This window comes from Bos mutus, chromosome 25 (assembly GCF_027580195.1).
Source record: "Bos mutus isolate GX-2022 chromosome 25, NWIPB_WYAK_1.1, whole genome shotgun sequence".
Taxonomy (NCBI): domain Eukaryota; kingdom Metazoa; phylum Chordata; class Mammalia; order Artiodactyla; family Bovidae; genus Bos; species Bos mutus.
The window spans coordinates 14,426,848-14,539,227 of NC_091641.1; the positions used below are offsets into that span (position 1 = coordinate 14,426,848).

The following is a 112,380-nucleotide window of genomic DNA, read 5'->3' on the forward strand; positions in this document are numbered from 1 at the left end:
ACATGCCCCAACTAAGAGTTCACAAGATCCAACTAAGGATCCCTCATGCTACAAGGAAGATGGAAGATCCCGAAAGCTGCAACTAAGACCTGGCAGTCAAATAAATAGATTTTTTTTTAAAGTTACATAACCTGGACTTCCCTGGTAGTCCAGTAGTTGACTCTCCACTTCCACTTCAGGGGGTGTGGGTTTGATTCCTGGTCAAGGAACCAAGACCCCACACGTCTGCATGCTGTGGGGGGGTATGCACCACCCCCAAATGCTAAATAACCCACTACCACTTATACTATAAAAGTGAAAATGTGAGTTGCTCAGTCATGTCTGACTCTTTGCAACCCCATGGACTGTAGCCCACCAGGCTCCTCTGTCCATGGATTTCTTCAGGCAAGAATACTAGCGTGGGTTGCTATTCCCTTCTTCAGAGGATCTTCCCAACGTAAGGATCGAACTCGGGTCACCTGCAATCTGGGCAGATTCTTCACTGTCTGAGCCATGTCTAACTCCTGCCTACTTCTCTACCCGAAGTGCTCACCACTTCCAGAACCCCATGGTTACACTCTTCTCTCATCCTTTGAGGACTTTATACTCCCTTCCCCTGCCTGGAATGTTCTTTCCGCATGCCTCACACACATTGACTCTTCAAGACTCAATTCTAGCATTCTCTCACTTTTTCTGGAAAGTTACCTAACTTCTCCCACACCCATGTGCTTCTGTGTTTGCCATGAAGGCACCTGTGCATACCTGTCCAGGAGATTATAAGCCTGGGGCAGGGTGGGAGAGGGAGGGGGTTGGGGGAGGGCAGGGCCTGTGGTTATTACTGGAAGCCAGTGCTTGCACAATACACTTATTAGCTGAAGTTGAAATATGCTCCAAGTCCCTTGTGGGAGCCAGAACACTGAAATGTGTAGCTCAGTGTTTCATCAGGTCAAAATCTAAGTTATCATGGTTTATCAATGAATGGCAGTAAAACTCTGAAACTCTCCAACTTCAATGCTTGTGTGAAGGACTTCCCTGGCAGTCCAGTGGTTAAGACTCCATGCTCCGGGAATTTGGGGAGAATGGATATGTGCATATGTATGGCTGAGTTCCTTCACTGTTCACCTGAAACTGTCACAACATGGTTAATCAGCTATACATCAATACAAAAGGAAAAGTTAAAAAAAAAAGACTCCAGGCTCCCGGGAATTAGGGGGAGAATGGATACGTGTATATGTACAGCTGAGTCCTTTCACGGTTCACCTGAAACTGTCACAACGTGGTTAACTGTTCATTTGTATAGCTGTATACACCAATACAAAAGGAAAGGTTTTAAAAAAAAGACTCTGAGCTCCCAGTGCAGCAGGCACGGGTTCAATCACTGGTCGGGGAAATAAGATCCCAGTGCTGCAAGATGCAGCTGAGGGAAAAAGAAAAAGATGCATGGATGAGAAATTCCTCTACTTCACCAATGTATGGATTTTAAGAACTCAGTCCTATTTAATCTACCCTAGGATACAGGATAAAAGAAAAATGATAGAATTTTAGTTTTACTTTCTACATGCCAACATTCTAATTAATACAGACTTTAATCAGATAAAGTCTGACCCAAGCATATTGTTTCTGTGGTTAAATCAGAGAAAAACTTGAATTTTGAATATATATGATCAAAACTAAATATTCAGGAAATCAGTCCTGAATGTTCATTGGAAGGACTGATGCTGAAGCTGAAACTCCAATGCTTTGGCCACCTGATGCGAAGAACTGACTCACTGGAAAAGACCCTGAAGCTGGGAGGGATTGAAGGTGGGGGGAGAAGGGGACGACAGAGGATGAGACGGTTGGATGGCATCACTGACTCTATGGACATGAGTTGAGTGAGCTCTGGGAGTTGGTGATGGACAGGGAAGCCTGGTGTGCTGCAGTTCATGGGGTCGCAAAGAGTAGGAAACGACTGAGCAACTGAACTGAACTGAAATATTCACTTAATGTGGTCTTATCTGTTTATGATCTCAAAAGGTTTTCTTCTCCCAAAATAAAAGTTTTAAGATACATTCAAGATTCCTTTGAATGAGAAAAATATATATACCTTCTAAAACAGTGAGCCTACAGAACAGTGTAGTAGATTGCTAGGTATACTCTGTGCAACAGAAAAGTACGTCCACCAAGAAGAAAATCTGAAACATGACCATAAACTTTTATGAAAAATTATAACAAAGACTTTACTTCATTTACTTTTAGCGATTTCATAAATACCAGACGAGAAACTGGACGGTTTGTGAGGAAACTGAGAAAAATTTTTCCATAGAGTAAACTTAGAAATTCCCTTTTGGCTCTGTTTTCCGATCCTCCTTCACTGTGTTGTGGAGAGACTGAGTTCTTCCAGGTTTTTGGCTAGCGGGGTGGTCTCTAGATCAACTGGGCTCTCCAGGTAAGTGGTTCCTGCACAGCGCTTTCCAGTCACTGGATCTACGACTTGTCCAACTTTGAAAACGATCTCAGCCAGTTCGTGCTTCACATGCTTTGTTCTTGGGACAGGGAGCGCCTTGAGAAGCACAATATCCCCAACGGTGCACTGCTGGAGAGCATCGTGGGCAAAGTAGGTTTTTCGCTTATTAAAATACTGTTGAGAGAAGGAGGAAACACATCAGTACTTCCCACTGATGACCTGGCAAGGTAGTAGACAGTCTGAAAAAAGAATGTCCAGAAAACAAGCTGGGACTTGGGGAAAAGAAACAGGTAATATACTTATGGAATCCACCTTCCAAATCCACCCTGATGGCTGGGAAAGATTGAAGGCAAAAGGAGAAGAGGGCGGCAGATGAAGAGACGGTTAGACGGAAATAGCATCACTGACTCAATAGACTGAATTTGAGCAAACTTCGAGAGATAGTGGAGGACAGGGAAGACTGGTGGGCCGCAGTCCATGGGATCACAAAAAGTTGGACATGACTTAGCAAATGAACAACAATATATTTATGAAGGCTTCCAACGCAAAAATTAGCCACTTAGTTTCTGGAAAACAACAATGACTTTTCCAGAGCTGATCTTGTCCCAGGGTTCTCCAAGTCCACTGCCTGCAGTATCCTTGCTCTAAATTATCATCCTTTTCTACACTATTTAAACCTCCTGGGACTTCCCTGGTGATCCAGTGATTAAGAATCCACCTTCCAATGTAGGGGATGGGGGTTCATTCCCTGGTCAGGGAACTAGGATTCCACATAGTGCCTCAGGGCAACTATGCCTGAGCGCCACAACCACTGAGCTCCAGCGGTGCAACAAGAGAAGCTGGAGAGCCTCAACAAAGACCCAACATAAAAATAAATAAACTCTTCCTTCCTGGTAGAGTCTTCTCTCCAGCCAAAAAACATCCGAAGTTATCAACAGAACAAAACGTTATAATGTATGTAAAGCACTTAGCTCCATGCCTCCCTCAAAGTATTGCAAACAAGCCACAGATGAGAACCAGAACCATCTCTTCTCCAGACAACCCCGCCACAGCAGGTAGTTCCATTTAACAGATATGAAAAACAAGCTCAGGGAGGTTAAGTAAGGTGCACAGCTAGCAAACAATAGCCAGGGGACTTCCCTGGTGGTCCAGTAGTGAAGAATCCGCCTTCCAACACAGAGGGCATGGGTTTGATTCCTGGTCGAGGAAACTAAGATCCCATATGCCATGGGGCAACTAAGCCCGCATGCCCCAACTCCAGAGCCGACCTGGTCTGGAGCCTGAGTGCCGCAACTAGAGAGAAGCCCAGGTAATGCAACTATTAGTAAGACTCGATGTAGCCAAAAATAAATAAATAAACATTAAAAAATAACAACAAAAGACAGCCAGTACACACCAATGATTCTAAGACCAATGACCATGCTGTCACTCTTCAGCTTGCTTCTGTGGTTTTATTTTTGTTTTTGCTTTGGGATCAAGCCATTTTACGGAGCAGCTTCAAAGCAGTCAAAGGGCTGGGAGGATGATGAGACTGGCTGTTCTTCTGGCTGGGATCTATCCAGCTTCACAAGACCCTGAAAAGGCCCCTGTATGTTTGATCCTAGATAACAAACAGCACTTGTGCCTACCAGGGTGCCTAACCTCGCATGCAGAAACACCCCTGGCCCTTGCCCCTCCCTCCCTAGCACATCTACGTAATTAAGGACTCTGTACCTTCCTGCCCGAAACCCACCTTTTCCACGCCATCCTCATTGTTCCATGGACTGTTTGGTCCTTTACCATTTCCATCCTAGACATTTGCAATAGCCTTCTCACCCATTTCCTTACCTCCTATCTCCTTTTCTCATAGGCTGAAATCAAAACTATGACACAGGAGACTCTTCGCACTCTGATTCCAATCATTCTCGCGTTCATTCAAAGCCAAGGCCTACTTAGTGCCAAGCTCTGAGCTCAACCTCGCCAAAGCACTGGCTGCTCCAATACAGTGTCATGCCTTTTCATGTGTAAGAAATTAATAAACAGAAACTTCAATTAAACAGAGTCAAGGGACTTCCCCGGTGATCTTGAGGTTAAGAATCCACCTGCCAGGGCAGGGGAGATAGGCTCAATCCCTGGTTGTGGAACTAAGATTTCACATGCCTCAGGGCAGCTAAGCCGGTGCATCACAACTAATGAGCCCACGTACAGCAATGAAGACCCAGCACGGTCAAAAATAAATAAGTTACTAAAACACAAAAACAAAAAACTCAGAATTGGGAGACCAGAAGGGGAAGCTCTCATACCCTGTCATGAGAGCTCAACAGGAAGAAAGATCTCCTCCTCTTCTTTCCCAGCAACAATTCAGCCAACAAAACGCCACAGACTCTTTGTTTACTGTCCCCTCTGTAAAAGCACGCTCCTCTCTGGTCACCTCTGCTTTTGTGGGAGACCGACACGTGGCTTATCATGGTTGCAGACCCCGATCTGCAATTCTCTGCTGATCCCAAGTAAATCTGTTTTTGCTGTATAAGTAACTGGCCGTGTATTTGTTTTAGGTGAATACATGGCTAAAGGAACTTCCACAAACTATTCACCATGGCTGGAATGACTTCCCTCACTCCTCCTGCCCCCAACCTGGTCTTCTGGATAAAATCTTTTTTTTGGCTGCACTGCATGGCATGTAGGGTCCTAATTCCTGATCGAACCCCTATCGGGAAGGCAGAGACTTGACACTGGACCTCCGAAGAAGTTCCTGGATAAAGTCCTTTTGGAGATTCAGCTTGATCTTATATAATCAAGAATGCTCTTGGGACTTCCCTGGTGGTCTAGTGGTGAGGACTCTGTGCTTCCAATGCAGGGGGCATGTGTTCAGTCCCTAGTTGGGGAATGAAGTCCCCACATGTGGCCTGGAATGGCCGGAAAAAAAAATGCTCCCCTTTAACAACCAGGGAAGGAAGAATGAGTCTTACCTTCTGCAGTACTCTACACATAGAATGTCTATAACAGTGTCATCAGATTGAATTGAAATGAACTCTGTGCAGTCTCTAAAATGCGAGGTGAACCAGGAATCATGCGTTATGTTACATCCACCAACCAGCGCAACGCCTGATGTGCAGCACTGGCTCAGCCCATCTTCCCTGACGGTGTGTTTCTGCTCAGAACCCTGAACATGTTGGTGATTCATCAATGCCATCTGCAAACAGCGATGTTCCTTACCTTTAATAAATAGGGATCCAGAACAAGTCTGGTCACTCTCACTTTAGCAGTTTTTTGCATTGCTGTCCCAATCACCTTACCCACGATCCATTTGGCATGGACGGATGAACGAACTACGGACATGATGTGGCTTTGGTCACCTGAAAATAAATTCCAAAGTTTAGCCTGACGATTGTGACTCACCAAAAGAATTTTGTCACTAGAACCGCCCAAGTGCAGAAACAGCTTTGTTGGCCTTCTGGAATCACCACTTTATAGAGGTGTTTACACGTTTCACTATTGTAATTTTAACCTCAAGCCTCAGTGTTCCCTTCTACCAAATGGGAATAACAACTGGGCTTACTCACAGAAGTGCTTCGAGGATTTAACCCGTAAGGCGCTCAACAGCGTGAATAAACGCTGGCCTTCCCTTGCGTCCCTATTTCTTTCCATCCCGCTGGGCTGCCTCTCCCTAAAGGCTCAGAGCCCGGCTACTTGGGGCGTGCGAGGCTGAGGCGAGGCGGCCCGGGAGTCCACCCCACCGGAGACCTTGACTTGGCATTCCTTTCGAGATCAATTAATACTGAGTTCATGTCGCCCAGCCTGGGGAAGGTTTGGGGGGTGATTGCTCCCTTCGTCCCTGAAACCCGAGGTCATGTAACTCGACTCGCCTCGCCTTGAGGGCTCCCACGCTGCGGCGCTCCGGGACTGGCAAACAACCCACCTCAGAACTCCACAGTTTTCGGCGTACGCCCGGCAAAGGGCCGACCGGAGCGTGATGGCGTCACGTCGTACGCAGGTCGCTCCGCCCCAGGCCGCCCACTCATTGGCTCCGAGTCCTCTCAGTCGTGGGCGGGGTTAAAGACAGGGCTCCACCCACTCCCCCTTAATCGCAGCCGCGGGCTGTAGCTCCGCTGAAGACTTTGATCTCTGCTTTCTGCACCCGTACCTAGTTCGATGCGTTGGGGAGTTGGCCTTTACCTATTCCACTTAGTTTCTCTCTGCTTTTGTTGAGCTCCCAGACATTGGACAAGGCCTTCCAAATAAAAGGAGCTTCATTCATCAAACACTGAAACATTGGAGGCTGCCAAACGCTGAGACTGAAATGCTTAAGCATTTCCACCCCCAGTAGTTGCATTTAAGATAAACTGTAGATCTTTATGTCTGGTATGATTTTAGGTGTTAATTCTCAATATTGTGAGATGGAGAGAAGACTGATGTGGGTACATATATATGTGTGCCAGTTAGGAAGATCTTAGATGGGCCATGAGCAGGCTGCTGCTGATGCCTTCTCAGATAGAAGAAAGTCTGGGAATATACGAGGCTCTTGTTAGGAAATTGCTAGACTAGGGGAGACCTAATGGATGTAAAAACAACAACAGCAACAGCGATCGTATCCTTAGATTGAAGTGTGTTTTCAGATAAAGAATTAAGGGCAAGGGCACACTTAGTGATGAGGATAGTGTAAGATGTTTGAAATTTCAGAAATGGAAGCTGATTTTCTATAGAAGTGGTAATTATTTTATATGCAGCATTGCAGGAGGATTCTTTACCCACTGAACCATCAGGGAAACCCTATAACTTTATGTACATTATTTCATATAAACAAAAACTTTCCCAAGATAATATATTTCCCTCTAGCTATGAACTTAAATCCCTTTCTTTTACAAGCAAGCTTAAAACCTCTCTTGCTAACAACACCAATAACATACCCAAAGTGATTTTTTAAAATGTAAATCAAATCATTTCACATCAAAGGTAGTAAACATGTGTTGATTTTTTTCCAACCATCGTTGGGAGGAAAACTTTCCCTCTAATAATTTAAGTTTGTGTTGGTGGGGGACTGTGAATGAACTGCCAATAGCTCACCAGGCAAAAAGACAAGGTTTATTCACAAATGCACTCAAGAGCAGATGAAGAGACTCTTGAAAAACTAGATGTAGGGGATATATACCAAAACTAGAAGCAGGAGATTGACATCAGGAGGAGAAGGGGGCGACAGAGGAAGAGATGGTTGGATGGCATCACCAATTCAATGGACATGAGTTTGAGCAAGCAAACTCTGGGAGGCAGTGAAAGACACAAAGTTTGGCATGCTGCAGTCCATGGGGTCGCAAAGAGTTGGACACAGCTTAGCCACTGAACAACATATACTAACTTAACAGGGGAAAGGAAGGAGGGAGAAAGGGCCTCTGGGAAAACAAATGGACTTTTACACAAGGCAAATGGGCTTTTATGAGAACCACAGAAAGTTCAACACTTTGTGATAGTATTTGTTTATGCAATTTCTCATTCTGGTGTCAGTGGTTGGTTGATCTCCTTTCTAGCTGGAATCTCCCCTGAGAGGGAATTAACAACAGCTTGAAATCTTCCCTGGTGGCTCAGACGGTAAAGCGGCTGCCTACAATATGGGAGACCCGGGTTCAATCCCTGGGTCAGGAAGATCTCCTGGAGAAGGAAATGGCAACCCACTCCAGTATTCTTGCCTGGAAAATCCCATGGACAGAGGAGCCTGGTGGACTATACAGTCCATGGGGTTGCAAAGAGTCAGACACGACTGAGTGATTTCACTTTCACTTTCACTCTGAGAAAGCTCTGCCTGTAGTCAGATAAGGAACACTCTGAAAAGGTTTTTTGTTTTTTATTTCCCTGCATCTGCAGTATCTTCAATGTCCTCAGTTTAAGAGAATCTTTGTGCCATTTTGGTGGATTTGGTACGGTGCCATCACCCCTTAGTGTCCTGTCTTCTGGGGTGAGAGCACGTCGTGAATTCCTGTATCTATCTGCACCTGTTAGGATTCACAAGTGGCTCGTAGCGTATAGTTAAAATATGGCCCATTGTGGTGACCTGACAAACAAGGGATGAAGTCACAGTGGCCACATTGCCCTGCTGGGCATCCTGTTTTTTCCTTAAGGAGATACCCTGTTTTTCCCTGCTGGTGCCAGTTTTTTAAGACTACGTAACCACCCAACCATGAGACCCTGTTCACTACATGAGCACAAGACCCCAGCTGTGGGCTAAAGATAAACTGAGGCCCCCTTCCTGCAGGGCACAATTTCCCATCATAGGGTATAAGAAGGGTTGGCTGTAAAGGGAGGGTACTGGTTTCTCTCTAAAGCCAGTTTCTTTCTTCCTGTAATAAATCTTCCTCTGCCTGAATGCCCAGCTTGCTATCTTTTTCTCCATGCTCGCCTTACATTTCTGGTGCCAAAACCTGGGAGGGAAGACCCACCACGGCTAGGTTGGTTCCCCTCCTGAGCCCACCTTTGTGGTTCCCTCCCTTGGACCTCCCAGAGAAACTGGGATGAGCCCCCAAGATGGGACTCTCCACTTACCTTGCTGGACTGACATCCACACACCGGCTCTCATTTCATCGCCTGCAGGGGTGAGTGAATTCCTGCTCTCTTAGATCCTCTGTCTCTCGTCTGGTTTTTGAAGCCCTAGTGCTAGGCAGGGGAGAAGACAATGGCACCCCACTCCAGTACTCTTGCCTGGAAAACCCCATGGACGAAGGAGCCTGGTAGGCTGCAGTCCATGGGTTCGCTGAGCGTCAGAAACAACTGAGCGACGAAAACAACTGAGTGACTTCACATTCACTTTTCACTTTCATGCATTGGAGAAGGAAATGGCAACCCACTCCAGTGTTCTTGCCTGGAGAATCCCAGGGACACGGGGGAGCCTGGTGGGCTGCTGTCTATGGGGTTGCACAGAGTCAGACACAACTGAAGTGAAGTCAGACACAACTTAGCAGCAGCAGCGCTAGGCAGAGGATCCCACGGCCCTTGGGCCCTGGTCTCACTTTGAAATAGGGGACACCCATTTCATGAGAGACCCTGTCGTTGTCTGAGAAGGCCGTGAGAACGGGGACGCCTTTTCTTTCGGACCTTTCTCCTCCTTTTTTTCACTTGCCCTTGTTTGCCCTACCTCCCTATTCGACTATAATGGGAAATTCTCAGTCCAAACCTACCCCTTTTAGCCTGCCTTCTCCAAAACCTAAAAAACCTTGGGTTTTCAAGGAGAAAGAAGGCCAAAGCGATTCACTTATTACTCTCACACTGTGTGGCGACTGGATAATAGGGCCCAGTGGCCAGAAAACAGAACTCTCGATTACATTACTTTAGGGGACCTCGATAACGTCTGCGGCGGCAATGGCAAGTGGTCAGAGATCCCTTATGTTCAGGCTTTCTTTGTTCTCCACTCTTGGCCCTCTCTCTGTACTTCCTCTTCTACTTCTCAAATACTTTTAGCCCATTCTGGGCCACATCCCCCCAATACTACATCTCCTGATCCCTGTTTGGATTTTTCCTCTTCTTTTGACCCTTCTGACCATAGTGCACCTCCAATCGCCTCTAATCCTATCATAGCAGACCCGGTCCCCCAACCTCCACCTTACATTCCCCTGGCTCCTCTCCCCTCTCAGGTGCAGGCCGCCACTGCTTCCGACCCTCCCCCCAGGCCTATTTCGGAAAGGGGCTCTTGGGCTTCGGCTCCACCCGCTACTACCAGTGACTCAAGTCCCTATCCCGACCTCCCTAAATCCCCTCCTTTTACCCAGCTGCGAACGGCCTTAAAGAGACAGGACCCTGAATCCCTTCCCACTCCCTTCCTTCCCTTATTAGAGGTGGGTGGTACAGAAGGCGTTGTTTGGGTGCACATCCCATTCTCCCTCTCTGATTTATCTCAAATCGAAAAACGTCTTGGCTCTTTTTCCTCTGACCCTGACACTTATTTCAGTTCAGTCGCTCAGTCGTGTCCGACTCTTTGCGACCCCATGAATTGCAGCACGCCAGGCCTCCCTGTCTATCACCAACTCCCAGAGTTCACCCAAACTCATGTCCATCTACCTCACCCAGTCTTATGACTTGACCTGGCATGATATTTACATTATACTCTCCTCTACCACGGAGAAGGCAATGGCACCCCACTCCAGTACTCTTGCCTGGAAAATTCCATGGATGGAGGAGCCTGGTAGGCTGCAGTCCATGGGGTCGCTAAGAGACTGAGCGACTTCACTTTCACTTTTCACTTTCATGCACTGGAGAAGGAAATGGCAACCCACTCCAGTGTTCTTGCCTGGAGAATCCCAGGATGGGGGAGCCTGGTGGGCTGCCGTCTATGGGGTCCCACAGAGTTGAACACAACTGAAGTGACTTAGCAGTAGCAGCTCCTCTACCAAAAGCAGAGACGTTACTTTGCCAACAAAGGTCCGTCTAGTCAAGGCTATGGTTTTTCCAGTGGTCATGTATGGATGTGAGAGTTGGACTGTGAAGAAAGCTGAGCGCCGAAGAATTGATGCTTTTAAGCTGTGGTGTTGGAGAAGACTCTTGAGAGTCCCTTGGACTGCAAGGAGATCCAACCAGTCCATTCTAAAGATCAGTCCTGGGTGTTCTTTGGAAGGACTGATGCTAAACCTGAAATTCCAATACTTTGGCCACCTGATGCGAAGAGTTGACTCACTGGAAAAGACTCTGATGCTGGGAGGGATTGGGGGCAGGAGGAAAGGGGACAACAGAGGATGGGATGGCTGGATGGCTTCACCGACTCCATGGACATGAGTTTGAGTAAACTCCGGGAGTTGGTGATGGGCAGGGAGGCCTGGCATGCTGCGATTCATGGGGTCTCAGAGTTAGACATGACTGAGTGACTGAACTGAACTGAACCCTCCTCCCAGAAGAAAAAGAACAAGTCTGGCAAGCCAGTCAGGCTCCTGCCAATGAAATACGTCAAATTGATGACACTAAGCTTGTAGGCTCAGCTGCCAATCCCAGGGACGACCCTAATTGTGACTACCAGGCAGGGAGTCCTGAGCGAACAGCTCGTAATCACATGGTGACTTGCCTTATTGCAGGCCTCCAAGAAACAGGACATAAAGCTGTTAACTTTGATAAACTCAAAGAAATAACTCAAAGACCAGATGAAAATCCAGCACAATTTCTGGCTAGATTAACAGAAGCCCTACAAAAATATACAAAATTAGATCCAACTTCAATAGAAGGTATTATTGTCCTCAATACCCATTTTATTTCCCAATAGTCCTCAGACATTCAAAAGAAGCTAAAAAAGGCAGAGGAAGGCCCTCAAACCTCTCAACGAGATCTTTTAAACTTGGCTTTAAAATTTTTCAATAACCAGGAAGAACAGGCAAAACCAGAAAAGGCCCAGAGAGATCATGCTAAATATCATTTCTTAGCCACTGCCCTACATGACTCCAAACCTCAATCCTCTGACAGAGAAAATAAATCATCTAGGCCCTGTTACAAGTTCAGTAAAGAAGGGCACTGGGCTGGCTCATGCCTAAAACCCAAGCCCCCTCCCGGTCCATGTAGTAATTGTGGCATAAAGGAACATTGGAAGGTAGACTGCCCTAACCTCCCTCTAGGGATCCGGACATTTCCTCCCAGTCCTGAGCAGGAGTCTCGGACCCATCTGTGCCCAGACTCCTTGGACTCACCTCTGGAGACTGAAGGTGCCCAGGGCCCCAGGCCCCAAGCTCTATCCTCCAATACATAGATGCTCTTCTTCTCCTTTGTAGCCCCTCACTCATACACTCTCAGCGACATACCATACAACGCCTCGACTTCCTAGCTGATTGGGGGCTATCGAGTATCTCCTATTAAGGCTCAACTTTCCCTTCCTGAGGTCACCTATTTTGGAGCTCTCCTGACATCAGCAAAGAGACATATAACTACTGATAGAAAGTCGCTTATATCTGTCCTACCACTTCCTACATCAAAAACAGAAATTCTGTCCTTTTTGGGCGTGGCTGGGTATCTACGCCTCTGGATCCCCAATTTTGCCCTCCTAGCATAACCTCTATACCCAGCTACTGGGGGTGGGGGGGAGGGGCGGCGCGATCTTTTGGAGCCTCTTGAGCCGAATACTTTTAAGTCAAATGTCTGTTCGGGCTTTAATGCTCTAAAACAAGCTATTCTCTTGGCCTCAGCTTTAACACTGCCTGATCTTTCTCGCCCTTTTATACTCTACACACTGAAAGACATAAAACTGTCCTAAGAGTCTTAGGACAGATGCAGGGCCCTTACTTTGTCCTCATTGCTTCTCTGTCAAAACAACTGGATACCACTATATAGGGATGGCCAGCCTGCCTGCGTGTTCTGCCTGCAGCTACACTTCTCGCTCAAGAAAGCAAAAACTTACTTTTGGGACACCCATGGTCATTTGCTCAACACATGACCTTAAGGACTTACTCTCACACAAGGCCATGGCTCTTCTATCACCTTCTCGTATCCAACTAATTCACGTCACCCTCCTAGAATCTCCCGAGTTCTCTTTTGAACGCTGCCCTACTCTTAACCCCGCCACCCTCATCCCTAATTCTTCTGAGCCTCCAATTCACACTTGCAATGAGATGTCAGTCGTGTCCGACTCTGTGCGACCCCATAGACTGCAGCCTACTAGGCTCCCCTGTCCCTGGGATTCACCAGGCAAGAATACTGGAGTGGGTTGCCATTTCCTTCTCCAATCCATCAAAGTGAAAAGTGAAAGTGAAGTCGCTAAGTCCTGTCCGACTCTTAGCGACCCCATGGACTGCAGCCCACCAGGCTCCTCTGTCCATGGGATTTTCCAGGCAAGAGTACTGGAGTGGGGTGCCATTGCCTTCTTCGAATGAGACATTAGAAGACTTGATACCTTACTTCTCCCATATCTCCTCAGCCCCTTTAAATAACCCTGATCTTACTTGCTATATCTCTATTGCTCCTAAACAACCAAACCCTCCTATCCCACTAATCCACAACCGACCCAAAGAAGCAATTCAATTCATTCCCTTGTTGATAAGCTTAGGAATAGCAGCAGGGATTGGAACAGGAACTGCAAGGCTCATGACCTCTTTAAACTACTATCAGTCTCTCTAAGGATCTCACTGAAAGCCTAGAAGAAGTAGCGGCCAGCCTTATCAGTCTCCAGGGCCATCTAGATTCCCTGGCAGCTGTGGTCCTTCAAAACAGAAGAGGGTTAGATCTTCTCACAGCAGAAAAAGGAGGCCTATGTTTTTTTCTAGACTAAGCCTGCTGTTTCTACGCCAATAAATCGGGTATTGTAAAGGAGGCAGCAAGGAATCTGAAAAATAGGGCCTTAAGAATATGTCAACATCTCAGTAATTCATGGGAAAACTGGTTAAGCAGTTGGGATTGGATGCCATGGGTTCTACTTTTACTGGGCCCCCTTCTCATATTAACTCTCATTCTGACTTTCGGCCCCTGTTTAATGAGGTTTTTGTGTTTTTTTTTTTTTCAAAGCTTCTCCAGGATTGCCTACGAGCCCTCACCAACCAGACTGTTCATGAACTATTTCTGCTGCTGCTGCTGCTGCTAAGTCACTTCTGTCGTGTCCGACTCTGTGTGACCCCATAGACAGCAGCCCATCAGGCTCCACTATCCCTGGGATTCTCCAGGCAAGAATACTGGAGTGGGTTGCCATTTCCTTCTCCAATGCATGAAAGTGGAAAGTGAAAGTGAAGTTGCTCAGTCGGGTCCGACTCTTAGCGACCCCATGGACTGCAGCCTACCAGTCTCCTCCATCCATGGGAGTTTCCAGGCAAGAGTACTGGAGTGGGTTGCCAATGCCTTCTCCGATGAACTATTTCTAACTCTCTCCAATTATCAAAACCTTCAAGCCCACTCACACTTCCCTTAACCCACATTCCAGCCTTTTCTAATCTTACCCCATGATGTTGCCCCAAACCAGCGCAAAGCAGATACAGAAGACTGACTTTGGCCCATTAGTTCAGTTCAGTTCAGTCACTAGTCGTGTCCGACTCCTTGCGACCCCAGGAATTGCAGCACGCCAGGCCTCCCTGTCCATCACCAACTCCAAGAGTTCACTCAAACTCATGTCCATCGAGTCAGTGATGCATCCAGCCATCTCATCCTCTGTTGTCCCCTTTCCTCCTGCCCCCAATCCCTCCCAGCATCAGAGTCTTTTCCAATGAGTCAACTCTTCGCATCAGGTGGCCAAAGTATTGGAGTTTCAGCTTTAGCATCAGTCCATCCAAAGAACACCCAGGACTGATCTCCTTTAGAATGGACTGGTTGGATCTCCTTGCAGTCCAAGGGACTCTCAAGAGTCTTCTCCAAAACCACAGTTCAAAAGCATCAATTCTTCGGCACTCAGCTTTCTCCACAGTCCAACTCTTGCATCCATACATGACCACTGGAAAAACCATAGCCTTGACTAGATGGACCTTTGTTGGCAAAGTAATGTCTCTGCTTTTCAATATGCCATCTAGGTTGGTCATAACTTTCCTTCCAAGGAGTAAGCATCTTTTAATTTCATGGCTGCAGTCACCATCTACAGTGATTTTGGAGCCCAAAAAGATAAAGTTTGCCACTGTTTCCACTGTTTCCCCATCTATTTGCCATGAAGTGATGGGACCAGATGCCATGATCTTAGCTTTCTGAATGTTGAGCTTTAAGTCAACGTTTTCACTCTCCTCTTTCACTTTCACTAGAGGCTTTTTAGTTCCTCTTCACTTTCTGCCATAAGGGTGGTGTCATGTGCATATCTGAGGTTATTGATATTTCTCCCAACAATCTTGATTCCAGCTTGTGTTCCTTCAAGCCCAGCATTTCTCATGATGTACTCTGCATATAAGTTAAATAAACAGGATGACAATATACAGCCTTGACGTACTCCTTTTCCTATTTGGAACCAGTCTGTTGTTCCATATCCAGTTCTAACTGTTGCTTCCTGACCTGCATATAGGTTTCTCAAGAGGCAGGTCAGGTGGTCTGGTATTCCCATCTCTTTCAGAATTTTCCACAGTTGATTGTGATCCACACAGTCAAAGGCTTTGGCATAGTCAGTAAAGCAGAAATAGATGTTTTTCTGGAACTCTCTTGCTTTTTCCATGATCCAGCGGATGTTGGCAATTTGATCTCTGGTTCCTCTGCCTTTTCTAAAACCAGCTTGAACATCTGGAAGTTCACGGTTCATGTATTGCTGAAGCCTGGCTTGGAGAATTTTGAACATTACTTTACTAGCATGTGAAATGAATCAATTGTGCGGTAGTTTGGGCATTCTTTGGCATTGTCTTTCTTTGGGATTGGAATGAAAACTGACCTTTTCCAGTCCTGTGGCCACTGCTGAGTTTTCCAAATTTGCTGGCATATTGAGTGCAGCACTTTCACAGCACCATCTTTCAGGATTTGAAAGAGCTCAACTGGAATTTCATCACCTGCACTTTGTTCATAGTGATGCTTTCTAATGCCCACTTGACTTCACATTCCAGGATGTCTGGCTCTAGGTGAGTGATCACACTATCGTTATTATCTTGGTCGTGAAGATCTTCTTTCGTACAGAAAGAATACATCTTCTGTGTATTCTTGCCACCTCTTCTTAATATCTTCTGCTACTGTTAGGTCCATACCATTTCTGTCCTTTATTGAGCCGGTCTTTGCATGAAATGTTCCCTTGATATCTCTAATTTTCTTGAAGGGACTTCGGCCCATATCCTATATCAAAAAGGCTGGAATGTTAGGGTTCACAAGGGGCTCATAGCGTATAGTTAAAATATGGCCCATCGTGGTGACCTGACAAACAAGCGATGAAGTCACAGTGGCCACATTGCCCTGGTGGGCATCCCGTTTTTTCCTTAAGGTGATACCCTGTTTTTCCCTGCTGGTGCCAGTTTCTCAAGACTACGTGACCACCTGACCATGAGACCCCTTCGACTACATGACCATCTGACCATGAGATCCCTTCACTACATGACCACAAGACCCCAGCTGCGGGCTAAAGATAAACTGAGGCCCCTTCCCTGCAGGGCACAATTTCCCATTGATAGGGTATAAGAAGGGTTGGCTGTAAAGGGAGGGCACTGGTTTCTCTCTAAAGCCAGTCACTTTCCTTCTTTCTTCCTATAATAAATCTTTCTCTGCCTGAATGCCTGGCTCACTCTCTTTTTCTCTGCTCGCCTTACAGCACTCTCGGTGGGTCTGCCAATCAATATGCTCTGTCTTCATTTAGCACAAGGCCCAAGCTGGACTAATCAGATTACCTTCCAGGAATATGAATCTTGAGTGCTCTGATGGGAGAATGGGAGGTGACTGGGGATAATGGATCCTGGTGGAGGTGTTCTGAAGAGTCAATTCTGCTGCTTGCACCAACAGAAAATTAACCTATAAAGAAGTTGGCACTAGGAAAATTAAAAACAACATGCAATCATTCATGGGGTAACACACAAATTAGATGCTTTTTCGAAAAGACTAAAAAGTACCCATATTTGATAAACATCTTTCTCAGCCATCAGCCCCCAACCCAACATTCATTCTCATATTCAATCTTCCTCTCTCTTCCTTCTGCTATTCCCCAACCCATTCTTCTCGTCTATTTCTCTTCATGGTCACTGTTATGTTTGTATCCTTCCAGGATTCTTATTTTGGATCCTGACCCCCATGGTGAAGATATTAGGAGATGGGGCTTTGAGGAAGTGATTGGGTTTTGCCCTCATGAATGGGATTCAATCTCTTTTATAAAAGGACTCCAAGAAAACTTCTTTCTACTGTGTGAGGGCACCAGGAAATGGGTCCCTACTAACACAGATCTTTTGGCACCTTGATCTTGGATTTCCCAGCCTCCAGAATTGTATGCAATTAATTTCTGCTTTTATAAATCACTCAGTCTATGGTCCCAGGCAGCACTGCTGCTGCTGCTGCTAAGTCGCTTCAGTTGTGTCCAACTCTGTGTGACCCCATAGACGGCAGCCCACCAGGCTTCCCCATCCCTGGGATTCTCCAGGCAAGAACACTGGAGTGGGTTGCCATTTCCTTCTCCAATGCATGAAAGTGAAAAGTGAAAGTGAAGTCGCTCAGTGGTAAATAACCCACCTGCCAATGCAGGTGACAAAAGAGACACGGTTTGATCCCTGGGTCAGGAAGATCCCTTGGAAAAGGGCATGGCAACCCACTCCAGTAGTCTCGCCTGAAGAATCCCATGGACAGAGGAGGCTGGTAGGCTACAGTCCATGGGGCCACAAGGAGTCGGACACTTAGCAGTCTATGGTATTTTGTATATGTTGTTGATGTTGTTTAGTTGCTAAGTTGTATCCCGCTCTTTGCGACCCCATGGACTGTAGACCACCAGGCTCCTCTGTACATGGGATTTCCCAGGCAAGAATACTGGAGTGGCTTGCCATTTCCTTCTCCAGGTTATCTTCCCAGATCAGGGATCAAACCCGTGTCTCCTGTGTTGGCAGGCAGATTCTTTACCACTGAACCACCAGGGAAGCCTCATTTTGTATATATAAAGCGATGGAATTTGTATTTACACATACATACATCTGTAATGTAATATATATATATATATATATAGTATTTTGTGTATATATATATGACATTTCTTTTTCCATTCATCAGATACTACTAAGGTTGTTTCCCTTTTTAAAAATTTTTATGATTTTTAAAAATATTATTTAGCATTGCTGGGTCTTAGCTGTGGCATGTGAACTCTTTAGTTGTAGCATATGGGATCTAGTTCCCTGACCAGGGATGGAACCCAGGTCCCCTGGATTAGGAGCTCAGAGTCTTAACCACTGAACTGTCAGGGAAGTCTGCCGAGGTCCAGCCCCGGCTGCTCCAGGGTATTCGAAGGAGAGACGGCTTCAGCGACTATTTATTTATTTATTCATCAAAGATATAAAGAGTAATAGAATGAGGATAGCTCAGTAGGAAAATTCAGTGGAGAAAAGAAGCTGAGTAGCTTGGTTTATGCGGAAAATCAATATAACCCGTGACACCAGGTTAGCTCTGACCACGGAGGCCGCAGGCGCCCTCTCGAATAGCGGAAGGTGCCCCACCTTAGACACCTTCTCAAGTGGGTCTTAGAAGCCCAGGCAAATAAATGGTCACAGAGGATATCCGCGCTCCAGATGGAGACTCAGCTGGAAATTAAAGGGAAGAATGACATGGGCAGACCAAGCTTTGGTGAGCAAGGCCCGTAGCTTTATTTTCAACCGGGGCTTATATACCCTAAGTTACACATAGAGGATAATAGGGGATGCAAAGTCAGCAGTCTTTGATCCTTATCAAAAACAGGGTTTCTTTCCTGCAAATTTATCGTATACAAATGGTTTAGGTGATTTACATCATCTTCTGCCCAGAAGGCCTATTAACATTTTATGACTCTTGACAAAGACTTATCAACAAAGACTTATTTCCTCTAAGAGTAATTATTTTAAGGTTTGGCACCATCTTCCGAAGATAAAATTGCATTCCTATAGGGCGGATGTGTAATGGGTTTACAACAAAGGAAAGAATTTATTACCTTAAGGGTCTAAAGTTACTAACACCAAGGCCACTACTTATTTTTTCTACATACCAACTATATTAATTAATACACATTCAAGGATACAATTCAGGGGATGTGAAAACTTGGCAACAAGCATTGGCTCATCAATGAAATCTTTTACTAGTTTTATTCTGACAATTTCTAACTCTCTGAGAGGCTCTAAGCTATTTGAATATCTTAAGCTTCCCGTGCCTCTCGAGGCTGGGAGACTGTAAACAATCGTATGCATAGCTCTGGGAGTCCGGGTAAACTTGTTAGGCGAGTTAGAGAGCCATCTGAGGGGTCTGGATTTAAACACTCCTAATTGCCCAGGAACTTTACTAATTGGAGCTGTAAGTTAACTCTTTGACAGAGAGAGCGAGATGGTGGTGGGGGACAGCCCCCAGTAAAGTCAGAGGTGAGAGCACAAAGCAATAAAGTAGGCAGACTCTGGTTGTTGTGGGGTAGATACTCGAGAATATCCGGGGGGACTCCTGAGGCTCGATCCCGCCTTTGAGTATGCCGAGCCTCCTTCCTCATGACCTTTGTCATGAGTGGAATGTCTCTCGCCGGCTCCCGGCAGAAGTCCGACATTTTTATAACTAGTTTTGGTATAATCATTTTTTATATTCTGGGTACCTCTTACCTGTTTCTTAATGTGTTTAAGGCACTTAATAACATTTGAAATTTTAGGTCTGAGACTTTAATGAAATGTTTAGATGTATTTAAATCTGATCAGTGTTTACAAGAGTAAGGATATCTCATTTTAGAAATTCTTAAGTATTTATTATTTGCACATCTATGAATAATTAGAGGAATGTCGGCTACTTAAGGAATGTTGTTTGGTTTCTTAAATTAATAAACTGAAAATTAATCAAAATCCAAATGAGTATTTTTCTCCCAGCCCTTAAGCCCTTTGGACATAAGAGAATCTATCAACACAATAATCCTTTTTACTCTGAGATTCTGAGAAAGAGAGTCATACAAATTTTGGTGTTGAGCAGCAATTCATTTTATTAAATTTAATACATTTATCAAATGTTTTCAGAGTGCTATAAAACACTGTTCCAGGCACTGTTTTTATCCACTGGATTAGGAGTAAGATGATCCATGTTCTAGTGACATTCCAGTCTGAGAAACTCTGAATAATTATCGCTTATTATCATGTCTAAGCTTCAGTATCTTTTTTCATAAAAGAAAGGCAACATCACTTGGTTGGAGGGACCAAATGAATTAACATATGTAAAAGGGTAATATCTTGCCCTCCTAGACAGAAATAAGTCATAACGTTAGGTTTCTGAGTGAGTAAACCACTCCTATGACTCCCTAGAATTTCCATGTAATACTTTTAGGATTCACTTAAATTAGAACATGTTGAAGATAACAAAGGACATGAGAATGAATTCACACCAGAATGACATCGTTTACTGTATGGTTAATATAAGCATAATCATTTATGACCCTAAGGATAGGCAATAGATTCTAATTTTATGAAGAATTGGTGGAAATCCATGGCTGACTGGTCTCCTTCAGTTCTGACTCCTCTTTTCTGAAATTGTCCAAATTCTGCTTATCTTCTTCTGAAAATCCTGTACTGCTCTCCTTTCCCTGTGTAAGGTACACTGCCTTCTGTTGAAGCCTTTAGCACTCTTTGTGGATTATTCGGGTTTTTTTTTTTCTTGATTGCATACTTTGATCACAGGCTTCACCAACTATAATTAATCATTACTTCTTTTAACCTATACCTCTGCTGTCTGAGACTTCATCTTGCCTCACTCTCTCTTCCTGAAACCTGAGAGCTCTATACTCTGCCTCTTTAGGGCAGATAAATCTTATATGTTACTCCCTTTGGTGAAGAGACATTTTCAGAACTTATCTGTCTTGAAAATTGATCTCCATTACAAAGGTATTTAAACATGATATTACTGGAAATCCTCCCTCACTCCAGTATCTCAGGGTTTTATTAACTATTTCATCCACTGGTATGTGGGACAAAAATGTACTTGAAAAGTTTAACTTCCACAATGAAATGAAATAATTTCATTACTTTCTTGTTTTTTAGAGTTTTAATTTTTTTTTTTAATTTACATCATTCCAGCTTTGACTTAAGGCCTATGATATCTAGTCCTTCATAGGAATAAAGAAATGGGGAAGTCTTTAGCTAGGAGATATGTTAGAAGAAAGGTGAGAAAGCAAGGGGACAGGGGAAGGAAAAAAAAAGAAAGCAAGGGGACTGGGTTCCAACTTGGTCTCATGGCTTCTTCAGCCAAGACTGAGAAGACCAAAAGAAAAACAGAAAGCCCAGAAAAAAGCAGCTCACTAGATGTAGCTATTCATGGTTTATGACGGTTTATATTTACAATGCTTTGTAACATCAAACTGCGATTTCTGTCAAACAAGGCAGTGATCATAAAATTTAACCCACCTTAAATTCCTTTTGGAAAAAGGTGGTACATAAATATACTTCAATAAATAAAGTGAATTATTAAACAAACTAGTAACACTTACTTGCATGTGTGCTCAATCATCTCTGACTCTTTGCAACCCTATGAAATGTAGCCCACCAGGCTCCTCTCTCCATGGAATTCTCCAGGCAAGAATACTGGAGTGGGTTTCCTTCTCCAGAGGATCTTCCCAACCCAGGGATCAAACCCACAGCTCTTGTATTGGCAGGTGGATTCTTTTCCACTGAGCCACCTGGGAAGGCCCTACGTTTCCTTAGTTGTTTATATAAACCAATAAGGCTCTTTCCTGGTTCTTTGCCTCAGCGTGGCACCACTGCTTACCCTCTGGTACAGCCCCTACTTCTGACTTCCACAGTGATGCAGACAGGTGAAGGGATTCTTATAAAGTCCCTATCAGTATAAAATGAAACCTCCTCTCTATTTGAACCTGCAAATGTAACAGAAATAACAATTTTGATTCAAAAATATACATTTGCCATAGGGAAATTTAAAACTACAGTAACAGGATAAAAAAGTAGATTTCTCTGTATCACTTTTCAAAGGTCACCAATATGACCCTTAGTCTCCTCCAAGACTCATCTTAGAGATCCCAGGACCTGTTTGATGAAAATAATGCAAGGATTCCTAAAAAACAATATTATTGCCATATCCTACCACATGGCTTCTCAAATGATGGTACAGAAGACTTAGATGGTATACCAATGAATATTTTCAACTTCAAAATTATATATTTATTTTGATGGAAATTAGAATATAATTAGCATACAAAACTCACAATCTCCATAAATAATATTTCCTAGGACAAGGCTAAAAACCCTGAGTCCTATTAAAGAAAAATATTAAGTAAACATTAAGTATGATAAAATTGGTAAAGGATATACACAAATGACTTAAGTTTGAGAAATATTGCTCTTTTCTGTTTATTTCAAGTTAATGTGACTGGTTATACTACACAATAGCCTCAATTAATTAATGTTTATATAATTTAAAAACTATATGCTATAAAAATCAAAGGGAATAACGATAGGTCATTGCCTACAGGATTTCTGGTCATTAAAAAAAGTTTAGAATATGACTCCTAATATAATCTTGTTTATAAAATAAATTATTTTCACTACGTATAACTTCTCCTGGGAATATGCTAAATTTAAGGTCTAAATTTATTTGGTTTCTATGCATTAAAAGTTTTTTATAAGCTTTCTCCCCATTATGAATAATCTGATATTGAACAGGATGAAAAGGTCTAGCCCAAATTTTCCTGTATTTATATATTCATATGATTTCCTTACCACCCCCATTACCCCCATCAGGACAAAGCTAAAAATTCTGAGTTATGTGCTGTGGAGTAAGGGAAGGACTGTGGCTTAAGGTTTTCTCACATTTATTATACTCACACAATTTCTCCCGAGTGTGGATTTTCCTATGTTGATTAAGGTGTGCACTCTGGCTGAAGGCTTTTTCACATTCATTACATTTATAAGGTTTCTCTCCTGTGTGAGTTCTCTCATGCTGATTAAGATGTGTCCTCTGGCTGAAGGCTTTCCCACAAAAACTACATTCATAAGGTTTTTCTCCAGTGTGAAGTCTATGATGTTCAGTAAGGGATGTGATCCGGCTAAAGGCTTTACCACACTGATTACATTTATAGGGCTTCTCTCAGTATGAATTCTCAGATGCTGAGTAAAGGATGAATGTTGACGGAAGGCTTTCCCACATTCATTGCATATAAAAGGTTTTTCTCCCGTGTGAATTCTCTGATGTTGAATAAGGTGTATTCTCTGGCTGAATCTTTTCCCACATTCATCACACTTATAGGGTTTCTCTCCTGTGAGGACCATCTGAGGTTGAGTAAGAGATGAGTTCTGGCTGAAGGCCTTCCTGCATTCACCGTGTTTCCCTTCAGTATGAATATGACTGGTAAGAAGAAGATGTTGATTGAAGATTTTTCCACACTCATTATATTCATAAGGATTCTCTCTTACATAGTTTCCCTGATAGTAAATCAGATCTGAATTACGTTTGATGCTATTTCCTTGTGTGTCAGAATTAAGGGGTATTTTCATTGAAGGAATTCTCTGTTGCATAAGAAGGTTTGAGTTCAGATTATAGTTTTCCCCAAATCTACTACATTCAAGGCCTCTCTCCTGTGTGATCTTTTTGTGGGTAAAAGATACTTGTCGTAAGTATCTCTGCTGGTTTTCTTGGTTGAATTCTAACTGGTAATCAAAATCCCAGAGTCCACCTAAGATGGAGTACCAGAAACTGTCTCCTGTTAGTCTCTCCATTATCATGTCATGGGTTTGATTTTCATCAGACATATTATGGTTTGATTTTTTAATTTCTGGTCTATTCTCCCCATCTAAAAGAAATTCAGAACATATAAACACTTCAGTATTCTCTGAAAAAGAAATTGTTGCACAGTATATCACCAAATGAAACTGACAGCCGTGCAGACAATGAAAATGTGGCATTGAAAATTTTGAAATAAAGCCATGTAACAAGGGGAAAGACTATAAGAGGATGACAAGAAGCAGTGAGCAGGGAGAAATTTTAAAATATGAGTGGTAATCATAAAAAGAAGAGATCCATCAGGAATATACATAATTGGGAGAAAATGGAAAGGAGAATAAGAAATATCAGAACAAAGTCTGTGCTCAGAGGTGGGAGACAGAAAAGACTGCTTAGAGAACACAGGGCCAAGTCCAGAACCTTCTCAATCTTACCTGTGGATTATTCTATTGCAGTGCCCACTATCTGTTTATTTCAAAAGTATTTCTTCCTATTTTAAACTTTTGTTTAAAATGATAGAACTAATACTAAATTGTTGGCTGTGCTGGGTCTTCATTGCTGCATGTGGGCTTTTTTAGCTGTGGCAAGTATTGTATTAGTTGCTGAGTTGTGTCCAACTCCTTTCAACCCCACAAACTGTAGCCCAAGCAGCAAGTGGAGGTTACTTTAATTTCCTTGTCTTTAATCCTACTCCCATTTTTTTAGAACCTTGCCCCATCTTTTCTATTTTCTACTTACACTCTCCCTGACCCCTTCCATTCAGCACTTTAAACAAGCTGGAATCACTCCTGCTTAGAATGATCCTGTTTTGACACTGCCTTCTAGTCTAGCTACTTGGTTCATCTGGTAAATAATCTGCCTGCAATGTGGGAGACCTGGGTTCAATCCCTGGGGTGGGAAGATCGCCTGGAGAAGGGAATGGCTACCCACTCCAGTATTCAGGCTTGGCGAATTTCATGGACTGTATAGTCCATGGGGTCGCAAAGAGTTGGATACAACTGAGCCACTTTCACTTTCACTTTCTTTCTAGTCTAGCAGTCACCTTCTTTTTTTGCTTCACCTTCTCATTTGAGCTTCTTGTAAGAAGTACCGTATATGTACTGGCTATACTGTTTTTTAGTTTTTGGCTGTACCAGCAGCATGTGGGACCTTAGTTCCCTGACCAGGGATCAAACCCACACCCTCTGGAGTGGAAGTGTGGAATCTTAACCACTGGACTGTTAGGCAAGTCCAACTACTAGCTCTACTTTTTTTTTTTTTTAATCTCCTGTTTACTCAGCAATGTATAAACTGACTGTTTTGCTAATTACTCCCCTGTCACTTCTCTCATTAATATCATTCCTAACCTTTTCATTGCTAGATCCATCAGACATTTTACATGTCTCACCTTAGCTAGGAAGAGAATTTCTAGATATTAAATAGACATCAGCTAATGTAGAAGACAATGAGACAAGCAATACCCGAGAGGGCAAATCAGAATGAGGCTGCACAAGCCAGATCATTCTATCTCAGTTCCTCTATCAACAGAAACATTTTACCACATCCTTATAAGAGAAACAATTGATTGTGTCTCACAGGAAAATGCAAAAATGTAAGCAGTCTCCTTGGAGGGCACTGCTAGGCTGCCTGCCCTGACAAGGAGGATACAAAGAAACCACTTATTCAACCTCATCTGTGGACCAAAAGCCTTGACCACACAGGTACAGTTGATAATGAAGTCTAGAAATTTCTTTTCTATTCTGGCCATGCTGCACACCTTGCAGGATCTTAAATTCCAAACCAGGGACTGAACCTGGGCCCTGTCAGTGAAAGCACTGAGTCCTAACCACTGAACTGCCAGGGAATTACCTGGAAATTTTCTTGAGTGTAGTAATTATTTTCTCAAGTTGGGAGTCTTTGGGCAGGGACATAATGGGAGACAGTATGGCTCCTTCACATGGCAGCATATGTACCTGCGGGAAAGAACAGCTCAGGTTTCTGTGTGGGCACCTACACTGGCAATTTGCCTGAAAAGGGAGTTTTTCATTTTCCTTCTTTAGTTTCCTATTCTCCAGGTTCCAGGATAGGAAGGTTTGTGAAAATAATGTTACTCATCATTGTCAGGAAAAGTGCTCAGGGGTTCTTGACAAAGTGTTTTAATTATCAGCCTCTAAACAGGGTTTAGAGCACTGGGGTGCACCACCTGTCAGGCTAAAATTTTAGGTCCAATGAGGCTGAAAAAGGAGTAAGTTTTCCTACCTAAGATAACCAAGAGCACTATAAGCAAGAAAGACAACTGAGTCAGAGTCAGCTTCACAAAGCTCAAGTTTGAATGACAGAAAACCAAGCCCAAATGATGAAACAAGGTGTCTGAGCAAAGAATCAAGATGGGGTACATTAACCTGGCTTAATGACTCAGTATCTGGCACGTAGCCATCAGTCCACTGTTTCCTAATATAACCAGGCAGTATGCCCACAAAAAGGAGCTAAGATTTTGGGGTTTTGGTTTTTTTTTTTTTTTGGTCAAGAAGTCTCATTTAGTAGGATGGTTTAAAGGAGTAGAGAATCAATAGGTCCAGGATTTGAAATACTTGATTAAAATGACAGTATGACATTCATAAACAAAAATATAATCTAAACTCTGGGAAAAGAATGTACATGAAATACTGAGGCTAGAAATGTAGAAATGGAAAAATGACATAGAGAAGCTACTTAAAAGCACAGTACTGAAGAATGAACACCAAGTCCATAAGAAAGACATGCCTTTAGAAGAATAAAGAGCAAGAGAAGGTATTTAAAAGAGCAGGTAGGATAGCTATGATAGATTCATGTTGATGAATGGCAGAAACACAATGTTGTATTAAATTACCCTTGCTTTATTAAAGCAATTACCCTTGCTTTACCCTTGCTAATTTATTAAAAATAAATTAATTAAAAAAAGAACAGGTTGGGAGACAGGAGAGAGGCTACAAGAGGCAAGAATGGTGTGAAAGCCAAGGTGCGAGACAATTTCAAGAGTGAAGTCAACACAGTCAAATGCAACATGATCATAGAACATGATAATGGTGGTTTATTTTAGCCACTGGACTTGACTGGAAGGAAGTTAGTGGTAATCTCCAAGAAAACAATTTTAGTAACATAAGTATGACAGGGATCCTATCACAAAGGTGAACAAGAGACTGAGAACCAAGGCTACGGATTTTAGACAACTTTAACATGTTTGATAATAAAAATAAAAAAAATAATGAAAAATAGGTAAAAATGTTAGAGGGTTTTGGTATGGAAAAGAAAAAGATTTAAAGAATCCTGAAATGATGTATAAACAAAAAAATAGAAAGTGCTTTGTGGAGATTTGCAATATCAAGGTATTTATGAACAAACTAAAACTTTCAAAATAGTTTTTGTGTTGTGCAAATTTTTTAAATAGTAAGTATATATATATATATATATATATAAAATCTGTTTAATCAGGAAAAAAATAGTCATTTCTACTTTGGAAAAATGTCAAATATGAACTGAAGTTTTTAAAAGGCCTCTGCTGCGGCTGCTGTTTAGTTGCTAAGTCATGTCCAACTCTTTCGGACCCCATGGACTGTAGCCCGCCAGGCTCCTCTGTCCATGAGACTTCCCAGGCAAGAATACTGGAGTGGGTTTCCATTTCCTTCTCCAGGGGATCATCCCAACCCAAGGACCAAACCCATTAAAAATGCCTTGATATCCTTTAAATCCCAGAGGGAGATGTTCAGAGCACACTCCATTAAGTATTTCAAAAGTGACTATTTTCCTTCACTGAGTCACAAATACTCAGATGCTCTCTTCTCACCTGGATGAGTGTCTAGTGGGCTGACTCTTCCCATCATCCACTGCTCCTCCTGCTCCAACTGAGTGATCACCTCTGGCTTATACAGTTGATGCCCTGTTCAAGAGGAAAATGTGTATCTTAGAATTTTACACAGGGAACGAACATCTCAGAACTCATTTCCAAACTTTTTTTATCTTTAGGGTCTTTGGACTTGGAAAGGGGAGGCTTCTGAGGCAGCAAAATAAAGCTACCCATCTCAAAGTCAACACACTTCACCAGAGGACAAAGCAGGAAACAGAGGTCTCTTGTCTCCACAAATGACTGCCTTTCTTCCATCCTGGCCTCATGCTTTCTAACTGTGGTGCTGAAGAAGACTCTTGAGAATCTCTTGGACTGCAAGGAGATCAAACCAGTCAATCCTAAAGGAAATCAACCCAGAATATTCACTGGAAGGACTGCTACTGCTGAAGCTGAAGCTCCAATACTATAGGAACCTGATGAGAAGAGCTGATTCACTGGAAAAGACCCTGATGTTGGGAAAGACTGAAAAGAAAGGGAGAAGGGGGCGACAGAGGATGAGATAGTTAGACAGCATCAACGACTCAATGGACATGAATTTGAGAAAACTCTGGGAGATAGTAAAGGACAGGGGAGCCTGGCATGCCAAAGTCCACGGGGTCCCAAAGAATCAGACATGACTTACAGAGATGCCCTCCTTACCCAGTGCAACCAGATTCCTATAGTTTTCCAGCATCACATCTCGGTAGAGGTTCTTCTGAGCAGGGTACAGCTGGTCCCACTCTTCTCTGGTGAAGTCCACAGCCACGTCCTGGAATGTCAGTGATTCCTGAAACATCAAGTATATCCCTGCTCAGCCAGAAACCTTTTTGTTTTTCCTTTACAGGGGCCCTTAAGGGAAGAGTCAAAGGTGGTGCAGTAGACAAAGGATCCCTGATTCCTTCTAGTGGTAAAATACTGAGCTGCTCTGCTTCCCCAGCTGATACAGGGAGGCAGTCTGTCGTGTTCTGCTCTGTTGGTCAAATCCTTAAGTGCTATGCCTTGTTCCCTTTAATGAAAAATGGCACTTAGACCCCAAGATCTGGGCACTAGCTGCATCCAGTGCTACTGGAGTACCATGTCATCTAGGCCCTCTCAGGGGTCGTATCTAGGAGAGAGGGGAATATATACAATGATGTACGTATACACACACAACTCTACTCCATATCCAACCCTGTATTTACTGATATTTATTAAAACCCATAGGTCAAGAGAGTGACTGGTTAAGAAAAAACAAAACACCATGGGTCTATACTGATATCTCTAAATCTAATCCAACATAGCAGGGTTCATTCTATCCTCTCTTCTCATATCTGTAATTCCCTTCTCTGACCATGAGACTCCTGGCTTGTCTTACCCAGGTAGCTCAGCAGTAAAGAATCTGCCTGTAATGCAGGAGATGTGGGTTCAATCCCTGGGTAGGGAAGATCCCCTGGAGGAGGGCAAAGCATTTCACTCCATTATTCTTGCCTGGGAAATCCTATGGACAGTGAAGCCTGGTGGGCTGAAGTCCATGGGGTCATAAAAGAGTTGGATACAACTGAGTGACTAAACATCAAATTGCCAACATCCATTGGATCGTAGAAAAAGCAAGAGAATTCCAGAAAAACATCTGGAATTCATCAACACACAACTCCATATCCAACCCTGTAAACACACACAACTCTATATACAACCCTGTGTTTAGTGATATGTATTAAAACCCATGGGTCAAGAGATCAACTGGTTAGAAAAAAAACAAACATGGGTCCATACTGATACCTCTAAATCTAATCCAACATAGCAAGGTTCATTCTACCCTCTCTTCTCATATCTGTAATTCCCTTCTCTGACCCATATCTCTCTTATCTTATAATTCCCTTCAAGAGAATTCCAGAAAAAACATCTACTTTTGCTTCATTGACTATGCAAATGCCTTTGACTCTGTGGATCACAATAAACTGTGGAAAATTCTTCAAGAGATGGGAATACCAGACCACCTTACTTGCCCCCTGAGAAATCTGTATGCAAGTCAAGAAGCAACAGTGAGAACTGGACATGGAACAATGGACTGCTTCCAAATTGGGAAAGGAGTATGTCAAGGCTGTGTATGGTCACCCTGTTTATTCAACTTATATGCAGAGCACATCATGTGAAATGCCAGGCTGGATGAACCACAAGCTAGAATCAAGACTGCTGGGAAAATATCAATAATCTCAGATATGCAGATGACACCACCATAATGGCAGAAAGCGAACAGGAACTAAAGAGCCTCTTGAAAGTGAAAGAGGAGAGTGAAAAAGCTGGCTTAAAACTTAACATTTAAAAAACTAAGATCATGGCATCCAGTCTCATCATTTGATGGCAAATAGATGGGGAAATAATGGAGACAGTGAGAGACTTTATTTTCTTGGGCTCCAAAATCATTGCAGATGGTGAATGCAGCCATGAAATTAAAAGATGCTTGCTCCTTGGAAGAAAAGCTATGACAAGACACATTACTTTGCTGACAAAGGTCCATCTAGTCAAAGTGAAAAGCGAAAGTCACTCAGTCGTGTCTGACTCTTTGCAACCCCATGAACTATACAGTCCATGGAATTCTCCAGACAAGAATACTGGAGTGAGTGGCCATTCCCTTCAGCAGATCTTCCCAACGCAGGAGTTGAACTGGGGGTTCCTGCATTGCAGGCAGATTCTTTACCAACTGAGCTATCAGGGAAGGCCCCATCTAGTCAAAGCTATGGTTTTTCCAATAGTCATGTATGGATGTGAGAGCTGGACCATAAAGAAAGCTGAGCACTGAAGAACTGATGCTTTTGAACTGTGGTGTTGGAGAAGACTCTTGAGAGTCCCTTGGACTGCAAGGAGATCCAACCAGTCAATCCTAAAGAAAATCAGTCCTGAATATTCATTGGAAGGACTGATGTTGAAGCTGAAACTCCAATACTTTGGCCACCTGATGCGAAGAACTGACTCATTGGAAAAGACCCTGATGCTGGGAGGGATCGAAGGTGGGAGGAGAAGGGGATGACAGAGGATGAGACAGTTGGATGGCATCACTGACTTGATGGACATGAATTTGAGCAAGCTCTGACAGTTGGTGATGGACAGGGAAGTCTGGCGTGCTGCAGTCCATGGGGTCGCAAAGAGTCAGATACAATTGAACTGAACTGAGTGAGTAAACAATAACAACAAAATTATGGACAATGTGTTTACTTATTTGCTCAATCCTAGATTTTAAAGAAAGTGGTTTTGGTATTGCTAACACATGTGCTGTGCTTAGTTGCTCAGTCGTGTCAACTTTTTGCAACCCCAAGGACTGTAGCCCAGCAGGCTACTCTGTTCATGGGGATTCTCCAGGCAAGAATACTGGAGTGGTTTGCCTTGCCCTCCTCCAGGGGATCTTCCCAACCCAGAGACTGAATCCAGGTCTCCAGCATTGCAGGCAGATTCTTCACAGTCTGAGCCACCAGGGAAGCCCAAGAATATTGGAGTGGAAGCCTATCCTTTCTCCAGGGGATTTTCCTGACCCAAGAACTGAACTGGCATCTCCTGCATTGCTGGCGGATTCTTCACCAGTGGAGCTACCAGGGAACATGTCTCTGCACAGAACAAGCCTACAAATGAGAGTTCAGTATTGAGAATTATTTTGCTTTTAGTCTGAGGACACAGAGTACAAGAAATGATTTCGTTTCAAAAGTTAACTCCTTTTCAGTGTGGTTATATCAGTAATTTGAAATACAGTTTGGCTCACTTATTTCTGTTTATTTTCAATTTTAAGCCCTCCTTGCATACTGTACACCTCCATTCCCTCTTTGTCACCCATTTTCCATCTAAGTCCTACAAGTAACCAACCTCATTAGATGCAAGTTTATCCTTTCAATTTCTCTTTTCCCTCAAACAAGCATTTGATACATTTATATATTTTTGTTTCCTCTTCTTTCTTGTACAAAGTAGCATATTATAGGTAATCTTTTGCTTCTGATTTTTTTCACTGAACACTTTATATTGGAAATCCCTCCACATCAGTTCATAATTTCTTCCTCCTTTTTTTTTTTTTAGCTGTGTGGTATTGTGTGACTATCCCACAACTTATGTAACTAGTCTACTAACAGACATTTTAGCTATTTTCTACTCTCTTGTTACTATAAATCATGCTGCAATGAATTATCTTGAAAGTATACTATTTTGCTATGTATATTAGTCTAACTCTAGAATATGTATGTATGGCATATGTATGTATGCCTGGCAAAAGAGTATATGAATCTGCAATTTTGATACATATTGTCAAGCTGACTTCTGTAGGGGTGGTATCAATTGTGTCATTATCTATTGCTGTATAACAAATCACCTCCATATTTAGTAGCTCAAAACCAGTAACAATCATTTATTTTATTCACAGAATCTGTAACATGGGCAGGATTAAGCAGGAGTAGCTCATCTTTGTTCCATTTTGTTTCAGCTAGGAGGCCCAACTTAGGGCTGTAAGATTCACTTTTTAAGAGGCTCATTCGTGTGGCTGGCAAGTTGGTGCTGGCTGAAAGTTGGGAGCTCAGTCAGGTGCCTTTGGTCCTCTCCATACAAGCCTGTCCACAGGCTACCTGGGCTTCCTCATGGCATGGTAGCTGGATGCCAAATGCAAAATTCCCAAGAGAACCACCTTTCTTCATCCAGCCTCAAGAGTCACGGGGCTTCAGTTCCACCACAGTCACAAGCCAGATCCAAGGGGAAGGAACACAATCACACCTCTCCTGATAAGAGTAGTTAAATCAGTATAAGAGGAACCTATGGAATGGGAGAAATTGTGCCATTTTCAGAAAATACAACCTGCTACTGTTTACCCTCTGAAGGTTAATATTCACATTCCTTCCTTATGCAAATTTTACTCATCTTCCTCAAGACCCCTACGTGTGATGTATCAATTTGAAGTCTGGGATCTTATCATCTACACCAGGTCCACAGGCAGATGAGGCTCTTGGAACATAGTTCCTCAGGTATGGTTCCCTGAAAGCTTTCTATTTTTCTTTCTGTGAGCTGAAGAAATAGGTATTTGGCCCCACCCTTTATCCTTCACAAACTCAAAGTGGTGGGAAACTCATAGAAATAACTGCCACACACACTCCCATTCAAGTAAACAGCAATTCACAGCAATTCTATAATGTAGCTGAGCTGGGCACGTGTTGAGAGGTATGAATGAGAAACAGTTTTATTTTCAAACTCAGTAATTTCTGGCTCCTTTATATACATATTTTTGATGTTTTAAAAAAATTGAAATACTGTTGATGTACAATATTATTTAAGTTACAGGTATTCAATATAGTGATTCATGAATTTTAAAGGTTATACTCCATTTATAGTTATTATAAAATATTGGCTATATTCCCTGTGTTGTAGATTCTTGTAGCTTATTTTATACATAATAGTTTGTACCTCTTAATCTCCTACTTCTTGCATTGCCCCTTCCCCATTCTCTCTCCCCAGTGGTTCTCACTAGTTTGGTCTCTATATATGCAAGTCAGCTTCTTTTCTGTTTTATTCACTAATTTGTTGTATTTTTCAGATTTCACATAAAAGTGATATCATACAGTATTTGTCTTTCTCTGACTTATGTCACTTAGCATAATGCTCTCCAAGTTCATCCATGTTGCTGCAAATAGCAAAACTTCATTCTTTTTTATGACTTAGGAGTAATTTCATTGTATACATACACCACATCCTTATCCATTCATCTCTTCACGGACACTGAGGTTGCTTCCATGTCTTGGCAATTGTAAATAATGCCTCTTTGAACACTGGGGTTCATGTATCTTTCTGAATTTGTGTTTTAGTTTTTTGGGGGGTATATACCCAAGAGTAGAACTGCTGGGTCATGTGACAGTTCTATTCTTAGTTTTTTGAGAAACCTCCATACTGTTTACCATAGTGGCTGCACCAATTTACATCGCCACCAACAGTGTATGAAGGTTCTCTTTCCTCTACATCCTCGCCAAAATTTGTTATTTCTGTTCTTTCTGATGACAGCCATTCTGACAGGTGTGAGGAGACAGCACACTGTGGTTTTGATTTGCATTTCCCTGATGATTAGCTAGGTTGAGCATATTTTCTTGTCTGCTTCCTTTATACGTAACAGTTCTTTATCTAGTTTATCTTTTCCTCTCACATTTTACTTTAACCACCCAGAAGCTGACACCTGGCACTTTCAGTCTTCTACCTGAAAATCTCCTTAAATATATCATTGAGTCCATTAAGTATAGTTCCTATTTTTCTTGTTACTGAAGGTGACAATGTTGACCAAAATTCCTTCTTCAAGTGTCCCTTTTCTTCAGCTCATGACAAGATTTTCCTTATTATCCTTTAAGTCCTGTGAAAGGTCCTTTAGGGCCCCACTAACTCTCCTGGAGGTCCTTTATGATTCCAAAAATAATCTTCTCCTTTCTGTCTTCTGCCCTTTGCTCAGCTCTCTCTCTCTCTCTCTCTCCTGTCCCTCTCTCTTTCTCATTAGTCTTTTCTTTTACGGATTCTGGATTCTCAGTTGTAAGTTATAAAGGAATTCCCAAATTATTTTCTTGTGTAACTTTTGTGGCTTAGTTTTTCATATTTAAATATTTGATCAGTTTGAAGACTGTTCTGATATAAAGTATGAGGTATGGATTCAACTTTACCTTTTTCCACATGGCTCCACAGAAATATCATTGATTATTGAATAAACCATCTTTCCACCACTGGGTTGAGATATGGTTTATCATATGCAAAATTCCTATTTGTTCAACAAATATTTATTCAGTGCTTCCTATGGGTCACCTATAGGGCTTGAGATATACTAGTGAACGAGAGACTAAAATTCTCTTCCTTTATGAAACTTCAGCAGGGGAAAGTAGACAATAAATGATGACTGGGTAAATTATAGAGTATGCTATTAAACAACACTTGTTCTTTGGAAGAAAAGCTATGACAAACCTAGACACTGTATTAAAAAGCAAAGACATCACTTCACTGACTAAGCTGCACAGAGTCAAAGCTATGGTTTTTCCAATAGTCATGTACAGATGTGAGAGTTGGACCATAAAGGATGTCAAATGCTGAAGAATTGATGTCTTCTAACTGTGGTGCTTGAGAAGACTTTCCTGAGAGTCCCTTGGACAGCAAGGGGATCAAATCAGTCAATCCTAAAAGAAATCAGTCCTGAATATTCACTGGAAGGACTGATGCTGTAGCTGGCTTAATTTATGGCATTAATTTGCCACATTAATTTGTGGCAGCAGAGGTCCTCAGGTATATTAATAATTCTATTACCTCCAAGTGGTCAGTGACATGGGCATCATTCATTGTTTGAAGACTGAATGGCAAGTGTTTAAATTCTAGTGAGCTGTTTAAGGGAAGGGTGATTTAAAGAATCCGCCTGCCAATACAAAAAATGCAGGAGATGTGGGTTTGCTCTCTGGGTTGGGAAGATCCCCTGGAGTAGGCAATGGCAACCCACTCCAGTATTCTTGCCTGGAAAATTCCATGGACAGAGGAGTGTGGTGGGCTACAGTCCATGGGGTCACAAAGAGTCAGACACAACTGAGCACGCACACATGCACTATTAAAAGATAGTCTATGGCTTCTCGTGTTGCCTTTACAACATTCAGGACAGACATGAATCTACAAGCTGATAAAAATGCTGAAGGAGAGAAGAGCTATAAAGAGGTATGGAAGGTGAGTGGGAAACACCACATACAGATATGTCACATCTGTCACAAGAATCTCAAGGGCTCTGGACTTGGGGAGCTTAGTTCTTCTGAGAATTGAAAAATAAAAGTACCTACATTCTGCGAACCACCATGTCATTTCAGAGGAGAGGAAAACAACTTACCTGGGGCTTCTCTGGTGGCTCCGTGGTAAAGAACCAGCCTGCCAATGCTGGAGACATGGGTTTGATTCCTGATCTGGGAAGATCCCACATGCCTTGGAGCAACTAAGTCTGTGCACCGCAACTATTGAGCCTGTGCTCTAGAGCCTGGGAGCTGCAACTACGGAGCCCATGTTCCCTAGAGCCCATGCTCTGTGACAAGAGAAGCCATCGCAATGAGCTGCCTGCACACCGCAACTAGAGAGTAGGTCCCACTTGCCACAACTGGAGGAGAGCCACCACAGGAACAAAGACCTAACACACCCCCAAAAAAAACCAAAAAACAAAAAATAAAGTTATTAAAAAAACAAACAAAACTGAACTTACCTGAGACATGACTGTCTGTGATCCAACATTCATTTCCTTCTCTGTGTTTCCTTCTTGGGAAAGTACAGCATCCTGAGAGGGCATTCCTGAGAAAAGAAGAGAAGAATCTTGTCAAGGAATGATATTAAAGCTTCACCTAAATCTTGCACCTTTTATCTTGTATCAGGATGGCAGATGGTTTAGACAGAAGCCCTCTAAGACATAAGTCTAAAGGCTGGGTGACGTAACTCTGACACTCTTGTTCCTCTATTACACTGAGGAATTTAAAGTATGGCTGTCTCTCCTCTGTGGTACAACTCCACTTGTTGCGACATATGGGAAGCTCAGGGGTGCTCATTGGTTTTTAGCACTAGCTACTCACTTGGGGGGGATTTTAAAAAGATGCCAGTGCTCAGCCCCTCTTCCCTGAGATTTGGATTTAACAATCTCAGGTGAACCTGGGCAACAGCATTTTTAAATTCTGAAGTCTCCAAATGATTCCAAGTGGCAGATGAGAACCACTGAGATGATGTGATCCAGAGAATTTATGTTGAGGAGTTATTCTTACTCTTTAAGAGCATAAACTCACCCCTAAACTCAAAGTCCAGGCATCTCCTCTACTCTCTTTAAGATGATCCTTCTATTCCACTCCTAGGCATATTCCATGAGGAAACAAATATTGAAAAAGACATGTACATGTACAATGAACATGTACCCCAATGTTCACTGCAGCACTGTTTACAATAGCTAGAACATGTCCATTGACAGATGAATGGATAAAGAAGTATATGTGGTGCATATACAAATGGCATATTACTCAGCCATAAAAAGAAATGCATTTGAGTCAGTTCTAATGAGGTGGATGAACCTAGAGCCTATTATACAGAGGTAAGTAAGTCAGAAACAGAAAGATAAATATCATATACTAACACATATATATGGAATCTAGAAAGATGGTACTGATGAATTTATTTGCAAGGCAGCAGTGGAGAAACAGACATAGAGAATAGACTTATGGACATGGGGAGAGGGAAGGAGAGGGTGAGATGTATGGAGAGAGTACCATGGAAACTTACATTACCATATGTAAAATAGATAGGCAGTGGGAACTTGCTGTAAGTCTCAGGGAACTCAAACATTGGCTCTGTATCACCTAGAGGGGTGGGATGGGGAGGGAGATGGGAGGGAGGTCCAAGAGGGAAGGGACATATGTACATCTATGGCTGATTCATGTTGATGTCTGACAGAAAACAACAAAATTCTGTAAAGCAATTATTCTTCAATTAAAAAATAAATTAATTTTAAAAAATGATTAAAAAAAAAAAAAAAGATGATCCTTCTACGCCTTCCCTACTGGCTTATTTGTAAAGAATGCCCTGTTAATGCAAGAGACACAGGTTCAATCCTCGATCCAGGAAGATCCCACATGCTGTGGGGCAGCTAAGCCTATGCACCACAATTACTGAGCCTGTGCTCTAGAGCCCATGAACTGCAACTACTGAGCCCACATGCTGCAACTACTGAAGCCTGTGCACTGTAGAGCCTCTGCTCTGCAACAACAGAAGCCACCACAATGAGAAGCCCACACACCACAACTAGAGAGTAGCCCCTGCTCGCTGCAACTAGAGAAAGCCTGCGCACAGCAAAGGAAGACCCAGCACAGCCAAAAATAAATAAATAAATAAAAATAAACATTAAAAGTTATTAAAAAGATGACCCTTCCAATACAGAAATGAGATTTCACGCTTTTCATTTCTCAGAATGTTCACCTTCCTTTTTGAGTACCTGGATTCAGTCCTCCACGAGGATGACTACACCTCTTGGCAGTCCTTCAGTTGTAATGTCACCAAAGCCTTATTCTCTTCGGGCACGACAGTCAGGAGACATACCAGTTCTAACAGCTTCAGTAGCCCTGTCAGTCCCCGAAGGCTGATTTTCCAGTGCCTTAAAGGCAGCAGCCAGTCGCAGGTATTAAAGGTGCCTGATCTCATGAGAGGGTCAGGAGCCAGTGGATATCCATGACAGTGATTTATGCTTCCCAGGGCAGCCACTCTCAGGATCTTGCCTTGTTCATGTAGAGTTGAGATGTGGAGGTTCCTGAAGTTGGCTATTACACTGCTCTTGTTTTTTTTCACTAAAGGCATCAATCCTACATGTACATACGTCACTGTGATATTTGAATCTGCCTCCCGGCAGAGATCTTGAAAGATACAATTTCAGGCTGAGCACCTGTAATGAGATGCATCAGAGTCAGCAGAAGGACTCCAGCAGTGTTGGTCCCCTAGAGACCTATGGAGTCTAAAAAGAGACACACACACTGTTCATTAATAAAGACAGAGCACCACAGGAGGTGGAATTCATTAAAACAATCAAAAAAGCAGTTTTAGAATTTCTCAACGAGCAGAGAGATACAGAGGCAGCAACTACAACAAATTTAGCCTTAGTCCTCTCCCACCCTCTTCTTGGAACAGAAAACATGTGGTCCTTTCCCACAGAAAGACTTTCAAATAGAGTGGCTTTCTTCCCAGAAAGAAAAAAACAGGCATTTCACCAGTACCAATAACAGAATGAAATGTATTGATTTGTTAATAATCATGAGAATACATTTGTTCTCTGTTCACAAAAGTTGACCTGAAAAACTCCTCTCAAAAACTACTGATAGAAACAAAGAATAAAACCATTTCTGAGAAGTAATAGGAAGAAAGAAAGGAAACCATGGTTCCAATGGAATGGCCCTGTTAGACAAAGAAGCCATTCAAGCCAAGACATGCCAAGAATCTAACATTTTACAACCAGTTTTCACTAATAGGAAGATCTTTCAAAAATAATTTAAAAGCACTTTAAGATCAGGTCCTTATTTTATCAAGCAAAAACTCTAAAAAGGTCCCATGGTCTGAAGAGCCAGGTTGAATTTACAAGAATGTCTTGGGGTTTCAAACCCAATCACCTGAAAACCATATATTCACAACAAAAACTGCACTAACCATGTTAGGAAGACAGGTTTCTCCTCCTATGAACCCAAGGGAATGAGGAATATTTCAAGTATATTATACATTATATACAAACATAGCTAGTTTGAGAGTACTTTTTATGGCATCTGATGGGAATGCTGCTGCTGATGCTGCTCAGTCGCTTCAGTCCGACTCTGTGCGACCCCATAGATGGCAGCCCACCAGGCTCCCCCGTCCCTGGGATTCTCCAGGCAAGAATACTGGAGTGGGTTGCCATTTCCTTCTCCAATCCATGAAAGTGAAAAGTGAAAGTGAAGTCACTCAGTCGTGTCCGACTCTTAGTGACCTCATGGACTGCAGCCTACCAGGCTCCTCCGTCCATGGGATTTTCCAGGCAAGAGTACTGGAGTGGAGTACTGGATTTTCCAAGAGTACTGCATTTTCCAGGCAAGAGTACATTGCCTTCTCTTCTGATGGGATTAGGGTTCCATAAAACACACTTTTGGAAATGCTGATCTTAGAGATCTTTCCTTTTATTAACTTCATAACAAACTACCTTACTCTACTTTTATAATAGCACAATATTACACTGTACAGATCTACCACAATATGTTTAACCACACTCATAGTTAGCATTTAAGTGGTATCCCTTTCTCAAACCACAAACAATATTGTAATGAACATCTTTGTACACACATCCCTGTGCACCGGTGCAAGTATTTCAGCAGGACAGATCTTAGAATAGAATTTCTGAGCCACAGAGTGAACTCACTTCACATTTTACTAGGTGTAGTCATACTGCCACTCAAAACACTTCCTAAATTGTACAACCAGGGCCCTGCCCCTCTGCATTTGCCTTGACACTTTGTTAGCACCAATATTGATATATTTTCCCACTCTAAATGGTGAAAAGTATCTTTGTCTTCATTTGCATTCTATAATTACTTATGAGGTTAAGCACTTTTTTTGTTTATTGGTTTCCTGTAATTTGCTGTAATTCGTCTATAAATTGCCTGTGCATATCCTTTGTCCACTTTTTTTTTAAGTTAAGATTTTCACCTTTATTATTATTATTTATTTGGCTGTGCTGGGTCTTAGTTGTGGCATGTGGGATCTAATTCCCTGATCAGGGGTTGAACTAGGGCCCCCTGCATTGGGAGAGCAGACTCAGCCACTGGATCACCAGAGAAGTCCCACACTTTTTTTTTTTCAACAAGTCTCTTTACATATTACGGTACTTTCTCTAACACATGTTGCAAGTATTTTATGTCTCTAATTTTAAGCCCTTTGCTCTTTTCAAATATAGCAAATATTTTTCAAAATACTTGGCACATGGGCTTTTCTGATATAATTTTGATATAATTTAATTAACACATTTTCCCCAAAGGGTTTTGGGTCCTGTCCTGGCACTTTGGTATGCCTACAACATAAAGTGCAAGGACGGAAGGCAAAGCAGTATGCAATATTAAGGTCATAAAGGGCTTTGTTGTTGTTCAGTCGCTCAGTCATGGCCAACTCTGCAACCCCATGGACTGTAGCATGCCAGGTTTCCCTGTCCTTCACCAATTCTCAGAGTTTGCTCAAACTCAAGTCCATCAAATTGGGGATGCCATCTAACCATTCTGTCCTCTATAGTCTTCTTCTCCTCCTGCCTTCAATCTTTCCCAGTATCAGGGTATTTTCCAATGAGTTGGCTCTTTGCATCAGTTCAGTTCAGTTCAGTCACTCAGTCGTGTCCGACTCTTCGAGACCCCATGAATCGCAGCACACCAGGCCTCCCTGTCCATCACCAACTCCCGGAGTTCACTCAGACTCCTGTCCATCGAGTCAGTGATGCCATCCAGCCATCTCATCCTCTGTCGTCCCCTTCTCCTCCTGCCCCCAATCCCTCCCAGCATCAGTCTTTTCCAATGAGTCAACTCTTCGCATGAGGTGGCCAAAGTACTGGAGCTTCAGCTTCAGCATCATTCCCTCCAAAGAAATCCCAGGGCTGATCTCCTTCCGAGTGGCCAAAATATTGGAGCTTCAGCTTCAGCATCAGTCCTTCCAATGAATATTCAGGGTTGATTTCCTTTAGCACTGACTAATTTGATCTCCTTGCAATCCAAGGGACTCTCAAGAGTCTTCAACATCACAGTTCAAAAGCATCAAATCTTCAGTGCTCAGCTTTCTTTATAGTCCACCTCTCACGTTCATACATGACTACTGGAAAACTACAGCTTTGACTACACCGACCTTTGTTGGCAAAGTAATGTCTCTGCTCTTTAATATGCTGTATAGGTTTGTCATAGTTTTTCTTCCAAGGAGCAAGCAAAATCACTGCAGATGGTGACTGCGGCCATGAATTTAAAATATGCTTGCCCCTTGGAAGAAAAGGGCTTTGAGGTCACTGCTAAGAAACTAAAACATTATCCTGATGGCATCAGGGAAGTATACAAAAGTTTTCAGCAACAGAGTGACTTTCAATATTCTCCATTTAATAAGAGCACCTACTAAGTGCCATGATCAATTCTGTCTCTTGGAAAATGGTAATTTTTGTACCTTTAATATTTCCCACAATTCAAAGTAAGTAAAAGAAACAAAGTTCATTAAATCAAAAGACACAATTACGGGGATCTGCTCTGCCACATATTAAAACATTTTATATTAAAAGAAAATGGTATCAGTGCAGAAACTGTGAGAGCAGTGTAACAGGCTAGAAACAGATGTGAGTATACAAACGTCTGTAGAATAGATAAGTGTCATTTCAATTCAGTGGGAAAGAGATGATGGCAAGATGACCGGGGAAAAGGCATTTTTCTATCTTACAGGTTATCACAAATTTAATATCCAATAGGTTAAAATGTAAAAAAAAAATTTTTTTTAATCCTTTAAAAGTATTAGACGAAAATAAAGGTGAATCTTTTAATACTCTTGAAATGGGAAAAACTTTCCAAAAATGATACCCACCCACGCCTATACAAAAATAAATTGCAGAAAATATTAGAGGAAAATAGGTTTGTAATCTTGGGAATGGGAAGGCCTTCCCATGAAAGGGGAACAGGGGGTCCGAGAAGCCGGAGGGCGCCGTCTGGGGGGCTCGGAGTCGAGGGCTCCCCGCCCCGTGACCCCCGCCCGCCCTGCCCCCTCGCCAGCCACCCGCCCGCTGGCGCCGCACTCACCCGCCTGCACAGACAAAGGGCGCCCCGGGCGGCTCCGCCCCCTGACGCCGCAGCCGCCGCCGCCCGTCCCGACCGAGGCGGGAGAAGGTGATGAGGGCCCTGATGCCTGAGCCAATGACGCCCAGTGACGGGGCCCCTGGGGCTGGACCAGCCGCCGGGGCCAGCCAGGCTCTGACGAAAGCCTCCCCGCAATGGCGGCCGCGCCGCGCTGGCTCCGGCTCGGCGATACGCATGCGCCGGCGGTGCCGGGACCCGACCTCTTCCCACAGACCCGGCTGGGAACTCCCACCCGCTCCCCCCGGTAGGCTTCTCACCAGGGCCGCGCTGACTACCCGGTCCCCGGCCCCCGCTCCCGGCCTCGCAGAACTGCGCCTTCAGAGAGGACCCAGGACCCTCCCAGAGAGCCCTTGACGATCAGACGCTCCAGCGAGGGGCGCCGCGCGGTCCCCTAGGTGACCACACAAGTCGTCGCTCTCCTCAGTCCTGAAATACCGCCCCTTCCCCAATTTTATATTGACGAAACTAAAGATAGTAATAACGATTGAATATATAATACAAGTATACTGATGAGAAGAATGGAATTCTTTTAACGGAGATAAAATTGGAATTCGCCAAAATCGATTGTAAATGCTTATCTGTTAATGCAGGCATTCAACGGGGAAGGGAGAGACTTTTCAACAGTGCTGGGAAAACTGGATGGGCACATGCAAAAGAATAAAACTGGACCTTAGACTTAACAGCACGTACATAAATTAATTCAAAACGGATCAAAAAACCTAAATGTGAGAGGTAAAATTATAAAACTCTTAGAAGAAAACATAGGAGTGAAGCTTCATGATGTTCTTTTGGCAGTTATTAATATTTCCTTTAGATGGCATCGAAAGCACAGGCAACAAAAGAGAAAAAAATGGATAAATTGGACTTCAGTATTTAACACTTCCGTCCATCAAAGAACAGTAATAATAGAGTGAAAAAACAATCCACAAAATATTTGCAAATCATTTATCTGATAAGGGATTAAGGTCCAGAAGGAATAAAAAATTCCTGTAAGTCAACAACAAACTGCCATTCAGATTTTAAAATGAGCAAAGGGGTACTTCCCTGGTGGTCCAGTGGTTAAGATTCCATGCTCCCGTTGCAGGCAGCCTGGGTTCCACCGGTGGTCTGGGGAACTAGATCCCACATGCGACAGCTAAAGATTCACCATGCCCCAACTGAGATCTGACACAGCCAAATTAATAAATAAAAATGAACATTTAAAAAAAAATAGGCAAAGGAATTCAACTGGCATTTCTTCAAGCGAGGTATACAAATAACCAATCTGCACACTAAAAGATGTGTCACTCATCATTAGGGAAATGCAAGTTAAACTGCAATGAGGTACCAAGTCACGGACACTAGCATGACTACTATTCAAAAAACAGTACAGGTGTTGGCAATGATGTGGAGTAATCGGAACTCCTATGTGTTACTGATGGAAATATAAAATGATACAGTTGCTGTGGAAAACAGTTTGGCGATTTTTTTAAACATCCAAAATCACTGTAGATGGTGATTGCAGCCATGACATTAAAAGACACTTGCTCCTTGGAAGGAAAGTTATGACCAACCTAGACAGCATATTAAAAAGCAGAGACGTTACTTTGTCAACAAAGGTCCATCTAGTCAAGGCTATGGTTTTTCCAGTGGTCGTGTATGGATGTGAGAGTTGGACTATAAAGAAAGCTGAATGCTGAAGAATTGATGCTTTTGAACTATGGTGTTGGAGAAGACTCTTGAGAGTCCCTTGGACTGCAAGGAGATCCAACAGTCCATCCTAAAGGAAATCAGTCCTGAATATTCATTGGAAGGACTGATGCTGAAGCTGAAACTCCAATACTTTGGCCACCTCATGCGAAGAGCTGACTTATTTGAAAAGACCCTGATGCTGGGAAAGAGTGAGGGCAGGAGGAGAAGGGGACAACAGAGAATAAGATAGTTGGATGGCATCACCGACTCAATGGACATGGGTTTGGGTGAACTCTGGGAGTTGGTGATGGACAGGGAGGCCTGGCGTGCTGCAGTTCACGGGGTCACAAAAAGTCGGACACGACTGAGCGACTGAACTGAACTGAAATGTAGCCTTAAAATATGATCCAGCAATTCCATTTTGGGATACATAACCAAAAGAATTGACAGCAGGATCTCAAAAGAGATATTTGCATCTCCATGTTTGTTGCAGTATTTTCACAATAGCCAAGAAGTGAAAGAAATCCAGTATTCATTCACAGATGAATGAAGAAGCAAAACGTGGTGTTTATATGTGTACTGTGGAATATCATTCAACCTTAAAAAGGGAGAAAATTCTGAAACATACTACAACATGGATTAACCTTGAAGACATTATTCAAAGTGAGATAATTCAGTCACAAAAGGACAAATACTGTTTGATTCCACTTATAAGCGATACCTAGAGGACGGAAGAGCCTGGTGGGCTGCAGTCCATGGGGTCCCTAAGAGTCGGATATGACTGAGCGACTTCACTTTCACTTTTCACTTTCATGCATTGGAGAAGGAAATGGCAACCCACTCCAGTGTTCTTGCCTGGAGAATCCCAGGGACGGGGGAGCCTCGTGGGCTGCTGTCTATGGGGTCGCACAGAGTCGGACACGACTGAAGTGACTTAGCAGCAGCAGCAGCAGAGTAGTTAAACACAGACACTGACAGAAATTACAGTTGTAGCCAGGGGCAGGAAGTGGGATGAAGATGGCTGGTTACTGTTTAATGAGTACAGACTATCAATTTGAGAATATGAAAAGAGTTCTGGAGATGGAGGAAGCTGATGGTTGCACAGAAATGTGAATTACTGAATGCCTCTGCACTTAAAATGGTAAATTTTATATTATGTATTTTTAATACCATAAGATGAGAAAAAAGACAGCTGGATCCTTATATCTGTTTCTACATTGAATCTTCTGAAATATGTTGTTTTGGTTGATGTTTCTGAAGAAAATCTGGCTTCATATAGATACTTAGTTGGAAAAAAGAATCCTTTAATAAGTCTTCTCACATAATTGTGACTATTTTTCTTTGATACTCTACCAAAGGCCATTCCCTTCTCCAGGGGATCATTTCAACCCAGGGATCAAACCCAGGTCTGATTAATCGCAGGCAGATTCTTTACGGTCTGAGCCACCAAAATCTATTTGTCTGTCTTATTCCCCCAATGGATCTTGAACTCATGTATGACTTTGTAATGTCACACATTGGCCATTTGGAAAATAACTATTTACTGAGTTACCTAACTCAGTAGATCCTAGCTGGGTATGATTTTATCCTCCAGGAAATATTTGGCAATGTTTAGAGATTCGATTGTCAAACTTTGGGGCTGCTACTGACATCTACTGGATAGAAGCTAGAGATACCGTGAAACATTTTACAGTGCACAGCAAAGGATTATAGAGCTCCAAAAGTCTACAGTGCTGAGATTGGAAAACCTTAGTTTATTTAGGGCTGACATATTTCACTATAAAATATAAAAATGTATATTTGTTAATGTCATCACTAATCTTTTTGAGAAAATTTGTTAAGTATTTGGAAGCTGTCAAGATGGTAGATACAAGTTCTCCGAAAACTTAAAGCTCAAATTTTACCATTTACAACATGTATTTTCAGTTCATTTCCTTCGTGTTACAAAGAACACTTCATTCACTTTCAAGAACCTGTCTTAGAAATAACCAAGCCTAAAAAACTAGTGTTTGTCAGTTGTTTTTACAGTTGAAATTGACATTCCATAAAATAAGGAGTTACTATTTCTCATAGCCACATAACTTGTTTTACTCAAGAGTGCTATCACACATGGTATAAATATTTTATGGATACTCACTCCCTTGATTGAGCTTCCCTGGTGGCTCAGTCATTAAAGAATCTCCCTGCAATGCATGAGACCAGAGCTCGGTCCCTGGGTCAGGAAGATCCCCTGGAGAAGGAAATGGCAACCCACTCGAGTATTATTGCCTGGAAAATCCCATGGACAAAGGAGCCAGGTGGATTACAGTCCAAGGGGTAGCAAGAATTGGACATAACTGAGTGACTAAACCATCACCACTACTACCTTGATTAAAGTAAAGTAAAAAAATCTAAAGCAGATTTATCTACCACTGCTTTAGAACCGTCAATGCAAATGCTAACCCAGTGGAAAAAGCAAATTAACCTTAGTATTATTAGAAAAAAGTTGACCTTATGGGCTCCCTGAAAAAGAGTCAGGGATCCTCAGGGGCCCAGGGACTATACCTTGTAAACTTCTGCTCTAGATTTATGTGAGAGAAGTAAACCCCTGCTTGTTTAAGGTACCGTTAATTAGGTTTTAAAAAACAAGTTAATGTGTACTTCTAGTTTTCAAATTTTCTACTTCAGACTTGCCAAAGAGTCGGCAGTAACACAGAGATACTCTTATTTTTAAAAAATCCTCTCTTTTTTTCCAGAGTTATTGAGATATAATTGAAAATTATAAAACTTTAAATATAGATAAAATTGAAAATATAGATAGAAATTGTATATATTTAAGGTGTATAATGTGGTGTTTTGATATATACACACACAATGTGAAATGATAACCACAATGAAGCTAAAATACCCATCACCTCACGTAGTTACCATTTTGTGTGTGTGTGTGTGTGTGTCTTGGGGGGAGAAGAACACTTAAGATCTATTCTTTGAGCAAATTTCAAGTATACAATACAGTATTATTAATTACACTCACCATGCTTTACATTAGATCTCTAGAATTTTTTCCTTCCTTTTTTTGCCATTTCCTTCTCCCGGGGATCTTCCTGACCCAGGGATTGAACCCGGGTCTCATGCATTCCAGATGGTATCCCACATTGCAGGTGGATTCTTTACTGACTGAAACATGAGAATCTTAAATTTATACTGCTGCTGCTGCTGCTAAGTTGCTTCAGTCGTGTCCGACTCTGTGCGACCCCATAGACAGCAGCCCACCAGGCTTCCCCGTCCCTGGGATTCTCCAGGCAAGAACACTGGAGTGGGTTGCCATTTCCTTCTCCAATGCATGAAAGTGAAAAGTGAAAGTGAAGTCGCTCGGTCATGTCCGACTCTTAGCGACCCCATGGACTGCAGCCTACCAGGCTCCTCCATCCATAGGATTTTCCAGGCAAGAGTACTGGAGTAGGGTGCCATTATATATACTAGACTAGAGTAAACCATGGGCTTCCCCAGTGGCTCAGTGGTAAAGAATCAGCCTGCAATGCAGAAGCTACAGGAGATGCAGGTTTGATCCCTGGGTCAGGAAGATCCCCTGGAGAAGGGCATGGCAACCCATGCCAATATTCTTGCCTGGAGAATCCCATGGACAGAGGAGCCTGGCGGGCTACAGTCCATAGGTTTGCAGAGTTTTACACGACTGAGAATACATGCACAGAGTAAATCAAATCACAGAACACAATACTATCTGTAATAGAAACCACTATTTACCATTAGGAGGAAAAAGGAGGTAAATTTATGTATTAAAGTGGAATAATCCTCAGGATATGTCAAGTGAAAAGACCATGGTACAGAATCATTCTTTAATTCTGTTTGCTTTTCTCTTTGCTATACCCATATATAATATTTCCTTTTAAAACATGCCTCATAGTCTCAGTATCTTCATGCTGTGCTCAAAAGTAGGGTAGCATGTCCTTCTCAGGCAATGGTGCTTAGAAATCAGCACAGTGTGCTCTCCTGTACCTCTCCTCCCTCATTCCAAATTGTTGCAAAGACAGAGAATATTAAGTCCACAAGTGGGGACAGTGGAAAGAACACCAGCTTCGGAATCAGTTCAGACCTGTGTCTGTGACAGAGCTGAAATCTTGAGCAAGTAAGTCCCTTAATTTTTCTGATTCTGAATTTTCTCTTTTGGCATATGGCGATGAAAATATGTATATCTCATATTTACTCTGGGGATTAAAATAAAAGCGCATAAGCACGCAGCACAATGCTAGGTGCATAATAAGTGCTTCATAAATGAGAGCTATCATTAATTTAGTTCCCTGTCTATGGGAGTCATTTAGATTTTTAGAAGCTCTGCTTTCCCAGTTTTCCTTCAATAAGTACACTCTTAACACCTCAGCCTCTGCTGATAAGATACTATGGAAAGTTAAGTAATTATGAGCATCTTTCTGATTCTTTTAGCACTTTTTAAGAGCAATGGGAGGGTGGGTGAGATAGGGATATAGGCTTCAGAGACACAACGTAGTATGTATAAGTTGCTCAGTCATGTCCGAGTCTTTGTGACCCCATGAACTATACAGTCCATGGAATTCTCTAGGCCAGAATATTGGAGTGGGTAGCCTTTCCCTTCTCCAGGGGATCTTCCCAACACAGTATGTATAAAATAAATGAGCAACAAGGATACATTGTACAGCACAGGGAAATATAGCCATTATTTTGCAATAAGTTTAAATGTAGTAGAGTCTATAAAAATATCGAATCACTATTGTACACTTGAAATTATATAATATTGTAAATTAACTATGGGCTTCCCTGATAGTTCAGATGGTAAAGAATCTGAACTAGGAGACCTAGGTTCAATCTCTGAGTTGGGAAGATCCCCTGGAGAAGAGAATGGCTACCCACTCCTGTATTCTTGCCTGGAGAATCCCATGGGCCAAGGAGGCTGGCGGGTTTACAGTCCATGGTAACTACACTGAAAAAAAAAAAAGGGGGAGAAAGAAAAGCAAAATTTCCTATTTCTGGTTCTCATGACCAGAGAGTCATTTAAAGAAGAGTGAACTGTGTCCTTTTGATTTCAAAATGGAGTTTACCTTTCTTTAGATGCTTTTTGTGTGTTTATGATTAAATATATTACTGTATGTTATGTTGAATGTTATATATAATATTCTTTATTATATAGAAGCCTAACTAGAAAAATACCCATAATTTAAAACAGGTCAATAGTATGGACTGAAAGCCAAAATCTGGGATGATGTCTATATTGGATTCTCTTATTGATGTAAATTATATTGTAGGAATGTAGTCTTTTCATCTTTTTAAGGTTTTTGCTCCTTTGTTTTCAGCTCCTTCAGTCTGACATGGCAGAAAAACCAATGTGTCCCTCCACACAAATACCCGATGATGAAGATACAGTTGAGTATATCTTTCAAAGAGAACTGTTCGTTGTGTACTTCAACAAGATTGTGTTTTTTCAAAATATTGATTCAGTAAACTGATATAGACCTAGCTGATAAAGGCTTATCTTTATTATTTTGGGGCATGAATTAGCTTTTATGCTGATTGGACTTAATCATTCCTCTGTCAATGGACATTCAGGTTGCTTCCATGTCCTGGCTGCTATAAATAGAGCAATGAACACTGGGGTGCATATATCCTTTCAGATCATATTTTTCTCTGGATATAGGCCCAGGAGTGGGATTGCCAGGTCATATGGTGTTCTATTTTTAGTTTTTAAGGAGTTTCCATATGGTTCTCCATAGTAGCCATACTGATGTACATTCCCACCAGCAGTGTTGGAAGGTTCCCTTCTTTCCACACCCTCTCCAGCATTTATCGTTTGTGGATTTTTTGATGATAGTCATTCTGGCTGGCATGAGGTGATATCTCATTGTATTTTTGATTTGCATTTCTCTAATAGCGCTGTTGAACATCTTTTCGTGTACCTCTTGGCCATCTGTATGTCTTCCTTGGAGAAATGTCTTTTTAGATCTGCCTGTTTTTGGATTGGGTTGTTTGTTTTGATTCTGTTAAACATCACAAACTCTTTGTAAATTTTGGAGACTAATCCATTGTCAGTCACATCATTTGCAAATATTTTCTCCCAATCTGCGAGTTGTCTTTTTGTTTTGTTGTTTCCTTTGCTTTGCAAAAGTCCTTGAGTTTAGGTAGGTCCCATTTATTCTTGCTTTTATTTCCATTATTCTGGGAGAGCAATCAAAAAAGATATTGCTGTGATTTATGTCAGAGAATGTTCTGCCTATGTTTTCCTCTAGGAGTTTTACAGTGTCCAGTCTCACATTTAAAGTCTTTAACCCATTTTGAGCTTACTTTTGTGTATGGTGTTACAGAATGATAAAAATTCATTTTTTTACATGTAGCTGTCCAGTTTTCCCAGCACATTTATTGAAGAGACTGTCTTTCCTACATTGTGTAGTCTTGCCTCTTTTGTCATAGATTGTGAAGCTGTGAAAGTCGCTGAACTGTGTCCGACTCTTTGCAACCCAGGAATTCTCCAGGCCAGAATACTGAAGTGGGTAGTCTTTCCCTTCTCCAGGGGATCTCCCCTACCCAAGGATTTAATCCAGGTCTCCCACGTTGCAGGAGGATTCCTTATCAGCTGAGCCACAAGGAAAGCCCAAGAATATTGGAGTGGGTAGCCTATCCCTTCTCCAGAGGATCTTCCCAACCCAGGAACCAAACCACAGTCTCCTGCATTGCAGGTGGATTCTTAACCAGCTGAGCTGTCAGGGAAGCCTTGTCACAGATTAATTGACCATTAATCTATGACCCGGTGCATGGGTTTATTTCTGGGTTCTGATTGGAGTTAAATATCAATGATGGTTTAAATAATTGTTGTATATCTCTTGCATCTGCAGACATTTTAATGTATTTATTTTATTTATTTATTTGGCTGCACTGGGTCTTAGCTGCAGCATGCAGGATCTTTAGTTGCAGCATGTGGGATCTAGTTCCCCAACCAGGGATTAAATCCAGACCCCCTGCATTGGGAGCATGTATTCTTAGCCACCAGACACTCAGGAAAGTCTTGCAGACATTTTTAGTAGTGCAAAAGACTATTCCAGTTTTTTTGAGGGGGAGGGATCTTTTTTTAAATTTATTTTTAATTGGAGGTTAATTGCTTTACAATGTGTTGGTTTCTGCTGTACGACAGCATGAATCAGCCATAAGTATACACATATCCCCTTCATCAAGACTATTCTAATTTAACTCCAACAAATAAAAAATGAAAACTCCAGAGCCTCCTAGTAGGTGCGAACAACAGTACTACTTTGATGCATATGCTTGTGAAACTTTCAGTTCAGTTCAGTCGCTCAGTCGTGTCCAACTCTTTGCGACCCCATGAATCGCAGCATGCCAGGCCTCGCTGTCCATCACCAACTCCCGGAGTTCACTCAAACTCACGTCCATCGAGTCAGTGATGCCATCCAGCCATCTCATCCTCTGTCATCCCCTTCTCCTCCTGCCCCCAATCCCTCCCAGCATCAGGGTCTTTTCAAATGAGTCAACTCTTCACATGAGGTGGCCAAAGTATTGGAGTTTCAGCTTTAGTATCAGTCCTTCCAATGAACATCCAGGACTGATCTCCTTTAGAATGGACTGGTTGGGTCTCCTTGCAGTCCAAGGGACTCTCAAGTCTTCTCCAACACCACAGTTCAAAAGCATCAATTCTTTGGTGCTCAGCTTTCTTCACAGTCCAACTCTCACATCCATACATGACCACTGGAAAAACCATAGCTTGACTAGACAGACCTTTGTTGGCAAAGTAATGTCTCTGCTTTTGAATATGCTATCTAGGTTGGACATAACTTTCCTTCCAAGGAGTAAGTGTCTTTTAATTTCATGGCTGCAGTCACCATCTGCAGTGATTTTGGAGCCCCCAAAAATAAAGTCTGACACTGTTTGCACTGTTTCCCCATCTATTTCCCATGAAGTGATGGGACTGGATGCCATGATCTTAGTTTCCTGAATGTTGAGCTTTAAGCCAACTTTTTCACTCTCCACTTTCACTTTCATCAAGAGGCTTTTGAGTTCCTCTTCACTTTCTGCCATAAGGGTGGTGTCATCTGCATATCTGAGGTTATTGATATTTCTCCCAGCAATCTTGATTCCAGCTTGTGCTTCTTCCAGCCCAGCATTTCTCATGATGTACTCTGCATAGAAGTTAAATAAGCAGGGTGACAAAATACAGCCTTGACGTACTCCTTTTCCTATTTGGAACCAGTTAGGTACTGATAATAAATAATTTTTAAATGAAGTTATTTTAGAAAATGGCAGGGTGGCTGCTTTTTAATTACTGAGTGGGAAATTGAACCAAGTTCAATTTTAAGATGAGCCTCTCTACTAGGGAAAACACAGTACCTCACATAAAATTTTGCACTAAAAGAGAGTAGCATGTCTGAATGAGTGAAAACTGGCTTTTAGAACTGTCTTTGGCAGGAGGAGAAGGGGATGAGAGAGGATGAGATGGTTGGATGGCATCACCGACTCAATGGACATGGGTTTGGGTGGATTCTGGGAATTGGTGATGGACAGGGAGGCCTGGCATGCTGGGGTTCATGGGGTCGCAAAGAGTCAGACACAACTGAGTGACTGAACTGAACTTGGTCAAAACATCTAATAGATCCATGAGTACTGAGCTATGTTAAGTAGCGGTTGCTTATGTCTTAATTATGGTTCTCTTGATGTTTTCCTCCAAACATGCATGTTTTTCCTAGATCTTAGTTTAAATCAAACTATCATATTTTTTTACACTGTCGTCATCTTGGATTGAGATATGGTGCACAGTGCTTCTCCATATGGTGTACCAGACTGGGGTGTTGGGTGCAGTGGTCTGAACCAGGAACTCTAATCCTCTGCATCTGGCCCCCTTAGGCAAGCAAAACTAGACTAAGCACAAAAGAAGAGGTTATATCTTGTTTGATTACCTAGATTCCATCTCACTTTTCCTGGGGACCCTAGTGGGCTCTGCTGGTGTCAAAACTACTGTCAGAGTCCTACCTCAGTGACTAAACCACTGGCTTATGCCCATTCCATTTTATCTTTGGCCTCTCTGATGCATTAAATCATGGTGAGTGCTCCTTTGTTTACATGTCATTAAAACGATAACATTTTAGAATAGGCAGATCCCCAAAGTCCATTAGTCAAACTTTAATCTGATTTATAAATGTCTGCTACAAACACTTCAACAAGTAACCTTTCAACCTTTTTTTGAATCCCTTACAATTGGCAACTTAGTTTATTCTCCCTTTTGAAATTAAAAATACCATTCTCACATTATTAAAAGAAAAATTCAAACAGTAGGAAAGAGAAAATTCTCTTCTCAATCTAGTTTTTTACAGGCAATAACTAGTCTAATCTTCGGACAACTTTTTATGTCAGCACGTACAGATCAATCTTATTCTTTTTAATAGCTCTATTCTTGTACTGTTGTAAATACTTTTATTCAATAACCAGTCCCCTGTTGGTAGCTATAAGCTAATTTCTGGTTTTATTTTTGTTTTCTGTTATTCTATACAATATTGCTTTGAATATGCTTCTACATACCTTTTTATGTACATGATGAAATATTTTCCTAGAAATGAAATTGTTGGGTCAGATAGTATATGCCACTTAAATTGATAGTAATTATCAAAACGCTCTATAAAGTTGATGCTTTTGAACTGTGGTGTTGGAGAAGACTCTTGAGAGTCCCTTGGACTGCAAGGAGACCCAACCAGTCCATTCTGAAGGAGATCAGCCCTGGGATTTCTTTGGAAGGGATGATGCTAAAGCTGAAACTCCAGTACTTTGGCCACCTCATGTGAAGAGTTGGCTCATTGGAAAAGACTGATGCTGGGAGGAATTGGAGGCAGGAGGAGAAGGGGACGACAGAGGATGAGATGGCTGGATGGCATCACTGACTCGATGGACGTGAGTCTGAGTGAACTCCTAGAGTTGGTGATGGACAGGAAGGCCTGGCGTGCTGCGATTTATGGGGTTGCAAAGAGTTGGACACGACTGAGCGACTGAACTGAACTGAACTGAATGCCACAAAATAATGTAATCCTTTTTCCATAGGACAGTCTTCATGTGTTTTCAGATCTGTCCCTCTAAAATGCTTCTTTTGCTCACCTTCAAATATTCAGTTTATTACATAGTTTTTTAGAAATTGAGGTATCATTGACATATAATATTGGATTAGTTTTGAGTGTGCAACATAATGATTTGATGCTGTATATGTTATATATGTTAGTCGCTCAGTCGTGTCTGTCTCTTTGTCACCTCATGGACTGTAGCCCACTAGGCTCCGGGATTCTCCAGGCAAGAATACTAGAGTGGATTGCCATTCCCTTCTCCAGAGGATCTTTCTGACCCAGGGATCGAACCCAGATCTCCTTCATTGCAGGCAGATTCTTAACCCTTTGAACTACAGGGAAATCCTTATTGCAAGACAACCACCATAATAGGTTAGTTAGCATCCATTACCACATGCTGTTCCATCTATTCTCTTCTCACGTAATGTTTTAAATTCCGTTATTTGCCTAGTCAGTCTCCTTTGGATTCCTATCTTCATCTCTCCCTCTCTCCTCTCTTTTCCCTTTTCTTCCTCTCATTCTCCGTTCCTCTTTTCCTTCTCTCTTCTCTCCCGTGTCCTTCCAGGCTATTTACAATGAGCACCAACAATGTACCAGAAACTGCAAAATATGAGATGATGTACAGTGTTCTAGTGTCCTTCTTGGAGTAGAAGATGAATTTCCAAGGAAAGTTCCCACAGAGATAAGTTCACGGCCCATCCTTTATCTGGATACACTGACCACCCTAGGGTTTTTTTCTCTACAGTTATATTACAATGTTAAATTTTTACATTTATAATCATCTGAGTTTCTTGCTTCTTTTTCCTCCTTATGCTTTTATCAAGCTTCACTTGCCATTAAACCATGAATTGTAAATGCAACATGATGTGTTTAATTCTTTCAGATTTTTCCATAGTTTTCTCATCTGTCACAATATTTTTTGAGAAGGCAATGGCACCCCACTCCAGTACTCTTGCCTGGAAAATCCCATGGACGGAGGAGCCTGGTAGGCTGCAGTCCATGGGGTCGCTGAGGGTCCGACACGACTGAGCAACTTCACTTTCACTTTTCGCTTTCATGGATTGGAGAAGGAAATGGCAACCCACTCCAGTGTTCTTGCCTGGAGAATCCCAGGGACGGGGGAGCCTGATGGGCTGCCATCTATGGGGTCGCACAGAGTCGGACACGATTGAAGCGACTTAGCAGCAGCAGCAGCAGCACAATATTTTTATAGTTAACACTATATTGATTCTTTTTTCTGTCTTCCTCTCCGGTCATTCTTCATCTTCTTTTTAGGCTTCTCTTTTTACCTTCTGAGAGTGGGCATTTTCCCATGTCTCATTCTTGTTCTTTTTTATCTTTCTTCAAGCCTCCACTGTGCTCAAATATATATAATCGCCTTCAGGATATTTCTATACTTTCTTTAGAATTAAAATTTCAAAATTCAAACTTATCTTGTTCTCACACAAAAATGTACTAACTTCGTTTTCTGATTTTCCTATTACTGGTCATAGTATCTATACCTGATTAGTGGTCAAGTTCTTTTGATTTTTTTTTCCCCCAGAAAGCCTCCTCATTCTCTATATTTTTCATTCACACTAGTAATTTTATTACCATTCATTTTAGAAAATTGTATTTACTTCTGGATGCATTGCTGTCTTCACTGCTACACGTGGGCTGTCTCTAGCTGCGGGGAGCTGGGGCTGCGCTCTAATTGTGGTGCATGGGCTTCTCATTGTGGTGGTTTCTCTTGTTGTGGAGCACGGCTCTAGGCACAAGGGCTTCGGTAGTTGCAGCACACAGGCTCAGTAGTTTAAAAGCATAAAGAGGAAGAAATAGTTTAAAAGCGTAAAGAGAAAGAAGCAAGTGGCATACGGGCTTAGTTGCCCCGAGGCATGTGGGGTATTCCTTGACCAGGGATCGATCCTGTGTCCCCTGCATTGGTAGGTGGATTCTTAATCTCTAGACCACAAGGGAAGCCCTACCACTCACTTTTATAAGGGAAGGTCTTCCCAACTCATGGCTCTAGTTTCCTCTCCAGTTTACTTTGCATGCTAGTGCCTCATTCATCTTTTTGAAATGTTTCTTCCTTTTATTATTCTTTGACTCAAATCTCCAGCCACTGCCCATTACTAATTCGATAAAATCCATATTCCTTAGCCTCATATCCAAAAACTCCCTATTGTTAGGGCCCTTTTTATCTTTTAAGTCTTCCCAATTTAAGTCTTTTTCTTCAGTTTTCCCAATTGAAGTCTTTTCCTTAAGGTAGGCAAGTTCTTTACAACACAAGGACAAATAGTACATTGTTCATTTGCCATATTTCTCTCTTGCTCATAACATCTACTTCCTCCATACAAATCTTATCCTATTTTCAAGAGCCAGTCCGTCATCTTTTAAAATCATTTTTACCTACTCCACATTAACAGTCATCTATCCTTCTTCCAAATTCCTATATTTTTAAATTGACTTTTCTAAAATTTTGGTACTTATTATGATATTAATAAATATTTTAATTTTTTCTGCATGGCTTTTATTCTCCTTGAAATTATCTGCTCTTCATAAATAAAACTCTCTGACTTATAGAACATTAAAGTGTGAAAGAATTTTAAGCTCAACTGGTCAAATGTTCTCATTTTATAGAAGAGAAAACAGGCATCAGTGACTGTCCCAAAGGCTCACAATGACTAATGACTTTTCTTATTCAGCTACCTTTCCCCATATGACTGGGGCAAAAGCTCATTCATTACAGGGTAAACATCAGGGCTTCTCAGCGCTTGTAGAGTCCTTTGTAATTTACAGACTTTGCATGCAGTATCCCATTTTCTAGATGTAGTCTGTATGTCCTTGCTATCATGAGAAATTAAAATAATGCATGGTTAGCATTTCAGCTTCACTTGAATGCATATGAAATAATCCTTTTCATGGTAGGTTAAACCTTATATTTTTATATACTTACCTTATGTATACTTTATATACCTTCTTAATTTGCTTTACTGTAGATGATGCAAAGGTGAAATCAAGAAAGAGATTTGCATGATCATAAATGCCAAATTAATAGAAACTGAAATATTGAAAATTTCTATATAAATTATATCAGAATTTTATAAAAATATATATTATAAAAAAAAGAACTTTCAGCCTAACAGAAGACATTTGTTAAGTAATTGTGATGATTCAGAACTTTGCTTGTTCTGTGGGTAAAAACTCAGTGCTAATGAGGCCACGGTCTCTGGTCTTTTTCTGATAAGAAAATGGGCTATATTTTGTTCTATGGACACTTTGATCTGGTACCTCCCTGAGTTGCAGTTTTTAAAATGAGTGAAGCCTATCACAAGGGAGTCTAGGACAGAGAGGACAATAGAGCATCCAAATCTGTTATTGTTTCATATCACCTTCAGATTCTATGGGTCAGAATGTTCTCTTTGAATAGAGAACTCAGAATTTGCCACATATATTAAACCCCACAAATAGTAACAAATTAAAATTTTTTCTCATTTGATTGTATTTTCAGTTTAGTATTGCTCAATATGCTCTCTTTAAATATAAAAATCCCCATGGAATTTTTATTAATTAATCCTTGGTTGATGCCTGGATCCCTGATTGGGACCAAATAGGACCCTGGTAGGGTCCTATCCCTACCCTTCATTGTTCATTTGCTGCTGCTGCTGCTGCTGCTAAGTCGCTTCAGTTGTGTCCGACTCTGTGCGACCCCATAGACAGCAGCCCACCAGGCTTCCCTGTCCCTGGGATTCTCCAGGCAAGAACACTAGAGTGGGTTGCCATTTCCTTCTCCAATGCATGAAAGTGAAAAGTGAAAGCTAAGTAGCTCAGTCGTGTCCGACTCCTAGTGACCCCATGAACTGCAGCCCAACAGGCTCCTCCGTCCATGGGATTTTCCAGGCAAGAGTATTAGAGCAGGGTGCCAATTGTTCGTTTAGCATGTACTAATTCAACTAAAGCTGAGCGCTGAAGTATTGTTGCTTTTGAACTGTGGTGTTGGAGAAGACTCTTGAGAGTCCCTTGGACTGAAAGGAGACCCAACCAGTCCATTGTAAATGAAATCAGTCCTAAATATTCATTGGAAGGACTGATGCTGAAGCTGAAACTCCAATATTTTGGCTACCTGATGTGAAGAACTAACTCATTGGAAAAGACCCTGGTGCTGGGAAAGATTGAAAGCAGGAGGAGAAGGGGATGACAGAGGATGAGATGGTTGGATGGCATCACTGATGCGATGAACATGAGTTTGAGTAGGCTCCGGGAGTTGGGTTTGGATAGGGAAGCCTGGTGTGCTGCAGTCCATGGGGTCACAAAGAGGCGGACATGATTGAGCGACTGAACTGAACTGAATTCAACTAACAACTTTCGTGTATCATCATCTTTTGTGTATCTAAAATTACCTATTGGGAATTCCCTGGTGGTCCAGTAGTTAAGACTCCACACTTCCAATGCAAGGGGTATGGGTTCAATCCCTGGTCAGGAAACGAGATCCCACATGCCAAGTGATGTGGCCAAAAATAAAATAAAATAAAATAACCTATCACTTAATCCATTGTACCCATCTTTTTCTGTAGATTCTTAAACATGTTCATAATAGTTACAGTGTTTATCTGCCAATTCCTCATTGTGTGGGTGTTTCTATTGATTGTGTTTGTCCTTGGCTGTGAGAGAGATTCTTTTCTGTTTCTTCATATCTAGTAATTTTGATTATACATTGTAGAAAGTCTAAATTCTATTATTATATTTCTCTAAAGAGTAGTGAATTTGTTTTAGCGTTAGATTACTGGCAAGTCATTTGGACCCTGTTGAGTCACGATATTCTTTGTAAAGGTGGATTTACCTTCATTGTACCCTTCGACTTGGGAGTAACTCTTTGACTTAGAACATAATCCTTGATCCTATAGCAAGTCCTTTTATAAATTTAAATTAAAAGTTCAAAGTATTTATCTAAAGTGTTGATCAAACTTGTCTAACTGGGAAGAAGCTTAAACTTCAGACTCTGTCCCCTTGGGTCTTCCCAATACCACTGCTAAGATATGAGCTCAGCGTTTTTAGAATGCCAATTCTTCTCTCAGTTTCCACTGGGCTCTTTACAGTCACGCCTGCACGTACGGAGTGAGACTCAGCCAAGTGTTCTAAAGTCTGCAAATTTGGGTCTCCCCATGCTGTGGCTTGCTCTTCCAAGATTTCTTTCTCTGTATCCTGGTATTTTGGCAGCCCCAAATTCTAACCTTAGCTTTCCCAGCTCAAGATTGTTGCTGTCTGCTTGAGCTCTACGTTTCAAGTTTCTTATTTACTGGGGAGTCACTTCACAGGAGTATGTGGATAAATCTAATTTCACCTATTATGCTAACTTGTTTCCACAATTTGATTTATTCTTGTTTCTGCCTCCTTTTCTTTCTGTTCCAATGCCTTCAAACAGTTGTTCTCGTTGTTAATGCAAGGAAAGGTAAAATGCTGTTAAGTTACTCTGCTAACACCAAAAGTTAGGCATGTACACACAATTTTATATCTTACTCTTTAAAGAGTTTCATGTATTTTTCAATTTATTAAAGCATTTTTATAAATACCTCTAATGACTGAAGAATGCCCCAGTGTGTATGTGAATAAATATATTATCATTTACTTGGATATTCTATTACAAGGAGTCATATATTTGGATGTTAGAGAGCTACAGCAAACACTTTTCTGCATAAAGCATTTGTGAAAATTTCTAGCTGTTTGGGAGAGATATCCAGGGCTGAGACTAGTTAGATTAATAAGCCTTCTTTGAATTATTTTCACTTTTAAAAATAATCAACTTTTGGTAAATTGGTAAATTTATGTAAAATAAATTATAATAAATAAATAAAATATAAATAATAAAATATAATAAATACATTATTAATGGATTTCTGGGTTTCTAGGTTTGTGTTATTAGCAGTGGATTCCTTTAACAACTTGATACAACATAAGTTCTCAGGCATATCACAAATATGAAGTCAAGGTTTTTAGTTATTTTTTAAAAATTCAAATAAAGTTTGATTTCCTTGCATATATTAACATATACTGGATCTCCTGAATATATTACCAAACTGGAATGGAATGAAACAATGTTGTTTTCTTTTTTCCACAAAAATAATTTATTATTATGGAGTAATATACTGGGCTTTCTTGTGGTATGTCTTTAATTTCCTACTTTTAAACTTAGAAATATAGTCTATTTGAGTGTAAACAGAGATAATGTTACTATTTATAAAAATGACAAAAATCTATATTTCTGTTTGTGGTCTCTCTTCTTACAAATTTACTTCATTTGCATCTTGTCTGAAGTATGATAATCAAATGATATTTGATCATTTGAATGATCATATGAAATGATATCATTTCTCAAATAATAATCATTCCATTTCTTTGACATATTAATATAGTCATTGTCAAGTGATATCTTCTATCTAATCAAAATATTGTTTTTTTCTTTAAGCAAAAAGAAGATAATATACGTTGCTTAAATATGCTTGGCCATTTTGGTTTTGATTGTTTGGCTCATCAGTTGGTGGACAAATCTGTTCAACAAGGATTCTTTTTTAATATTCTTTGTGTGGGTAAGTGCCAAACCCCTCCCGTGAATTATTTCTTAATTGTTCATTTCAACTTATTTTAAGCAGCATAACACTGGTGCTGTTTCTTTAGGACTATGTCTTTGTGTTTGTATTGGTTTGCATCTTCTTAGCCATGTTCAGTTCAGTTCAGTTCAGTCACTCAGTCATGTCCGACTCTTTGTGACCCCATGAATCCCAGCACGCCAGGCCCCCCTGTCCATCACCAACTCCCAGAGTTCACTCAGACTCACGTCCATCGAGTCAGTGATGCCATCCAGCCATCTCATCCTCTGTCGTCCCCTTCTCCTCCTGCCCCCAATCCCTCCCAGCATCACAGTCTTTTCCAATGAGTCAACTCTTTGCATGAGGTGGCCAAAGTACTGGAGTTTCAGCTTTAGCATCATTCTTTCCAAAGAAATCCCAGGGCTGATCTCCTTCAGAATGGACTGGTTGGATCTCCTTGCAGTCCAAGGGACTCTCAAGAGTCTTCTCTAACACCTTAGACATTTTTTCTCCAAGTGTTTCAGTGCTCTTCAAAATCTGATACACCTTTATGTATTTTATCTTTCCATATTATGTTAATGATGGATGGAGTCAGAAGTATCATATATATTTCAAGGACATTCTAGTCTTTGAAGTATTTGGGACCATTCTAGGGAGGGGACAGGGTGTCACTTTGCAGATATCTTATGCCCCTATGACGTATCTGTTTCCGTACAGGGGAAACTGGAATTGGAAAATCAACCTTGATTGACACACTGTTCAATACTAATTTGAAAGACAAAAAATCTTCACATTTTTACGCAAGTGTTGGACTTAAAATTCAGACATATGAACTCCAGGAAAACAATGTTCAGTTGAAATTAACTGTTGTGAAAACAGTGGGCTATGGTGATCAAATAAACAAGGAAGCCAGGTGAGTGTTTTCTTATTTTAATTTTAAAAGTTGTTGTTATTTCAAGGAATTTGCTTTTTTTCTCCATATATTAAAAAGTAATGTTCTAGAATATATATATAAAATATTTAATCATATAATTTAATCACTGTACAGAAGAAATTAGCACATTATAAATCAACTATACTTCAATTAAAAAATAATAAAGTGGGTCTATTGTAGATGGCATGTAGTTGGATTTTTTTTTTAAATCCATTCAGCCACTCTTTGTCTTTTGATTGGGAAATTTACTCCTTTCAAATGGGCTTCCCTGGTAGCTCAGCTGTTAAAGAATCTGCCTACAATACAGGATACCTCGGTTTGATTCCTGGGTTGGGAAGATCCCCTGGAGAAGGGAAAGGCAACCCACTTCAGTATTCTGGCCTGGAGAATTCAGGGTCTCAAAGAGTCAGATGTGACTTTCATTTTTCACTCTTTTCAAATAATTATATATAGTATATACTCTAGTATATGAGTAATTATTCACAAGGAATGACTTACTATTATTATTTTGCTATGTTTTCTGTCTTGTAGTCCCCTTGTTCCTCACTTCCTCTTTTTAGTTTCTTTGTATTTTGTTGATTTTTGTAGTGATGTGTTTTCTTTTTTTCTCTTTTTCTTTTATGTATCTTCTATAGGTATTTTATTTGTGATTATCATGAGGCTTATATAAAGCATTTTATAACAGTTTATTTTAAGCTTACAACAACTTCAATCACATGCACAATTTTACAGTTTTACCTGTTCTTTACTTTTGATATCAAGCTTCATATTTTTATGTTGTTCATCCATTCAAAGATTTTTGTATTTATAGTTATTTATACTTTTTTCTTTTTATTTCTATGTTACAGGTAAAAGTGATTAACATGCCTTTTTCATTATAGTGTTACAATATTTTCTGTTTGTCTATATTTACCTTTATTGACTTTTACCATTGAGTTTTATACTCCTGTGTGCTTTTGTGTTACTGTAATGAGTCCACTTGTTTATTTGAATAACTCCCTTTAGCATTTCTTTTCAAGTAGATCTAGTGGCATTTCTTTTAAGGCAAATTTAGTGGTGATGAACTTCCTCAGTATTTATTTGTCTGGGAAGTATTTTTTTTCTTTCATTTCTAAAAGGCAGTTGGTAGGTTTTTTCTTTTTATCACTTTGTCTGTATTATCCCATTCTTTTCTAGCCTGCAAATTTTATGCTGAGAAATTGGCTCATGGTCTTATGGGGGCTCCCTTATATGTGATGAGTTGCTTTTCTGTTGCTGCTTGCAAAATTTACTTTTTGTCCTTAACTTTTTAAAAAGAAATGTTATTGGCGTATAGTTGTTTTACAATGATGCACTTGTGTCTATTGTGCAGCAAAGTGAATCAGCCATACACATACATGTGCTGTGTGCTCATTTGCTCAGTCATGTCTGACTCTTTCCGACCCATGGACTGCAGCCCACCAGGTTCCTCTGTTCATGGAATTTTCCAGGCAAGAATACTGGAGTGGGTTGCCATTTCCTACTCCAACACATATATACAACCCCTCTTTTTTTGATTTCCTTCCTATTTAGGTCACCACAGAGCACTGAGTAGGGTTCCCTGTGCTATACAGTAGATTCTCATTAGTTATCCATTTTATACATCAGATCAGATCAGTCGCTCAGTCGTGTCCAACTCTTTGCGACCCCATGAATCCCAGCACGCCAGGCCTCCCTGTCCATCACCAACTCCCAGAGTTCACTCAGACTCACATCCATCGAGTCAGTGATGCCATCCAGCCATCTCATCCTCTGTCGTCCCCTTTTCCTCTTGCCCCCAATCCCTCCCAGCATCAGAGTCTTTTCCAATGAGTCAACTCTTCGCATGAGATGGCCAAAGTACTGGAGTTTCAGCTTTAGCATCATTCCTTCCAAAGTGTATATATGTCTATCTCAATCTTCCAGTTCACCCCACCCCTCCATTTCTCCCATTGGTGTCCATATATTTGTTCTCTATATCTGTGTCTCTATTTCTGATTTGCAAATAAATTCATCTGTATCATTTTTCTAGATTCCACATATATGTATTAATATACAATATTTGTTTTTCTCTTTCTGACTTACTTCACTGTATGACAGTCTCTAGGTCCATCCACACCTCTGCAAATGGCACAGTTTCTTTTTATGGCTGAGTAATATTCCATTATATATATATGCCACATCTTTATCCATTCCTCTGTTGATGAACATTTAGGTTGCTTCCATGTCTTGGCTATTGTATATAGTGCTGCAGTGAACACTGGGGTGCATGTATCTTTTGGAATTATGGTTTTCTCTGGGTATATGCCCAGGAGCGGGATTATTGGGTCATATGGTAGTTCTATTTTTAGATTTTTAAAGGAACCTCCATACTTCTCCATACTGGCTGTATCAATTTACATTCCCTCCAATGATGTAAGAAGATTCCCTTTATTCCACACCCTATCCAGAATTCATTGCTTGTAGATTTTTTAATGATGGCCATTCTGAACCAGTGTAAGGTGATACCTCATTGATTAGCGTTTCTCTAATAATTAATGATGTTGAGCATCTTTTCATGTGTTTTTGGTCATCTGTATGTTTTTGGTCATCTGTATGTATTCTTTCAGAGAAGGCAATGGACCCCACTCCAGTACTCTTGCCTGGAAAATCCCATGGACAGAGGAGCCTGGTGGGCTACAGTCCATGGGGTTGCGAAGAGTCAGACACGACTGAGCAACTTCACTTTCACTTTTCACTTTTCACTTTCAAGCATTGGAGAAGGAAATGGCAACCCACTCCAGTGTTCTTGCCTGGAGAATCCCAGGGACAGCGGAGCCTGGTGGGCTGCTGTCTATGGGGTCGCACAAAGTCGGACACGACTGACGCGACTTAGCAGCAGCAGCAGCAGCACGTATTCTTTGGAGAAATGTTTACTTAGTTCTTCTACCCATTTTTTGATTGGGTTGTTTGTTGTTTTGATATTGAGCTACATGAGCTGTTTGCATATTTTGGAGATTGATCCCTTGTCAGTTGCTTCATTTGCAAATATTTTCTCCCATTCTGAGTTGTCTTTTTTTGTCTTGTTTATGGTTTCCTTGGCTGTGCAAAAGTTTTTAAGTTTAATTGGGTCCTCTTTGTTTATTTTTGTGTTTATTTTCATTACTTTAGTTGGTGGGTCTAAAAAGATCTTGCTGCAATTTCTGTCAGAGTGTTCTGCCTGTTTTCCTCTGAGAGTTTTATAGTGTCTGACTTACATTTAAGAATGCATTGAGCTGTATACCCACCACCTCATCTGGAACCTAGAACAGTTGTATCACATCGAAAAATTATCTTGTGCTTTAGTCAGTTTATCCTTATGCTGATACCATGCTGTATTAATGATTTTAGCTTCACAGTAAGTTCTAATATAGGAAGAATATATCTTCTTCATTTTTTTTTCAGTATGTCTTGAGCATTCTTGGTTCTTTGCACTTATATATATGTATACATGCAAAAACTTGGATTCTAATTGGGACTGCATTGAACTGAGAGAGCATTTTGCCTTTTCTCTAAACAATGGGTCCTTAAAAAAAATTATTCATTGTGACTGTGGAGTATCTTCCTTGCTGCCCGTGGGCTTTCACTAGTTGTGGCAGGTGGGGGTACTCTTCCTGTGGTCACAGGCTGCTGGTGGTGGTGGCTTCTCTCGTTGTGGAGCATGGGCTCTAGGCGTGTGGGCTCAGTAGTCACAGCACTCAGACTCAGTCGTTGCAGAACACTGGCCCTAGAGCGTGGGCTCAGCAGTTACGCTGCACAAGGTTAGCTGACCCTCAGCGTGTGGAATCTTCCTTGACCAGGGTTCTAACCCATGTCTCCTGCATTGGTAAGCAGATTCTTAACCACTGTACCACCAGTCAAGTCCAATAATGGGCCTTTTTATTGGTTTATAATTGTTATCTTTGTAAGGACATGTTATGAACATTTTAATTGCTGGGGCAATTAGTGAGTGCACATATTCACTATATAGTAAATGATAAAATCACAGGCATCAGATGATATTAATCTGTTATGTTAAATGTTTGAATAATCTTTTTTTTTCCAGCTACCAGCCAATTGTTGACTACCTAGATGCTCAATTTGAGTCCTATCTTCAAGAAGAATTGAAAATTAAACGTTCCTTAGGTGACTACCGTGATTCCCGCGTCCATGTGTGCCTTTATTTCATTTCACCGACAGGACATTCTCTGAAGTCTCTTGATATATTAACCATGAAGAACATTGACAGCAAGGTGCGTTTGGTAAATCCATCAGCAAGATTTGATACTTATTTTTAAACAATACAAATCTTGAACTTCCCTAGTGGTCCAGTAATTCAGAATCCATCTGTGGGTGCAGAGGACATGGGTTCGATTTCTAGTCTGGGAAGATCCCATGTGCCGTGGGGCAACTAAGCCCATGCGCCACAACTACTGAACCTAAGAAACAGTGCAAATCTTGAAAGCATTTGCACACAAGAACTTGACTTCCCCAGTGGCTCAGATGGTAAAGAGTCTGCCTTCAGTGCGGAAGACCGGGTTCGATTCCTGGGTTGGGAAGATCCCCTGGAGAAGGAAATGACAACCCACTCCAGTAACCTTGCCTGGAAAATTCCATGGACGGAGGAGCCTAGCAGGCTACAGTCCATGGGGTCACAAAGAGTCGGACACAACTGAGTGACTTCAAATATATATCATTTTTTCTGTTAACCTTTAAAGCATTTTCTAGAGATACCATTACAAAATGTCACTTAGTGATTTAACAATAGAAAGTGATTTAAAAATAGACATTTATTTTCTTACAGTTCCAGAAAGTGTCACCAAGTTTTGTTTTTTCTGAAACCTCTCAGTTCAGGAAGTAGATGGCCACTTTCTCACTGTCACCTCACACGATCTTTTGTTTGTACACACATGTGATGTCTCCGCGTGTCCAAGTTTCTCATTTTTATGAGGACACTGGTGGAACTGGGTTAACGCTATTTTAATGGCCTTAGATGGTGCAAATAAATGATTAGAAGGAAAAAGTTGATCTGTTCTACAGTGTTGATGAAAAGTCTCTTCTGACATTTTAATACTCAATCAAATAAGAAATCAAATTGATCATACTTCATTTTGCTATTTACATTTTACCAAACCCAGATGCATTGGAAGTGTAAGAAAATTTGAGAAGAGAAAAAACTGAGCCTTCTAAACCTGATTTCTGATTAAAGTTTGATCTTCAAAAATACTGATGATTTTGGAAAGCAATTTTATGAAGTCATGAAAGCTAGGGATTATTTGGTTACAAAAATGTGTTGTCAGATATTGTGAGGTTTTCACTGTAACAATAGCATTTAATAATTAATTCTCAATGGTGAGTTTTTCTTTGCTTCTTTCTTAATAGGTGAACATTATACCAGTGATTGCCAAAGCAGATGCAATTTCTAAAAGTGATTTACAGACATTTAAGTGTGCGATAATGAATGAATTGATTAGTAATGGCATCCAGATGTATCAGTTCCCAACAGATAATGAAACTAGCACTCACATGAACTCCTCGATGAATGTAAGCTTCTAACTATTGAATCTCAATTCTATTTGACAGGGGGAATGAAAATATAATTTATAAGTAACCTTATTAGCAATACAGAAAAAACTGGAAAACACCCTGATGGTGGGAAAGATTGAGGGCAAGAGGAGAAGGGGGCGACAGAGGATGAGACGATTAGATGGCATCACTGACTCAATGGACATGAGTTTGAGCAAACTCCAGGAGATGGTGAAGGGAAGCCTAGCGTGCCGCAGTCCATGGGGTCCCAAAGAGTCGGACATGACTTAGCAGCTGAACAGCAATGTTGGTAATATAGTGTCACTTGTATCTAACAAAGAGACTATAAATAAGGTATTTTCCCCCAAAATCCAGTGTGGGAAAATGTTTCTTTTTCTTGATTTTGAAAAATATTTGCTGAGAATTAATTATTTTAAGAAGCATTTTATTCTTTTAAAAATCCTTTTAGAAAGATATAGTTCACATACCATATGACTCACCCATGAAAGTATACAATTTAATGATTTTTAGTCTGTTCACAATGTGTGCAACCACCTCCACAACCAAACTGAGAACATTTTTATTATATAATTGAAATGGAAATATTATCTCAAAAAGAAACCCCATACTCTTTAGCTTTTCTCCCCTACCGCCTGTCAACCTTCCTCTCCACCAGCCCTAGGAAACCGCTAATCAACATCTTTCTCCTCAGATTCCATTGTTCTGGATATCATATGAATGGAATTATATAGTATTTGGTCTTTTCATGCTTTAATTGGCTATTAGTATGTCTTCCCAGGGGAAAAATTTACTCAGATCCTTTGTGCATTTTCAAATGAGCTCTTTTTTTTTTTTTTTTTTAAATTGAGTTGTTAGAGTTCTTTATGTATTCTTTTCGTACTGTTCATGGGGTTCTCAAGGCAAGAATACTGAAGTGGTTTGCCATTCCCTTCTCCAGTGGACCACCTTCTGTCAGATCTCTCCACCATGACCCGCCCATCTTGGGTTGCCCCACGGGCATGGCTTAGTTTCATTGAGTTAGACAAGGCTGTGGTCCTAGTGTGATTAGATTGACTAGTTTTCTGTGAGTATGGTTTCAGTGTGTCTGCCCTCTGATGCCCTCTTGCAACACCTACTGTCTTACTTGATTTGCAATTATTTTCCCCTAATCTATTAGTCATTTTTTCATTTTATTTCTGGTGTCCTTTGAAACATAAGCTTTTTAAAAATATTGATGAAGTCCAATTTATATATTTTAGTTGTTACTTGTGCTTTTGATGTCATATCTAAGACTGTTTTGTCAAATCCAAGGTACTAAAGATTTTCTTATGTTTCCTTCTAAGAGGTTTTAAAATTGTGGTAAAATATACATCGAATGAAGTTTACCATCTTAAACTTTTAATTTTTTTAATTTAAAAAAATTTTTAAATATTTTTGATGTGGACCATTTAAAAGTCTTTACTGAATTTGTTATGGTTTTATGAAAGTCATTACTGAATTTGTTACATTCTTTTTATGTTTTGTTTTTTTTTGGCTGGGCATGTAAGATCTTAGTATACCTGGGATCAATAACCCCTGCATTCAAAGGCAAAGTCTGCACCACTGGAATGCAAGGAAGTCCCCAACCTAAATCTTTCAAAGTTCACAGTTGAGTGGCATTATCTGTTCTTTTGCTACTATGTCACCACCAACTATATCCAGAGAACACTTTCATCTTGAAAAACTGAGGTCTGCAACAAATAATAACAGTGATTCCTTCCATCAACCCAATGAGATTTGTTCAAAGTTTTCTAATAGATGAAAATATAATGATTTCCTAACTGTACAAATAATTCTTGAGTCTCTGCTTTACCATTCTCAAGTAAAAGTGGAAAGCAGGCTTGTCCATAACAATTTAATTTCTTGAGGAACCAAATACATTTTTCCATAGTTTCTAATGTATTTTGCATTCGAACTAAAATAAAGGGTTTCTAGTTTATCCACATTCACACAAACCACAGTTATTTTCAATTTTTTTTTTTTTTTTTTTAAATGATAGCATCTAATGATAAGTTGCTATTGCAAAAAAAACAGAAAATAACACATTAGAAACTGTTGGTTTCTTTATGTGGATAAACTGTTAACCTGCTTTCACTTTTTTTGAGATTGGTAATGCAAAAATTAGTGTCATTACATCCACTGATGGAAAAACAGGTCTCTTGGGTTTTCTAGGTCACTGTTAAGTCCCCAATTAAACCTGTCTCTGGAATTATCATACAAAAGGCACTTGGGCAAGAACACTATTACTCTGCAGACAAGAACTGGCCCAAAGTTAAATATTGTGCATATAATCTCTTAATTGCAGAGATCTTCAAAATAAATTATTTTTACAGTTCTCCCTGAAACAAAGGACCCCAAAGCGTTGTGTTAATCTCAAAGAAGTCAGGTGAGGCTCTTCTCTCCTCAAATCAACTTATTTGAAATCCCATATGAAATGCTAGTGTCAAAGCGCAAAGCAATAGCCTTTGCTGAAAAGCTGCATTGTGATTTTGTAAAAATTTATTTATCTACTTATCTGTTGGCCGTGCTGGATCTTCATGTTGCAGCACATGAGCTCTAGGTGCTTCAGTAGTTTGTGGCACAAGGGGCTTTGTTGCTCCGTGGCATGTGGGAACTTCCTTGACCAGGAATCAACCCTATCCTTTGCATTGGCAGGAAGATTCTTTACCACTGAACCACCAGGGAAGACCTGCCCTTTTTAAAAAATGGGTTGTTTGCTTTGATATTGAATTGTATGAGCTGTTCATATATTTTAGGTATTAACTCCATATTAGATATGTCATTTCCAAATATTTTCTCCCATTCCGTAGGCTGTCTTTTCATTTTTTGACAGTTTCTTTTGCTGTGCAAAAGGTTTTGAGTTAAATTAGGTCCCATTTTTTTAGTTTTGCTTTTGTATCGTTTGCCTGAGAAGAAAGATCTAAAAAATATTGTGAGCGTTTATGTCAGTGTTCTGCCTAGAGTTTTCTTTTAGGAGTTTCATGGTTTCTGGTCTTACATTTAGGTCTTTAATTCATTTTGTGTTTATCTTTGTATGTATTATGAGAAAAGTTCAAATTTCATTCCTTTACATATTAATTGTGTTGTTATCATGTAGTTATCCCAGCACCACTTATTGAAGAGACTGTCTTTTCCCATCGTATATTTTCCCCTCCTTTGTCGTAGGTTAATTGGCCATATGTGTGTAATTTTATTTCTGGGTTCTCTGTTCTGTTCCACTGATCTGTGTGTCTGTGCTGCTGCTGCTGCTGCTGCTAAGTCGCTTCAGTCGTGTCCGACTCTGTGCGACCCCATAGATGGCAGCCCACTAGGCTTCTCTGTCCCTGGGGTTCTCCAGACAAGAATACTGGAGTGGGTTGCCATTTCCTTCTCCAATACATGAAAGTGAGAAGTGAAAGTGAAGTCGCTCAGTCGTGCCTGACTCTTATCGACCCCATGGACTGCAGGCTACCAGGCTCCTCCATCCATGGGATTTTCCAGGCAACAGTACTGGAGTGGGGTGCCATTGCCTTCTCCACTGTTTGTGCTAGTACCACACTATTTTGATACTGTAGTTTTATAATATAGTGTGAAATCAAAGAGTGTGATACTTACAGTTTTGTTCTTTTTTCCTCAAGATTGCTTTGGCTATCTGAGCTCTTTTGCAGTACCATACAATTTTATTATGTATTATGTAACTAATTCCATTAGTTTTGTGGAAAATGCCATGTCTATTTTGATAGGGATTACATTAAATCTGTAGATTACTCTGAATAGTATGAACATTTTAATAGTATGAACATTTTAACATTATTAATTCTTCCAATCCATGAACATGGTATATTTTTTCACTAATTTGTGTCATCTTCATATTCCTTCATCAGTGTCTGATATTTTTCAGAATATTGGTCTTTCACCTCCTCTTTTAAGCCATCTAGGTATTTTATTCATTTTGATGCAATTTTAAATGGATTGTTTCCTTGATTTCTCTTTTTGACAGTTCATTATTAGTAAATAGAAAAGCAACATGTAGAAATTTGTATGATAACCTTTATTCTTCAACTTTATTGAATTCATTTATTATTTCTAGTGATTTTTTGGTAGACTTAAAGTTTTCTGTGTATAGTATCATATCGTCTGCAAATACTGACAGTTTTACTTTTTCCCTTCCAACTTGGATACCTTTTATTTATTTTTGTTGTCTGATTGCTGTGGCTAAGACTTCTAATATTATGTTAAATAGAAGTGGGATCTCACACAAATGCTTACAGAAATTAATCTGCACATATTTAATGCTAAGTCATAAAATCTGAGGCAGGATAAATCACTTGTTTGAGTAAACTTATTATGTATTCTTGTCTCTGTTATTTCCATAACAGAAATAACAGTAACAGAGTAAGTCATATTGGTATAAGAAAATATGATGAAATTTGTTCTTACTTTCTAGGGCCTCTTACCTTTTGCTGTAGTAGGAAGTACGGAGGAAGTGAAAGTTGGAAAAAGGACAGTCAGAGGACGTCAGTACCCCTGGGGAATTTTACAAGGTAAGCATAACAAACCTCCATGAGAAGGCTTACTCTGGAGTGATTATGCTCAAATACAGATAATTATAAAATAATGTAAAATATAACTAAAAATATATAAAACAAAATATCTTAACTTGAGTCAATATTGGTAACTCTCATTAAACAGCAAATTAACAGTTACTGATAAGGAGCACAGATTCTGTTTCATTTGAGATAGTGATTATTTTGACTATAATTTATTCTCATGGGAATTTTCTGGAATTTTTTTGTACTTTAGGCAAAAATTCAGAAACTGAGCAGAACCTTCTCATCTACCCAAGTCTGCGATATGCAGATTATCTCTGTGGTGCTAAGCTATCATATTCAGAATGTTGAAAAGTTCTTTGAACAAAAGAACTTTGAACAGCATGGAAGCATAAATATTGGTTCTTGATACATGTTATATAAGTTAATTGCTACTCAATTTATAAAGCACTTTTAAGTGGTTACTAGTAAAAGGGGTGGTAAACTATTTCAAAAATAAAGTAATATAATTTATTTTTGGATAAATTATACCTAGACATTTATATTAGTTATCTAACATCATGATGAATTAGAATATTGTCATAACAGTCATTTATTATCTGATTCATATACTTGTGATACTAATTATTGGAGACTGGATTATCTCTATCTGTAGAGATAATGTTCCAAATGTTATTTTCAATTAATGTATTATAAATTTTAATTTTATTAAATGTACTTAAAGACAACATATTTTAATGAATATTATATTTGGTTACAATATCATACCCAATACCCAAAATATTGTGATCAGTCTTTTGGATATGACAGGCACAAGAGAGAGCCATGTGAATTTACTGAGTGATTTTGAAAAGTGACTAATTCATTCTCATACATATGGTATACAAATATAATTTAATAACTACATCATGTACAATTGTTAAGGCCTTTACATTAGCAGGCTTTAATTAAATTACTTAGTTTAGTGAAATTATCTTCTTTAAAAGAAGATAATTATAGTTCATTTATAGACCAGGAAATTTGCTTTAAATTTATTAACCAGAGACTAAATAGGAAACAGTGAAATAATATGTTACATTATATTAGTATATAGCATCAGTTCATCAGTTTACTGCTCTGTAAAATACCTTGAGAATATTCATTTGAAAAATACTAAATTATTAAAGAAAACTTATGCTATATAAGTTTCAAAACCACAAAATTAAAAGACTCTTGCTCCTTGGAAGAAAAGCTATGACCAACCTAAACAGCATATTAAAAAGCAGAGACATCATTTTGGCGACAGAAGTCCATATAGTCAAAGCTATGGTTTTTCCATTAGTCATGTATGGATGTGAGAGTTGGGCCATAAAGAAGGCTGAGTGCCCAAGAATTGATGCTTTCAAATTGTGGTGTTGGAGAGGACTCTTGAGAGTTCCTTGGACTACAAGGAGATCAAATCAGTCAATTCTAAAGGAAATCAGTCCTGAGTATTCGTTGGAAGGACTAATGCTGAAGCTGAAGCTCCAATATTTTAGCTACCTGATTGAGAAGAGTCTTTTCCTCATTGGAAAAGACCCTGATGTTGGGAAAGATTGAAAGCAGGAGGACAGGGGACAACAGAGGATGAGATGGTTGTATGGCGTCACCAATTCAATGGACATGAGAGTTTGAGCAAGTTCCGGGAGATGGTGAAGGACAGAGGGGCCTGGTATGCTGCAATCCATGGGATCCCAAAGAGTCAGACACAACTGAGCGACTGAACTGAACTGAAGCTCTATAATAATATAATGTAACATATTATTTCACTGTTTCCTATTTAGTCTCTGGCTAATAAATTTAAAGCAAATTTCCTGGTCTATAAATAAACTATACCTATAATTGACATGTACCATGTAAGCATAGTTAAATGGTTAAAAGATTTATAGCTATTATTCAGAACACTCTAAGCTCATTCAAGAATGCTTACTGAGTGATAGAGATTGATAATAAGCTTTGTGGCTTTATTATTTTTCTGCCTAGTGGAAAATGAAAACCACTGTGACTTTGTTAAGCTCCGGGATATGCTTCTTTGTACAAATATGGAAGACTTGAAAGAACAGACTCACACTCGGCACTATGAACGTTACAGGCGCAACAGACTTCACATGATGGGATTTACTGATATGGGTCCAAATAACCAGCCAGTTAGGTGAGTGGAGATCTCGCTCGAACAAGATGATAGGTGACTTGGAAATCCTCTATAACGGTGAGATGTGATTATTTTGGAATGAGAATAGCTCTGCTTCTCGTATTCTGGGCCATCTGAATCTTGTGGGTTTTCATTATCTTCAGACCTCGATGGAGGGTTAGTAGGAGCAACATAATGCAAGGGCTAATTTATGTGCCTCCAATATGTACATGTCCCTGGAGGAGGGCATGGCAACCCACTCCAGTTCTTGCCTGGAGAGTCCCATGGACTGAGGAACCCGGCAGACTACAGTCCATGGGATTGCAAAGAGTCGGACACGACTGAGCGACTGAGCACACACAATATGTACTTGTGCTGAAACACTCCGTATCAATCCCAAAGAGAAAAGAAGTTTTTATAGGCAAAATTTGGGAGGGAGGGCTGTAGGCTGTGTAACCCTCCCCTTATTGGTTGGTGGTGAGGTAACAAGATGGTGTTCAATCATCAGCCTTCTGGTTGCAGCCAGTCTGGGGTCCCTATGCTTGTGCTCAGCCTGAAATTATCATCCTCCACCTGGGTAGGAGCCTTGGTTCCTGTAGAACTCAGAGATCTGTTTCTGTGTCTTGGCTGTTGTGAATAGTGCTGTTATGAGCACAGGGGTCCAGGTATCTTTTTGAATTGTAGTTTTGTTCTGGCATATGCCCAAGAGTGGGATTGCTGGATCGTATAGCAACACTATTTTCAGTTTTGGGGGGAATGTCTATGCTGTTTTCCATAGTGGCTTTTCCACTTTACATTTCCACCAGCAGTGAAGTTTTGGTTTGTTTTTTTTCTCACACCCTCTCCAGCATTTGTTATTTGTAGATTTTTTCATAATGGCCTTTCTGACTGGTACGAGGTGGCACCCCATTATAGTTTTGATTTGTATTTCTCTAATAATTAGGAATCCTGAGCATCTTTTCATGTGCCTGATAGCCATCTGTATATCTTTTTTGGAGAAATGTTTATTTAGGTCTTCTGCTTGTTTTTCATTTGGGTTGTTTGGTATTTTGTTTTCAAGTTATATGCATTTGTTTATATTGAGTTGGCCAAAAAGTTCATTTGGGTTTTTCCATACAATATTACATATATTTTAATATAATATATATATTTTTATATGTTTATTTATATTAACATTTTAATATAAGAACACACACATTTCTTTTTAGTTTTCAAGAGATCTATGAAGCCAAAAGGCAGGAGCTCTTGGAGCAATGTCAGAGGGAAGAAGAAGAGTTGAAACACAAGTTTATGCAGCGAGTAAAGGAGAAAGAAACAGCATTTAAAGAAGCTGAAAAAGAGGCAAGTCCTGCTAGTTTGATATAATCCATATTCAAGTTTAGGGGTCCTATTAAATTAGGGGTTTTTATCTCAAGAGTTTAGATGATTTTGTTGAAGGATACTTTCTATTCTTCAAAAAGTAGCTATTTACCATGTAAGTTTTGGGTGCAGCCTTTAAAAAAATGATTGCCTGTAATCTTATTTTTCCTAGAGCTTTTGGAGAATCAGCTTTTTTGAATTTTTGTAAACTGAAGTATAAATTGACTTACAATATTATATCAGTTTTGGGTGTACAACAGTGAGTCAATATTTTTATATATTAAATACCACCTGTCAATGAAGAGGGCATGGCATCCCACTCAGTATTCTTGCCTGGAGAATCCCACGGACAGAGGAGCCTGGTAGGCTACAGTTCAGAGGGTTACACAGAGTCAGACACGACTGAAGCGACTTAGCATGCACGCATGCACCATTTGTCAGCATAGAAAGTTATTAAAATATTATTCACTATATTCTGTATGCTGTACATTACATCCCCATGACTAATTATTTTATAACTGGACGTTTGTATCCTTTAATCTTCTTCACCTATTTCATTCATCCCTCTCCTCTGGCAACCACCAGTTTTTTTCTCTGTATCTATGAGTGTGTTTCTGTTTCATTATGTTTATTCATTTGAATTATTTTCTTTAGATTCCCTGTATAAGTGAAATCATATGGTATTTATCTTTCTCTTTCTTATCTATTATCTACGTCTGACTTATTTACTTAGCATAATACCCTCCAGGTCCTTTCATGTTGTCTCAAAAGGCAAGGTCTCTCTCTTTTTTTTAACGGGTAATGTTCCATTGTATGTTGTATATGTATACATATAGCACATCTTTAAGTAAAAAGTTTTCTCAGTGATTTTGCTATCATTTATAAATACCACAATCTCACATCCCCAGTCTTTCCAGTCATTCTTCTTGCCCTTGTATGTAGATGCTCATTTGCCCTCAAGTCTGAAAATGTATTTACCAGCGATATGACTCCAGCAGAGATACTTTTGAGACTACTATTAAGATCAAGTGCTATTCTAATGATTAGGGTAGGTTTGATAATCAGAAGGAAAGAAACAGGTTCCTGGGGATGTGCCCCCATAGGGTGCTTTGAGTCACAACTGCGGGTTTGTTTTACAGCTACAGGACAAGTTTGAACATCTTAAGAAGGTCCAACAAGAGGAGACAACGAGACTTGAGGAGGAGAGGAGACAACTGGAAGAAGAAATCCTAGAATTTTATAAAATGAAGGCCTCCTCTGGAACCTTGCAGAGTCAGGTGTGCACCAGTGTGAAGAAGGACAAAGAGCGTAAGAAATAATCCTTTACCACTCTGTGTTGTGGAGCCCTTTCACTCTCTCTCTTCTTCCTGTGAGATTTTCCTCATAGCACTTAATTCTGATTGAAATTACGCTAAGTTTGAAAACTTGTTTACTTGCTGTGTATTTCCTCTCCCTAGAAGGTGAGCTCCTTGAGAGCACATACCTCGATCATCTTGTTAGATGCTCTATCATCAGGGTTTAGAACAAGAGTAGCACAGAACTGGCGTTCAATAAATATTTGCTAAAATGAAAGAAGATCAAAGATTTATGTAGCACAGTGTAAAGGTGTTGATTAGCTGTGGAAATTCTTTTCCCATAGCCCTACCTGTGACTCTGGTGACCAAGTATATGTATTATTTCATATCTAAATAAAAGTGGGGGATTTTTTGACATGCAGTGTTACAAAAAGCTAATCCTTATGCTCATATTCCTTATAAAATTCTACTGATAATACTTTCTTGATAGTTTTTATTAAATAAAATGCTGTTTCTGATTATAACTCTTATACTTTTATATTAGACCTTGTAAAACAAATATTGGAATAAAACTTCAGAAGTGAAAGAGAGTCAGAGAATAATGGGAAACCATGAGTAACATTTGGATGATAATATTATGCCTTACATATGAACATTTACTTCAAACTAAAGTTATCAATGTTTTAGAAAATAAAGTAGATTTTTAAAACTATTTCCAAAGTTTCCTTCTGACTATATATCCTGAATTTTCTGCATTTACAATGTCAGTTCACCTGTTTGTGTGGCTGAACTTTACCATGACTTATTCAGCAAAACTACTACCCTTGAGTGTCTGTGTATATTTACTCTGAAATTTTTCTCATGTTCCTGAAAGAATAAAAAATTTTTCTGTTGTAATTGTTTTTGCTGCTTTCATTTCAAAGGCAGCATTTTTTTTCAGGGCATCAGGATATTGTGATTTAGGTTGGAAAGGGAAAACCTGAAATATTGAAAAGGTTGAGAAACAATGAAGAAAGAAATATCAATACATCAAAGCAATGTTAAAAAAAAAAAAAAAGCAATGTTAGAAAATAAAACATGTGGTATCATTGATTTAAGGGACATGGGGTAAAGAAAAAGGAAAAAAAAAGACATCTGAAGACAGCAAAAATATCAGGCTTTTGGATGCCAATCTTGTTCTTGGCTACTTATGAAAACTTCTCCAGCCCCAAGGTAAACACTCCTGTCACTCACTGAAAGCGAGAGTGGTGACAAGACTTTTCAGAGCCCCCTTTATGTCCTTGTTCCTCAGAGAGTAAATAAATGGATTCAGCATTGGCGTGACCTCAGTGTACATCACAGAGGCTATTGCGCTGGTTCTGGAATTTTGGGTAGTGGCAGAACTGAGGTACACCCCAAGACCTGTGCCATAAAACAAGCAAACAACTGAAAGATGAGACCCACAGGTGGAAAATGCCTTGTACTTCCCCCTTGCTGATGTAATCCTCAGTATGGAGGAGACAATCCGAGAATAAGAAACAACAATGCCAGAGAGGGGAATAATGCCCATGAGCACAGTGGCAAAATACATCTCTATGATACTGAGAAGATTGTCAGAACAGGCAAGTTGGATAACCTGATTGATTTCACAGAAGAAATGGGGGATTTCCAAGTCAGTACAAAAGGACAGCCGCAACACCAGCAAACTGCGTAGCAAAGAGTCCAGGACACTCAATATCCAAGATGCCAGCAACAGCAAGCCACAGAGCTGGGGGGTCATCTTGGTTGTGTAGTGCAGTGGATGGCATATGGCTACGAACCGGTCATAGGCCATCGCAGAGAGGAGGAAAATGTCCAGTTCCACAAAAAGGATGAAAAAATACAGCTGAGTGAGGCAGCCTTCATAGGTGATGCCTTTATTCTGGATGTAGAGGTTCAGCAGCATCTTTGGGATGGTGGTAGAGGTGAAACAGATGTCTGAAAAAGACAAATTGGAGAGGAAGAAGTACATGGGTGTGTGGAGGTGGGAGTCATAGATGGTGGTCAGAATGATGAGCAGGTTTCCAGCAATAGTTATCAGGTACATGGAGAGGAAAAGCCAAAAGAGGAGAGGCTGCAACTCTGCCTCATCTGATAGTCCAAGGAGAAGAAATCCTGAAAACTGTGTGTGATTTTCCTGTTCCATATAGGTGGTGTGACTGTCTTGAAAGGGGCAATAAAAAAATACAAACAAATAAGCATTATCAACCAACTGAACTACTACTGATTATATTTCTCATATCATATAAATATAGTTAATATTACGGTTTACACGTAATATAAATACATCCCTATATTTTGTTAATGGATTTGCTGCTGCTGCTAAGTCGCTTCAGTCGTGTCCGACTCTGTGCGACCCCATAGATGGCAGCCCACCAGGCTCCCCCGTCCCTGGGATTCTCCAGGCAAGAACACTGGAGTGGGTTGCCATTTCCTTCTCCAATGCATGAAAGTGAAAAGTCAAAGTGAAGTCGCTCAGTTGTGTCCGACTCTTAGCGACCCCATGGACTACAGCCTACCAGGCTCCTCCGTCCATGGGATTTTCCAGGCAAGAGTAGTGGAGTGGGGTGCCATTGCCTTCTCCATGTTAATGCATCAGGGTCAGTATAGCCCAGTTCAGAGGATTAAAAATGTAGCCAATCTCTTTCTGCCACTGTACCCACTTCAGTATGCAAACTAGCCATTCGTCATATCTTATTCCTCAAAGCCAGCGTTATTTCTACCATTTCTCTGAGATAGAATTATGTAGTAGCTCCTTGCCCTTCATTGTCACTCATGGACTCACAGCATTAGCGTCATCTGGAAAGCTTGTTACAAATGCAGAATTATATAAGAAAACTTAGGGATTTCCCTGATGTACCAGTGGCTAAAATCCTGTGCTCCCAGTGCAGGAAGCCCAGGTTTGATCCCTAGTCAAGCAACTAGATTCCACATGCCGCAACTAAGACCTGGCACAGCCAAATAAACAAATTTCTTTTTTTAAAAACAGAAAACTTTTATGAAGCTCATGGCTAATAAGAATGCAGCCATGGTTCTAACCAGCTTGTTCGTCAATTCATTTGATCCTCATAGTGCTATGAGGTAGGCAAATTGCCACTTACTGGCTGCTTAAAGCAACAGTGGCTCAGCCGTACAGAATCTGCCTGCAAAGCCAGAGACCCGGGTTCAACCCCTGGGTTGGGCAGAGCCCCCGGAGGAGGGCATGGCAACCCTCTCCAGTATTCTTACTTGGAGAATCCGATGGACAGAGGAGCCTGGTGGGCTACAGTCCATGGGGTCTCAAAGAGTCAGACATGACTGAGGTGCCTAACACAAAGCAACACCAGCGTATTTTCTTACAGTTCCAGAGTCTATACATTTGAAATCAGTTTCACTGAGCTAAAGTCAAGGTGTTGGCATGGTTGGCTCTTTCTGGAGGCTCTGTAGTGGAATCTGTCTTTTCCAGTTTCTGGATGCTGTCTGTATTCTTTGGTCCCTTTGTTCACATTACTCCAACCTCTCGTTTCCATCATCTCATGGTCTTCTGTCTCTTTGATCTTCTGCCTCCTTTATAAGGAATGCTATGATTAAAATAAGCCCACCCAGAGAAGCCTAACCCTAACCCTCCCTCTTGGACCTCCCTCGCACTTCCCTTATCCCACTCCTCTAGGTCATCACAGAGAAGCCAGCCGAGCTTCCTGTACTTTATACCAGGTTCCCACTAGCTATCTATTTTACACATGGCAGCATATATATGTCAATCCTAATCTCCCAGTTCATCCCACCCTCCCCTTCTGCCCCTGTGTCTACATGTCTGTTCTGGACATCTGTGTCTCTATTCCTGCCTTGGAAATAAATTCATCTGTGCCATTTTTCCAGATTCCACATATATGCGTTGATACACTATGTTTGTTTCTCTCTTTCTCACTTACTTCACTCTGTATGAGACTCTAGGTCCATCCACATCTCTACAGATGATCCTATTTCATTCCTTTAGGGGCTGAGTAATATTCCATTGTATATATGCCCCACATCTTCTTTATCCATTCATCTGTCGATGGACATTTAGGTTCTTCCTGTGTCCTGACTATTGTAAATAGTGCTGCAATGAAACAGCCAAGACGTGGAAACATCCCTGGTTCTGAATTCTGGTTTTCCCCACCATGAACAAATATTCAGTAAGTACTGGCTTATTCTTAAGCACTGTGTCTCTCAGATATTTCAATTATTTCCCCACTACTTCTGTCCCATCTCTGTGGTCCCTCATCATCTCTTCCTCTGAAATGACAGGAGACTAGAATGTCTCCAGCACAATTATTGCATTGGCCCCAGAGAGATCTTTCTACAATGTAAACCTACTCATGTATCATAGTTTCCTTTCTTCAGATATTGGACCAGTTTTGTATTAAATTTAGAAATACACTAATTGTATAACAGGGCACTTACTGATTTTTGTCTTGCCAAGCCAGTTTCATCTTTTACTGTTCTTCATCTACCCCACATTGTTCTCCAGGCATTTAGGATTATTTTTCATATCGTAAGTATGCAATGCACTTCTTAAAAATTGTGATAAAACTCATATAACATAAAACTCACAACTGTGATCATTTGAAAGTATACAATTTCATGGCACTTGGTATAGTCACAGTGTTGTATGAACATCGCCAATATTTAGTTCCAGAAATTTTTTGCTATCCTCAAAGAAAACCTCGTACCCATCAAACAGTCATTCACCATTTACCTTTCCTCTAATCTCTGGCAACCACTAGTCTACCTTCTGTCTCTACATATTTGTCTGTCCTGGATATTTCATGTAAATAAAACCACACAATACGTAACCTTTTACATATCTGTGTCTGGCTTCTTTCGCTTATTATCACCCCACATTTTTACACCCCAATTTCTTCTGCCAGGATAGCTTGTACCTTGAAAATTCCAATTCCTCCATCAAGACTCATTCCAACATTTTTCTCAGGGTGCATACTCTATTTTACCCTAGGTCCTTATTGCCCTCCTGCTCCCTGACACAGCTGAACAGTTTTTATTGCACTCTGTCGACACTGTTTTGCCTACTGTGAGATTTTTAAAAAATATTTATTTATCTGGCTGTACCGGGTATTAGGGGTGACATGCAGGATCTTTTCTTTTTTTTTTTCAGTTGCAGCATGTGAACTCTTAGTGGTGACATGTGGGATCTAGTTACCTGACCAGGGATTGAACCCAGGCCCCCTGCATTAGGAGCGTGGAGTCTTAACCACTGGACCACCAGGGAAGTCCCCAGATGCCCCTTTTAAAGGGATAGTAGCTGTCTGGCTCCAGCTACTTTTTGCCCAGTGGGAATATGGTCCTCAAGGTGTCTAATCTTTCAAACCGTCAAGAGAAACCATAAATCTAGACTGTATATGAACCTTACCCCAATTTGGTAGGAAAGTCCTTATCATGGGATATTACTTTTAGTTTTTTGGTCTTATTCCCCTCTTTGATGGAAGGAATAACATCTCATCCCTTCCTTTTTTCCAGAACACAGTTAAATGTTGAATTTAGAGTAATCCTTGCTAATTATTTCCTGAATGAAAGAGTTTGACTAGAAATTGTTGATAGTGGAAGGTAAGAGAAACAGAAACAAAAGGAAAAGCTGAAGTGGATATGGAAGATAAACAGGAGAAAATGCGGGAGAGGAGGGAAGGGGCAGCCCATGCAACTGAACGGAAAGCCAAAGCAGATAAACCATATTAAGAAACAATAGGCCACAGTTGATGCTAAAACTTTCCAAGTTCTTAAAACTGGGAAGTCTTGGTTTAGCTGAACTTTTATTTCTTTATCTCTGTTAGGAACCTTGAAAGTTGATACCATTCATAGGGATCCTCCCTCCATAGCTCATTTATCTCACTTTTTTCTGCACTTACAAGGATTCTCTGGCTTTCCAAGTTGTATCACTAGAGTCAACTTACACTGACTCCTTTTCCGTTTCTCCTGTGAACAATTGTTAAAAATGGGAGCTCTGCCCCCAGGAAGGGCAGGGAAACAAAATCACTCATGAGATCTCTGGAGGATACAATGGTGCTTCCTCTATTACTGATTAAGCCAAATTGCCAAATATGTACAAAAAAAGAAAGCCATTACAGCTTCAGAAGTTTCCAGGATCAAAGTCTCATTGTGCCTCATTAAATAAATTGTTACATTGTTACTCTGTTCTCTGCGGACTAGAATTCTCTAGAAGCTAAGGAGCTAAATAAAAGTTGATTTTGTTTTGGCAGTCATGCCTCTTGGGAGTAGCTATGGATCTCAATGTATGTCTTCTAATCAAGGTTAGGATTATTCCCTTAGATGTGATCTGTAGGGAGCAGGGTGTAAGGATGGTCCCCTTTATATCTAAGTGTAGTTAACTCATTATAGACCTAAAGTAAAGGGTTAGAGAAAGTCTGCTGAGCTCCCTAGGCTTTGACCAAGAAATTTGAAAATGATCAAAAAGTGTAAAAATTACAAAGCTTCATTGTTTCTCTGCACAAAACATTATTATTGTTATTTCTAAACATTAGTTATCTGGACCTTTGCTGCTCTTTCAACTAAAAGATTTTATAACCATTGTTATCAGTAATCATTGTTTATACTTCATTTATCTTATTATTTTACTTACATAAATTTAATAAAAATGGAATTTCTTATTACAGAGTCTAAATATAGACTCTTCAGTGTCTAATGTACATTTTTCATGTAAATGTCTAATGTATTAATACATTTTCCAACATCAATCATTCTCAGCAAATCAAAATAGTCCACCAAATGGAAATGGGTCTTTAAATACTTGCCCATTTTTGGACATTTATTTGCTTTCCAAGTTTTCTTTATGACAATATTGATTGATTTTATGTATGTCATTTTAGAACTATGTAAACTGTATCTTTAGAGCTATATTTTGCTTAGTTTTTAAAGGTATTTCCTTGATCATATTATAAACGATCATCTATTCCACGATATTCAGTTCCATTTAGTTCAGTTCAGTCACTCAGTCTTGTCCGACTCTTTGCAACCCATGGACTGCAGCACACCAGGCCTCCCTATCCATCACCAACTCCCAGAGTTTACACAAACTCGTGTCCATTGAGTCAGTGATGCCATCCAACCATCTCATCCTCTGTAGTCCCCTTCTCCTCCCACGTTCAATCTTTCCCAGCATCAGGGTCTTTTCCAATGAGTCAGTTCTTCACATCAGGTGGCCAAAATATTGGAGTTTCAGCTTCAGCATCAGTCCTTCCAATGAATATTCAGGACTGATTTCCTTTAGGATTGACTGGTTGGATCTCCTTGCAGTCCAAGTGACTCTCAAGAGTCTTCTCCAACACCACTGTTCAAAAGCTCAAAATTTTTATGCTGTCAAATTTTTATTTTTTGTGCCATATCTTTATTTATCTATCTGCATAAAATGCTTAAATAATGAGTAGAAAAAATGTTATTTCTGTCTACAATACTTTTATGTCAGGTGCCAGGTTACTCTTTCAAATAGACTTCAGAATCATCTAGCCTTGTTGCAAGAAAAATACTATAGATTTATTCAATACTCCATTAAACTTCAAATTTAATTTGCAAACAATTGACATATTTGTTGCATTCAGAATTCCATTCCAATAACAAGAATTTGCCTTTAGGTATTTCAGCCTCTTTTAGGATAAGCTTTCCTGCAGTTTGTAGATTATGCTAATTTACTGATAATAGTATTTTAATATATTTTAGGTTTACTTCCATTAAGATATTTTCCCTATTATCTGATATATTAGGAAAACTTCTGATATTTCTGTATTTTTAAAGTATCATGTTAGTTTTTGGGACTTTTTTTCTTAATTTTAAGAGTATTTCCAAAATTTAACTTTATCCTAATAATGTGTGTTAGTAGTTCAGTCTTGTCTGCCTCTTTGCAGTCCCATGGACTGTAGCTTGCCAGACTCCTCTGCTCATGGAATTCTCCAAGCAAGAATACTGAAGTAGGTTGCCATTTCCTTCCCCAGGGGATCGTTCCAACCCAGAGATGAAACCTGGGCCTCCCACATTGCACGCAGATTCTTTACCGTCTGAACTACCAGAGTTTTATAAGACCTATTTCACTTTTAGGTCTTACTGCATTGATTTGACATTTCAGTGCACTGTGAAAATTTATGGCAGGAGTTGGGAATTCTTGATGGCAAATTGAAGATGGTGATGTTTAAAGACCCTGACTTCATCTCCTTCCATGGGTATGCCAAAACTGCAACTATTTACAAAGCAACTATCTATGAGAACAATCTCCATGATAATAAGAACAACAATATCCCTTTAGACTAGTAGAAAAGATCTTCTACAGCTAAAGATATAAAGAAGGAACCACAGTGAGTCAGGTAGGCAGAGCAGAGATGGAGCCCCACCCACCAGAGGCCAGCTGCTGTAGGACCCTCCTGAGCCCTGGCCACCCCAAGACCTGGCCCCACTCACCAAAAACCCAGGACCAGCCACACCTACCAGCAGGCTGACAGTAGTTCTGGGACCAGAGTGGCCCTACAGCCATCATGTCAAGACTTCACTTACCCATTAGCAGGCCAGGAATGAGACTCCCCTGAGGCATAGCCCCACCAACCAGTGGCTGGCAGCTTTGGCACAACACAGCCTGACAACCAACTGGACCTGCCATGCCCATAATAGACAGCTCACCCCAACAGAAGGACTCATGCAGCCCACACAGAGGGCATCTCTAAACCATACAGCTCTAGTGACCTGAGGGGAGTGCACTATTGCACCCTGCAGGGTATTTCCTACATAAGGCCACTTCTCCAAGATCAGGAAATGTAACTAACCTACCAAATACATAGGAATAAAAACAACAAATTATGCAAAATGAGGTAATGGAGACATATGCTCCAAATGAAGAAACAAGATTAAACCCCAGAAGAACTAAACTAATTGAAGTGGAAACAAGTGATCTACCCAATAAAGAATTTAAGGTAATGATCATAAAGATACTCAAAGAACTTGATGAAGAGATGAATAGAGTGAGAAATTAGAAGTTTTTAATGAAGAGTTAGAAAATATAAAGAAACAAGGAGAACTGAAGAATACAATAACTGAAATAAAAATACACTAGAAGGAATCAACAGTAGATTAGATGATATGAAGAACAGACATGCAAACTAGAAGACAGAATAGTGGAAATCACTATAGCTAAACAGAAAAAGAAATTTAATGAGAAGAGTTTAAGAGACCTCTGAAATAACAGGAAGTGTACTAACACATTCTTATCACAGGGATTCCAGAAGAAGAGGAGAGAAAAGGCAGAGGACTTATTTGAAGACATAAGAGCAGTAAACTACACTAACCTGGGAGAAGACTCTTGAGAGTCCCATGGACTGCAAGGAGATCCAACCAGTCCATTCTGAAGGAGATCAGCCCTACGTGTTCTTTGGAAGGAATGATGCTAAAGCTGGAACTCACCACAAAGAGGGCCACACCAAGACACCTTGTAATTAAAATAGCAAAAATTAAATATAAAGACAAAATATTAAAAGCAGCAAAGGAAAAGCAACAAGTTGCATAAAGGAAACTCCTATAAGGCTGTCAGCTGACTTTTTGGCAGAAAGTCTGCAAGCCAGAAAGGAGTGATGTGATATATTTAAAGTGGTAAAAAAGAGGAAAACCTACAACTAAGAACACTCTACTCAGCAAGGCTTTCATTCAGATTTGAAAGTGAGATAAAAATTTTACAGACAAGAAAAGCCTAAAAGAGTTCCAACACTATGAAATCAGCTTTACAAACAACCCTAAGCAGAAAAGAAAAGTCACAGCTAGACATGGGAAAAGTATGAAAGGAAAAAATCTCATTGGTAAAGGCAAATATACAGTAAAGATAGTAGATCAACCACTTATAAATCAAGTAGGAAGGTTAAAAGGCAAACCTAGTAAAGTCATCTATATCCACAGTAGGTAGATATTAAGGGATACGCAAAACAAAAGGATGTAAAATATGATGTCACAAACAGTAAACACAGGCAGAAAAAGGACTAAAAATGTAATGTTTTAAAATGCATTTGAAGTTAAGCAATTAGCAATTTAACACAATGATTTTTATAAGTTGCTTATATATAGATGTAGATTGCTACATATAAACCTTATAATAAACACAAACTATAATAGATGTATTAGATACACACACAAAAAGAGAAAAGAAACCAAACATAGTAACAAAGATAGCTGTCAAATCACAGGGAAGAGAACAAAGAAAAAGAAGGGAATGAAAAAGAACCACAAAAACAACTAGAAAAAAATATGTTTTTAAAATGGCAACAAGTACATACCTATAAATAATTACTTTAAAATTAAATGGATTAATTGCATCAATCAAAAGACATACAGTGACCAAATGGATACAGAAACAATACTCAAATATATGCTGTCAACAAAAGACTCACTTCGGATCCAAAGACACACACAGACTGAAAGTGGAATCTGTTCTCCATTGATTTCTATGTCTATCTTCACACTAAACTACAATGTCTTGATTTCTGCACCTTTAAAGTAAGTTTTGGAGTCAAGTAGTATGAGACCTTTTCTTGTTTTCTTTCAAAATTCTTTTGGCTATTGTAGGTTCTTTGCGTTGCTATATAAATATTACATAATGGTCAATTCTATTAAGCAGTCCTAACAAATTTTAATTTGGATTTTACAGCAGCCACAGAGCAGTTTAGGCAGACTTGCTCTGTATCATGCCATCTCCCATGAACTCTAAAATATTACTTACTTCTAACATCAATTCTCCAGTGGACCACATTCTACAAAGCTAGTGGAGGTGATGGAATTCCAGTTGAGCTATTTCAAATCCTGAAAGATGATGCTGTGAAAGTACTGCACTCAATATGCCAGCAAATTTGAAAAACTCAGCAGTGGCCACAGGACTGGAAAAGGTCAGTTTTCATTCCAATCTCAAAGGCAATGCCAAAGAATGCTCAAACTACTGCACAATTGCGCTCATCTCTCACGCTAGTAAAGTAATGCTCAAAATTCTCCAAGCCAGGCTTCAGCAATACATGAACCATGAACTTCTGATGTTCAAGCTGGTTTTAGAAAGGGCAGAGGAACCAGAGATCAAATTGCCAACATCCACTGGATCATGGAAAAAGCAAGAGAGTTCCAGAAAAACATCTACTTCTGCTTTATTGACTATGAGAAAGCCTTTGACTGTGTGGATCACAATAAACTGTGGAAAATTCTGAAAGAGATGGGAATACCAGACCACCTGATCTGCCTCTTGGGAAACCTATATGCAGGTCAGGAAGTAACAGTTAGAACTGGACATGGAACTACAGACTGTTTCCAAATCAGGAAAGGAGTACATCAAGGCTGTATATTGTCACCCTGCTTATTTAACTTCTATGCAGAGTACATCATGAGAAACGCTGGGCTGGATGAAGCGCAAGCTGGAATCAAGATTGCTGGGAGAAATATCAATAACCTCAGATATGCAGATGACACCACCCTTATGGCAGAAAGTGAAGAGGAACTAAAAAGCCTCTTGATGAAAGTGAAAGAGGAGAGTGAAAAAGTTGGCTTAAAGCTCAACATTCAGAAAATGAAGATCATGGAATCTGGTCCCATCAGTTCATGGGAAATAGATGGGGAAACAGTGGAAACAGTGTCAGACTTTATTTTTCTGGGCTCCAAAATCACTGCAGATGGTGACTGCAGCCATGAAATTAAAAGATGCTGACTCCTTGGAAGAAAAGTTATGTCCAACCTAGATAGCATATTCAAAAGCAGAGACATTACTTTGCCAACAAAGGTCCGTCTAGTCAAGGCTATGGTTTTTCCAGTGGTCATGTATGGATGCGAGAGTTGGACTGTGAAGAAAGCTGAGTGCCGAAGAATTGATGCTTTTGAACTGTGGTGTTGGAGAAGACTCTTGAGAGTCCCTTGGACTGCAAGGAGATCCAACCAGTCCATTCTAAAGGAGATCAGCCCTGGGTATTCTTTGGAAGGAATGATGCTGAAGCTGAAACTCCAGTACTTTGGCCACCTCATGCGAAGAGTTGACTCATTGGAAAAGACTCTGATGCTGGGAGGGATTGGGGGCAGGAGGAAAAGGGGACGACAGAGGATGAGATGGCTGGATGGCATCACCAACTCGATGGACGTGAGTTTGAGTGAACTCCGGGAGTTGGTGATGGACAGGGAGGCCTGGTGTGCTGCGATTCATGGGGTCGCTAAGAATCGGACACGACTGAGCGACTGAACTGAACTGAACTGAACATCAATTCATAATGTAGGTGGAATTTTCTGAGTTTATCAATAAAGAACCAAAGACCAAAATGTTTTACTTCCTGTCATTAAGGAAATCTTCAACAGGGAGGTGTAAACTTGAGTACGCAGAGACTAATTACCAAGTCCCACATTTGACCACCTAATGTCAGACCTGAGGTGTGGAACGGTCCTTGGTAGAGAAGGTCTCAAAATACCTCCATCTGACTCTAAGAGTAGACCACAATCATGATATTAAAAGTGGTAAATGGAACAGGACCAGCAGCACCAAGATCAACTCAGAACTAATTCCAAATGTAGAATCTCTGGGCTTGCTTAAGCAGAATCTGCATTTGAACAAGATTCCCAAGTGATTCATATACACTGCTAGAGACCTTTTGGTCTAAAATACTATTTCTCAAAATGTTGCCTTTTGTGTTGGATAATTCTTATTTTAAATTAGTTAATTGTTTTATTTTGGGGCTGTGCTGGATCTTTGTTGCTGTGCACCGGCTTATTGAAATAGCTTCTCTTGTTGTGGAGTGGCTCTAGAGTGCAGGCTCGGTCATTGTAGTGCATGGGCTTACTGCTCTGCAGCATGTGGGATCTTAGTGCCCCGGCCACGGATTGAACCCCTGTCTCCTACTTTAGCCGGCAGATTCTTAACTGCTGGACCACCATGGAAGTCCCTGGAAAATTCTCTGTGATGGGAACGCCTTGTGCAGTACAGGATGTTGAGCAGCACTCCTTGCCTTAATCCAACGAATGGCAGTAGTACTTTCCCACTTGTGACAAATAAGATTTCTCCCCAAAGTGCCAAGTGTGCCTGCGGGCAAAAATACCCGAGTTGAGGGCCACTGGCTTTGAGCATGAGAACTAGAAATAACATAATGGGGCCCCAGTCAAACCTCATCCTTTAGTAACTTAGGGCAGATTACTTCACCCATCTAGGCCAATTTCTGAAAATATAGAATGATATTCAAACAGTATGGACCTCAGAGAGTGGCTTTTAGTAAAAATTAAATGAGACAATTTGTATGAGAATCTTAAGTTCAGTTCCTGGTGCATAAAAAGATCCAAATATATATATATATATAAACTAATTTTTTTCTGAATGGGTGAATTTAACTCAGATGACCATTATATCTACTAATGTGGGCAAGAATCCCTTAGAAGAAATAAAGTAGCCACATAGTCAACAAGAGTCCAAAATGCAGTACTTGGATGCAATCTCAAAAACGACAGAATGATCTCTGTTTCCAAGGCAAACCATGCAATATCACAGTAATCCAAGTCTATGCCCTGACAAGTAATGCTGAAGAAGCTGAAGTTGAAAGGTTCTATGAAGACCTACAAGACCTTCTGGAACTAATACCCCAAAAAGATGTTCTTTTCATTATAGGGGACTGGAATGAAAAAGTAGGAAGTCAAGAAACACCTGGAGTAACAGGCAAATTTGGCCTTGGAGTACAAAATGAAGCAGGTCAAAGGTTAATAGAGTTTTGCCAAGAGAACGCCCTGGTCATAGCAAACACCCTCGTCCAAAAACACAAGGGAAGACTCTACACATGGACATCAGCAGATGGTCAACACCAAAATCAGATTGATTATATTCTTTGCAGCCAAAGATGGAGAAGCTCTATACAGTCAGCAAAAACAAGACCAGGAGCTGAGTGTGGCTCAGATCATGAACTCCTTATTGCCAAATTCAGACTTAAATTGAAGAAAGTAGGGAAAACCACTACACCATTCAGGTATGACCTAAATCAAATCCCTTATGATCATACAGTGGAAGTGACAAATAGATTCAAGGGATTTGATCTGATAGACAGAGTGCCTGAAAAACTATGGACAGAGGTTCATGACATTGTATGGAGGCAGTGATCAAGACCATCCCAAAGAAAAAGAAATGCAAAAAGGCAAAATGGTTGTCTGAGGAGGCCTTACAAATTGCTGAGAAAAGAAGAGAAGCTAAAGGCAAAGGAGAAAAGGAAAGATATACTCATTTGAATGCAGAGTTCCAAAGAATAGCAAGAAGAGATAAGAAAGCCTTCCTCAGTGATCAATGCAAAGAAACAGAGGAAAATAATAGAATGGACTAGAGATCTCTTCAAGACTACATATGTTTTCAAGAAAATTAGAGACACCAAGGGAAAATTTCATGCAAAGATGGGCACAATACAAGACAGAAATGGTATGGACCTAACAGAGGCAGATGATATTAAGAAGAGGTGGCAAGAATACACAGAAGAACTCTGCAAAAAAGATCTTCATGATCCAGATAAACACAATGGTGTGATCACTCACCTAGAGCCAGATATCCTGGAATGTGAAGTCAAGTGGGCCTTAGGAAGCATCACTACGAACAAAGCTAGTGGAGGTGATGGAATTCCAGTGGAGCTATTTCAAATCCTAAAAGATGGTGCTGTGAAAATGCTGCACTCAATATGCCAGCAAATTTGGAAAACTCAGCAGTGGCCACAGGACTGGAAAAGATCAGTTTTCATTCCAATCCCAAAGAAAGTCAGTGCCAAAAAATGTTAAAACTACCACACAATTGCACTCATCTCACATGTTAGCAAAGCAATGCTCAAAATTCTCCAAGCTAGGCTTCAACAGTACGTGAGCTGTGAAATTCCAGATGTTCAAGCTGGATTTGGGAAAAGCAGAGGAACCAGAGATCAAATTGCCAACATCCATTGGATCATAGAAAAAGCAAGAGGATTACAGAAAAACATCTACTTCTGCTTTATTGACTATGCCAAAGCCTTTGACTGTGTGGATCATGACAAACTGTGGAAAATTCTTTAAGAGATGGGAGTACCAGACCACCTGACCTGCCTCCTGAGAAATCTGTATGCAGGTCAATAAGCAACAGTTAGAACTGGACATGGAACAACAGACTGGTTCCAAATTGGGAAGAGTACATCAAGGCTGTATATAGTCACCCTGCTTATTTAACTTATATGCATGAGAAACGCTGGGCTGGATGAAGCACAAGCTGGAATCAAGATTGATAGGAGAAATATCAATAACCTCAGATATGCAGATGACACCAGCCTTATGGCAGAAAGCGAAGAAGAACTAAAGAGCCTCTTGATGAAAGTGAAAGAGGAGAGTGAAAAAGTTGCCTTAAAACTCAACATTCAGAAAACTAAGATCATGGCATCCGGTCCCATCACTTCATGGCAAATGGTTGGGGAAACAATGGAAACAGTGTCAGACTTTATTTTCTTGGGCTCCAAAATCACTGCAGATGGTGACTGCAGCCATGAAATTAAAAGACACTTGCTCCTTGGAAGGAAAGCTATGACCAACCTAGACAGCATATTAAAAAGCAGAGACATTACTTTGCCAACAAAGGTACGTCTAGTCAAAGCTATGGTTTTTCCAGTGGTCATGTATGGATGTGAGAGTTGGACTATAAAGAAAGCTGAGTGCTGAAGAATTGATGCTTTTGAACTGTGGTGTTGGAGAAGACTCTTGAGAATCCTTTAGACTGCAATGAGATCCAACCAGTCCATCCTAAAGGAAATCAGTCCTGAGTTGGAAGGACTGATGCTGAAGCTGAAACTCAATACTCTGGCCACCTGATGTGAAGAACTGACTCATTGGAAAAGACCCTGATGCTGGGAAAGATTGAAGGTGGGAGAAGAAGGGGACGACAGAGGATGAGATGGTTGGATGGCATCACCGACTCAATGGACATGAGTTTGAGTAAACTCTGGGAGTTGGTGATGGATAGGGAAGCTTGGCATGCTGCAGTCCATGGGGCTGCAAAGAGTAGGACATGACTGAGCGACTGAACTGAACTGAACTGAATGTTTTCTAAATGAAGGGCCAAATGCCAGTTCTTAATCTGTGTTAAAAGCATAAAACTCCTAATTGACTTATCAAAGGCATCACGAAGCTAATGGCTAGTACTTATGGTTTTATCTCAAAGGAAAACACCTCTCACCTTTGTGGAGGGGGTGAATAGCAATTTTCTAGGGATTTCAGAAGATGTGCCCTGACACAGTCAATACTTTGGAGGTCTGTGAGACCTATGTAACACAGAATCCTCAGTCTTAGATTTGGAGAAAATATGAACTCAAGATTGAGAGACAGTACAAGGATGTGAGACCTTTAGAAGGCAGGAGAATTCATGGAAAAAGAGTAACAAAAACTGGAGTCACCTGAGGGCCAATCAGATCTATTAGGAATAGACAATCAGCGGGGGATTTTCCCCTTGTGTCTAGACCAGTGTCCCACAGGAAATTGGTATGCTCAGAAGTACAGGTAATAATAAAAAGCAGTGCCTAATGAGCAGACCCCAGGAACTGTAAATATCCTCTCTGCTACTGTTCTTGAGCACAGGCACCCTTAAGCTGGAGAGGGCATGGTTGTTGACTTAGATTCCTGTCTGGCTCGGAAACTGATGTTTCACTCCTTTCTGCTGTCCTCTGTGGCAACAGAGCCTCGGTCTCCATCACTAACCATCCAGAGAAGAATTCAGACTTCCACACAGAGCCCTTCCTCTCAGAGACCCCATTCAGGTGAGTCTAAGAGCTCGGCAGGTACTTCAGGAAAGATTCAAAGAGGAGGGAAGTGGAGAATTTCCACCCGAGGTCACCTGAGAGAAAAACCAAACTAGCCCAGAGCCTAGAGATTATTTGCTAGTTAAACTGATTAATGGATCATTAATTTATTTAGTATGTTAGAAGAAGTGTCCTTTGGACTCAGAAATACAAGAATCATTGCAACATTTAAATGATGGGAATGCAAGTCCTTTCAGAGGAGAAGAAGGGAACAAAGGTGTAAAGAGGTTCCAATAAAATTATATGTGAAGCATTTTGCATTGAAGAGGAATAGCAAAATAGAGTATTAGGTGTGGAGGCCTGTGCAGTGAACTGAAAACATTTAAAAATATTTACCATGGGGTGTATTTGAGCATGTTCTATATATATTAGAAATCCCAGAACACAATATAATTTTGCAACAACAGTTCTTAAGATAAACATTTTGCATTGGTAGCATACTGAATATTCACATGAAAAAACGTTGTATTTAATGTGAAAAAGGAGTATGCTAAAGAGCCTTATTTTACAATCATTTTATTACCTATTTGTGAAAGTGATGGACACATTTGAGATGTAAAATAAAAAATTTGACCTCATTTCATCATCATCTTCATCCACAGGAAGGAATTACACTAAACTTTTTACGTATGTTGACTAAATCAGTTGACCACCTCAGGATATATAGATACCGCTATACCCATTATTTGAGTAAAGATTCCTGTGTCAAGAAGATCCCCTGGAGAAGGGAAAGGCTACCCACTCCAGTATTTTGGGCTTCCCTTGTGGCTCAGCTGGTAAAGAATCCGCCTGCAATGCGGGCGACCTGGTTTCGATCCCTGGGTTGGGAAGATCCCTGGAGAAGGGAAAGGCTTCCCACTCCCGTATTCTGGAGTCCTGGAGAATTCCATGGACTATATAGTCCATTGGGTCACAAAGAGTCGTACGTGACTGAGTGACTTTCACTTCACTTTCATTCACATTTTAAATGATTGGTTTGCCTCTCCATAGACCAACAGCTAATACATGGTAGATTCAATATTCTAAAGATGGTTTCCTGATTCTGAAAGTTTTGCATTTAATACCATTTAGAAAGTCTTTTGCCATTTCATCTTTTACAGTCTCTAATATTGTAGGTTGTAATTTTCTGTTGTAAATTGAGGGTTGATTCCCTTTGCTCATTTTTCTAGTGGCATGTTCAATCGATAAGGTGTCTTAACGTTGTGAGGTATCATTCCTTTCCCTTGAGGATAATTTTTTTTTTTTTTTTTTTTTTTGCTGCTTTAGTAGTTATTCTGCGTGTCAAGGGGCTATAATGGGATTGGAATGCTGCCAGAACCAAAAGAGCTTTCTCCCTGTCACAATCTCTCAGAAATCTGAGCATTTTGGATCTCTTTCCTTTCATATGTCTTTGTCTTTTCCCTCTCTCTGTTTTTGAAATGCTTCTTTTGTTTCCTTAAATATGAGACCCAAACTGGTCATATAAATATGGAACCCCATGGCCATGGTAGCTTTCCAACTGGAATTGGGTTACTGTTTCTATATTCTTTAGGGTAAAAATAATCAGATGTCCACAGCTTCCCTTGTATCGTTTGTTTCTTAATCATTGCGGCAGGGGGAGAAGATCCTGGTAATAACATGACCCCAGGAAATCATAAAGTGGTAACGTGCTTGGTGTGTATATGTGTTGTATGTTGGTTGAGTGTGTTCCTTTGTATTTTGTGGGGCATAAGCAGTTCTCAGGGCAGTGGTACCCAGCCCATAAGCTCCAAAATCTGACCTTTAGTACAGATGCCAAAATGTTAACCAACAGATGGAAATAAGAGCATCATTATTACCCACAGGATTCCTTGGAAACAAAATTGATGAAGTATGAGGGATGGCATGTGAATGAGGACTCCCTGTGTCTTGAAGTTTCACTGCAGCAGAAAAGTCACCTGGTTTCTCCACATCCTCTGACAATGTCTTTCATCACATTCCCTCGTATTTCCTCTCAGCACACAAGCCCCTTTGTCAGAGTCTTTGCTAAGTCTCTTTCCCTTGTGAAAGCATTAGTAGCTCAGTCGTGTCTGACTCTTTAACCCCATGGACTGTAGTCCTCTGTCCCTGGGATTCTCCAGGCAAGAATACTGGAGCAGGTTGCCATTTCTTCCCCCAGAGGGAACCCCAGGACTGAACCCCAGCTCTCCCGCATTGCAGGCAGGGTCTTTAACATCTGAGCCACCAGGGAAGCCCCCTTGTCCTTGTAGAGCAACCCAGAGAACCTCATGTCTTGTATTCAGTCTTCCTTGAGTTCCCTATTTTTATTTGCAGGGCTTTTTGAGTTCCTAATAAAAAATAATACCCTTTCCAGTATTTTTATATCTACTCTTTTTTTCTTCTGGACAGATGATAGTACCTGTCACCATCTGACATGATATATAATATTTACTTATATTTTTCGCCATCATCATATTCTAGGGAATTTTTCTCTTAGTGCCTTTTACCTTTTGCCTAGAAGATGGTCTGTACTCAGCATTTATTTCTCAAATTCATGAAAGCATTTCTTATTAAACTTTGCAGTATATGATCTCTTTGGGGAAAATCGGAGTATGAGGTAGAAATCCCTTGTCAGAGAAGTCATGGGAGATCCCTTGAAGAGTATTTATGCATGCTTGCTTAGTTGTTCAGTCATGTCCGACTCTTTGCAACCCTGTGGACTGTAGCCCGCCCGGCTTCTCTGTCCATGGAGATTCTCCAGGCAAGTATATTGGAGTAGGTTGGCATTTCCTCCTCCAGGGAATCTTCCCAATCCAGGGACTGAACTCGTGTCTCCTGTCTCCTGCATTGCAGGCAGACTCTTTACCTGCTGAGCCATCCGGGAAGCCCTTAAAAGAGGATGAGATCCGTATAAATATATATGTTGATTTCTTCACTGCCTAATATAAATAGTAGCGATTCAAATGTATTAGCAATGTATTAGTGGTCATTATTTTTTGTTTCTTGGTAGTCACCACCACCATATGGTACCAGGCAATGTTACACAATTTTCAAGTTTTCTTCTGAGGCTATCAAAAGAACCAGAACTGCAGTCCCTCACATTTGAGTTTTTTCCCTCCATGTACATAATCAGTGTGTTTGGAAATTTGCTTAACATCCCAGCCATTAGTTCAGACTCCCACCTCCACACACCCACATAGTTCTGCCTCTCTAATCTGCCCCTCGTGGCCATCTGTTTCGTCACCACCACAATTCCAAAGATGCTAGTGAATATGCAGAGAAAAGTTATAACCTATGAAAGTTACATCAGCCATATGTATTTTTACATATGCTTTGTAGTTTCTCTGACCATGATGATCTATGACCACTTGGTCATCAGCCACTCCCTGCACTAAGTGATCATCATGTACAAGTCATCTTATATCAAATAGGATATCACAATACCTTTATTATCAAATGAAATTATATGCTGTAGTCTCTTCTGTGCTCTGAGTCTGTAGTCAGCAGTCAGTCTCTACACTGTTTCTAAGGCTCATCCATGCTGTGTGTGGCTGAATGCTCTTCCAATTTATTATCAGTTTACTACATTCTTTTTTTTTTTTTTAAACTTTACGTAATTGTATTAGTTTTGCCAAATATCAAAATGAATCCGCCACCAGTATACATGTGTTCCCCATCCTGAACCCTCCTCCCTCCTCCCTCCCCATACCATCCCTCTGGGTCGTCCCAGTGCTCTAGCCCCAAGCATCTAGTATCGTGCATCGAACCTGGACTGGCATCTCGTTTCATACATGATATTTTACATGTTTCAATGCCATTCTCCCAAATCTTCCCACCCTCTCCCTCTCCCATAGAGTCCATAAGACTGTTCTATACATCAGTGTCTCTTTTGCTGTCTCGTACACAGGGTTATTGTTACCATCTTTCTAAATTCCATATATATGCATTAGTATACTGTATTGGTGTTTTTCCTTCTGGCTTACTTCACTCTGTATAATAGGCTCCAGTTTCATCCACCTCATTAGAACTGATTCAAATGAATTCTTTTTAATGACTGAGTAATACTCCATTGTGTATATGTACCACAGCTTTCTTATCCATTCATCTGCTGATGGACATCTAGGTTGCTTCCATGTCCTGGCTATTATAAACAGTGCTGCGATGAACATTGGGGTACACGTGTCTACTACATTCTTATATTTAGGTTAATCTTCTATTTGCAGCAAAATGAGTTTATTATGTGAATTAATTAAAATTAATTTCATTGCTTCTGTCTATATACAGCACTTGACTTTTGATCTAGCTAAAAGAGATATTTTCCACCCTATAAAGTGAAAATCAGCTACATGTGCTCCATATACTACCCTTAGCTATGTGCCATGCAGTTTTCCTTTTTATCTAAATTATTGGAGTATAATTACATAAATAATAATATATTATGAATTTTATATATTAAAATTACATATAACTATGTATGTAATTGCACAAAATAAGCTGCATATTTAAAGTGTGCATTTGATGAATTAAAGAAGCTATACAAAAATCAAGGTACATATTGCTTGCTTCCATTTGTGTTTAACTTAAGACAGTGCACATGAATTTTAACTACTTTATTATGTAATTGTCAACAAATTTAAAAATAATTGTTAAATTTAAAAAATTTAGTCTCTCTGAGCCTCAGATCAGATCAGTCGCTCAGGCGTGTCTGACTCTTTGCGACCCCATGAATCGCAGCACGCCAGGTCTCCCTGTCCATCACCAACTCCCAGAGTTCACTCAGATCACATTCATCGAGTCAATGATGCCATCCAGCCATCTCATCCTCTGTCGTCCCCTTCTCCTCCTGCCCCCAATCCCTCCCAGCATCACAGTCTTTTCCAATGAGTCAACTCTTCGCATGAGGTGGCCAAAGTACTGAAGTTTCAGCTTCAGCATCATTCCTTCCAAAGAATACCCAGGGCTGATCTCCTTCAGCCTGGAGACTGGTTGGATCTCCTTGCAGTCCAAGGGACTCTCAAGAGTCTTCTCCAACACCACAGTTCAAAAGCATCAATTCTTCAGCGCTCAGCCTTCTTCACAGTCCAACTCTCACATCCATACATGACCACAGGAAAAACCATAGCCTTGACTAGACGAACCTTTGTTGGCAAAGTAATGTCTCTGCTTTTGAATATGCTATCTAGGTTGGACATAACTTTCCTTCCAAGGAGTAAGCGTCTTTTAATTTCATGGCTGCAGTCATCATCTGTAGTGATTTTGAAGCCCAGAAAAATAAAGTCTGACACTGTTTCCCCATCTATTTCCCATGAAGTGGTGGGACCGGATGCCATGATCTTTGTTTTCTGAATGTTGAGCTTTAAGCCAACTTTTTCACTCTCCACTTTCACTTTCATCAAGAGGCTTTTTAGTTCCTCTTCACTTTCTGCCGTAAGGGTGGTGTCATCTGCACATCTGAGGTTATTGATATTTCTCCCAGCAATCTTGATTCCAGCTTGTGTTTCTTCCAGTCCAGCGTTTCTCATGATGTACTCTGCATATAAGTTAAATAAACAGGGTCACAATACACAGCCTTGACGAACTCCTTTTCCTATTTGGAACCAGTCTGTTGTTCCATATCCAGTTCTAACTGTTGCTTCCTGACCTGCATACAAATTTCTCAAGAGGCAGATCAGGTGGCCTGGTATTCCCATCTCTTTCAGAATTTTCTACAGTTTATTGTGATCCACACAGTCAAAGGCTTTGGCATAGTCAATAAAGCAGAAATAGATGTTTTTCTGGAACTCTCTTGCTTTTTCCATGATCCAGCGGATGTTGGCAATTTGATCTCTGATTCCTTTGCCCTTTCTAAAACCAGCTTGAACATCAGGAAGTTCACGGTTTACATATTGCTGAAGCCTGGCTTGGAGAAGTTTGAGCATTACTTTACTATCGTGTGAGATGAGTGCAATTGTGCAGTAGTTTGAGCATTCTTTGGCATTGCCTTTCTTTGGGATTGGAATGAAAACTGATCTTTTCCAGTCCTGTGGCCACTGCTGAGTTTTCCAAATTTGCTGGCATATTGAGTGCAGCACTTTCACAGCATCATCTTTCAGGATTTGAAATAGCTCAACTGGAATTCCATCACCTCCACTAGCTTTGTTCGTAGTGATGCTTTCTAAGGCCCACTTGACTTCACATTCCAGGATGTCTGGCTCTAGGTCAGTGATCACACCATCGTGATTATCTGGGTCATGAAGATCTTTTTTGTACAGTTCTTCTGTGTATTCTTGCCATCTCTTCTTAATATCTTCTGCTTCTGTTAGGTCCATACCACTTCTGTCCTTTATCGAGCTCATCTTTGCATGAAATGTTCCTTTGGTATCTCTGATTTTCTTGAAGAGATCCCTAGTCTTTCCCATTCTGTTGTTTTCCTCTATTTCTTTGCATTGATCGCTGAAGAAGGCTTTCTTATCTCTTCTTGCTATTCTTTGGAACTCTGCATTCAGATGTTTATATCTTTCTTTTTCTCCTTTGCTTTTCGCTTCTCTTCTTTTCACAGCTATTTGTAAGGCCTCCCCAGACAGCCATTTTGCTTTTTTGCATTTCTTTTCCATGGGAATGGTCTTGATCCCTGTCTCCTGTACAATGTCACAAGCCTCCGTCCATAGTTCATCAGGCACTCTATCTATCAGATCTAGGCCCTTAAATCTATTTCTCACTTCCACTGTATAATCATAAGGGATTTGATTTAGGTCATACCTGAATGGTCTGGTGGTTTTCCCTACTTTCTTCAATTTAAGTCTGAATTTGGCAGTAAGGAGTTCATGGTCTGAGCCACAGTCAGCTCCTGGTCTTGTTTTTGCTGACTGTATAGAGCTTCTCCATCTTTGGCTGCAAAGAATATAATCAATCTGATTTCGGTGTTGACCATCTGGTGATGTCCGTGTATAGAGTCTTCTCTTATGTTGTTGGAAAAGGGTGTTTGTTATGACCAGTGCATTTTCTTGGCAAAACTCTACTAGTCTTTGCCCTGCTTCATTCCGTATTCCATGGCCAAATTTGCCTGTTACTCCAGGTGTTTCTTGACTTCCTACTTTTGCATTCCAGTCCCCTATAATGAAAAGGACATCTTTTTTGGGTGTTAGTTCTAAAAGGTCTTGTAGGTCTTCATAGAACCATTCAACTTCAGCTTCTTCAGAATTACTGGTTGGGGCATAGACTTGGATTACTGTGATATTGAATGGTTTGCCTTGGAAACGAACAGAGATCATTCTGTCATTTTTGAGATTGCATCCAAGTACTGCATTTCAGACTCTTTTGTTGACCATGATGGCTACTCCATTTCTTCTGAGGGATTCCTGCCCGCAGTAGTAGATATAATGGTCATCTGAGTTAAATTCACCCATTCCAGTCCATTTCAGTTTGCTGATTCCTAGAATGTCGACATTCACTCTTGCCATCTCTTGTTTGACCACTTCCAATTTGCCTTGATTCATGGACCTGACATTCCAGGTTCCTATGCAATATTGCTCTTTACAGCATCGGACCTTGCTTCTATCACCAGTCACATCCACAGCTGAGTATTGTTTTTGTTTTGGCTCCATCCCTTCATTCTTTCTGGAGTTATTTCTCCACTGATCTCCAGTAGCATATTGGGCACCTACTGACCTGGGGAGTTTCTCTTTCAGTATCCTATCATTTTGCCTTTTCATACTGTTCATGGGGTTCTCAAGCCAAGAATACTGAAGTGGTTTGCCATTCCCTTCTCCAGTGGACCACATTCTGTCAAATCTCTCCCCCCATAACCTGCCCGTCTTGGGTTGCCCCACGGACATGGCTTAGTTTCATTGAGTTTCCTTATTTCTGAAGATAATGTGGGATACTAAATATAACTTCATATAGATGCTGTGAAGAATGATGAAATATGTAATAATTTATTTTTAGTATAAATAAAATATTCAAGGGCAAAGGTTATATCTGTGCACTTGTGTGTATATAAAAATATACCCATATATACCCACACAGAGATGTATCTTCTAGTCCATCTTATATGTTAAAGAGTAATATGAAAATTGAAAATGATAGAAATAAAAAGAATGAACATTTGAATTAATATGAAATAAAAGAAAGCTGAAATAGATTTAAAGTAAGATGGGTAATCTTAATTTTGACAATATGTTGCTTTTCATATTTCAGTGCCAGTAAAGTCCCACAGTGAGAACAACAGTTACATTTATGCAATGAGAAATTTACTGTGCAGCTAGACAGAGTGGAATATATCCAAACTGATTTAATTTTTTTTTTTACTTAACATGAATTTTCAACATAGATTGCCCTTACTCAAGGGAAGCTAAATGCATGACTTGATAGGCTTAAACTCATTTCCCTAAAAAAAATTTTACTGAATCAATGTCTCTATGATATTCCTATTGCCACTGTCACAAAAGAACACTTATTGGCTGAAAAGAAACCAATTTATGCTCCTAAAGTTCTGCAGTTCAGAAGCCTGAAATGGGTCTCAGTGGGCTAAAATCCAGATGTCTGCAGGACTGGGTTCCTTCTAGAGCCTCCAGAAAAGAATCCATTTACTTTCTTTTCTAAAATAGATCTATTTGACTATGCTGGGCTTAGTTGCTGCACATGGGAGCCCAGTCTTCCCTGTGCTGTGTGGGGTTTTTTAGTTTCAGCTTGTAAACCCTACAGTAGGAAATGGCAACCTACTCCAGTATTCTTGCCTGGAAAACTCCATAGACAGGGAGCCTGGAGGGCTACACTCCATGGGGTCACAAAAGAGTCAGGCACGATTGAGCATGCACACATGTGAACTCAGATGCGGCATGTGGTATCTAGTTACCTGACCAGGGATCAAAGCTGGGTCCCCTCCATTGGGAGTGTGGAGTCTTAACCACTAGGGAAGTCCTGATAAACTATTTTATTTGCTTCTATTCTTTCATTATTGTTGGATTGTAAGGGCTTTGTTTTTTTCAGCACCTTGTACTTATTGCCTAGATAGCGCCTGCATTGTGGTAGGCACTCAGGTACTCCTCAAGTGCGTGAAAGATATTCTCAGTAAAGCAGTAGAATGCATGACTTCTTGGGGAAAATGTTGAGATGTGACCAAAATTCCTAATCAGAGGTGAAATAGGAGATGCTCTAAAGAAGACAAACCCATACACAAAACATCAAAATTAATTTCTTGAAAGCAAATATATATTGTGACCTTGCAACCCAGCAACTACTGTTAGTTATGTGAAAATGAGTCATGTTATTGTCCTCTTCTCTGATAGTCCCCTTCACCACATGGAACCATGGAATCTTACAGGAGTTTCAGAATTTGTTCTTCTGGGGTTTTCAAAGGAAGAAGAATTACAGACACTCATATTTGTGATTTTCCTCTCCATGTACCTGATCACTGTGTTTGGAAATCTGCTCATCATCCTGGCCACCGTCTATGACTCCCACCTCCACACGCCCATGTACTTCTTCCTTTCCAACCTGTCCTTCGCAGACATCTGTTTTACCACCACTACTGTCCCCAAGATGCTGGTGAACATCCAGACACAGAGCAAAGTCATAACCTATGCAGGTTGCATCACCCAGATGTACTTTTTCCTATTCTTTTCAGAGTTGGACATCTATCTTTTGACTGTGATGGCCTATGACAGGTTTGTGGCCATCTGTCATCCCTTGCATTACATGGTTATCATGAACCCCCGACTCTGTGGACTGCTGCTTCTGGTGACCTGGATTATAAGTGTCTTGCATTCACTGTTACAAAGCCTAATGGTGTTGCGACTGTCCTGCACAGATGTGGAAATCCCCCACTTTTTCTGTGAACTCAATCAGATGGTCCAACTTGCCTGCTGTGACACCTTTCTTAACAACATGGTGATGTATTTTGCAGCTGTGCTGCTGGCTAGCGGTCCCCTGGCTGCTATCCGTTTCTCATACTCGAAGATCGTTTCCTCCATATGTGGAATCTCATCAGCTCAGGGGAAGCAAGCAGCGTTTTCCACCTGCATGTCTCACCTCTCGGTTGTCTCTTTATTTTTTTGTACAAGCCTAGGAGTGTACCTTAGCTCAGCTGCTACCCACAGATCACACTCAAGTGCAAAAGCTTCAGTGATGTATGCCGTGGTCACGCCCATGCTAAACCCCTTCATCTACAGTCTGAGGAATAAAGACATAAAGGGGGCTCTGAAAAGATTCTTGGGGATGGCAGTTATAAAAGGGACAGTGGTCACAGGGCTGAAGAGTTGCCTATGATTTCGGGGCTTAAAGTCTCAGAGTCAGAAGTTATAATTCTTCAATCAGCCTGCGCAAGTAAAACTTACTCTTTCTATTTATTTCCCGAAAAATTTTTAACTACCAATTTTTCATTGAGTCATGCAAGATCTTCGTTGCGGCTTGTGGGATCCAGTTCCCTGACCAAGGATCGAACCCTTGCCCTGGGAATGTGAAGTCTTAACCACTGGTCCACCAGGAAAGTACCTGGAATTTTTATTTTTTCAACTTCTGTGTACAGTTTAGTCATTTACTTGATTAGACGTTCTTCTGTCTCTGATATCTAACATATTTCTCTTCATTTTCTTTCTGTTTTCCCTAATTCATTCCCAACCATTGATTTAAAAAAAAATGAGAAATTTTCATTTATCTCATGGAATTGCTTGGATTTCTTAAGAATAATTTCTTCTCAAATGACAAATAGTACCCCATGTAATATGTCTTTACTTTTAGTAGAATAAGAGTCATGAGTTTTGCCATTCCAATGGGAACAACCAAACGTGGCAACTTTGCTCTTTCTGTAATTTTATAGGAGAGGAAAATCTGAGACCAGTTTTTCACTTTTGGGTCCTTCATTCCTCTCTCTCTCTATTTGCTCAGCCATGTCTGACTCCTTGCAACCCTGTGGCTGTAGCTTGACAGGCTCCTCTGTCCATGGGATTCTCCAGGCAAGAATACTGGAGTGAGTTGCCATTTCCTTCTCCAGGGGATCTTCCTGACCCAGGGATCAAACCCTGTGTCTCCTGTATTGCAGGCAGACCCTATACTGTCTGAGCCACCAGGGAAGCCCTCTCTATATAAAACTATCTTACCTGGTCTTCTTCATAATATAGACTTAACCTACTAGGGTTTTTTGTCATTGGTTTTTTTTGTTTGTTTGTTTGTTTTTTGGTCATTGGTTTTTATTCTCTTTATTAAGATACTGTACTCTTTTCCAGGCTCTAGTCCACAGTGCCTACTATTGTCACTGAAATAACTGAACATCAAATACATTTATTCTAATGGCATCTACACTGAGACAGAAAGTTGAGTAACGTGGCCTTAGAGTCAGACATAACATTATGATGAAGCATATTTTAAATTATACTCTGTATTTCATGCATTAAGTTTCTTTTCAAGCTGTACATCTACTCACTGAACTATGGAATACCCACGTCAATGTGTAAGGGGATTTATTCACTGAGATGAAGAATGTTAGCAGATTTTATGTTTTCTCATTCAATTTCCTCACTGTTTCTGCTCGAAAACTTACAGTGATGCTACAAATATGACTTCTTTCATTGTTCTAAATAAAGTATCTCATTCATTTCCAAACTTTGTCATAAACACAAACAGACAGTGAACGAACAATATCATCTATTATATATTTCTTATATAGAAAGGAATTTCTTCTATTTGTGTGATCAAGACTAACTTGTAAGAGAACATGAATACTGCTTAGTCATATGACTCAGGGTCAGCAGTTTTTCTTCACAGGCATGCATATTCTTGCAAACTCTTCTGGGAACCTGGAAAGAAATACCAAGGTAGTCATTTTTAATGTAGTTATCTGATAAAAACTTGAATAATAAAGTGGTCAGAAATGTTGTCTTCAAATGTCAAAACGAAAGACAAAAATAAGAAGCAATAGGGCTCCCCTGGTGGTCTGCTGCTGCTGCTAAGTCATTTCAGTCGTGTCCAACTCTGTGAGACCCCATGGACTGCAGCCTACCAGGCTCCCCATCCCTGGAATTCTCCAGGCAAGAATATTGGAGTGGGTTGCCATTTCCTTCTCCAATGCATGAAAGTGAAAAATGAAAGTAAAGTCACTCAGTCGTGTCCGACTCTTCACGACCCCATGGACTGCAGCCTACTAGGCTCCTCCGTCCATGGATTTTCCAGGCAAGAGTACTGGAGTGGGGTGCCATCGCCTTCTCTGCCCCTGGTGGTCTAGTGGTTAAGAATCCACCTGCCAATGCAGGGGGTAGGGGTTCAATCCTGGGTGGGGTAGATCCCACATGCCATGGAGCAGCTAAGCCTGTGTGCCACAACTACTGAGCCAGTCCTCTAGAGCCTAGGCTCTGCAACAAGAGAAGCCACTGCAATGAGAAGCCGGCACACCACAACTAGAGGGTAGCCACTGCTCTCTGCACCTAGAGAAAGCCCGTGCACAGCAACGAAGACTCAGAGCAGCCAAAAATAAATAAAACTTTTTTAAAAAAAGAAGAAACAGCAGGTTATTACAATTACCCTTAACTAAGTTCACTTGGATTGTTGTATCTTTCGCTATTGCTGCATAGCTAGCCATACAAAAATAAAATGGTTTAACACAATGTGTTTCATATTGAATGAGGTGATGGTGGGGAGGCGTTTTGAGCTCTAAGATGCTTCATGAGTTTGCAATTAGCTGCCAGGGTCTTCATTGTGTTTCTAGGCTCATTTATGAATCTGTGCATTGCTGTAGTGCTCTTCTGTCTCAGACCCAGTTACAGTCAGTCCATTCATTTTTATATTGGGGTTAATTTTGTCTACAAGAAAATGAGTTTTTAAAATGTGAATTGCCTTAATTTAATTCCATTGTACATATAGCCATAAATAGCACTTTCTTTTTTCCCAGTTAGAGGACATATATCATATACCTATTCAATGTGACTCAGCTACCTGTGATCAAGATCAGACAGTATGGTACTGGCACAAAAACAGAAATGAAGAACAATGGAACAAGATAGAAAGTCCAGAGATAAACCCATGCACCTGTGGTCACCTAATCTATGACAAAGGAGGCAAGAATATACAACAGAGAAAAGACAGTCTCTTCAATACACGGTGCTGGGAAAACTGGACAGCTCCTTGTAAAAGAATGAAATTAGAACACTCCCTAATACCATACACAAAAGTAAACTAAAAATGGATTAAAGACCTAAGTGTAAGACAGGACACTGTAAGACTCTTAAAGGAAAACATAGGAAGAATACTGTTTGACATAAATCAGAGCCAGAGCTTTTTTGACCCAGCTTCCTAGAGTAATGAAAATAAAAACAAAAAGAAACAAATGGAACTTGATTAAACTTAAAGGCTTTTGCACACCAAAGCAAACCATACATAAGATGAAAAGAGAATCTTCAGAATGGGAGATATTTGCAAACAAAGCAACTGACAAGGAATTACTCTTCAAAATATACAGATAGCTCATGCAGCTCAATATCAAAAAATAAGCAACCTAATAAAAAAAATGGGCTGAAAACCTAAACAGACATTTCTCCAAGGAAGACATACAGATGGCCAAGAGGCACATTAAAAGATGCTTACCATCACTAATTATTGTTATAGAAATGCAAATCAAAACTACAGTGAGATATCTCTTCACACTGTCAGAATGGCCATCATCAAAAAATCTACAAACAACAAATGCTGGAGAGCGTGTAGAGAAAAGGGAACACTCTTGCACTGTTGATGGGAATGTAACAGCCACTATGGAGAATACTACAGAGGTTCCTTAAAAAACCAAGACTAGAACTATGATATGACCCAGCAATCCCACTACTGGGCATATACCTTGCTGCTGCTGCTGCTGCTATACCTTGAGAAAACCATAATTCAAAAAGGCACATGCACCCCAGTGTTCACTGAAGCACTATTTACAATAGCCAGGACATGCAAGCAACCTTAATGCCTATCAACAGAGGAATGGGTAAAGAAGATGTGGTACATAAATACAAAGGAATATTCCTCAGCCTGCTACAACAAAAATAGAAATGAGTTTTTTTTTCCCTCCTGAAAAACAAGGAAAATAAAGAGAACAGTGAAGAGGCTAGAGAAGAAACATAAAATGGCCTGAAAGAGCTAACCAATCTTAGTTTTAACTGTTACTAATCTGTAGTGCGTATAACTAGATTTGTCCATCTCAAAGCTTACCTCCTATCATCCCTAATATTATATAAATTACCTCCTGCACCTGGTATTTCCTCTCCCTCACTCTCTAGCAGGTTACCACTTATAGCTGTTTGCATTTCAGAAAGAAGGTTGCAGGCCAATAAGCCAGAGATGAATGGACCCAATTACAGGGCTGTTGGACCCAAGTACCAGGCCACATGATGCCAAAAATGACTGTTTCATAATAATGCCCACAGAAGAATGCAAAACCTTCACCACCTTGTTCCTTATCACATACCCTGGACTACAAGTTCCCACCTATAAAACCGCATGTAATTCCCCAGGAAGGGGGACACAGTTCTTGAGGTGCTAGCCTATAGCATTTCTCTTTTGCCAGGCAAAATAAAGCTACTCTCTTCTATTTCCTCCAGACTCTATCTACATATTTCTATTTGGTCTAGACAGGTAGACAAGATTTTGGGCAGCAAGCTATCAAAAGAAACAAAACTGGGTCATTTGCAGAGACATAGATGGACCTAGAGACTGTCATAAAGAGTGAAATAAGTCAGAAAGAGAAAAACAAATACCGTATATTAACACATATGTGTGGAACCTAGAAAAGTGGTACAGATGACCCTATTTACAAAGCAGAAATAGAGACACAGATGTAGAGAATAAATGTTTGGATACTGAGGGGGGTGGGAAGAATTGGGAGATTAGGAATGACAAGTATACAGTGCTATGCACGGAATAGATAATTAATAAGAGCCTGTTATATATTGTGGGGAACTCTACTCGATGCTTTGTGGTGATGGGAAGGAAATCCAGAGGGGCGGGGATATATGCATACACATGGCTGATTCACTTCACTGTACTGCAGAAACTAGCACAACACTGTGAAGCAACTATACAACAATAAAAAGAAGATCCTAGATGAGTCATGCATCATTTCTTCTTTTTAATTAATTTACTAGAGTATGCTGTGCTTAGTTGCTCAGTCATGTCCGACTCTTTGCAACCCCATGGACTGTAGCCCGCCAGGCTCCTCTGTCCATGGGGATTCTCCAGGCAAGAATACTGGGGTAGGCTGCCATGCCCTCCTCCAGGGGATCTTCCCAACCCAGGGATCAAACCCAGGTCTCCATAATGACATAAAATAAACTGCAAATATTGAAAATATACAGGCAATAGAAGAAGTAGAGGACTTTCTTAGAATGATGTCAACAAGACAACAGTAAGGAACTTTCTACCATCTGTCCCCACCCAGAAACAGCAAATTGATACTGATATAATTAAGATAATGATATCCATAATTATAACTACTGTATATATGTATTTATATAATTTTAGTACATGAAAGAAAATGGCCATACCAATATGGAGGCCCAGATTTATCTATCATTAAAGGCTTAAAAAAGTTGATTTACAATGTTGTGTTAATTTCAAGTGTACAGAAAAGTGATTCAGTTATACATATATGTGTATATATATATTTTATTTAAGATTATTTTCTATTATAGGTTATTACAAAATATTGAGTATAGTTCCCTGTGCTAAACAGTAGGTCTTCGTTGGTCATCTATTTAATATATAGTAGTGTGTGTATCGGAGAAGGCAATGGCACCCCACTCCAGTACTCTTGCCTGGAGAATCCCATGGATGGAGGAGCCTGGTAGGTTGCAGTCCATGGGGTCACTAGGAGTCGGACACGACTGAGCGACTTCACTTTCACTTTTCACTGTCATGCATTGGAGAAGGAAATGGCAACCCACTCCAGTGTTCTTGCCTGGAGAATCCCAGGGACGGGGGGAGCCTGGTGGGCTGCCGTCTATGGGGTCGCACAGAGTCGGACACGACTGAAGCGACTTAGCAGCAGTAGCAGCAGCAGTGTGTGTTTGTTAATCTCAAACTTCTAATTTATCCCCCCCTTTTCCCCTTTGGTAACTATAAGTTTGTTTTCTATGTCTGTGAGTCTATTTCTGTTCTGTATGGAAGTTCATTTTTATCATTTTCTTAGATTCCAAATATAGGCAATATTATATGATTTGTCTTTCTCTGTCTGGCTTACTCCACTTAGTATGAGAGGCTACTGAATTGGGAATTCTGGGTACCATTTCTACATTCTTAGAGACAAAATAATACATCTGGCTGGTGTGAGTTGTATTTGTTGCTGTTGTTTAGTCTCCCAGTTGTGTCTGACTCTTTGCGACCCCATGGACTGCAGCACGCCAGGCCTCCTGGTCCCTCACCACCTCCCAAGTTTGCCCAAGTTCATGTCCATTGCATCAGTGATGCCATCCAGTCATCTCATCCTCTGATACCCTCATCTTTCTGCCCTCAATCTTTCCCAGCATCAGGGACTTTTCCAATGAGTCAGCTGTTCACATCTGATGACCAAAACACTGAAGCTTCGGCTTTAGCATCAGCCTTTCCAATGAATATTCAGGGTTGATTTGCCTTAAAATTTACTTCTTTGATCTCCTTGCTGTCCAAGAGACTTTAGAAGTCTTATCCAGCACCACACTTCTAAAGCATCAATTCTTTGGCATTCTGCCTTCTTTATGGTCCAGCTCTCACAACTGTACATGACCACTGGGAAGACCATATAGCCTCGATTATATGGACCTTTGTCTCTGAGTAATGTCTCAGAGTAACGTCTTGTCTCAGAGTAATGTCTCTGCTTTTCAACACACTGTCTAGGTTTGTCATAGCTTTCCTGCCAAGAAGCAATCGTCTTCTGATTTCTGAACTTCTGGAGTTGTATTTACTCCTCACCTAATCAGTAAGCCTGGGAATGGAAAAGGCATGGTAGTAACAGCCCAGAAGACCATGGTTAGATGTGTGTGTGTGTTTGGGTGTTTGTGTACCTTGGGGGATGAGAAGGCAGAGTTGTTGTTAAGTGGCTAAGTTGTGTCAGACTCTTTGAGACCCCGGGACTGTAGCCCACCAGGCTGATCTGTCCATGTGATTTTGCAGGCAAGAATACTGGAGTGGGTTGCCATGTCTTTCTCCAGGGGATCTTCCCGGATTAGGGATTGAACTCGGGTCTCCTGTATATGGCCTCATAATTCCAAGATGACTCTAACATTATAGGCACCATAAATAAACCAATAGGTTGTACTAACTGCTGCTACTGCTGCTGCTGCTGCTAAGTCACTTTGGTCATGTCCGACTCTGTGTGACCCCATAGATGGCAGCCCACCAGGCTTCCCCGTCTCTGGGATTCTCCAGGCAAAAACACTGGAGTGGGTTGCCATTTCCTTCTACAGTGCATGAAAATGAAAAGTGAAAGTGAAGTCGCTCAGTCATGTCTGACTCTAGCGACCCCATGGACTGCAGCCTACCAGGCTCCTCCGTCCATGGGATTTTCTAGGCAAAAGTACTGGAGTGGGGTGCCATTGCCTTCTCTGAGGTTGTACTAAAGAGCCAATCAATTCAGGGGAGGCCCTTGCAACAAAATTAAGAGTATGGAAGAGGACCATAGTGTGGATGAGGGATTCCCTCTGACTTCCTTTTAGCAGCAGTAGGGAAGCCACCTTGTTCCTCAAATTTTTCTACCACCATCTCTCATCATGCACCTTCTTGCTCACACCTCTCTGACATACCTCGTTCCTTTGGAGCCTTGATTTTTCTGAAACAAGCACCTTTCTCAGAGCTGTTGTGCTGGCCATTCCTGCATTGAGGCATACACTTCAGATAACTTCCTGGATCCAACCCTATCTTCTTTGAGATCTGTGTTCAAATGTGGGACTTCCCTGGGGGTCTGGTGGTTGAGACTCAGCAATGCCACTGCAGGGGGCGCTAGTTCCATCCCTGGTCTGGGAACTAAGATTCCGCATGCCTCGCAGTGTGGCCAAAAAAACACAAAAAAAGTCACCTTGTTTGCTGGTGTTACCTAAACACTCAGTAAAAGAAAAAAAAAAAAAATCACACTCCTTGTCTACTGTCTCCTTTATAACTGATTTCTTCATCCTGGCAGCGCTCACCATCTGACATGTTATATGTAGTGTCTTCAGTTAGTGTGATAATTTCTAGGTCCATCACATTTCCTTGATTTTTAAATAGCGTTTGTAGGTATGTGCCTCTTGTTTTCAGGTTAGAATTCAGGTTACAAATAGCAGAAACCTCCTTAACTAAGCTTTGAAGTCTTCTGTTCTTAACAATTCAACAGGCAGGCTATTTAGAATCCTTTCGTTTTCCAGAAGGTGGCACTACAGCCCGTTTGTATTTTCTCCCTTGGCCTGAGTGCCCTGTGTCTACTAGGGCTCACTCTGGCAGAAGTGCCTGGGCTCACTCTGGCGGAGGTGCCTGGCAGCAGAGTACAAGGAGGTATGGGTTTAGCCCTTGGGGTTCTTGGGGTGCCCACAGTTTGTAGGGATTTCCTTGGTTGAGGTTATCCAGCTGGTTCATGGGCAGACTTCTTGCGGAAGTACTGGAGCGGACAGCAGGAACCAAACCATTAAAGCCAAGGTTCTTATGTTTCCTTCCATGTTTTCCTCTCTCCCCTCAGTTATGGAGATCCCTCCTCAGAAATCTGGGTACTGCTAGAGAGAAATGGGCTTCTCCAGTTGGAATGTGCGCAGCTAGGAATGGGAGGCAGTCACTCACCCCTCGCGCTTCCCACCCACTCTGTGAGAGGCGTCACGGCTTTCCACCTCCTTTGCCCGAGGGGGGCACCCCTGCTGCTGTGAAAAGCTCAACATTGGTGGAGTCGCCCTGGGGAGACAGGCCACCTTGGCAAGTTCCTTCCTCTCGCCTCCAGACTCATCCTTACCTTGCTCTAAGGACATGCTGACGTCCCCTCCAGGCAGTCTGGACTTCCACAAAGTCTCTCTCTCCAGAAGGGTCTCTTGGTCTCTTCCCAGTTTGCCATCTCCAGGCTTCACCCCTCCATCCTCTGCTCCCTTGTGACCAGTGGAGACAGAGGAGATTTGTATCTCCCTTGGATCTGCAGCCCTTACTGAGGTCCTATTTGTTAATTTTCAGATACACAGGTGGGTTAGAAACCTCCTGGGCTCCTTGGTGGAGTGTGCAGAGGCACTTCTGTCCCCTTATGGCTGTTTACTTAGTTGTGTAAAAGGGAGAGGGGGGACTTCCCTGGTGGTCCAGTGGCTGAGACTCCGAGCTCCCAATGCAGGTGGACTGGGTTTGATCTCTGGTCAGGGAAGTAGATCCTACATGCCACAACTAAGAGTTTGCATGCTGCAACTTAGACCTGGCGCAGCCAAATGAATAAACCTTTTTTACAAAAGGAGGAAGGGGACAGGGAGGGAAAAGAGGAGCAACTTAACCCACCGGCTATATGCCATCATCACACCATCTGTCCGTGCTGATATTTCTAACTCCAATCCATTACCACGTAGATTATTCTAGCTACCCCCCACCTTGCTTATCCCTAAATTCCCACTCCGACATTGAGAAACTTAACTCCCATTATCCACCATGTATTTATGCCTATTGTTCAATTCCAATGAGCATGTGCAACAGTATCAGAATTATTAACCAGCACTAGGGCACAGTGCTTGCAT

At 40.7% G+C, this 112,380-nt stretch overlaps 5 protein-coding genes across 6 annotated transcripts; 2 read left to right on the forward strand and 3 right to left on the reverse strand.

The window, feature by feature from the left end:
* Nucleotides 1-2,152: 2,152 nt before the first annotated feature.
* MRPS17 (mitochondrial ribosomal protein S17) lies at nt 2,153-6,470 on the reverse strand. 2 transcript variants are annotated; one of them, XM_005886957.3, is made up of 3 exons: nt 6,324-6,470; nt 5,621-5,760; nt 2,153-2,599 (listed from the first exon to the last, which is right to left on the reverse strand). In XM_005886957.3, exons 2-3 carry the CDS (start codon nt 5,741-5,743, stop codon nt 2,330-2,332), a joined length of 393 nt encoding a protein of 130 aa, XP_005887019.2. In that variant the 5' UTR covers nt 5,744-5,760; nt 6,324-6,470; the 3' UTR covers nt 2,153-2,329. The 2 variants fall into 2 exon arrangements, with proteins under 2 accessions (XP_005887019.2, XP_005887018.2); XM_005886956.3 differs by having other exon boundaries at nt 6,271-6,406.
* A 13,369-nt stretch (nt 6,471-19,839) lies between these two features.
* Nucleotides 19,840-41,949, reverse strand: ZNF713 (zinc finger protein 713). Its single transcript, XM_070362406.1, is given in 7 exon segments — nt 19,840-23,004; nt 23,007-23,705; nt 27,438-27,530; nt 28,137-28,263; nt 35,671-35,756; nt 37,435-37,878; nt 41,762-41,949. Coding segments are annotated over 5 exon segments (1,344 nt in total). The 5' UTR covers nt 35,755-35,756; nt 37,435-37,878; nt 41,762-41,949; the 3' UTR covers nt 19,840-22,663.
* Nucleotides 41,950-42,125: 176 nt separating this feature from the next.
* On the forward strand, nt 42,126-76,778 carry SEPTIN14 (septin 14). Its single transcript, XM_070362407.1, has 10 exons — nt 42,126-44,630; nt 48,814-48,882; nt 60,008-60,128; nt 60,846-61,041; nt 65,123-65,309; nt 66,439-66,600; nt 71,048-71,144; nt 73,152-73,320; nt 74,508-74,640; nt 75,798-76,778. The coding sequence occupies exons 1-10, from the start codon at nt 44,583-44,585 to the stop codon at nt 75,975-75,977; spliced, it is 1,362 nt and encodes a 453-aa protein (XP_070218508.1). The 5' UTR covers nt 42,126-44,582; the 3' UTR covers nt 75,978-76,778.
* A 400-nt stretch (nt 76,779-77,178) lies between these two features.
* LOC102277239 (olfactory receptor 7A10) lies at nt 77,179-78,117 on the reverse strand. The gene has a single exon (XM_005886991.2). The coding sequence runs from the start codon at nt 78,115-78,117 to the stop codon at nt 77,179-77,181; it is 939 nt and encodes a 312-aa protein (XP_005887053.2).
* A 23,899-nt stretch (nt 78,118-102,016) lies between these two features.
* On the forward strand, nt 102,017-102,982 carry LOC102277525 (olfactory receptor 7A17). The gene has a single exon (XM_005886992.2). The coding sequence runs from the start codon at nt 102,017-102,019 to the stop codon at nt 102,980-102,982; it is 966 nt and encodes a 321-aa protein (XP_005887054.2).
* The last annotated feature ends 9,398 nt before the right edge of the window (nt 102,983-112,380 follow it).

Bases quoted from the DNA above. Each gene is read 5' to 3' on its own strand.
- MRPS17 (XM_005886957.3), bottom strand. From the start codon at position 5,743: ATGTCCGTAGTTCGTTCATCCGTCCATGCCAAATGGATCGTGGGTAAG. The intron at 2,600-5,620 runs GTAAGGAACATC...TTCTCTCAACAG, and splicing joins TGGATCCCTATTTATTAAAG to TATTTTAATAAGCGAAAAAC.
- SEPTIN14 (XM_070362407.1), top strand. From the start codon at position 44,583: ATGGTTGCACAGAAATGTGAATTACTGAATGCCTCTGCACTTAAAATG. The intron at 48,883-60,007 runs GTTGAGTATATC...TTTTTCTTTAAG, and splicing joins TACCCGATGATGAAGATACA to CAAAAAGAAGATAATATACG. The intron at 60,129-60,845 runs GTAAGTGCCAAA...GTTTCCGTACAG, and splicing joins TTTTAATATTCTTTGTGTGG to GGGAAACTGGAATTGGAAAA.
- LOC102277239 (XM_005886991.2), bottom strand. From the start codon at position 78,117: ATGGAACAGGAAAATCACACACAGTTTTCAGGATTTCTTCTCCTTGGA.
- LOC102277525 (XM_005886992.2), top strand. From the start codon at position 102,017: ATGGAACCATGGAATCTTACAGGAGTTTCAGAATTTGTTCTTCTGGGG.